At 37.4% G+C, this 140,547-nt stretch overlaps 2 protein-coding genes across 4 annotated transcripts; both read left to right on the forward strand.

Moving 5' to 3' along the window:
• The first annotated feature begins 17,627 nt into the window (after positions 1-17,627).
• On the forward strand, positions 17,628-113,950 carry LOC117411139 (serine/threonine-protein phosphatase 2A 56 kDa regulatory subunit alpha isoform-like). Of its 2 annotated transcripts, XM_059025310.1 has the most exons (14): positions 17,628-17,724; positions 18,573-18,735; positions 76,505-76,701; positions 92,510-92,611; positions 93,099-93,191; positions 103,379-103,509; positions 105,842-105,901; positions 108,233-108,341; positions 109,342-109,395; positions 110,240-110,290; positions 110,830-110,949; positions 111,341-111,468; positions 111,749-111,850; positions 112,689-113,950. In XM_059025310.1, the coding sequence occupies exons 2-14, from the start codon at positions 18,588-18,590 to the stop codon at positions 112,825-112,827; spliced, it is 1,434 nt and encodes a 477-aa protein (XP_058881293.1). In that variant the 5' UTR covers positions 17,628-17,724; positions 18,573-18,587; the 3' UTR covers positions 112,828-113,950. The 2 variants fall into 2 exon arrangements, with proteins under 2 accessions (XP_058881293.1, XP_058881294.1); XM_059025311.1 differs by lacking the exon at positions 18,573-18,735 and having other exon boundaries at positions 17,641-17,724.
• Positions 113,951-129,288: 15,338 nt separating this feature from the next.
• LOC117410751 (neudesin-like) lies at positions 129,289-133,250 on the forward strand. 2 transcript variants are annotated; one of them, XM_034017532.3, is made up of 5 exons: positions 129,289-129,697; positions 130,395-130,455; positions 131,983-132,086; positions 132,396-132,590; positions 133,167-133,250. In XM_034017532.3, the coding sequence occupies exons 1-4, from the start codon at positions 129,554-129,556 to the stop codon at positions 132,570-132,572; spliced, it is 486 nt and encodes a 161-aa protein (XP_033873423.1). In that variant the 5' UTR covers positions 129,289-129,553; the 3' UTR covers positions 132,573-132,590; positions 133,167-133,250. The 2 variants fall into 2 exon arrangements, with proteins under 2 accessions (XP_033873423.1, XP_058881295.1); XM_059025312.1 differs by having other exon boundaries at positions 129,290-129,697; positions 132,396-133,250.
• The last annotated feature ends 7,297 nt before the right edge of the window (positions 133,251-140,547 follow it).

The following is a 140,547-nucleotide window of genomic DNA, read 5'->3' on the forward strand; positions in this document are numbered from 1 at the left end:
TTCCACTTATCTAGACACCATACTCCACACTGTTAAGGGGAAAAAAGTTTTTCTTGAGAAAAAAATTATATATTAAAAATACAAAACTGAAAAATCATAATTGGATAAGTCTCCACCCCCCTGAGTTAATACTTGGTGGAAGCACCTTTGGTAGCAATTACAGCTGTGAGTCTGTTGGGATAGGTCTCTACCAACTTTGCACACCTAGATTTGGCTATATTTGACCATTCTTCTTTACAAAACTGTTCAAGCTCTGTCAGGTTCCTTGGGGAGCATTGATGGATAGCAATCTTCAAGTCATGCCACAAATTTTCGATTGGATTTAGGTTGGGGCTCTGACTGGGCCACTCAAGGACATTTACCTTTTTGTTCCTTAGCCACTCCAGTGTAGATTTGACTGTGTGCTTTGGGTTGTTGTCATGCTGAAATGTGAACTTCCGTCCCAGTTTTTGCTTTCTTGCAGAGGGCAGCAGGTTTTCCTCAAGGACCTCACTGTACTTTGCTCCATTCATTTTCCCTTCTATCCTGACAAGTGCCCCAGTCCCTGCCGATGAGAAACATCCCCATAACATGATGCTGCCACCACCATGCTTCACAGTAGGCATGGTGTTCTTTGGGTGATGCACTGTGTTGGGTTTGCGCCAAACATAACGCTTTGCATTTAGGCCAAAAAGTTCAATTTTAGTTTCGTCAGACAACAAAACTTTTTGCCACATGGCTACAGAATCACCTGAGTGTTTTTTTTGCATACTTCAAACAGGATTCAAGGTGGGCTTTCTTGAGTAATGGCTTATTCTTGCCACCCTACCATACAGACCAGATTTGTGGAGTGCTTGGGATATTGTTGTCACATGCACACTTTGACCAGTCTTGGCCATAAAAGCCTGTAGCTCTTGCAAAGTTGCCATTGGCCTCTTGGTAGCCTCTCTGAGCAGTCTCCTTCTTGCTCGGTCATCCAGTTTGGAGGGACGGCCTGATCTAGGGAGGGTCTTGGTGGTGCCATACACCTTCCACTTCTTAATAATCGTCTTGACCGTGCTCCAAGGGATATTCAAGGCATTTGATATTTTGATGCCTTTCAACAACTTTGTTTCGGAGTTCTTTTGAAAGCGCCTTGGTGCTCATGCCCTAGATATAATGTAAAAAATAAATAAAATAAAGGTTGTTTATAAGGAGTGTGGCAAAGTGGTGAATGGTTACAGATGTGTGCAGTGCAGAACGGATACAAAATACACAGACAGTGATTAACAGGTGCAAGGGTGTTTATTGTTTTACAATGTCCAGAGCCTTAGGGCAAACATCTGTAAATAATAAATGTTGGAAGTGATACAGTGGCGTGTATCGCTTTGTTTGTAATCCTCGGGTCTGACCCGAAACCAATAACAAAAAGTTCCGTTCTTTCCTCACCTATACGTAACACAGAACACAAAGACACAGTGTTATTTTAGTGCGTGAAACTAGTGCTCTTGGTGAAAAGACGTTTGTGAAACAGGGAATTGCTGGTGTCCGGGTTTGTTGGTGGCCTGTGGCTGCAGCTCCGGATAGTGTTTAGTAGTCTTTAGAAACAAAACATTTCTAAGACGAAACAAACAAACATAACACTCACGTTTTCACTTAAACAGTGTTCTCCTTCTAGGTTGTTCTAACCATTTACAAAGGAACAGATCACGTACACTATGTCCCCTATTTATACCCTCGCTCATGACCAGTTAGTTAACGAGCGCACCCGCTCCTCCAATCCTCGGATGCCACGCCGTTTACCGTCTGGGTCATTAACTTTGGATACCGTAGCTCCGTCCCTTTCCTAAATGACCAACTTCCACCTACCCTACTGAATAAATGGTCTTGCCATTTAATTAAGGGTACTCTGTTCCTCTTACACAGTGCCCTCACAGGTCGAGAGGGAGATCTAACACCAAGAATCATTCAATCTCTGTCACAGGAGCCATAAGTTTCATATACGGTATGTTTGCATCAAAGACAAAAAAAAATCCATTCTCAGTTCTTGTGCATTATATTTTGCTATTAAAGTCTTTCATGGATTGACATTGGTCTGTGAAAATGTGTTACATTTACTGAAATAAAAACGCTTTTAAAACGACTGGGCTGATGTTATTTTAGATTCTATTGATTTTTTAATGTATTACTATGCAGGACAGCCACTATAAGATTGTTACCTTTATTAAAAATGTGTAGGGATGAATCTACCAATTAATCTACCAATTAATCAACTAATGCCCAAAAATTAACGGATCAAAAAATTTTAATGGAGTGACAGCCCTAATATATATATATAGCATTATAATATAATAACGTTCAATAAAATTAAATGTAATAATTGGCTAAAATTTACGAAAAAATGTATTTTAACCTAAACCCTAGATTCAGCATTCCAAAATTAACAGTCATTCTGGCTGTTGAGATACGCGCTTAGAGTACTCTCCCATTAAACACAGTACTCACACTAGCAGATCACGTGATCTGAGCACAGGTTTTAATTGGAGGAACCACCCACATCCTTCTGCCCCTGCTGAAGCACTACTGTAATGCACTGAGTATGCATTCATTTATCAGTGTTGATTTAAATTGTATCTTTTAATTTTGCATCACATCAGCGGTAAGAAACACAATATATTTTGTTATTTTTTTATTTTGGTGCATGTCTTATGCAGGCATTAAATGTAAAATGGAGGATAACGCAGTTGATCGGCTGAAGACTTGGTTAGATTGTACTGAAAAACTTAATCTGAGGGAGACCACAACCAAAAATTGAAATTGCTAATAAGAACAGGTCATTTCATAGTGGATGGTGTGACAAAGTGGATTGGCTGTCCAGAGGTGTAGCAAATAACCGTCTTTATAGCTGGTCTCGTTTATTTTTCAGTGACTCTGCGCTCGCATGCTCAAAGTATGGCTTTATTTTTTATTTAAAAAATCTGGATCGGGCTATAAGCGTCACAGCAAGTCGAGAGACAATGTCGGTTGTGAAGTTAAACTTCAACTTCTGGGACAGGTTAGTGCACGTGTATAAAACAGTGTGTTTACTGAAAAATAATATTTATTCACCAACGAAAGGAAGAAGAGGGGAATTCTCTGTCTTCTCTCTGTCACCGCTGTCAGTCACACAGCTGACACTGGGAGCAGCGGGAAGTTTTTTTTTTTTTTTTTTTTTTTTTTATAAATCTTTAGATCAACTCAGAACATTCGCAAAATGACAATAAATGTTTTTAATTATAACTAAAATTACTGTTTCTGGTTTTTTTTGTTGTTTTTTTTTTAATTACTATTGGGAGATTTTCCCATCAGCCACCTTTGCTTCAAGATACAGCTGATTAATGTACTTTGCTCCAGAATAGTTTGTCTGAATTGCTTCTTTTAAATTTTCACCTGCTTTAACAACTCTGTTTAGAAAACAGTTTATGTAAAGTATGTTAAAGTGAGGTGGTCTTGAAATCTAAATGCTATAATAATGTTGTATTTTAAACATACGTTGGCAGTGTGGAACAGTTCAGTTTATTAGAATAAATTACGGTGGACTACTGTTTTCTTTTTTCTGCCGGCTGGTGGAGAAAATGTGTTTAGTATCTTTGAATTGGGGCAAAACATTAAGAAGATATGAAAAGTGTTGTCAGTCAGAATAGAATAATACGATTCTTCTGCTGCTGGTGGTTTAAGGGTACCCCAAGACCTCTGCTTTATTTCGGCCTCCCCATTTTTTTGATCACCAGCCGCCACTGGTGTGTAGGTCAGGCAACTCCAGTGCATAGTGCATAGGGGTAGATCAAGAGCTCTACAAGTGCAGTCTAAACAGGTTTTAACCCAATTTGGCTGTTAAAAACATTTTCCTCACTAGCCAACAGAGAAAAGACTGCAGTAGCCCTTCCTAGTTTATTATAATATACTTAAATGTTACACACTGCCAGCGTATATTTAAAAATGCACTGTATACAACATGAATATAGCATTTCGATTTCAATACCACGTTACTAACATACTTTGCATAAAACATTTTCTAAACAAAGTTGTTAAAGCAGGTGAAAGTCAGACAAAAATCAAAAATTTCCTAAACTTAAATAAACAGCCAACAAAATAATTATATACCTGTGACTGAGAGAGAAGGAATTTAAGCTGTAAGTCTCCCTCCTGACCAGAAAGGATGCTGTGTAAGGTTGGTGGTATGCTTTTCCATAGGCAGGCGGACTCACCGGTAGGAGGAAACCAAAAGTCAGCCATGTTAGAGGAAGCGCGTAGCTGCAAGTACTCCGAACAACTCCATTGTAATCAGCTGCGGGGCAGGCAGCGATTGGGTAGGCCCGGGCGCCGGGCTGATTCCAGGGAGGAGTTTACGCTGAATATCTAATAAGCCAGAGAGCTGCCTGTTTGTTTTTGTTTTGTTTGATTTGCAGAGGATTAGGAGCCAGGGAGCTGCAGCCAAGAAGCCAGCATCGGAACCCGAGCACCAACCTCACGGCACAGGACAAAACACTGCACTGAACCGTGCAGCACAGCCCAACAGAGCACCACGACCAAGTACAGTACTGCACTGCACTGGGAGAGGGAAAGCACATAGCTGTGCACCAGAATACTGTGGGGCCGATTGCTCGTTGTTATTATTATTTAAGGATTGAAAACCTGCAGTATTCCCCCTGTACCATTGTTGGTAGACGGATGAACTTATTATTTTGTGTATTACAAATACAGACCATTTTTGGAAAGGAATTCCTGTCTGGACATTACGTTTGTGTACCAACCACTCGCATCACTGTCACAATACCGTACAGACAAAAAGAGAGTGAACAAGTTTGCCTGCGCTTGGGAAATAAACAAATACTGTTGGGAAATTATATAAATGCGACTTACAACAAACACTAACAGAGAAATAAACAAAACCAACAACTAGATTTGTTTCCAGAGAAAGGAAGTGATATCATAATATTAAACTGAGAAAATATTTCTCACTATACTGACGCTACCGGTGTCACAATGCAATTTCCCATATGGGGTGCAGTGTCTTCTGGGAATAGTAGTTTATCTGGTACATGCTGAAATGTGTTTCCAATCAGCAGAAATGCAGAGGAAAACTACAACTCCTGTAATTCCATGCTGCTTTCACATTTGGCTTTGGTTTAATGGGACTAAACAGTCAAGGGATTTTCCACACATCTGGCAGTGACACAGTTTTTTTTTTTCTCTACAGTCCCAGATGTTTTAAAAATGTTCCTACCGTTATGAATTTATACATTTTCCTTCCACTTCACTCATAATCGTACATACTCAGTAAAGCAGTGCTTCAACAGACACAGTTGTAGATTTCAAGTTAGCTATAATATTTTATAAGTAACTTGAAATGCAACTGTTTAAGAGCTGAAAACAAGTAAGGGTCTAGTTAAGTAATTGAGAGCTTGGTTGGAATGAAAACCAGCAGACACAGGGGGTTCCCAGGACCGAGTTTTAGAAGCCCTGCAGTATAACCTCATTTATCCACACCCCATTCAACCATGACTTCAATTATCCTCGGCTCCATGATGAGTTTTATCGCCGTAACACAGTACATTATTGCCAATGTAGACTTAATGCCCGCGATGCACACATAAAGACGCATGCATCAGTCTTAAAACCTGTGGAGCACACATCAAGACAGAAGCGCTACAGATGCGAGAATTAATTTCTTGTATGAACAGCAGAAAGAAGCTGATTCTGTAAAATTAGTTCTCCTGAGGCAGTTACTTAGTGGAACCCAGCAAACATATTTTGCCTCACTGAAACAAGACTGATGGATTTTGTCAAGGTTCAAAAGAATGACTTGCAGCAGTGAATTGTTTAAAAAAGCTGTTACGAAAAAAAACAAAAAAAACTGTTGGTATGTATATTGTTAAAATGTAAGAAAAGTTTAAATTACACAGCAGGCTTGTTTACAGTGGCTTGCATAAGTATTCACCCCCCTTGGACTTTTCCACATTTTGTAGTGTTACAACCTGGAATTAAAATGGATTTAATTAGGATTTTTTGTCAGTGATCTACACAAAATAGTCCATAATGTTGAAGTGGGGAAAAAATCTACATATTTTTCAAAGTTATTTACAAATAAAAAACTGAAAAGTCTTGATTGCATAAGTATTCACCCCCTTTGCTGTGACACCCCTAAATAAGCTCTGGTGCAACCAATTGCCTTCAGAAGTCAAATAATTAGTTGAATGGAGTCCACCTGTGTGCAATTAAAGTGTCACATGATCTCAGATTAAATACACCTGTTTCTGGAAGGCCCCAGAGTTTGTTAAAGAGCATATCTAAACAAACAGCATCATGAAGACCAAGGAGCTATCAAAACAAATCCGGGATAAAGTTCTGGAGAAGCACCAATCAGGGTTGGCTTATAAAAAAATATCCCAAACTTTGAACATCCCCCGGATCACCATTAAATCCATTATTAAAAAATGGAAAGAATATGGCACAACCGTGACTCTGCCTAGAAAAGGCCGTCTACCAAAACTCAGTGACCAGGTAAGGAGGGCATTAGTCAGAGAAGCAACCAAGAGGCCAATGGTAACTCTGAAGGAACTGGAGAGATCCACAGTTGAGATGGGAGAAACCCGGACGCTCCACAAAGCTGGGCTTTATGGAAAAGTGGCGAGAAGAAAGCCATTGCTGAAAAAAAACCATAGCAAATCCCATTTGGATTTTGCCAAAAGGCATGTGGGAGACACAGCAAACATGTGGAAAAAGGTTCTCTGGTCTGATGAGACCAAAATGGATCTTTTTGGCCTTAGGGCAAAACGCTATGTGTGGCGCAAAGCCAACACTGCTCATCACCCTGAGAACACCATCCCCACGGTGAAGCATGGTGGTGGCAGCATCATGTTATGGGGGTGCTTTTCATCGGTACGGACTGGGAAACTGGTCAGGATTGAGGGCAAGAAGGATGGAGCCAAATACAGGGAAATTCTAGAGGAAAACCTGTTTCAGTCTGCAAGAGACCTGGGACTGGGGCGGAGGTTCACCTTCCAGTAGGACAATGACCCTAAACACACAGCCAAAGCTACACTGGAGTGGTTTAAAAACAAGAACCTGAATGTCTTAGAATGGCCCAGTCAAAGCCCAGACCTCAATCAGATTGAGAATCTGTGGCAAGACTTGAAAATTGCTGTTCACCAATTTTGCCAAGAAGAATGGGCAAAAATTGCAGGATCCAGATGTGCAAAGCTGGTAGAGACTTACCCAGAAAGACTCACAGCTGTAATTGCTGCCAAAGGTGCTTCTACCAAGTAATGACTCAGGGGGGTAAATACTTATGCAACCAACAAATGTCATTTTTTTGTTTAATTAACTTTTGTGCCACAATAAAAAATATTTTGCACCTTCAAGTATGTTGTGTAAATCAAATGGTAAAAATCCCAATTAAATCCATTTTAATTCCAGGTTGTAACACTACAAAATGTGGAAAAGTCCAAGGGGGGTGAATACTTATGCAAGGCACTGTATTTTGTTTTAAATTTTGTTTTTGTTTGAAATCACAGAAAACTAGCAACACTTAGCTACAATTATTTAATATTAATGTGTGGAATAAATGAACAATAATACCTTGTGATATTTTTAGCTGCTAGACAGGTTTATAGGAAAATTGTGAGCTGAATAGCTTATTCCCATCATAAAATGTCTTATGATCTTGTAGCTTTATAGCATTTTTATCTGTATTTATTATTATTATTATTATTATTATTATTATTATTGGTAACAGAAAAAACTAGGGAAACGGGGTTGGAGGTAAATTGCAATTTGAAAAGATTTTACTAGGAGTAACACTGTCAAAGAAAACTAATTTTAAAACATTATTTTGTCTTTGTAATACAGTAGTCTCCATGTATATGAACAACCCTTAGAGAACACTTCGCCAAAGGGAACACCCATGTGGTGAAACAGATTTTTCCCATTGTAAACGCTCCGGCTAAAGGAACAGGAACTTCGCTTAAAAGAACACCTTCTTGGCACTGATAGCGATTCGTTCACCATGGCTACAGTACTGTTTTGTATAAAAAAAAAGAAAAAAGAAACTTGTCATCGCAAGAGTGCCCTGAGGGACACTGATTGGTTTATTAAATCTTTCCAGAACCATCATATCATTGAATTGTTTTGTATTCTGATTTCCACGAGTGAACCTCATCGCTACAAAATGGCATGTAAACAAACGACAAAAAGCGCCGCTGTTTCTCTTGCTACACAAAGTTGGACATCGTTCGAGCTCTTTAGATAAATAAATAAATAAATAAAACTTGAATCGGACACAAGTCGCCGAGCAAATTTGATGTTTCCCATTCTGGTGAGTTGCTTCACCATTCTGTTAAATAATGTACATGTCTTGTCTAGTGCTGCTGCATTTTGTAACTTGTGTAAGGGTGCTGTATTAATTTAGTTTGACAGTTAGTTTATTAACGTTAAGTTAACGCTAACTCCCATTATTTTTGCCTCTGCCATTGTGATAGACTGAAACACACCTGCCAGCTAATTTCATAGTACATAGCGATTAAGCTTTTTGACCGTGTTGTTTTGCTTTAGTTTTTTAACGTTAGTTTGTCTGTTAAACATACACTTGCCTATTGCTTTGCTTTTACTTATTCAGATCATTTTATATGTTGATGCACGTGCGTCATGACAAGTAATACATATTTATTTATTGATTCACATTGTTTCTGGTGGCTAGCTCAGTCTTAGTGAACGCTTTGCTTGCTTCCCGAGGGGTGTTCTCTTAGCCGGAGACTACTGTATATTGTATTGCATATATCTTCAGTAAAGGCTAATTTGGTTTACGTTACTGGCTTCTGTATTTTATTCATGCAGCAATGACACCGCATTTAACTGCAGATTTCACACATCCGTGGACATATGTCCCCCCAAGCACACAGATAAACAGAGTTCCACTGTGTATGTGTATATATTGTGACAAAGTGGGGGTGTCTTGCCACAATTCTGGACCTTTTCACTGTCTTTGTGTGTAAAAGAAACATTTACTGGACCACAGATGTTATTTAAACATGACAGGGCCTGTATATTTATTTATATAAAAAAAAAGCCTAACTCCTCAAAGAAGTACTAACTAAACAGAGTACAGTCCCTGACTGACCATCGGGCAGCTAAGCTGCTTACCGATACGAAACTACAACACACAGTTGTTACAGAGAAACACAGTACACACAGTACACAATTTACATGACTGTTTGGATGCAGAGCACACAGCTTTCTGCTCCCTCCAACTCGTCAGCCCTGAATTAACAAACTGTGAAGCTTATATGCCCCACAGTAACAAGTGTGGGCAGCTGGCTCTAATTTACAATGGTCATGCCAATTGCCAAAACAATTAACAAATCGTACAATTACAATTAACCAATTAAACCATTTTCATGAACATGGCTGCCTTTTGCAGATACCCTCACCAAGATGGAGTAAGATGTTCCCTAAACCCCCAGGGTCCTAAAGCCACCAAATTAAGATAAGGAACACCTACTATATCAATATATATATATATACATATATATATATATATATATATATATATATATATATTATATATATATATTATTGAATAGAGCAGGGAGGGGGTTAAAATCCTCCCTGCCAAACACACATGCAAATGTATGATTTAATTTGTTAATTGTTTTATTGTTTGGCAGCTGGCCTCATTATTGTAAATTAGAGCCAGCTGCCTACATCTGTTTCTCTGGGACATATAAACCCCAGAGTTAGTTCATTCACAGCTCTGCTGTGTGATGAAGTCTGATTGATAGTGTGCTCAAGTGTATTCAAAGGTACTGTGTGAAGCCTTTTGTTTTTGGTGTTTTGAAAAACTGTGTGTTTTTGTTATTTGTCAGGTAAATGTCTTAACTGTCCTGCAAGTTAGTCAGGGAACCTGCAAATGTTTAGTTAGCTAGGTGTTTTGTTTATTTTTTATTAAAAGTGCGTGCAAGCGTTGAACCTCCAATTCTGTGTCGGGTCTTTGTTTTAAAGGGGCAAAACGAACCTTGGTGAGTGTGGCTGTGTATAATTCTCTCTCTCTCTCTCTCTCTCTCTCATCAGAATTCTAGTGGTGGTATTCTGAACAAGCTGCAAGCGGGATACCACACGTTTTGGGACACCAGAAAACAGTGCATTACAATAATCAATTCTAGATGAAATAAAGGCATGCATGTCTCTCAGCATCAGATACAGACATAATTGGTTTAAGTTTGGCTATATTTCTCAAATGGTAAAAAGATACTTTAGTAACTTTCCTAATGTGAGTCTCAAAGGAGAGATCAGGAGCAAAGATGACCCCCAAACTCTTAATTTCTAGTTTTGATTAGAAACTACAAGCTTATGTAATCCTACATTTCCTTTTAGTTGGTTCTGTGAGCCCACTAGCATAGCCTCTGTTTTCTGAATTCAACATTAGAAAATTCTGTGACATCCAATGCTTGATGTATTTTAAGGCAAGTAGCTAATAACACCCAAGCAGAAGAAATTCCTGGCTTTATGGACAAATATAGCTGGGTATCATCAGCATAGCAATGGAAGTTCATTCCGTGTCTGTGGATAGTGTCACCTAACGGTAGCATATATAATGAAAACAACAAGGGTGCTAGAATGGCCCTGTAGAACACCCCAGACAACTTCTGACAATGCTGATTTGACCTCCCCAACAGAGGCAAACTGAAACCTATCAGACAGATAAGATTTGGACCAGGATAGGACAAGGTCAGACAGTCCTACTGTGCTTGCAAGATCATTCAGTAGGATGGAATGGTCTACCGTATCAAAGGCAACACTTTGATTTAGAATAATTAAGACTGATGGAAAGCCAGAGTCGGAGCTTATCAGCAGATCATTCACAACTTTGACAAGGGCCGTCTCAGTGCTATGTGCAGCACGAAAACCAGACTGAAACTTCTTGAATATACCATTAAGAGTTAGACATTTTTGTAATTGCATTGCAACAACTCTCTCTAGAACCTTATCTAAGAATGGTAGGTTAGAGATTGGCCTATAGTTATTGAGGACTTTAGGGTCCAAATTGTTTCTTATGGTTTCTTAAGCATAGGCTTTACCACAGCTACCTTAAGTGAACTATACTGGAGGAAAGTAAACCATTTATAATTTAAAAAATTGGGGTATTAATAACACCAAGACCTTTTAATAGTTTTGTAAGAATAGGCTTGAGAGAGCATGTAGTAGCTCTCATATGTCGAACTAGCTCTGTCAGTTCCTGCAAGGTAATCAAAGAAAAAAAAAACATAGTAGCCTTAATAGGTGTAGTTGGTAAAATTGTGCTGGAGTCCTTAATAGAAGGTGTCTGTGGTAAAGAAATGTAAGAAGTCATTGCAGCTGTGAGAGAAGCCAATGTCAAGGGTAGGACTATTAGGGGAAAGGTTAATTAATTTCTCTAGGGTAGCAAAAAGAAATCTAGGATTATTTTATTTGTTGCAATTAAATTAGAATAATATGATGATATAGCCAATGCCAGAGCCTTCCTATATTTAACCAGGTAGCCCTTCCATGTGATGTAATGAACGTGCACTTTAGATTCCCGCCATCTCCGTTCTAGTTTACAACCTTCATATTTTATCTTACGAGTTGTATCATGAAACCACGGTGAGCTTTTTTTAAAAGACACTCTCCGAGTTTTGATTGCTGCTATAGTATCTAAGATACCAGTCAAGGTGGTGTTGTAGGTATTAACCAGCTCATCTACTGAATATGACTCAGAGAGTGGTAATGAGTTCAAGACATCAGAAAGCTTAACAGTGGTTAAATAATTACCCAGGATTTAAAAATACAGTCCACAGTTTTTGTAGATACTGACAGATTCACCTCAAAAAGAATGACAAGATGATCAGAAATAGTAAGATCTAGGGTTATGACGTTTTTAACAGCTAAACCATGAGAAATTACCAGATTTAAAGTATGGCCACGATTATGTGTAGGACCTTTGACATGCAGGATATAATCTAAGGAATCCAGTAGCCTCACAAATTCCAAGGGGTTTAAAATCACCCAATAAAAGAATCCTATCATATTTGACTGTCAATATACTGTAGATAGCAGATCCCCCAAATTCAGTCAGAAATAGCGGGTTTGACTTAGGTGGTTGATAAATAATTACAATAGATGAATAACCAAATTCCTGTTTGATTCTAAGTTCACAACGGAAAACAGTAGCAAGTCCACCTACCCACCCAGTACAGCGAGCTTTCTAAAAAAAAGAATAGTTAGGCGGAGAAGCCTCAATCAGGGAAACATTGTCATTAGGTCCAAGCCAAGTTTAATTTAAAGAGAAAATATCAACACTATAATCCTGAATAAAATCAATTAACAGAGCCTTATTAGACAGAGACCTGACATTAAATAAACCTAGGCATAAATTGGTCCAATCAAGAGCATGTGATTGAGCAGGGGTAATAGGAATTTGAAGGTTACTGTAGCATACACCTGTGTTTACTCAGCGGGTAGCGGGAATGGCAGGATACTTTGAACCTGAATTTTACATGCCTCTTTAGATTCCCTCTCCTCCCCAGTTCCTAGTTTATTAGGGGTGTGCAACAATATGAAAATGGTACATTGATATCAATAATATCAAAGTTTTCCAAAACATAGAAAAATATAATAAAACAATTGCATTATGAAACATATAAATGTGAAAAGATACAGTGCTTCCTCCCTATAACACGGGTCTCGGGACACACACAATATGAGCGTTATAACCGAAGAGCGTTATAAACAGGGGAGGGGGTGGAGGGCGCAGCGCGACACATAACAACACACATCTGACTAAAATACAAAATAAAATAACTCCCTCTCTATAATGCACACAAAGTGAAGCAAAAATTTAACTTTCCGTGAATTAACCATGCATAAAGCACCATGTAATCAACGCTATATATTTTACAAAAAAAAAAAAAAGGTAACATTCCCACTTGTGGATCATTTTAATTAGCAGTTTCTAAACTGTAAATAGCCTGGCTAAACGGCGGTCGGGAGTTCAGTTCAAAGCGACAGACAAGCAAACCAAGTGCGAGAAGGAAAGCGGGTCTGACGAGGGGAAGAGGGAATGGGCTCGCCCCAGGTTCGGCTGACGGAGAAAGCTGCAGCTCCTCTCGCAACAAAAAAGGAAATACATTAGGAAAGATAAACACGTAATAGGCCTAATATTTATTTAGTTATAAAACGAATGCTGAATAAGATTTAAAGGGAGAGACAGAAACGGAAGTTAGACTGAGAAGTTGTTTATAGAAATATTGCATGAATCACTAGTATAGGGAATTGGGGGACAAACTGTAGGAGCGTTATATCCGAGGCGCGTTATAATCGAGAGCCTTATAGCGAGGGAGTACTGTATTTACATAGGAAAAGCAGTAACTTACTTTAACTTTGTGGTGTTTTGTTTCACAATATCCATGGAGAAAAAAAAAAAAGGTATTTTTATATTGTTTTACTATTCCATCATCAGCCAGTCTGGAAGTAACTGAATCTTCAGCTGCTGCATGTAAATGCTGACTCATGACACCTCTAAAAGTATTAAGTATGGTGTCACACCGAATTATTTTGAGATGTGTTTTGATGTTTTAAAAGTACATCTCATTTGTAATACCGAAAGTTCACATATTAAAAATAATAGTGTAAATAATTAATCGATGACACATGCTCATATCTCAAAATAAGTCAAAACAAATAGTAGCATGCAAATAGCATTTGGTACCTAAACGCCAATCAATGGAATAAAATGGTTAAATAATATTGTAGCGTGTGGTCTTTGCCTACGAGACTGACAATGATTGGTATGCATTGGGTTTGTTGTATCTTAATATAAATAAACTTGATTTATACTGCGTTTGTATTTTTAGCAGTATTGGCAATAAAAAGTATGTCTGCGAGCATACGTGATTTTTTTTTTTTTTTTAATTCCACGCTATCGCGATATGGAAATTATTATCAATATCTATATTATATCAAAATATCGATATTGGTGCCCATCCCTTGCGCCAGGCCCACCACCATTGTTGACATCCCTTGGGTCGACCTCACTCGTCACGTGAGTCCCCGGCTTCCTCCCCACATCCATCCACATCACATCCTCACTACCTAGGCCATCTTCACCCTTCCCGGCTTCTCTTACCACCGTGGCCCGTCTTACCCCATCCGACTCGGCTCCTCGGCCTCCCATTCATTCCTCCCATGGCCACCTCCAACTCGGCTTCTCTTACCGCCAGAGCAGACATAATTGCACTTAATTCCGATCAGGCCTCTGCCCACTGACCCCGAATGGCTGCCCTTACCTCCCTCCGCTGTTCTCTGGTAAGGCCGAAGTCCTTGTAACTGTGCTCACTGCCATGGGAACTGCAGTTGCTGAGGTCGCCATAGGAACGGTGAGACTGGTCGGCCATTTTTTTTGTTCCACGAGGTCCCCATGATGTGTCAGCCATTTTGAGTACCAGGCAGTCCTCGTGGCTCGTCAGCCATCTTGTGCGTTGCCGGTCTGCACCTGGCTCCTCTCCGAACCCGCTCTCTTCTATGTCTCAAGCCAGGTCGGCTTGCGTTTCACTGTGGCTTTTTTTTGGGTATCCTCGTCTGACTCCATAAGGTCACTTCTAACACCAGTGTAAAGTTTTCGGGTTATGGCTTTATGGACTCAGATGGAGGCAGTGTTTGACGCAAAAATGGGGGTAACATCCTGTGTTTATTGAAAATAAGGATAGAGGGGTGAAAGAGCACATGGTAGGCGAAAGTATGGGAAGGAGGGGTCAAGACACGCACATACACACACACACACACACACACACACACTCACACTGCAGCTCCTCTGGCTCATCACTTGGACTCATGTCCGGATTCCCTTCTTCTTCTGTCAGTCGCTCCCTTGTCCCAACTGGTTGTCCGTCCTCTCCCTCTTTTCCTCTCACTTCCCTCAGCAAAGTTCCCGGGGGGGGGGGGGGGGGGTTAATGGCACAACTGTAGTCGGGGCCCGTCTCACGGCTGACAGTAGTAATGGTGGATGGTGGGTGGTTCTCTTATTTTGATGTTGTCTCCTCACTCCTATCAGTTCGCCTGTTGTCTCACTCTCCCCACCTTACGTCATTCCTGCAGCTTAGATGCAGGCCAGCCCCCTCTCGCTTCTCAGATCCAGTTGGAGGAGACCTCTTGTAGCCTTTCCCCTCCGCCCAATCAGCGTCCTTGCCACCTGTCCATCATGGAGGTCCTCCGAGATTCCCGCCACCTCTCGAGGTTGTTACAATATACATATATATATATATATATAGGAAAGGTGAGCCTGGTCTGCCATTTTTTTTTGTTCCACGAGGTCCCCATGATGTGTCAGCCATTGTGTGAGTACCAGACAGTCCTCGTGGCTCATCAGCTCCCGTCCTCAGTCGGCAAAGGAATAGCGTGGACTCTAACTCGCGACGTCCAGATAGGGCATATCCTGCACTCCACGTGGAGTGCCTTTACAGGATGCGCCACTCGGGAGCCCCCTAGATGCAGTATTTTAAGGTTTTTTGTCGTTGTTTCGGGTGGTACAGAGTTGTACTGCTCCAGTGCTGTTATTACATTTGGTCTCTAATTGTCCCTTACCTGCGGTTGAGCGGCTTGGAGCCTGTCTCAAGTGTTGGCCCTGAACAGCCTTCCTCACTTCATTTAAATCACTTTGATAATATGACCTTTCAACTCTTCCAGCCCACCTCTACATAAAAAAAAAAAAAAAACTGCGAGCGCTGGTGGGGCTGGCTAGGGTAGAGTTGAAACATCACATTATCACAATATTTGAACATATTAAGTAAGGCTGTTCAGTGGCAGGCAGTTAGGATTCTCAAGACAACATCAAAGCAAGATCGAAGACATGATGAAAAGGTGTTCAACTGTGCGACTTGCAATAGGGCTAATAATACAAGTCTATGTGTTAATCATGACTAAGGATACGATTTTGGCACAGTGGTTTATAATAGTATATTTTTATGGGCCCGACCAGGAGCAGGAGCTGCAAGCGGAGCAGCACGGAAGAGGCTTGAAACCCGCAGAGCAGCCGCCTGGGATTGGGGACCCAGCCCCGTTAGCAACCATTGGACAGCTGACCACGATGGAGGCAGCCGAGTGGCGTCGGCTGCAGGAGCGGGACCCCGATCTCCTTCCTGTCCTGGAGTGGGTGGAGCGGCGGCAGCATCCGTCCTCTCTCCGGTCGTGAAGGCCGTGTGGGAGGGAGTCCTGCAGCATCCATGGGAAGCCCCCGCCGAACAAAAAGGCTGCTGGCAGGTGGTGGTGCCCAGGGTCCTTCAGGACACGGTGTGTTGAAGGCACATCACGGCACCCCTGGAACAGGCCACTTCGGAGCCACCAAAACCTTGCGGCAACTCTGGCAGGGCTTTTACTGGGGCCTATATATTCTTCAATAATAAGAACACTAACCCCTTCAAAAAAAAAAAAAAAAAACAGAGTTTAAAAAGTCTAATCACACAGGCACTGTGCCAAGAAGCGGGCATCACAAAGATCAGAAAAAACACTACAAAACAGATAAACCTCTCGTTTTATCTAGTTTTGTTAGCAGTGTTTAGTTTCAGAGAAAGTGAATATTTATTTTCAACAGAATACTTGCATTGTATGAAAAAAAAGTTTCAAGAAATAAAATGTAAGTATTAATTAACATTTTTTTGAAGATGCAAGCCCACTTTTTTGTTTCAAAAAATTAATTAACAAGCGCTGTATGTGATCAACAGTAACCTATGATCTGTTTTCATTTACATGCTCCCTCTGCTACAAAATACAAATCTCATTCGCTGACCTACCTAGCTTCACGTAAATGCTGCGTGCATACACAACCAATTTATAGTTGCTAGCATATTTGTATTTTCACTGTTTGACGAACTGCATGTTAAAGAAGTGAAGTAAGTGCGTAACCAAATGTGTTTTTACATCAATTTCCAAGATTTCACAGAGTTTTGTTCAAATTCAGGATTTTCACGATTTCTGTGACCTCCATGACAAAATCGTACCATGACTGTTATGACCATCACATAAATTCTCTGTCTTACACCGTATGCTACACATATCAGTCAACTGTGTATGCTTACCTCTAAACTTATTTCTGGTTATCCTCAGAACGGATGCAAATTATAAATACGTACGTGTGCAAAATAAATGTGCATTACTTTGCTACACACATTATTTCTGTTTTGTGACGGACATTCGTTGTATGATAAGAACTTTAAAATGAATGAGTATACAGGCTGCCTCTCAATCACACTTGTGAGGAATGAAAATAAAGTTATGCAACTACATACTGCATGCATTAAATTTGTCTTGAGGCCAGGTTGTGTTCATATCTCACACATACCTGTGTTGTGCAAGTAATCTGAGTCATAAAAATAGCACTCACATTTGAACTTCCAATTGCCTTGAACCAATCAAACACTACTCCCTGCCTTCCAGAGGTCGACTCATGATTAGACTGACAGCAAATCCATCAAATAGTATACAATCCCCTCGACAGACTTGCTATTGGTTTGGGCTTTACATTGTGCACTTCTTATTGGCTCCAAAACTGTAACTTATTTTCAATTGTGTTTTTTTTCTGGTAGAATACCATTGGTGTAAAAACTGACGTAGTCTGTTTCGCTTTTCTGGTTGGTTAAGGGGTTTACCGGTGACTACGCACGGGCTGACTGCGAGGGGCTGGTCTCCCGACTGACTGGTGGAGGTATTTTGGTCGCAAAGGTGAGGTTACGTCGGTATGCTGTGGCTTTCAGTTATGCGTTTATAATTATTTAATTAAACCGAAGTTAAGCTGTTGCAGGAAGTACCGTTTAAAGTCGTCAAGCCGTTTGGAGTATAAGCATTTCTCTTATTCTATTAAATTTCTACAAGAGGCGTTTGTTCTGTAGAGAATGACTCGATTGCCCCTGACGATTGATATAGTTGAGAGAGGTTCCCAGTCTTCTTCTCGGACTTAGTCTGTAAATAAACAACGGTGAGCTACCGGAGATCGCCAGAGACGTTGAAAAAGCAAAGTCGATGTTTCCAGAGGAGGAAAGCATGTTTTTCGTGATCAGATTGTTTTAAAGTTTAAGCTTTTTTATTATTATTATTTTTATTTTTAAGTATTGTACATCCGTTTTTATTTTTGTGTTCTGATCTGTTCGTGATCGTGTTGGAATTTGGAATACTCATTTTGCAAGCATAGATTTAGCAACCTGTAGATTATTTTTTCCACGAATAATGTGCTCGTTTTTTTGCAGTTGTACTCTGATTATATTATTCCCATTCGGAAAAGAGCGTATATAAATTGCAATTGATGCCATAATTTAATAGCCGAGTTTTAACATTGATTGTTTAGTACATGACACAGTAGAATTTAGTGAATTGAAAAACAAGTCAATGGTTGTTGCTGATGAATCAGATAGCGATTGTTTTTAAATATATATGTATGTATGTATGTATGTTTTGAAACTTGGTGATCCGACCTTGGCGGACTTCGGCGTTCTCTCCTTCGGTTTTAAATTGTATGATCTGCCGAAGATTACAGTCACCTTGAGAAGTGGAAATATATCCTGAACATCTTTTAGTTACCATACAAGAAAATGTCGGCTATCTCGGCAGCAGAGAAAGTGGACGGGTTCACACGAAAATCCGTGAGAAAAGCACAGAAACAGAAGAGATCGCTGGGCTCGTCTCAGTTCCGGACCCAGAGCCATCTGGTCGAGCTTTCACCCCTACCACAGCTCAAAGGTAAGGATACAAACTGCTCAAAATAATAACATTGATAAGCAGGGTTCACTTGACACCGCATCCAAAAATGTACAGGAAGTAACCCCATTTTTCATAGAACTTTACAGAATGTATTGTAATAATAAAAAGTTAAATGTTGTGTTCTTGGGGCACGACGAACTATTTCGAGCATAAACTTAAAAATATTCCTTAAGTACGGTACCGAATTGTAAATAAAGCATGTTTTTAAACTCATTAAAAAAAAAAAAAAAAAACCAAAATGAAAATGAAATGTAATTGAACGTGATGAAACAAATATTGCATTGCCTAGTGCAATTACAAACCTGACATAAAATGATACTGTTGTGTTACTTTGTTTGTTTGGATTACAGTCCATATTTTTACGTTATTCACAACTGCATACTAATAGTCTTCATGGCCTGTCTTTCCAGACGATTTTTCCAAAGACAGTATTGATGAATAATACTCAAGAGAATGTAAGATGATATGGTAACCGTGCAATGTTGTAAAGCTGGAATTTACTCGTAGCATGTAATACTAGCTTTCCGTTTAGCTGGTAAACCGCAGCAGATAACGAGAAACAAATGTATATTCTACCTTTATTTCTAAAATTATTTATAATTAATTAATTAATTATTGTTTTACATTTTCTCGTTTTTGGTCTCGATTCCATTACTTTTTTTAAATATAAAAACTGTTTGCATTGAAGTTTACAGTAATTTAAAACGACTTTTTCTTGTCATGTAATAACTAAGTCACTAATTTGATAACCACATTAATTCCCTTTGGCTAATACCTTAATAAAATAGGCTCTGTTACAGTTACATGGCGTGACCTTAAACAGTTTCCTGATTGTATAACATTTTGTACATTTGCTACATTTGAAAATAAGCACTGTTCATTGTGCAAGATTCAACACTTAAAGAAGCGCATAGACGTACTTTTATTTACTGTACACATTGAACTGAATGAACACTCATAAAAATGCAGTGCTTATAAACGTACGACGAGATGTTGCTATCAGGACAACTGAGGAAGTCAGCCCCTCCGGTAACTTTTTTTTTTTTTTTTTATAAAGTAACAAAAACGCGTGTTCAATGCCAACATGAACTACTTTAGATGCGTAATGACCGCAGGATAGGATACTGACCTTAAGGTTAGGGTTTCGGTGTAGGGAGATGATTATTCATTGTTTTATCAACAATCATATGATAGCTAATCAGAGTGCAGTGTCCTGACAGTATAATTTCGTGTTGTCTTTGTAAGGACAGCCATAAAAATATACTACAGTATTGCAAATAAAATGAAAGCAGCATTTTGGACACAGTTGATTTTGTCACGGCTGTACAGCAGTATTGCATATTATTACTGCCGTTTGTGCAGAGGTGGGCTGATGATTTTGATGACACATGCGTTGCTCAAGTTCATCCCAAACATACTCAACTGCCTTGAGATCAGGGAATTGTGGTAGCATAGAAGATGCCTGAAGTCTCTGTCATGCTCCTCAAATCAATCAAGCAGCATTGCTGGGTGGATGATGGTAAAATAAACAGTGATATTCGAGTCACCTTTTGAGTTAAGGAATCGAGGGTATACCAGGAAAACAAGGGTAATGCCAAATCCAAATCAGATAGACAGGGAACTAATAATAAAGTGGTCAGACTGTATATACTAGGTAGGCCTACAGGTTGTCTGGTCACAGATGCTTCAGTTGTTACAGTAAATTGTAGACAAATCTTTTGATTTCGTTCAGATGGTTCTGTGGGGATGGAAATAAAACTTCCAGTTTTCATAGCTGTTTTCCCTTCCAGCAGCTTACTCAGTAGATGAGGATAACACCGTGTAACAAATATTTATTTTTTTTGGTTCCTGGGTAGTAAGTGTTATTTCCTAATTGCTTATGCCTCAAAAGTATAGAAAATGGCTATTATTCCCCACAAACTTTGCTTTTGTGACCAGGACAGTGATATTTTGAAATTTACCTATTTCCAATGAGAAAACGGGCGAATTTGTGTCTTTTCGTTCACATAAAGTCAGAAAAAAACAACATATGAATCCAAATTAACATGTATTTATACTAAAGTAATACAAAAATGACTACAAAAGATTTAGAAGTGAGTAGTTTTTCGAGATTTACGATTATACTGTAAATCACTTTCACGAATCAGCCCCCAAGTGTAGTCTCCCATCATGTTAAAAAATTGTGTTACATAGTGTAATTAACAATGTTATGGGGCTAATGAAATAATGCCATAATGTTACTGGTCATGCACTTCCCTTCTTCAGTATTTTGAAAGAAGAACATTGCTATATACCTTACTCGGTTAAAGAAAGCTGTAAAGAATTGTTTACCACGAGGTTGCTAAGGCAGTCTGCTACTGCACTGCACCTCCTTGATTTCAGGGTCAAAGCATGTCACTGGTGCATAGCACTCAGTCATTAGCAATAACCACTGGGTGTGTGTGGTGTAACTGTGTTTCAGAGATAATGCAGAGGGCAAGTTGAAGTATACAGCAAAGATTGCCATGAACTAGTAATGCTACATGTGTATTCAATACAAATGTTTGGAGCTAAACTAGGGATGCAAGTCAGTTGTGATGTCATTTCTCTTTTCATTGTTAACATCCTGACAACTTTTTACACTTAGGAGTTTAAAGTCTGTTTCAAAACTCTTTTTAACATGTCGGCTCTAGTGCACTCGGGTTTGAGATCAGTGTGTGTCCCAGAAGAGTGATTAGAAAAAGAAAAAAAAAAACTACGAGTGCTCTGCCTTTTCTGTTCTGTTTTTGTACTCTTATGGCTCAATTTCAGAAAAATAGAAATACAATTTTGGATTCATCATTGCCCAGTACTTATTATTATTATTATTGCTATTGTTATTATTTTTCACTTACTGAATCGTGTTTTGTGTTGACTAACTGCGTCCTGCTTTATCGGTCTCTCCAAGGATGAGCAGAGGGGAGCTGGTGAGGGTGAAGGATTTGGTGCTCCACCTTCAAGAGTCAAGTATAACTCTTCAGACAATGTTTCTATGTAATCTGTTAGGGTTATTAAAGTATTCATAGAAACAGAATACTATTTATACCTGTTTTAATTAGATACAAGAGGTGTGTAAATGACTTAGTTTGTAAAAGTGCACCACATAATACGCATGCAGAAATAACTTGCCAAATGTTTCCGCTTTTAGGATCTTTTGTACAGTGTACCCATCCTTTTTTTATTTAGGAAAGGCAACTGCATATTGAAACTCACCCAGTGCTGTTTGCCCGTATTTCCTCGCAGCATTTTCATTAAAATGTAATCTAGCCAGCCAGATCCTAATAATAAAAATATTACTGAGGCAGTATAAAATTATTTATAACTATATAACAATAAATATTGATATTTATTTATTTTATATTTATTTACCGTGTTTGCATTCCATTAAAGGAGAAATGGTGCAACTTGGGTGCAAAATAATTCATTAATCCATGAAATGATTCAACGTGTGATGTTGTCCATATGTGGACAGTTGTTGTACAGTAAGTGGTGTAACAATTGGGGGTGGTAAAGGACCTTTTGTAAACTGGTAGCTGCTTCAGAGGTTTAATGAAATCAAACATATATTATACTTTTATTTCAGTATTTAAAGCATACCCCAGGCAGGCAGTAAGTATGATCAAATTCCATTTTCCTTTTTTTATTTTTTTTGGGGGGTGGGGTTGACGCAGTTAACTCTGGCTGGAGTGTTTTTTAAAGAAACCAGAGAATAACATTTTTTTATTCCTTGTAGTTTTTACACTCCATTAGAACATGATAGGGGATCAAACTCTGACTATATGTAGCTTACCAAGAGAGACAAACTCCCAACACAAAACAAACGCATTGCAATATGTATTGCATACGTGTCTGTCTAAATATATATTTTATTACAGTCGGCCTCGGTGGATAACTCGACACCTTCGCTTAATTTTCTCCAGATAAAATATATGCATCCTGCCTCTCAATTTTGTAATTCGACACCATGTTTTGCTCATAACTCGAAACTTATTAATGGTAACGAAGGCATAAAAACTATTAAAAAGACCAGTGAATGAACGTGACTGATCTACGTGACAGTCTTGTTTCATGTGACTGATTGACTGGTAACAGACTGTTCATTCATTCATTCGCAACTACCAAGTGCAGCTGGTTACAGTATCCGTTCACAATGAGTGAAGTGAAAAATGAGTTCTCGTTCTCAGGTTATTTGGGATAACAAGCTTGTCAGCAGAACTGTTTTGCATGCAACTACTGGTACTACTTATTAACATTCATGACATGTCTACAAAGAGTAAATATTTAAGGTACTTGCAAAACAGTCGACAATGCTTGATTTTCTGTGAAACGGTAAGTTGTTTATTATTGTTTTTGTTCACCGAGTTAACTCTGTATAATGTACAGTTGTTAACTTTTGCTATTTTAAGCTGTCAAATTAGACAGTACAAGCCAATACCTAAAAGTATAGTCAACAGTTTGTGGTTGGATTGTTTTCATAAAAATAACACTGTAGTTATTTTATTCATTCTTATTTAAATTGAACTATACAAGTTGTACAGAGTGTGTACAGTACTGTATATTGTAATTGATTCATTCACTGCAGTTCTTTCAAGCATTTTCATAATGACATTTAACTAAAAATTAACTTGTAAATACTGTAAACTTGTGAGTTATGTTACAGTATATGCATGTAATACTATGGCTCATGTGTACCTGTGGTAAACTCAACACCTTGAATAAGTCAACACTATAATAATAATAATTCATCACAAGTCATCAAAAAGCACTAGGCCTATACATAAAAACACAAATGAAAATATCAAACATAAAAATAAAAATAAAAAAGCCAGTTTAATTGTAATTGATTCAAACAAATAAGTTTTAAGGCGAGATTTAAAAACACCCATGGATTCAGAGCCCCTAATTTCTTTGGGAAGGGCATTCCGCAACCTAGGAACATAGGAACAGAAGGCCCAATCACCCACAGTTCAGAGTCTGGTCATGGGGACACGTAAGTGTCCAACATCAGCGGACCGCAAATTGCGTCTAGGGGTATAAATAGACAAAAGGTTAGTTATGTAAGGGGGAGACAAACCCTACAAGGCCAGACAACATAGGCTTTAATAGGGAATTACGCTGGTTAAAATGGACTCTTAGTTTTCCTGTTCCACAGGCAGGTCTTTTGTGTTTAATACGTACAGTTTAATACATACAGTACCGTTTAATACGTACAGTACCGTTTAATATGTACAGTTTTCCTGTTCCACAGGTAGATATTTTGCTCAAATAAGGTACATCCAGGACAGTAAATGACTGTCACGGTGGCGTTTGTGACGTCGGGCAGGAAAACAGTTGCTGTTTACTTTTACTCTTCTATGTTTTTGTTGGCACAGTCGTTGCACAGTTTAAACATGTACAATTTTAATTACATTCAGCGAAAATATCAATTCGTAAAATGGTACTACTTATTACATTGTACGGGACACAGGGGCGTGTTTTGTAAAAAATAATAAACTCCCGTTCTTTGGCAGTTAAGCTTTCTTATTGTTAATATTTACCGATATTTATGTATTTGACAGGGACAACAAACATTTAACATTCATGACATGTCTACAGAGAGTAAATTTTTAAGGTACTTATGTTTTGCAGTAACATACAGCATTTCGAATTGTGTTTACAACATACTTTGTTTATAAAGTACTGATTTCCATTGTCCCTTGGAGTCCGTTATAAGTGGAGTGTGTGTGTGTGTGTGTGTGTGTGTGTTGGTAGCGTCACAAGACCCATTTGTTTACTTTCAGTTTTGTGTTTAATAAATCCTGCGCGCCTGTGCTGGTGTTTCAACTCCAATGCGGTCTCTATCTTGCAATGCGGTTACCCACACATGTGACACGAGTACCTTGTTACAGTACCATTTAAATGTTGATCAATGTGAAGCAATCTTCATCAAAGTACAATATATTGATGTTCAATTCAAATTTGCCATTTTGTCATTATTCTGATACAGAAAAATTCCAAACCCTATTATTGTGAACACCCTGATATAACAAACGTTTCTCCAGGTCCCATAGGGGTTCATTATATAGTGAAGTTAGTCTGTTATATATATATAGCATAGATTTAAATGCATCAATAAACATATAAAATATATCCATTAATGTGTCGACTTGCTATGCTTCATCAGTGCTGTTCATTATAGATTATGTTTATTGTAAATACAATACATATCACCCTTACATGGGCTTATCAACGTAAGGGATCCAATTAAAATGATCGCTGCAAATTGTAGTATTATGAACACGTACAAATAGCCTCCACTGTAGTTTAACTTTTTCAGATGCTGGAATTAAGAATAAATCTACTCCATCTTGATTTTTAACCTCACAACCAAGTAAGCCAGAGCATGTGTAGTTTTTTTTGGTTTTTTTTTACCTCTTCTGGGACACACCCTGATCTCAGATCGAGTGCACTGGAACTGACATGTTGAAAAGACCTTTGAAACAGACAAGTGTAAAATGTTGTCAGGATGTAGCAACACCTTGGGGACCTATAATGCTATATTTTTCAGAACTCCGCTACTTACTCTAAGAGACATTCAACTTTTTCCATTTATGTTCCTGGTAACCCCTTTGTTGCCGCGGTTGGTTGAAAGTGGCAAATAATGTGCAAATCACGTCTCAGTAGAACTACAATCATGATGGTTTTCGAAACTGAAATAATTTAATCAACGTGTTGGCTTCAAAGTGACTGAGGTGTTTGGCACCATTTTAAAATAGTTGCACTTCTAATTTAAAATGGTATATAGATTTATATCAGCAAAAAAACTAAAGCTAGAACTTAGGACCGCCACCAGCCCCTAAAAACATATTCCAAGATGTTGCATATTGTGCTGGTTTATGTCTGCTATAATGCATGTGATTCTATGGAAAAGGCCCTTCTACTTGAATTCTGTCAATATGCCGATAGAATGCAGCAACAAAACTATCATACAAAGACAAACAAAACTAAATTCAATACATGCAAGTAAATGAAGCTACCATAATAAAAAATAAACTGACATGCTCACAGAAGCATTTAACGTAGTGTCTTCCACATCTACGAAGACTCCAAGCAGTAAGCTACAGTGCCCTTTGAATCTAGTTGCTCGGTAAGCATGCTCTTCCTCTAATTACTACCAAGCATCCATTTTGCTTGTTTTGCAGCTTTGCCCAGTTTACTGTTTATCCAGTTTCACAATGACCTTTCAATACTTTTCCAATTTGCTGTCAGTCAGTTTATCATCATCTATATTATACACAGACTAATTTAATATACACAACATTTAAAAACTTTTAACAAAGGTTTAAGTTACTGTATGTAGGCTGAGTGTTTGCACATTCTTGCTAGTACTAGCACCAGCATCTTTCATCAACAAACCTAAAAAGAAAATGTCCCTAGACGGACTGTATTAGTGAAAACAAACTATTTCTTAACTTAGAACATGCCCTTGTGATCTACGTGTCCTTGTAATCTACAGCAGTGATTTTGTGCAACCCCTGCACAAAGTTAAGTCCTCCCAGACCGCTTGTTATACAACTGCTTATCATGAATCCAAATATGCAGTAGTCATAATAATAGTTACAGTATGATTAAGGCTGGGATTAAGTCACGGTGGTCACAGGTGTCACAGATTCCATGATTTTTATTGGTGACTGTGATTTTAGTAGAGAACATTAAACTTTACCAACACTACTTGAAATTCCACCTTAATCACGCTCGGTTGTTTTCACAGTGCTAATGACGTTGACCTCGCTCGGTTGTGCTAATGACGTTGACCTCGCTCGGTTGTGTTAATGACGTTGACCTCGCTCGGTTGTGCTAATGACGTTGACCTCGCTCGGTTGTGCTAATGACGTTGACCTCGCTCGGTTGTGCTAATGACGTTGACCTCGCTCGGTTGTTTTCACAGTGCAGATTATGTTGACCTCGCTCGGTTGTGCTAATGACGTTGACCTCGCTCGGTTGTGTTAATGACGTTGACCTCGCTCGGTTGTGCTAATGACATTGACCTCGCTTGGTTGTTTTCACAGTGCAGATTATGCAGACCTCGTTCGGTTGTGCTAATGACGTTGACCTCGCTCGGTTGTGCTAATGACGTTGACCTCGCTTGGTTGTTTTCACAGTGCAGATTATGCAGACCTCGTTCGGTTGTGCTAATGACGTTGACCTCGCTCGGTTGTGCTAATGACGTTGACCTCGCTCGGTTGTGCTAATGACGTTGACCTCGCTCGGTTGTGCTAATGACGTTGACCTCGCTCGGTTGTTTTCACAGTGCAGATTATGCAGACCTCGCTCGGTTGTGCTAATGACGTTGACCTCGCTCGGTTGTGCTAATGACGTTGACCTCGCTCGGTTGTGCTAATGACGTTGATCTCGCTTGGTTGTTTTCACAGTGCAGATTATGCAGACCTCGTTCGGTTGTGCTAATGACGTTGACCTCGCTCGGTTGTTTTCACAGTGCAGATTATGCAGACCTCGTTCGCTTGTGCTAATGACGTTGACCTCGCTCAGTTGTGCTAATGACGTTGACCTCGCTTGGTTGTTTTCACAGTGCAGATTATGCAGACCTCGCTCAGTTGTGCTAATGACGTTGACCTCGCTTGGTTGTTTTCACAGTGCAGATTATGCAGACCTCGTTCGCTTGTGCTAATGACGTTGACCTCGCTCGGTTGTGCTAATGACGTTGACCTCGCTTGGTTGTTTTCACAGTGCAGATTATGCAGACCTCGCTCGGTTGTGCTAATGACGTTGACCTCGCTCGGTTGTGTTAATGACGTTGACCTCGCTCGGTTGTGCTAATGACGTTGACCTCGCTCGGTTGTTTTCACAGTGCAGATTATGCAGACCTCGTTCGGTTGTGCTAATGACGTTGACCTCGCTCGGTTGTGCTAATGACGTTGACCTCGCTCGGTTGTGCTAATGACGTTGACCTCGCTCGGTTGTTTTCACAGTGCAGATTATGTTGACCTCGCTCGGTTGTGCTAATGACGTTGACCTCGCTCGGTTGTTTTCACAGTGCAGATTATGTTGACCTCGCTCGGTTGTGCTAATGACGTTGACCTCGCTTGGTTGTTTTTACAGTGCAGATTATGTTGACCTCGCTCGGTTGTGTTAATGACGTTGACCTCGCTCGGTTGTGTTAATGACGTTGACCTCGCTCGGTTGTGTTAATGACGTTGACCTCGCTTGGTTGTTTTCACAGTGCAGATTATGTAGACCTCGTTCGGTTGTGCTAATGACGTTGACCTCGCTCGGTTGTGTTAATGACGTTGACCTCGCTCGGTTGTTTTCACAGTGCAGATTATGCAGACCTCGTTCGGTTGTGCTAATGACGTTGACCTCGCTCGGTTGTGCTAATGACGTTGACCTCGCTTGGTTGTTTTCACAGTGCAGATTATGTTGACCTCGCTCGGTTGTGCTAATGACGTTGACCTCGCTCGGTTGTTTTCACAGTGCAGATTATGTTGACCTCGCTCGGTTGTGCTAATGGCGTTGACCTCGCTCGGTTGTGCTAATGACGTTGACCTCGCTCGGTTGTGCTAATGACGTTGACCTCGCTCGGTTGTGCTAATGACGTTGACCCCACTCAGTTGCCTTACATTGCAATGTAGCCGTTCACACTTTAACTCAATGCCACATTGCAAATATTTTGAAAATGAGCGAAACAGCAAAAACAAGCACACAGTTACAAGCTGCACAATGCCCCAAAAATGTATTTCATGAAAGCAGAGGTTTATTGTTTTGTTCAATGTGCAACATACCGGTAGATTAGTCATAAAGCCAGCTGTGATAAACATTTGGAGACATCGTGCCATATGCAGGACTCCAGTCTGCAACTAAAATGGTCGCAAATTTGACTACAATTGTATTTTTGGGTTTAGAACATAAGAAAGTTTACAAACGAGAGGAGGCCATTCGGCCCGTTTTGCTCGTTTGTTTGTTAGTAGCTTATTGATCCCAGAATCTCATCAAGCAGTTTTTTGAGTGATCCCAGGATGTCAGCTTCAACAACATTACTGGGGAGTTGGTTCCAGACCCTCACAAAGTGCCTCCTATATTCTTTTCTGAATGCTCTTTATCTAATCTCCATTTGTGACCCCTGGTCCTTGTTTTTTTTCAGATTAAAAAAGTCCCTTGGGTCGATATTGTCAATACCTTTTAGAATTCTGAGTGCTTGAATCAGATCGTCGTCTTTGTTCAAGACTTGAATAGATTCAATTCTTTAAGCCTGTCTGCATATGACATGCCTTTTAAGCCCGGAATAATTGTGGTCGCTCTTCTTTGCACTCTTTAGAGCAGCAATATAGTTTTTGTAGCGAGGTGACCAGAACTGAGCACAATATTCTAGATGAGGTCTTACTAATGTAATGTCAAGGTGCCACTGGTGCCTGTAGCCCCCAGAGTGCTGCCTCTCCCTTTAAAAACTGTGTGTCAATATCCGAGTGCAAGAAGGACGGTAGAGGTCTGATCAAATACAAATCTCTGGAAGGCCAAATGTGTTGTATTAACATAAGCAGTACATGAAATACAGCAACCCCAGCAGGAGGAATGGTAACCAAACATGTGTGAGTACTGTTGTATTAAAAATTACCTTAATGAGCCGTTGCTTTCAAGAAATGTAGAGTTGCAACAAAAATAAAAATGCACTAAGGGTTGTGTTGCACACTTGCCATTAACAAAATGCCCTGAAAACTAAAGAAAATAATTATAATGAAGAGCTGAAATGCAGCAAAAAGGTCAAGAATTAAAACAAATAAACAGAAAACAGAAGTGAAAAGGTTACCATAGGAAGCTGCAAAAAGTGTTCTTTGTGTGCCCAAATAAAGTAAACGCAAATTATTATTAATATTATTATTATTATTATTATTATTATTATTATTATTATTATTATATTTTTTTCATCTGTTGTATCTTCTTTAGCAGCCACATCTATCCCAGATATAATATATTTGGGTGTTATTTACGTCAGGAGCTTGGTGATGATTCAATTGCGCAGCAGCATCCCTAGTTTGATGATGAACTGATGTTTTCTTCAGCCAAAAAGCAGGCATTACAATTCAAGATGTTGCCTTTATGAAAAACAATAAATTAGTGTGAGTTTTGTACTAAAGCAGCATCAGCTGTTGCAGGGAAAATGAGTTTATTTCTCAAACTGACCATGTTGACCATGTTATGAAAATGTGTCTATGGCAACTTTGTTTATTGAGAGAACATGACAATGGCAGGGATTATTAAAAACAAAAAAATACATAGTCTGCTTTATATTTTTACCTGAAATCCACAGAAGATTTTTTTTTTGCACCGTAAGTACTGTATGACATCCTTTGTTTTGTAGTTAATTCACTGAATTACTTTCTTACTTCTGGTATAATTTTCAATTTTAATACAGTTTTAATGGCTTTGAAAACCATTTTGCAAATGAACAAGTATTTGCATACTTGTTTTGAACAGATAAGCGAACATGAAAATACCAGTTCATACCAGTGCTAAAATATCTTGCTCTCGTCTCGGGTCTAAATCAGCAAGATTGCACAGCTTTAACTAATGCATTCTTATTTTAAACACAGATTTTACATATCATTATGTTGAATACTGTAGCAGTTGGAAAGAGGGTACTGTGTACCCTGCTGTGACAGGTTTTACAACCAAGATCTTTGTATGCCTTGGCTGAGAGACCTTATTATATCACAGGCGATGAGTAGGGCATATCAGATTTTCTTGTCCCCTGTAATATGAAGAATGACCATGTTCAACTCCCAGCTGCCACTTTTGTGCATGGTGCCACCATTTGCTGAGATGTGAAATACTTTCTCTGTGATTGACCTGTGATTGATGCTGTATATAATGTCATTGTGACAGCCATGTAGTGTAGATGTCTTATCACTAAATGCTGAGACCTAATTTGCAGCTACTGTAAGTCACTGTGGCTTGAACTGAGGGGTGGCCTCAAACAACTTGATATTACTGGAGGAGGCTGTGTGGCCCAGTGGTTAAAAAAATGGGCTTGTAACCAGGAGGTCCCCGGTTCAAATCCCACATCAGCCACTGACTCATTGTGTGACCCTGAGCAAGTCACTTAACCTCCTTTTGCTCAGTCTTTCGGGTGAGACGTAGTTGTAAGTGATTCTGCAGCTGATGCATAGTTCACACACCCTAGTCTCTGTAAATCGCCTTGGATAAAGGCGTCTGCTAAATAAACAAATAATAATAAAATAATAAATAATATTAACAAACAAATACAGCTTTCTGGAAACTGAAATGCTCTTATTGAGCACAGAGAACCTTTTAAAATGCATTCAAATTAACAGGGCATGTTTTAGATGCGTTAGTTTGCAAAAAAAAAACAAAAAAACAAAAAAACCCTATAAAATAAAGGCTCAGTTATAACCCAGACCCGCGACATTCCATACAATGCCATTTCCCAAACTTCATATTACAGTTATCAATTTAAGTAGAGATGAGTCTGAGACCATTTCTTTGACATACATTCAGCATGCATTTCAGAATCGGAGAATCTTTTGTTACATATTTTGAGTTGCTAATTATATCCGTGATTTATTTTCTTAAAACTATATGACCCATTTTCTAGTTTTAGGGCTCTGGTGGCTTGATGCTCATGCCACTGTATAAAGATACAATTTTGTACAATAAGCTTCAGGTTTTTGACAACTTCATCTTTTTCTTCCATTCATCTAAACAATTTGCTATATCAGTATAGTTATTATAGTTATTAAGGAGCTAAACTGTTGCATATCCACGACCATTTCACCATTTTTCTATAGATCCTCTCAGAAATCTGGAATGGAGAAACTGTGATTAGCTTGTTTTTTTATGAGCTGATGCAACATTGATTACTATTTATTTATCATCAGGGAGAATGTACAGTATCTAGTTGGAACTGAAATCGTGAGAGCCCAAACGCTAACCGGAAGAAGTACTGTAAAACAATGAATTACATTGACTGATGATGGAACCGTTTGAGAAGAAAATTGTTTAATAATAATAATAATAATAATAATAATAATAATAATAATGAGGATTGAAATACTTTTTGAAAAAGGGGATGGTGTTTGAAAAGTTTTGTGTGTCATATACTGTAGCAGGAAATATGGCAAAAGAGAAGGGAGGAGGATCTAAAACAGCAGTGTTTTATTTTTAAAAAATACATACTTTTTTTTCGCTTTTCCTGACTTTCATCTACATCCCTGTGGACCAGATTGAGTTGAAACATTGACAACCACTGTACACATTCAAAGTCTTGTAGTTGACCTTTTGAACTTTCAGAAGCCAATGGTGCAGTAACCATGTTGATACATTTGGCAATATCAACTTAAGACAGATAAAATGGATGAGCTGCACAGTAACTATTGTGTTTTAATTACTTTATCCTCTGTAGACATATTCAGTGATCTATCTACGGTGTCAGGAGCTGCAGTGTTGACCAGTACAACCTGAGTACATTGATGCCCAGCATTGCAAATCACAGAAGGATATCGTTTGTGACAAAATGCTGCTTATACTCCAATCTGACAACACTTACTGTATAATTTTATTACTTTTCAAACTATACTTTAAGATGTTTCAAAGTACTGTATTCCTTCTAATTTAAGACACCCTTCAATATAAGACGCAGCCCAAATTTCCCACCCTCAATTTGAGGAAAAATAAAACCTAAAATAAATATGCATCTACAAAGATACAACCTCAGTTACGCGTGTGGAGGCAGTTTGCAGCCGTCTGCTATCACACAGAGCATTACAGTTATGTGCTGCTTCTCATTCGTGCTGTTTATTTCCCAATTTGTGAACTGTGGTATTGCTTGGCATGTCGAAAAATGCAGGGGTCTAATCAGCATTTCTGATCTGTCCAAGCTGGAACTGTTTATTAGAAACACTGAAATTGTAAAAGCTTCTCTCTGAATTCCTCAGGAAGCTAATGATGCTTCTTTGAAAATGGCTGCCTGTATGTCATGGATGATTCAAGATTGGGCAGTAATGTTTTGGTTTGTCTTTTCTCGGCAGTAAGTCATGTTGCTGCTTGTGTATCCTGGCAGCGTCGTCACTGTTCATCTTTTCTCAGCAGTCAGTCACGTTGCTGCTTGTGTATCCTGGCAGCGTCGTCACTGTTCATCTTTTCTCAGCAGTCGGTCACGTTGCTGCTTGTGTATCCTGGGAGTGTCGTCACTGTTCATCTTTTCTCAGCAGTCGGTCATGTTGCTGCTTGTGTATCCTAGCAGCGTCGTCACTGTTCATCTTTTCTCAGCAGTCGGTCACGTTGCTGCTTGTGTATCCTGGGAGTGTCGTCACAGTTCATCTTTTCACAGCAGTCGGTCACGTTGCTGCTTGTGTATCCTGGGAGTGTCGTCACAGTTCATCTTTTCTCAGCAGTCGGTCACGTTGCTGCTTGTGTATCCTGGCAGTGTCGTCACTGTTTATCTTTTCTCAGCAGTCGGTCACATTGCTGTTTGTGTATCCTGGGAGTGTCGTCACAGTTCATCTTTTCACAGCAGTCGGTCACGTTGCTGCTTGTGTATCCTGGGAGTGTCGTCACAGTTCATCTTTTCTGAGCAGTCGGTCACGTTGCTGCTTGTGTATCCTGGCAGTGTCGTCACTGTTCATCTTTTCTCAGCAGTCGGTCACATTGCTGTTTGTGTATCCTAGCAGCGTCATCACTGTTCATCTTTTCTCAGCAGTCGGTCACGTTGCTGCTTGTGTATCCTGGGAGTGTCGTCACAGTTCATCTTTTCTCAGCAGTCGGTCACGTTGCTGCTTGTGTATCCTGGGAGTGTCGTCACAGTTCATCTTTTCTCAGCAGTCGGTCACGTTGCTGCTTGTGTATCCTGGGAGTGTCGTCACTGTTCATCTTTTCTCAGCAGTCGGTCACGTTGCTGCTTGTGTATCCTAGCAGCGTCGTCACTGTTCATCTTTTCTCAGCAGTCGGTCACATTACTGTTTGTGTACTCAGTTAGTCATGTCTTTTGTTGAAGAGTTTGAATACACGCATCACTACTGTACTCTAATTTAAGAGAAAGAAAAAATGGTTAAAGTGTGTCTTAAATTCAAAGGAATACGGTATTTGTAAAATATCATTATGTGACTTGTAGTTCACATTTTGTACTAAAGATGATGAATGCAGTACAACAAATGAAAGTTATTTGCTGTCCAGGATACAAAGACATCAACCAAATTATATTTAGGGGGAGGGAAATGACTACCTAGAAGTTATTCTGAGCAGATAGTACTGTAATGACTACTGCAGAATGTAGGGTCTAGTTGCTGCATTTTTTCTTCAAAGTTCTCAGGGAGATATTACTAAGTGTCTTTTATTAAACGTTGTTTGTCATTAATTATTAATGAAAACATTAAATCTATGTTTAAATGTTATAGTTCAGCTTGTGTTGAAAAGAAAAACTACTTAAAGCCTACATTTTAGTTGTTTTTTAATTTGAAATGTTCCTAGTTTGTTTCTATTACATTGTGCCAATTTGTACCTTTTTTTCTGAAAACACTTTAAAACAGTTTTAAAAGGGTTTGTTGGCATATTTTTTCATGCATTTCTATCTTCATCATTGCTGTCAATGTATCAAACACTTGTGGTTATAAAAAACAAACTAACAAATTACAGATTTTTAAAACCAAAAAATCTGAAATCAGGAAAAAAATAAATCAGAAAATTCAAAATAATAAAAAGGATTTCATAGGGCCCAAGATATTGATGGAATTATATGAACGTATTACATAATTGGACAGGTTATTCTGTCAAATCGGATGTTCAAATGGGCCTGAGCAGTTCTCATATAAATGAATGTAACTGGCATTTATTTAATCAGTAGGACCTGAAGAAGAGAGCTCAAGTGTCTGTGCAGGTAAATTCCCCGGGCCGTGTTATATGTTTTACTTAGACTAGCTTATACTCCAACTTGGTGCAAGTTATTGAGAGTAAGAGAATCTGAGGAGATACTGTAAGAAGTTGCCTTGCCGAATGTACTACTGTATGTAAAGGAGTTCTGACCCTAATGTATACCCCATAGCTGACTTGTAAATACATTGTATTAAACCTAGCAAACTGATTAGTGTTAATGTTTGACAGATTAGCGTGGATTACTTGGCTGTGAGACATGTCAAAATGTGTTGCTTGTAGATCCCAGCCACGCGATAGTGGGAAAAGAAAGGAAGAGCAAAAGCAAAGGAGCCAGTTCAACGACAGGATGGGTATGGAATCCAGTGGGAACTGTCTGTTTTGTATAATGTAGTGTTAATTTAACATTGTTAGCTGAATTAATAACAAATACAAAATTGTAAAGCAGGTGGTATACAATTAGGAGGAAGACTTTAGTTCTCTGGTTCAATTTAGAACTGTTCCCTTAACTGCATGTATAATTTGTCATCCACAACCACCAATGTGTACAGTACAGTTGAAGTACTGCTGAAGCTTTAACTTCACTTACTCCTAATATGACTTGGCTGAACAGTAATAACACCATAGGAACCGGGCATTTTTAAGCAGGCTTTTTTTTTTTTTTCCTTCAAATCTTGGTTGTGGATGTTTGGTGGCTATGGAACTGTTTACATCGGTTTTTGTAATTGGAGAAGGAGTTAAAAACAGCATTGACAATGTATCACTACATTTACTTTGAATAACAACTGGATTGTTCTGTTTTTTCAGTGAAGTTCTATTTACATACATATGCTTTTTAAACTCCAAACACAATTTATTATAGAATATTTACTCCACAAAAGCTTTTAACCAGACCCTTGGTATGTGAATAATTTGTACCATTTGAATATAACAGTAGGAATTTACAATGTAATAGTAATAAATAAGTTAAGCCTTGTTCCTGTAGCAAACATAAATTACCAGGTGCTAAGCCTGATACACATGTGCCTTTATACCATGGTTCATAGAACTTGTTTTAATCTACAAACATGTGAGAAGAAAATACGTTAATGTTTGCAAAACCTATTTCTTATTCCATGAGTTTACATGGGTGAAACTTTTTTAAGCTAATTTCAGACAGACTCAGTTATGTAGCTGTTGTACAACACCTGCATGCTACACTGTGTAATCGCATCTGCCCAGCTTCTTGTCAAAGTGTTTGTCATTAGTTAAGCGTAATAGTATTTCTCAATGTCTTCAAAGACGGCTAGTCGAAATGTTTGTCATTACTTTTGTTTATTTTAGTATTGTAAACCATTATGATGTTGAGTTTAAAAATGGAATTGTTTATGGTGCTGTTAAACCCCAATTTAAATGTTCATTGTGTTTTGTAATTCATCTCCAGGTGTTGCAGACACGCTGTCAGCCATTGCTGTGTAGAGCTGCTTGCGTTGAAAGCAGCCCCAGCATGCTTTTTTGACAGATTCAATGGGTTTCGCAACATCTAGAGTGGAAATTAATTCTAAATGCTAATTAACCATTAACCCTTTTATAACGTGTTACATTTCAGTAATTCCCTAAAGGCCAAACAACTAATTTGTAGAACCGGTTCTGGAAGTGAAAAGAATAGAGAAAGGGCAGTGCTGAAAGGTCATTGTATAAGCCGCTCCAGAGTACCATAGTCCTAAAATAGTAGTGTGATTTACAGTCAATACTCAGGGACAGCAACAGTTACTGTCGGCCCTACTGACGCATGATGGACTAATTTTAATATAAATTCTTAGTATGGGGAATGCTCTTAAGTGTAATGCATGCTGCCATGTTTGATGGTGCACTGCACTGTCTCATGCAGTTTTGTGTAAACAGAATATCATACAGTGAAAGGTTTAAAGCCCTGCAGACATCTCTGTAATCAGTTGCTTTCCAGTTGATTTGGATGTAATCTGCCAAATCTCTCTTGCAAGGTCATATATAGGTAGGAAAAACATTGAAAATGGGCCTTGTTTTTGCATTCTTTTCTAAGGTACTACAGTGGACTGTGGTGTTCCTTGCAGTATTGAAAATATAAGGCCCACGCCTAGTGGTTGGACAGACAGACTTGTGGGGGTGGATAGCAACCAGTGAATTCTTAAGGCTCTTTAAAAGCTTTGTGTAACTGTATTAAAGGCTCCCTGTTTACCCATATTTCATTTTAATGATTGGAAATGAACTCTTGGCACCCTACTTGGCACATTGAACTTCACAAAGCAAACTCTATGGCTTTAAACTGAAGTATTTAATCAGTGGTGTTTTATTGCATTACATTTTTTCTAAGCTCTGTGGGTTTTTTTGTTTTTTTGTGTGTGCGTGTCAAGTGCTAATGCTGTATGCTTTTGAGCTGCTAAGGGCCCAGTTCAATTAACATGTTTTTAATTGTAAGTTATGTTCATACAATAAAGACAGCCATTGTGAAGCAATATACATTCATTTACCATCCAATAAAAATTCATTATACAGTATGTCTAGTCTGTGCCTCTCAGCAGTGAAAGATGCCGTAGCCGTATCCCCAGAGCCTCGTAATCCAGCTCATTCATTTAACTGCTTTTTCAAGCCATGATTGTCATGACACTTGAAGAGCAAGCAAGTTGATCATGCCTCAGGTTAATCCTCATCTACATATATAAGACCATTTATGATTCTGTTTTATATTATTATTACTATTTTTTTGTAAAGCTGGTTCACATTTGATCCCACTTGAATGTATCTCACATTGGCATGCAATGCTCCATTGTAACAAGCCAGTTATCTAGTTCTTACATTTGTATTTTCTTGCTACCAGTTTGAAAGTTACCAAGGGAACAATCTAAAGAATAGCAATATATTTTTGTAATGTATTGAACGCCTTCATGCATAGCGACCTCCTCTTCTAGTCTTCATATGGAAGACGCAAATGCAGCAGGACCTCATATGAGGGTGCCATTTTTTTCTCCATATAAGCAATCGTAAAAAAAAAAAAGAGAAAATGTTTGTGTCCAAAACAACTTTTACTCTGTTATTTTCAGTACTTCATGCATGAAAGGGTTAAACCTGTAGTCAAGGCCTAGTCACAAACATTAAAAAAGAGTGATATTTATTATCATTTTTCAAAGCCCTGTTTAATCTAAAAGAATGTTCATAAAACAGTTATTAAAAAAGCAGTTCTTAATGTTTTGTAAATGGAGACAATACTTTCGTCCTAAGCTCTTTTCCAATTGTTGTTTGGTATGAATGTGCATCTCAGATCGCTCTGTGGTTACTAGGGATGTAAATATCGTTGAATAAAAAATCTTTTTAAACTGTTTGATTTCTGTCGGTTAACGGTTTAACCGTAGTTACACCGTCACACTAAATACCCTTTAAATAAATATCCTTTCCACATATATTTAGTCTTTGTCATGTATTGACATTTGTTTACCAAACATAAAAAGAGGCAGCTTAGAGCACAAACCCTCTCTAATTGCATCACGATTGTATCACATTGACGATATGTGTACCGGTACACCTTTCTAAGTTTCTAGTATCGCCTTCATAGTTAATCTCGATCCACTACAGGGGACACTGGTTTCACATAAAATAAAACACTGTTTAAAAAAATAAAAATACACGTTACCATCCCATAAACTTAGCGTAGCGATCAACAATTTATTTTTCAAGATTCTTGAAATCAATGCTATGAATTCATTTTAAAAGCCAGTACGTAAAAGACAAGTTTCTTTTTGCTTGAAATGAACACAGATAAACTGCAACTTTAACAAACTGTACCCACAACTACTGAACTAAAACATCTTGGTTTAAAAAAATAAATAAATAAAAAAATAAATCACTGTTCTCAAAGATGAACAAATGTTGTCACAGAGCAGTGGTTCACAAACTTTGATGTACTGTGACCCCCTAGTTGTAGCAATAAAAATGACTGCGCAATGTTTTACAGCCAACAGTGAAACATTACAAATGCTTCTAGGCTGCCACGGATTATGCGATCGTACCACAAGGACAGCTTCTTGATCCAGCTTTTGATTTTGTCAGTGAGAAAAGATAAATATATCTCGTCCTTGGAGTGATGTGTTAATAATATAGAAGCGATAAAAAATATCTGCCAGGTAAGCATGAAAAGCAAGCCATTTAGCACAAGCTTATCGGGGTATTTTTGATTTTTTCTTCTGATCGGGTCATTGTTGTCGGCACTTCTTTTGCTGCAGTGCGACTCAATTCCCAATTCATTACTCCCGCTTCCAACACTTTTCAGGCAGTGCGTTGAGAGCACATGTTTTGTTGGATATTTACTTTTTAAAGTACAAAATGCCGGACACATTTTATCAGTTTGTATTATACGTTAACTGTTATGTAAAAACGGTATGCATTTATTTATCGGTTAACCTGTTAACCGTCTAACCTATTACATCCCTAGTGGTTAAACCCACATACCAACTGCTGTCAACACAACTCCTCTACTTGTCTTTCTACACACCCTGTGCAGTCTTCTAGAGCTAATGTATGCTGGAAGTAAACTGCAGTGAAGATGAGCACCTTATAAACTGTTGTAAAAAAAAAAAAAAAATTACAAATGCAAAATGTAGGCACTCGTTATTGAAGATTTAACTTTTCCAATATTACTCCCACAATCCTGTCATTCTCTATGTATACTCTTTGGGTTGAAACATTCTGCAAATGTAACTTTGAAGTGAATTTGTGCAGAAACTTTTCGGTTTAGTATCTTTAAAATTTGACACATTTTTTGGAAGTTGTTCCATATGTTCAAGCTTTCTCCAACAGTGCTTTTCCTTGGAGCTTTGATAAGTATTTAGTTGCAATGGGGTTACAGAATAAAATGCAACACAAAAAACACAATTTTACATGGATACGTGTCGCTCAACTTAACAGTTATACATTGCAAAAAAGTTTGGTTGATTTGACACAAGATGGTCGTAGAGTGGTTCCATCCCATGATGAGCTTGTCGTGTCAGATTCTTATTTTCCACGTCTGTCCAGTGGTGTTTCCTAGTAGTTTGGGTATCACTTTCTCTTGTGTAGGCTGGTCATGTTTCAGCCTAAACACGGATACAGTTGTTAAGCCCAGAAATAGCAACTGAGCCAGTTTAAACATGAAACACACTGGAAATCTGTATCCGGGAATGAAGACTAGAATACTTGACTCAATCAGAGAAAATGCTGTCTCAGACCAGCAACATTCAGGATAGCATGACTGCTTTAGGAAATAATTCAACCTTTTTACGAACCACTGTAAAACTACTGTGTAGTAAAATGGTTAAAATGGTTAGGTGCTTCATAGAGTACGTAAATATCAGAAACCCTAAAGATAATCTTTGCTTTTGTTGGTCTTAGATTTACGGAACATGTTTGTCTTGTTCTAAATGTTACAACCAACTGTTGATGATGCTGCCCCAGCTTTTGAGGCTGGCTTTGTGCAGGCAGTAAGGGGAAATGTGAAAACTAATATAGCAACACAGGGCTTTATGGAGGAGAGGGGTCATGTTTTAACAGAGTTGCCTCTGGCAGGAAAGGAGACACACTCACATACTGCTGAAACCGGAGTTGTACTTGAAACCTGTTCATTAATCCCTTTAGCCTTACAAACCACTGCAACTGACAGAAGATACCCTTTAGACATGACAGTGGTCCACAACGGCACTCAAACCTGCATTATTTTGCCCATTTCATCAATTTTTTGTTTATCCTGCTGTACAGACATTGATGAGGACTGTAGTTTATGAATGTTATTGTACTTTACATACTGTACAGGTCCATAAGATTTTTTTTTTATAGTTTGTCTTTAATTGTTAGGTTGATTCCAATATAATCCGTTGTGTACTGTAGCCTTTTTACAACAGACCAGTGACTTCAGAAGAGATTAATAAGAATGGAAATAGTGAAAATGATTTTGTTTTATTTTTCACAAATTTAATTTATTACAGATACACATTAATAAAAGTGAAATAGATGTATATCAATAATAGTATACATCATGTTTTAACTACATACATATTTATTAAACATCCCACTTTTTTTCTTTCATAAACATTTTGAGAAACAGACCTCTTCACAGAATAATAATCATAATTTCTTATTAGCGTCAGTAACGGAAATGTATGTACACTTAACTACCTATTTGTATTTACAGTAAATGTTGCGCGTGAATAAACAGCTAATGCTTAACAATGGTATCTTTTGACTCCCGTTCCAGCTGACAGTTGCAAAATCTGCACATCATTTTGTCACCGTCAGCTGCATACGGCATACTCTTTGCAGCAGTAATTGTTATGCGTGGTTTAGGCATTTTATAAACAAATGTCTCTTCTCTTCCATCACAATTTGAATTCCTAAACGATTCGCTGCAAATTATACATCTGCGCAAGTGCTAGTTAGAGCTTCCGTTTAGACCGTCTCTGGTAACGGCTGAGCTTTGACAATTTACGATTGCAAATATTTATTTATTTATTTAAAGTATTTTTTTTGTATAAACCTCCCAATTAAAAAATGTATGTATTCTATGTTTGCTTTATAATTATTGCATTTCGTTTTATTTTGTTTTAGTGTTGTATTTAATTTTTATTTCGTATTTGTGAAAACATGGGTCTCTACTCCTTTACTGTTGTAGAATATTTTTAGAGACATAGAAGTACCGTACCAAAAATAAACTAAAAAAACATTTCAATAAGAAGTCTGTATCAATGACTTAGTGTCTCCAATTTATGTAACGATTTGAGTTTTTGAAGTTGGTGCCTTTTAAAATACAGTACAGTAAAGACTACAATAGTACAATACGCCAGCCAGTCTCGTCTGGACTGGTCGATTTAAAATTAACATGTGGATCACTGAGTTTTCCCAGGCTCTCTTAGAAGCAGTTTTTCTCATTGAAAATATTGATTTTATTCAGTGGCATGTAATTTTTTAAACTAATGTTTTTTTTTAACTCTTTCTACACTGTAGACCTGTATACAGGTCTAAACTACTCAAAACTGCAACATGTTCTATAGGCAAGGTAACACCACTCAAAACAGTAATCTAATACTATATCTATGGCCATTTGTCTTTTTATTTTTATGTAAAAGACTCAAAACTATTTAATTAGCCTGGTACAATTTTAGACAAGTGTGCAATACACACAGTGAAAAATAATGCTTAAATGATCATTTTTAAATGTAATAACTAAGCTTTCAATAATGCCAACCAGAACAATTAACTGAATACACAGAGTGCTCATTTTTTTATTTTAACATCGTGGCTGTGCCAGATCTTTTCCTGCCATGATAATTAAATATTCTATTGATTTACAGAAGTGACAAATGGAATGTGCAGTTTCTCCAGCACTGTGAGAATGAAAAATGCATGGCGCCATCCCAAAAACAAATTATTTTGTTTCTAACAAATTGCTTTCATTTACAATATTTAAGGCATAATACAAATAGGTTGGTTTGCTGTTACTGTTAACCCATACTCAATGTGTTTTCATGCGAATATACAGATTTTTTTAAATTCTAATATTTAATACAGCAGAAAACAAGAATGGGCTTATGATTTACATTTTTCTCTCTGTGACTATTGTAATTACTGGCCCTGCCATTTTTTAATTGTATTGCTACTGTATGCTGATATTGCATATCATTTTCATCTCAGACACATACGGATACTAGTTTGTATGTGTTGGGTTGCTATTTAGGAGACTGGGGGTTCACAACACAGGTATTGATACAAACTGACCACCAAACCATTTAAAATCATCTCTAGATTCATATAACTAAGCTGAGCACTAGTGACTCCAACCCCCCCAAACCACCCCCCCCCAACCCTCCCCGCCCACCTCTCCCGGCATACTATTGTATAGTGTTTCAATAAGAATGGATTCAAACAACACAATTTTGGCTCTATTTGCTATTCAACCCATGAGTTATTTAAAGAATGTTTTTTCAAAGTGTGTTTTTTATTAATAAAGTCAAATAGTTTTGATATTCCTGAAACATTCTTTACTGTTCATAAAAAACATCAATAGACCAGAACAATCTAATAATATTTGTGTTAGTTTGATATTCATGAAACTGTTGAAATACATACAAATGATAAATAATGTGTTATCTTCCTTTGATATGCAGAGAGTGTACTGAAACTGAAAGGCTGTCTGCTTTTTGTCCTGCAGAAAATAATATAATAATTTTTATTCTTAATGTAGCGCCTTTCACAATAAAAATTGAAAAAAAGCGCTTCACATGAATAAAACATTGACACATATCAATAGAGAATGCAAGAAAAGCAAAAATACAAAAGAAACACATTGAACAGTAAAGGCAGAAAATAAAAGGAACATCATTTTAGCATAAAAACGCTCCATTATAAAAGTGTGTGTTTAAAAGCAGTGACACTTGGTGCTTCCCTTGCAGGTCATTCCAGAGTTTTGGGGCCGTGTAACTGAATGCTCTACCACCTGTCTTTTTTTTTTTTTTTTTTGTACTTTGTGGGACAGTAATCAAACTGGTATTCTGTGATCTGAGTGGGTGTCAAGGAATATATGGTATTAAAACGTCATTTAAATATGATGGTGCAAGGCCATTTAATACCTTTATAAGTTAAACGCAACACCTTAAAATCTATCCTGAATCGGACCGGAAGCCAGTGCAGAGATGCTAGCACAGGAGTAATGTGATCTTGTCTCTTGGTCCAGGTTAAAATTCTAGCTTCAGCATTTTGTATAAGTTGCAGTCGAGTTATAACATGGCTATGAGTTCCAGAGAATAGGACATTACAATAATCAATTCTGGAATATACAAAAGGATACATCAATCTCTCAGTATCTGAGTGGGAAAGAATACTTCATAATCTGGTGCTATTTCTTTGATATAAATAAATGTTTGTAATATTCCTGATGTGTGTCTCAAAAGAAAAATTTCTCATTTCTTCTGCAAGTTTCATAAGAGAAGCCACCAAGAAGTAAATCAGACCTATGACTTTGTTGCTTCTGAGGTCCCAGAATCATCACTTCTGTTTTATCTGAGTTTAGCATTAGAAAGTTTTCAGGGATCCATTTTTTTATGTCAGGTGCTCAAAATGTTTACAGCCGAGGTGTCACCCTTTTTCAGGGATAAATATAGCTGTGTATCATGAGCGTAACAATAAAAATTAACCCCATAGCTACGCATGATATTGGCCATAGGCAGCATATAAAAAGAAAACAGAGTTGGCCCAAGAATTGAGCCCTGTGGGACCCTGCATGTAACCTTCGACAAAAAAGAGGTCACCTCCTCTATTTTAACAAATTGCAACCTGTTTTTGAGATAGGATCGAAACCAAGACAGAGTTTAAAAAAGGCAAGATACACAAATGATCTCATGAATGTGGCTATTTAGCAGAGTGAGAAAAACTATAAATATCCAAGCAAAACAGAACATTTTGCGCTCCACATCGAATGCTAAACAAGGTGCTGTCACTCTGCTAAGCAAAGCTGCAACTCCTGCCTAAACACGGAATCAAGATTATTATTATTATTATTATTATTATTATTATTATTATTATTATTATTATTATTATTATTATTATTATTATTTATTTCTTAGCAGACGCCCTTATCCAGGGCGACTTACAATCGCAAGCAAATACAAATACATTCAAGTGTTACAATAAAAGTCATACAATAAGAGCAAGAAAAACAATAATTTTTTTTTCAAGTGTGACAAACCACAATTCAATAATACAGCAGATAATAGTGAAAGTTACATCAGGATATGATTAAATAGTGATAGTTACATCAGGATAGGATTAAGTACAAAATACTACAGGTTAAACACTTGGCAGATTACAATATTCTGAAGTACAGGATTAAATGTAGTAAAATAGGGGGCAGATAAGAGCAAAATAAAGCATATTTAAATGAAGGGTGATAGTGTCCCAATCAAGACCGGACTCTGCCTAAAAACAGACCCAAGATGAGGAAGCAAGCTGCAAGCGAGTCAACGACCACAAGCAACGAGACTGAGGCCCGACTGAAGGACTGCCGTAAAACTTACAGCGACTGTTATCGGACAAAACAGTCTGGCTCTGCTGTGCACCTAAAACCACAGTATCCAAAAGAAACTGCCCTGCTACCTGCGTAGCTAAAAGATTCAGTGAAGAGGACAGAGTGGACGGGCACTGTTGTGGATCCTATACCGAGGACTGAAGACTTTGTTGCAGCTGTTTGTTGATTCTATTGAGAATTGAAAGCTTTGTTGCTGGGTGTGATCCAATGTAGGATTGAAGACTTTGTTGCGGAGAGGAGAGTTTTTGTACTGGACACTTCAACAGATTGAGTTTCCAAGCCAGCAGACCAAAAGTCTAAGCTTCAAGGAACCATTGAGTATAATTCATTTCATGGAACAAAGTTAATTAATTGTAACACATTCACATAGAATTGAACTGTTAATTATTTAGTTTGCACACTTTGTGAAATAACTTTTAGTGAAACGTGATGAAGTAACTATAAGTAATCTACCTCATATTGTTGTATGAAGAATTTATTTAAAAGTAAACTTGCCATGTGCTTAATCTACATATGATTAATAAGCTTAATGTGATATATTCTAAGATGGTCTGCATCATCTCAGTTGAGTCTGTGTGCTTGGATGTGTGTGTGAGCAAGCAAGCTATGTCACAGCCTGCTTGCTTGCTGAGTGCTGCTGGTGTGTGAGGAGACAGGCGGTGTCATATTTCAATTGCCTGCTAGTCAAGTTAAGGCAGTGAGTTTTGAATTGTGTTTTGTGCTTAGAGACCAAGACATTTACTTTTTTACGTTTCTGATTTCTGTTTATTATTTGTGTACTTAATAAAATACCATTGATTAACCATTCCTTTTGTCTGCGCATGAATGTGTGTTCATAGTAAATCCTCGATCTTTGTAACACATCAATTAAATATTGTTAGTAAGAGAACTATAAACAGTGAATTATCAATTATTGAATTGTTCCTACAGATCTAAGGCAGATGTCATGAGCAGTGGTTTTACTATTGCAGTCTTGAAAGAGTTAGGAACAATACCTGATAAAAGGGAGTTATTAACAATATTTAATGCTGTGGTATTTATTTTGGAGAATACTTCTTTAAGGTGGAGTAGGAATAGGATCTAATGCATGTGTAGTGAATTTCATCTTCTTAACTATATTAGCCAGATCTATTTGAAGAAAACTTCGAAGAAAAATGCTCAAACATGTGGGTTTGTGTAGTGCAAGTACAGTAGTTTGACGCATCTAAATTTGATACGTTGTTGAATATCTGATTCCTAATGTCAGTAACTTTTTTGTTAAAGTGATTCATGAAGTCATTGCAACTTACCGATGAGAGTGTTTGATTGGACAGACTCTGGAGGAGGATTAGTTAATTTAGCTATAGACAAATAGAAATTTAGGATTATTCTTGTTTATGTCAATGATATTTGAATAATACACTGAACTTGCTGAGGATAGTGCAGCCCTATATTTAAAAATATTATCTTTCCAAATTTAAATAATGGACCTGAAGTCTAGTAGCTTTTCTAATACGTTGTAGTTTGCAACACATGTGTTTGTTCATACAAGCTGTGTCATTAAACCATGGGAAGAATCTTTTTATACCCACTTTCTTAACTTTATAAGGTGCAGTAGTATCTAAGGTGTTTGTTAGAACATCATTATAATTTTCCACCAGCTCTTCAACCGATCCTGACTGAGTAAAAGGTGAAGCGGACAGTGCTTCCAAGAACTTGTTAGTAGTTGATGAATTGAGAGATAGAGTTTTAATGCATCGAGCCAGGAGTTTTATAGAACTGGGTATTAATACTTAAAAAATAATAGCAGCGTGATCTGAAACCATAAGCTTAATGATGGCCTGAATAGTTCTGAATGTTTAGGCCACGAGAGACAACTAAATCTGGCCATGAAAATGAGTAGCCATGAATAAAAGCAATATAATGAAATCTCTTACAAGGGGATCACCTAACACCACAATCTTATCATGGTTAACAGCAAGTTCACCAAATTCAGATTTAAAAAAAGACAATTAAGTCTTGTAGGATGATAAATAACTACAGCATGAATAGGAATTTGGCTACAAACCACAAACACTAAAATTGCAAATGATGAATAACCATCTATATTCTCATTCTTAAGAGCAAACTCCTGACCAAAAATGGCAGCAATACCACCAGCTAGTCCTCTAGGAGGTGCCTTATTATAAAAAGAGAACCCATTTGGAAAAGCCTCTACTAGCGAGTCATTTTCATCCTGTTTCAACCACGTCTCAACCAAAGTTAAAATATTTAAATTAGATTCCAAGATGAAGTCATTTATTAAGACAGATTTATTACCCAGAGATCTTGTATTTAATCAAGCTAAACGAGTAGTTGTCGATACAGTGCTACTTAAATTGTCACAGAGTGTCACTGTCTTGATTTTTAATTAAATTCTCAGAGTATGAGCCCCGGGTAGCAGCTGGAAATAGACAGCGGGGGACAGATACTACCTGAATAGAACAATTCAATTGTGAGGTTTGATCATATGGCTCAAATTTGTGATTAACTTCTTTTGATAATTCATTCAGTTAAAATATTTTTTCTTACACATCTGATCGAACCCCTCCAATTTGGGTGCAAAACCTTCTTTCCTAAATAACCCAGGCCTCTCCCAAAAACTATCCCAGTTATCAATGAAACCCAGTTTCTCGGAGGCACACCAATCTGCTAGCCAGTTATTGATAGAAAGCAGTCTACTAAAAGCTTAACATCCTCCCTGAACAACAGGTAGAGGGCCTGAAACAATAATATTCATGCCTAATTGTTTTACTTTATGACAAAGTAATTTTAAAATGGATCTTGAGAGTCTCAGATTCTCTGAGTCTAATGTCATTAGTGCCTACATGGACAATTATACTGGATGCTTGTTTATGGTTTTCAGCAACATTTTACATGTGGGCAGAAATATCAAGAACACTAGCACCTGGGAAACAGTCAACATAAATGTTGTGATTTGTATTTAGATACAATGCTAACATTTCTAACAATAGAGTCGTTGTTGTTTTTGTGTTTTTAAACAAAATTCTCATTGCCCAAGGTGTTGCATGCTGTATCCCTGTGGAAAAGCTGCAGTTGAATAAAAGTGTAAAAATGCTGCATTCTCCTGTGTTTTTGTTTTCTCTGCAATGCAAGTCTACCTTTTAGACACATAGTTGTCATATTCAACAGCTGATACAGTACAATAACACTCAGGCCTAATGTGTTACTGTAGCTACAATGCACCACATGACCCGTGGTGGTTCTGTAGTAGCTGTCTTTTCCAAAGCATCAGCCCAAAGTGGCTCAGGATTTTTCTAACCATTCTCTGAACGAATATGTGGAAGAGCACAGGAGTATTGTGTCTACTAACAAAACCAGGTGAATGTGTAAAATGTGTGAGTTTCAAATGACTGAATGAAATTGCCCAAAACAGACTTCCATGTATAATGGATTTATTTTAATAAAAGGGATTTTATATGTTTTATAAGTATGGGTTCTCTATTTTTTTAGGGCCTGGATCCCCTTTTTTTTTAATTAAATGACATCAAAAAGCAGAAAGCAATTGGTTTGCCTGTATTTGTTTTGTAACTCGCATTTCAAAGTGATTTGTAGGACCAACCAATGCAACCCCTTTGTGAACCCGCCCATGGGGTTCCGACCCACTTAACAGAAACAGCATTCAGAGTCTGGGAGTGATTGGACTGCCCTGTTGTGTTTACTAATAAGCATTTCACCCTGAAGCATTACAGGATACTCCATTACTTCTCATCAGTTGTCACTCCCTTACTTCTCAAAATCTCCCCTTTTGGTTTTGATTTTAATGCTGGAGTGTATTATGTTGTGTTGCTGCTGTCCAAAACTGACCATCACAACTTCATGACCGCTCTGGCAGTAGAACCCACTCCTGTCTATCCTGTTATAAAAGCAATTGTAGCCAAGTACTGTAAACAGTTGTATTTCTTTAATGCGAGTACTTGAACTTTTTGCAGCTGCATAATTTACCTTGTTTGGTTGTCTAATATTTCATAAATGTACATTTTGAAATTACTGTTTTGGATGCATAACAATCTTGAAAGCCATGGGCTGTCAGAAGAATGGATGACCACCTTTTTTAGCAATATTTTGAATCACAAATTTTTGGTGGTTTTCAAGTTATATAACTGTTTTCTTTCAGTTTATTTAATCTTGGATTTCACATCTAGGAGGATTATGTCTGGAAGAGCTATAATGTCTGGGCCTGGTGACAATCTACCGCAGGCATCCTTGTTTTTTAAAATCTGCTAAGATATTAAGCGGGTTTGCAAATGCACACAGTTTGTTCTCCATGAATGGCTGAAACTTGGCCAATGCTGGTTGGTTGGCCTTTTGACCTTATTATAAGCTCCTGTCTACAGGATCAGTGTCAAGTCACATGACTGATCCTCAACAGTGCTGATGTAAGTCAGAGTTGCAGCCTAATGTGTACAGTTCTAAGCATTCCTGTTTGTGCAAGTGTGTGCAAGCCACTGCCATTGTGTCCTAATTGTTTTCTGTGGAAAGTTGGATACTTTATTCCAATTACTGTACTAAGAGTGCAAAGTGTGCAGGAGGACATTGAAGAGTAGTGGTGGGTTATTTTGATGGCTGTGCAGCACTACCAAATTTAAAAATCTTAAAATAAGTGCAAAAGTTACAAGGAGAAAGTAGTCTTTTTTTTTTTTTTTTAATACATGGATGAAGTCAGAGTTTTAACCCTATTTTTAAACTGAGAGCCTGCTGTAATTCTAGTGCCTACATGTAGGCCATAATGTGTTTGGTGCATATAAGCTGTGTTTTTCTTATTTTAAATGGGCAGCTTGTCACATGCAGGACTGCCTTTACCTGTCTGTGTAAAATAACAGCACTCCACAAGCACAGGTAGTTTTTAAACAGGGCAAGCCTGTATATTTCAAACATAAAACAAAACCCTAACTCCTTCCAGGGGTGCTAACTAAACGTTTCTGTTCTAAACTATGCTGGACAGCTAAGTTGTTTACCGGTCACCAAACACACCAAAGAAACAAAACGCTGCATCTCCTCTTTCTTCCAGCTCCCTGCTAGTCTCTCCCTAAATGGAGCTTTGGTCCTGTTTTTATAGGACCAATTATTCTATTACGGAACAGCCACATTCTCAGTATGGTCCCCTCTGACATAAACTAATGTGTAGCATCATGCTCAAACTGTTGCTGCCTGTTAAAGTGATGTAACCAAAGAGTTATTATAAAGTGGATGACTTGTCTTGTGGCTTCCCAGTTTAATCTATGTAAGATTTTAATCTCCAGTATAGATTGCTCTGTACAGTACAGTCACACATTTTGCAGAATCAGAAATATTGTTCATCATTGTTACAGTAGCTGGGGGTGCCTTAACAGGGTTAAGGATTGTACAGGGTGTCTGATTTTTCAGTGATACTGAATTGTTCTGTATATACACCTTGATCCATGCAGATTTCTCAGTTCAAAGTTAAAGGAATATATATAAATAGATAGATAGATAGATAGATAGATAGAATGAATGATGGTTCCTCTGATCTCACAACATAAAAATGGGCCTCCTCTGTATTTCAAGTATTTTAACAAAGATACCAGGATGCAGCACGTTATCTAGAGTGTTTGTTTTTTATTTTTATATTTGCATATCCTGAATTGAGATAAAGCAACAAGTGAAGAACAAAAGCACAATTCATTTTTATAAAGCTATGGGTAACTTACTTGTTTTCTTTGAAGGCCAGTAAATATACTGCAAAAGTAAACCTGGTAAATGCATGCATATTTATTAAAATATATATGTATTCACTGGAAAAGCCATGTGAGCTGCAAACAGCTCATTTACAAAGACGTCCCAGGAGGAAGGCAGGAGCAAGTTATAATTGCATACAAGCACACAGCTCCACAGTCCATGTATAACTGTATTAATTTGACATCATGTGCAATCACAAGGCTGGTTTAAATGATCAAACAGCAATCTCTTAAAATGAGAAAATGATTTTTCTAGTCTCGGGGCTGCAAATGCAAAATATTTCATTCCAGTAGAATTCTCGCTATTGGTATTTTAAAATATTTAGTATCACTAACATTTCTTCAGGAATAAATACAATTAAACTCCTAGAACAGGCCATTTAGACAGACAGGCAGTTTATTACTGGTCCCTTTTTTAAAAAGGATTTGGTTCCAGTGGAAACGCCTTCTAGACACAGGTGACATGTTTAACCTGTTGTACAGAGTACAGTCGTCTATGTCATGTCTCCATAATTCAGAGTTGGAAACAGAATTGTTTAGATAGTTGAAGTCTTGTATTCAAACTTCAATAATGATGCTGACTGCCTGTTTTGCTACATACAGCCTTAATGTGTTTTGTATGAAGTGTATCAGTATGAACACCTAAGTATTTAAAACTGCCAACTCTCTGCACGAGTATTATTATTATTATTATTATTATTATTACAGGTGACAATATTAAAATGTGCACCTTTTTCTCTGAACCAAACGATAGGGTACCATATTATTCTTTGTTTTAATTTAAAATCAAACCATTCCTGAAGTTCAGTAAAAACATTTGATCTTAACTAAATCATCAGTGTTGCAGTATCAGAGCTATAATAAAGTGCAGTGTCATCTGCATACATAGGTACAAAACTTACCCTTGGCAAAAAAATTGTGACATTACCCAGAACGATTTCTAAACTTTTTTAGATACTGTAACTGTTTTAACACTCCATGTATTATTATTTTTTATCATTTATATTTGTATGGGAAAATAAGATTGTCTTTCTAGGACACAGACTACAATTCACATATGTGTACTAGGCCAACACCTGCTGTGTTAAGTATTGCTTAGTGGTACTGTAATCTTGTGCAATAAGCAGTGTCATGAATTGTTTAAAATGCACTGTAATATTCTAAATTGTGATTTATAACCAACACATCTGGGGCCGGTTTTTCAGAAATCAATATTGAAATCTCTCTATCGTAAGTAAACTTAGTATAAAAGGTACCCGGTTTCACCCTTCTTTAAATTGCATTTTACAGGGTAGCCGAGGCATTCCAAGTTTACAGAGCTACAGTAATAGACTTATTGTGGATGTTAGAAAGTAGCTAATTTTCTGCAGAAACTAGTTCTGTGGATACACCGAACAGTGTGACAACTCCATAGGACCTCAAACTGACTGAAAGTTCTCCCTATTTTTTCTTTTAATATATAAAGTATAGTAGTAGTTTTGATCATTCTAGTTAGAAAAGCAAGGCATTGACATCATAGGATAAAGCTGGATTCACATCTTTAGACAGATTCAGGTAAGGACAGAGGCCAGCCACAAGAAGATTTTGTCAGTTGTGGTTGATTGGAAATACAGATTTATTTTTTTCTTCTTTTAAGGTTCTTCACTGTTCGGAAATAACATTATTACTACAATATACAAATTATCAAAATGTAAGAACGTCTCAAAGCGACTGTTCAAGCATTAGTGTTTACCTCTCATTTTAGAGTGTGAGTGTGTGTGTGTAGTGATTTTTACAGGGTAAGAAAGCCATAATCGCAGGTAATGTTGGTGATGACTTGTAAAGAAACTCAATTATCCCAGTCTACTAATAACATTTGATCAACCTGTACATTAATACGTGAAAATCTGGGCAGTGAAATTGCCAGTATTGTTCACCCAACCTGAGGAAGAAATAAACCTGGCAGGGGTCTACGCTAACTTTTTTTCTTTCAGCTGTTGTTTACCAGAAGATTAAATAGTTTTTAGTTTTTTCAATGAACAGAAGCTATTTATTTTGGTCATTCTTTGTAGTGTGGTCTCCTAGAACGTTTTGATTGCACAGTTGGTAGGGTCAAAGTTTTTTTTTCTAAAGTAAAAGGATTTAGTTTCATTAGAACATGCCTGTTTTAAATATTTAAACCCCCTCAAAAAAAAAACGCATTCCCCAGAAACAATTGCGTGAGCTCAAACTTATTTGGAAAACCTTGTTTTTGTATTTCAGGTGTCACTGACAATATTTTTTATTTATAATCGCTTTTTGAGGTTGTCAAAGCATTGGTTGCATGTGAACTTAAAACTAAATTTGATGGCCACACAAACAATGGTCACACAAACAACTTATTTGGTTGCATCTGCAACCAAATTAGGCACACTGTAGATCCGTGCCTAGAGTGTGAAGAGTTTCAAAGCAGACCCAAAGGCAGTTTCAGAAATATAATTTGTTTTCCCCCTCAAAATCAAGTGACCCTGAAGGGCCAATTGTCTTTTGTACATTAATTAAATTGAGTGCATTCGTCTGCAGCTCTTTAGATTATTGAAATCCCTGTTTGCAGAAAACAACAGGTTAGTCTAGTGAACCTGGACTAAATGGGGTCTTAATGTGATTCAAGGCTCAGGTGTCTGCTAAATGCTAGTTTGAGTTGGCAGTGTTAGAGACATATTCGCCATCTGTGCTTTCTAGGAGATGAGCATGTCCAATTCACAAGAGAAGGACATGGTTTTCAATAGCTGCATGGTAAATTACTGTAACAAATGGAAAGATTCAAACTTGTTTGCACCACAGACAAACACAGCATTTAAGTATTTTGAGTAAGGATTTACCTAAATTAGGCATACAGTACATACCAGGGTTGATTTGTACAATAAAGTTAAAAGGACATCATTTAGAAAATAAAATTGAGAGGATTAGAATGGGACATAAAGAGGTATCTTTTGGTCTTTAAGTACTTAATAATGGAGACATTCTTTGCCTCCGAATCTGGGGATTAAAAGAGGGAACGTTTTGTACGTATGACCCATGTACATTTTTACACTTTACATTTTTATTTGTTTATTTAGCACATGGATGTTAAGTGACTTGCTCAAGGTCAGACAACGAGTATTGAGTGAGCTGGGATTTGAACTGATTTTACACAGTGGTGCTCCAACTTCCCTTGCAGAACAGAAAACATTGTATTGTGTGTATGTATAGCTAGATTTCACATATGTGTTACAAAATTAACTAAAATGTATCATCTCTATGTTCACAATGAAATTGATTTAAAAAAAAATTGGCTTTCATGGCCCCTTTAGAAAGACACTTTGGTTAAAGCACAAATATGATTATGGTTGCCAGTGTTAAGATACTTGCACAACTAAAATGATATTAAATTCCAAACAGTTGATGACCAAATACAATTTCTTTGCAGTAGCTTGGGCCTCCAGTCAGTCCAAGAAGTACTGAGTCACAGGCACTGTAAGCCCTGTTAGTTGCTATGGCAGCAAAATCATTTGAAATAACAACAAACCATGATTGGTTGACTACGTTTACCTAAACACTGGGTTACCTAGTGAGAGAGCACTATTTGAGCAATGCTTCAACAATAAAAGTTACAATACATATCCATGCATTCTCAACCAGTTGTACTGTTCCTCCCTGAAATTTTGAAATTTGTGGGGAAAAATACTTTCAGAAATTCGTAATTGATAGCGGTCTACCTAAGTAGTGATTTAGCGGAAATAATGAAATTGAGGGGACACCGCGAAATTCACCTTTTAGGGGCCAATGCGTACCGGACAAGTACGGAGAGAAAACAAAATCAACCTTGTTTTAAATAAACTACTGCACAACGCAAGCGACACAAACTATGTATCTTCCTTCTGTAGATAGGCTTTTTTTTATTCCTTTGACATCCTGTGTAAAAAAACATTCTTAAACAAATAACATTTGAAAAAAAAAAATACTCCAAAGAGGTTAACATTCTTGTTTACTGTTCAAATGACAACAATGTTTTAATCAGCCTATCAATGCGTCAAGGCTTTACTGTGACCTGTACTGTACAGTAGGGGGTGGGACAAATTCAGTGCTGCATTGTTTTGATTTAGGTAGCTAAAATCTAGTTTTCAGCATTGGAGGTAAAATACCAGAAATGGATGACAAAGCAAAAAAATCTAAGTATATTTCGGCTGATGATCGTGTCAAGATATTTCCCAAAGAAACTGTACATGCAGATGGAGGTAATTGTTTTGCACATCTTGTAATGTATCTTTGGAGAAAATACAATCGATTGCTATTTCGCTTCAGAATCGCAAATTAAACGAAAGGCTACTACAGAGGCTGCTGAACAGAACGTAAAATAAACAGCTTTCAGAAAACAAATTGGAATGTCAGCACAGACAAAAAGTATTCCTGTCGGTTGTTGCCAAGTTAAATCAGTACTACAGGTATGATCTAGCACAGCCACCTCGCTTCAAACTACCTGCTGCTTACTTTTTAAACGCATTTAGAACTTTAGACCAGAACAGGCACGTTTTCTTTGTCTTGACTTGGCACTAATAAAATAAATTATTGGATGGGACAAATAACACGACAAAGAACGTGCTGCATATGTTGCCTTTATTAAAGTATGCCAGATGCCCTTTGGTAACCGCGTTTTGGGACTGTTTCTAATCGATTTCCACATCTGTATAACATCTTGAGAAAAGGTCAAATACATTTTTGCCATCTTCATGCGCTTTTGGGGCAGGAGTTGCACAGCTTTTCCTTTGCATGTACACGACACATACCCTAGCTCAATTTTCACAATTACATCTGGTTTCCATGCTGTATCAAATAGAGGAAACACCTCCCAGAACTCTGTCCACTTGAGCTGGAATGACCCCATGGGGGTCACTCTCTGATTAAGTCCTATTTGTGACAGGGTGGTGTCTATGTTGCATTCAAAACCCTATCTACTTAAATGGGATTTCAGATACAGTAACATGGACAGCACTGTCAGAAATCTGTCTGAATAATCAAAGACTGATCCTACAGTAGAGGCCTACCCAATGTGACGGTAATGGAGTGATTTTAAATACAGTACATCTTCTCAGCAGCTTTGGTTTAAATCCCATGACCTTTTGGCCAAGGCCATTCTTTCGTCAGTGTTGCAGCTGCAGGTTTCTGAAGCTTCCCCTGGGGAACATGTTCTCTAAAACCAATTGCTTGAGCATAGCTAGTTTCTAAACCCATCACTCCCAGAAACATGTGGTGCCAGGACCCAGCAGAAGTCTTCTCCACACCGTACGTACCTCTATACAGTCTGGGCTATAAGGACAAACGCAGAGTACGGAGCTTCCCAAGATACAGTAACTGTTTGGAAATGCAAGGAGTCATTTTGTTATGGGAAAACAAATTAAATGTGTAAGCTGTGAAAGGAATGAAAAATGTAAGTGATTTGGTAGTGTACGCTTCTTTCCCACATTTGTACTGTAAATATGACCCCATTTTGCCATTTATTTTTATAGTATGTTCTCTTGCGGCATTTTGAGCTCCTTCTGTGTTCCAATATAGAGCAGGGATGAGAACTGGAATGGCCAAGTGCAGTGTTTTAATACTGGCACCTGCTTAGAATGCTCTTGCTTTAGAAGGGGATGTGAACAGCCTTATCCCATGCAACAGCTGCCTTCATTTACCAAGGATCAAGCCCAGGAACCCATTCTCTTTTTTGGTTTAGTATGTTAATTATTTTAAACAAGTCTACAGCGGTTTGTGTGACGACATTATTATTATTGCTAGTTTATTTTATTTTACATTTATGTGCTTGCATAGTGTTGTTTAATTATTGAACCAGCACAAAATGTGTGCTGCACTGTTTGAACCTTCATTTTCTTCTATAAAACTGTTTACTTGAACTGAATATTGTTATACTGAATGACTGCATGCTTAGCACCCCTGTACATCACATCTGGGAACTACTCAAGCGTAAAGCAAACTGAGTAGCTGAAAATTAATCACTGGGGCATATAATGCCCTCTATAGAGCCACATTTGAACTAGAAATAGATTGTTGCCCTTAGGTGCTTCTGTGACAACAGAAAGGCCAGGCACCCACTGGGCTTGAATCAATTAGGTACTAATGAATTAAAGCTAGAAGCATGTGTTTGTCTTTTGTAGTGCTCCTTTTCTTTACCTTTCAAAGCATCCATGTGGTATAAAATAACCCATCTGTAAAAATAGCACCAGGGGACTGTAGTATTATGACAGATTACATTAAGGAGCAGTGCCAAAAAAAGCACTGTGCCCTATATTCTGTGGAGGTTCTTTGAAATAGAACCCCTAAGTTGCATCCTCAGCATGTCACTGTGATGCGATACCATCAGGTTGCTATGATACAGCATTTACAAGCGGTAGAAGAATTTCCTGTAAGCGTAGATCAGGGTTCACATGAAAACAGCATCATTGCGACAAACAGAATTTGCTTCCAGTTGAATGAGCGAGTAGCAGAAAAGTGATTTATTTATTTCTTTTTTGTCTGGCATGCAGATCCACAGTACACAATCAAAAATAAATTTGTCCTACAGTATTTACATATTTATTGGTACTGTAAATATGATACATATAACTCTGTCTTCCTATACAAGCCCACACAGTATCGTTTCGAACTCATTGTGAAATTTCCATAGTGACTCATAGAAGTACCCTGTGGGATTCATTTTTAGCATGTGTCATAATGATACAGGAGCTGTTGTGGATGTTTCCTTGTCAGAGATGTTTGCCGTTTTAACCCTTTCATGAGAGTTACATTTTGTTCACTTGCATTGTAATACAATACAGAACTTTTGAACCACAGTTGAACATGAAAACATGGAATGGAGTTCTGCTGAAATAAGAAACCAAAATATAAATAGCTGTTTTCTGTGATTTAAAAATAAATAAATAAATAAATAAAAATCTCCAGAAAGTTGTTTTGTTGTGTTCAATCTGTTACTGTGATTTTATTTATTTTTTTAAACTGCTTGACAATTCAAATGTTATTTCAAAAGATTACTTTTTTTCCAGTCTAACTTGTCCATGCTTCCGCTCCATTTACAAACCCCTTAAGAAAAAAAGCAGATACTCTATAGTTCCACTCCAGGTTTAACAGGTAAAAGTATATAATGAACTACTTCAGGATCTAGATGGAGGTTTAATTGGTTCAATTAAACAATTTAGAACAATGTTGGAACAAGGGCCAGGAGTGGAAGGGTCAGCTTTCGACACCACTGCTCTATAGGTTAGGTCACTTTCAGTTTGTGTGAGGATTGTGGTAAAGCAAGCAACAAAGTATAAAGCAGCTGCTAGTACAGAACTCCATTGCTCCACTTGCTGTTTCACAACTTGAATATACAGTAAACTGTTCACTTTTCAAAAGAACATTCTAAAAATGTGTTGAAACTGTCATTTGCATATATTAGCTAATATAGTAATATCAGTCAGGCATCCCACTTGGTCTTGAGGGAGCTCCGACCAGAAACAAGTGAAATTAAAATGAAGAAGCTGCTTGCTGTATTAATTACAGCAGTCCTGTGGTTTGTTGTTCAAATGCCCTTGAGGTTTAAAAAAAAAAAAAAAAAAGGAAGCCTGAAAAGGACGTAAACAAAAGTCCTCTTGTTTCCTCCAAGCCCATTGGAAGGCACTGTAATATTAAAATGATGGTTCACATACTACAGTAGCTTTCTTTATCTGTTTAATTGTTTTTATCTTGCTTGGATCTACTGTAGCAATTTCTCTGGTTACATTATAAGATTACAGCTAACAATGCCTAATCATTTTGTTGAAAATGCAAGTAACAGATTATGTTACTGAGAAAATGTAGTCTCCTGTGACTCTAGAAATAGGCTCGCATTTTTAGTTTATTTTTATTTTTTTAAGCAGAAGAATGTATCTTGCAACATCTGGTACAAGATTTACATGGAGGGTGGGAAGAAGGAAACCTCTTGCACGTTGCCGCATTTGTTTTATAATAATCATGCTATTACGAGTACCAAGAAACTATATGATGAAGATGTTTACCAAGAGGCAATTTCTAAGTCCTTTTCATCCTTATTCTTTATCATCACTGTATTCTACAAGGTCAGGGAAGAGGTTTCTGAAAGATGGCAAAATGACAAAGTGCAGGACTAATAAGTAACACATTTATTTTTTTTGTGTGTGTGTGTATATATATACCCAGTGCACACTATTGATTTCATCCTAGATTAGCTTTCAGGCACTCCAGTAGTACACTTTGATTAAATGGAAATGTTGGTCAGAGGGTTACATAATTTAGTAATTTTGCTGTACTGTATGCATACCTAAAACCAAGCTTTGAGTTCATGGTTTAAGATCAAAGCAAATCAATTGTGCTCTTTCTATAAATGCACAAAAACCCACATTAAATCATGGAAATGCTATTCAGCCAATCTGTATTTTTCAGTACAAGTAATTTTATTTATTCTGTTTGTATATTGACACTTTAGGGTTCATAAAGATAGGCGATGAATTCCACGTAACAGTTAGCTAGTTCATCAGCAAGAGAGTTTCACACTTAAGGCAGACGAAAACTCTTCTGTGTCAAAGCATGTTACTGGCTGCAAGTATGTCAGGGGAAGCAGCTAGTTGGTTTATGACAGAAAAGCAGCCACTAAAGGGGTGGGGACAGTTTCAGCCTCCAGGTCAATTGACCAAGCAAGTGCAACACAAGCTAAAAGCATGGCTTGGTTAAAGAAATCTCTATTTCTAAGTGTAGTGCCATATGTCATGTTTGAAAATTAAGACACATGATTACTATAATGTGTTTCTTTCAGAAGTGCACATTTTGAGAACAGAAGTGCACACCAGGTATTATTTTGTTAGCTGCAAGCACTTTCATTACTACATATCTCCTGTACACTTGATGCTCCATGTAGTTATTGTTTAAGTAAACCTAGTGTAACAGCACAGGGAGGGGGTTAAAAGCCTCCCTGCCAGAACATGTGCAAATGCACGTTTATTTAATTGTTTTGTTTTGGCAGTTGGCTCGTTATTGTAAATTGGAGCCAACTTCCAATATTTAAGGAGAGCAGTCAGTCTGTTTGAAGACTCTGCTGAGTGAAGAGCCCCGACTCTGTGTCGTAACAAGAAAATGTACTGTGGGATCCTTTCTGGTTGTGTTTAATTTAACAGGTAAACAGCTGTCCTGTTTTATAGTATAGGGTGTTCTTGACAAGGTTTCATTAGTGCTCCGAACTGAGTTAGGTGTTTGTTTTTGTTTATTTATTTTTGTGTGTAAAAATAAAACAGCAAAACAGTGCTTTAAAAATCAATTTCTGGTGTGTGTCAGGTTCTGAGTGCTGAGAAAGAACCCGATGTGAGCCTTTCTGGCAAGCGGAAGTTTACACTATTTATCTAGCATACTGTATTTGTACAGTGAACATATAGTAAAAAGGCATGGAAAATGACACTTGTCTAACCAGGGTCTTGCATTGAAAATTTTACTTTTTATTGTGCTGAGCAATGTGTATGCATGTATGCATGTATGCATGTATGCATGCAGTGTGGAGTAGTGGTTAAGGCTCTGGACTCTTGACCGGAGGGTTGTGGGTTCAATCCCTGGTAGGGGACACTGCTGCTGTACCCTTGAGCAAGGTACTTTACCTAGATTGCTCCAGTAAAAACCCAACTGTATAAATGGGTAATTGTATGTAAAAATAATGTGATATCTTGTAACAATTGTAAGTCGCCCTGGATATATTTTATTTATATATATATAAATATATACATATACATATATATAATGTGTGTGTGTGTGTGTATATATATATATATATATATATATATATATATATATAGAGAGAGAGAGAGAATATATTGCACCAGTTTAGTACTGTTAATTATCTATGGTTTTGCAATAATGAATTACATTAATCAATTTTGTGTTAGTGTCCCTACAGTCGAGAGTAGTCCAGTTAACGTTCTTGAAGTTTTTAAAGTAATTTCACCTACAAATCTTTCATCAATATTTCTCTGCTGGCTGGTTGACTGGATAAATAGTCATTATATTTCAGTAGCTTACTACAGTTAAAGATGAACTCACATACTGTATACATTACTTATATTTAAGTCTTTTTGTCTGAAGTCAAACTTCTCATCGCCTCCACATATTTTGTTTAAATGTGTAATACTGCATGCAGAAATAATTTGGTGGTGGATACTTAATGTTTACTCTACATTGTCAATATTCTTTTATAATTCAGAAACAGACTAAAGTGTGTTTGAGGGGTGTTAACAAAAAAAAAACAGAGTACAGACATTACAACAATGAATCGATTTATCACAAGTTCATTCATTGATAAATCACCCAGATGCCCTGTTTTGAAGCCTCACATCTTCTTTCTTTGTGCGTTGCTATTGTAGACTGCTCATCCGGTTTATTTTGTGATGGGAAATTGTAGTATCTAACGAAAAAAAAAAAATATATATATATATATATTTAATACGTTTTCTCTATGCGTATTATATAACAGTGCCCCCCAGTTAGAAGACAGCATGGTCGTGGCTCTCACTGGCCCTATAAGGCCATTCCACTAGCTTATTAATTCTTGTTGTTATAAGGCGAAATTCAAGTACAGTAGCACAGCCTTGTAACTATGGCTCCCGACTAGCGTTAACGGGTACGCTACTGTATATGTAATACAACAAACATGCATGTTTTCAGATGTATGAAGAGTCTACACATTTTATTTTGCTTCTTGCGTTTGAATACAAGTGCTTTCAGTGCATCAGTTATTTTTTTTTTCTTTTTGTTCACCTGTACAGTATTCTATTATTCTATAAATGTCAAGGATAAACACTGTGTTTGAGCTGCTATGATTCCGGTCCATTAGCTGGACTGTGAAAGTCACCATAAAACATAATCTAGTTACATTTCATTAACACAGAACAATTTAAACATTGTAATGATGTGGGGAAGCAAGATATCAGAAATGAAAATCTGCCCTTATCTTATTTGAGAAAAAAATGGTTAATGCTTCGGTTTCTGTTCCTGCTTTCTGTTATGCTTTGTAAAATAATAAGTTCATCTTATCTTAAGTGCAATGTGTATGTGTGGGGGACAACGACCACAGATTGGGTGGAACTGGAAGATTAAACAGTTTAACAAGTGTGGTGTTATAGTAGCACATCATCATTTACTAGTTACTGTTTTCTGATTGTTCATACTGAACAGACATGCAGATGTCTTCACTAAAAACTAAAGACAAGTAACTAACATGTAGGCTACATAGTGTCAATGCCTGTTTTTATTAACTTTCAGTATAAGGCCTTGAAACTATTTAATTGCTGAGAGTACGGATGATTTTTTGGAGTTTAGTATGATTTGCGTATATATATATATAGATATAGATATATAATTGTGTGTGTGTGTGTGTGTGTGTGTGTGTGTGTGTGAGTGTATGAGCCTACTTTATTCCTGAATTCATCTTGAACTACTCAATGCTGTTACACTGGCAAAAAAAAATAAAAGAAATGATGTAAAGCTGTCTGGAAATTAAACTCTAGAGACTCGAGGCTTCACAGTTTCTTCCTGTCTCTGTGTGTTTGTTTACCTCAGGCTGGTTACCTGTGACTCATGTAGTGCTTCATTCAAGTCCCATATTTATTTGTGCTCTCAAGGGAGCAATGTGAAAAGTCACCCAGGTTACGAGGATACCATTATAATAGTTCAATACACATTTGTTTTGTCTTTCTTTTTCTTTAAGGCTTTTATGGGCCTAAATATTGTATTGTCAGATTTGAATGGGGAGACAATGTTCTAGGATCAAATGAATAGCAGGATTACAGTGGGAACTTTTACATTGAAATTTACCTCAATTATAGTTAATGAGATTCCTTTTTTTAGTTGTCTAAGTTTTACAGGAAGTGTCTACAAATCTTTTATTTTTCGCAGTAAGTTCATAACACATCTAAAATATTTGTAAAAGCAATTTTAAGAACCTAACACTTGAATGAGGTATGATATAGGTACACATGCACTTTTTTCTTTTTATAAACAACAATGTAGTTAGTATGTTTGTTTTTTGTTTGTGAAGTTCTGACCGTCCAACTAGTCTTTAACATTATATAAAAAAACAGAGTTGTGCTGCAGGTAATTGCAGTGAGGACAGAAGAGTTGACCACCTGTTTCAACACATACTGTATTCTACACAAGGCCTGAATTTCACCAATGGGGGAGGGGCATTCCAAAATTTTAGGGGGGAATAGCAATAGAAAAGGCACTTTTGCACATAAAAAACTGTATATATTTTACGGCATCATCATTCACTCTGGTGTTGCTTTAAAATAAGCTGCTTTCAGGAGACCTAACAGACCTAAGTTTTTCCAAAATAATCATGTTTGGTCACTGCTATATATATTGTAGTCATAGATAGCTAAAAAACAAACAAAAAAAAAACACTGCACCATTGAACCTCAGTATGACATATTAACATGGGGGGGAGGCTTAACTTCAGGCGATTTGTAGTTCCGGCTAGGAGTACCGCATACACATACTGAATATGTCTTTGGAAAGCCTGGAGTCTGTACTTTGAAACAAGCCATGAACCAGGTGTGGCTTTTACGGTGCCTGAGTAATATGTGCATAACCTTCGGTGCCCTGGCGCCCCAAAATGAATGGGGCGGAGTTTTAAGAGTTAGTGAAAGTCACCGCTTTCAAAACAACACCTAGATACTTAATATCATCTTTTTTTTTTTTTTTTTTTCAAAACTGTTTACTTACTGCAGTGTACTGACTTTCTATAATCCTTAAAGATAGCGGAGAATCACATACGAGAGAATAAAGTCTCGCAGCACTTAAAATATCCAGCACTACTTTTATTTATTTATTTATTTATTTATTTATTTTAACCAGAATGACTCAGAATGCGGCTCATAGTGCTTTCGACACCCACTTCCTTATAGATTGTTGTAGCATTTCAGTCCCTTTAACACTTCTGCCTCTGTTATGCTGAAGTTATTTAAAACTGGATAGGAACAGGTCGACATGTGGGGCATGTTGCCCATATCCTCCTTTGTAAAAACTTGTGAAAAGTAATAATTTGATATATTTGCTATTTTTTTCTCTTCATCTATGATTTTGCCATTTGTATCTCTTAGACATTTTACCTCCTCTTTGAATGTTCTCTTGCTGTTATAATATTGGAAACCACTTTTTTGGAATTGGTTTTAGCCCCCTTAGCAATGCTCATTTCTATCTCTCTCTTGGCCTTTCTAACTTCCTTTTTGCCTTGCGTTTGCAGTTCCAAGTACTGCCTTTTTTCTCTGAATATTTTTTTTAATTGATCTATTAAACCATTTTGGCAATTTTGTTTTAGATTTGTCTACTTTTGGGATGTAATTGTTTTGCGCCTCTAGTACTACATTTTTAAAAATCAGCTATCCTTTTTCCGTGGATGTTTTCTCTGTTTTACTCCAATCTACTTCTGTTAGTCTCTGTTTCATAGCTTCATAGTTTGCTTTTCTAAAATTGTAAACCTTAGCTTTAGTCTTTACTCTTTTTTTAAAAAAAGCTCTTCAGATGAGACCATGTTGTGGTCCGAGTTTGCCAATGGTTCTCTGACCTCTGTTTTAGTTATTCTGTCTTTGTTATTTGAAAAGACTAAATCAAGGCATTCAGGTTTTTCTCATCAGCTGGGAACAAGTTCACAGGTTTTCTGGTGTAAAGGTAATGTTTTCTGTTTCAGATTACGTATTAAAATATATATAGGGCTTTTGTTTTTATTAATTTCATTTTATGGTGCTTATTTTTAGCTATTAAAGTTTTATGTAAATCGTTTTTTTTCGGGGCTTTCGCTTCATATATGTTAGGACCCCAAGCCGGGTTGGAGTCCTAATTTTTGGAACACCGAAATTGTTTCATGTTCTGGGTGGGATTGTCTTGCGAGTTACCCCAACACGATGCAGACTGCAATTATATAAACAGGTCATATTTGGATCACTTAGGCTACTTGAAATAAATATTACAGTTTTAAAGCAAATTTCAAAACTTTCAAGTCTGGTTTGCTTTTACCGTAGAGGGCATCTAAAGCAGTTATATTTACAAGCAATAATTAACTTGTCTTCACAGAGCTTGCAATGCGCCATTTCATTAAGAATTGTTCCAAATCATGTGTCATTTTATAAAAGCGTGATCAATGTCAGTTTTACTGATAACCAACAAATAGAAATAACTAATGGTGCGTTTACACTGGACATTTTTAGGACTTTGGGCCGTCAGGTGTCCTAAAAAATTGCCAACTAACGACGTGACTCAGTGCCTGCTATAAAAATTATTTTATACAAAATCTGGGTTGTGTTTTTTCCAGTTAATTTATTGTAAACCACTTAGTTATTGATTTAGTTTCAAACATGCTTTAACACACCATCTTTTTGTTGTTTGTTTTTATTGTTATTTAAATACATATTTTGATTGTACCAATGATTAGCTTAAAAACATGGAATTTCTTTTTTTGTTTGTTTGTTTGTTTGTTTGACAACCGCGGCGTGAACTGGAGAGAGCAAGAAAGCAGAGCTGTCATAGCGTTGTTGGGCAGAACTCAAATCCAGAGTGCACTAAGCAGAAACACAAAATAAATACATATACCGAGAAATATCGGCAGGTCTGGTGAAAGATCTGTGCAACCCCCTCTCTGCACTTTTTGATTATAGTTGATCTGTTACACAATTGCGTTTTACATGTTATGTTCTAAGTTTTAAATAAAGATTGTTTTAATAATTTGCGGTCCCTGCCATTTTGTTTTTTAAAAAAGGAACTAAATGTTTTGAATAATTACAAACAATTTAGATAGTGTACTTATATAACATTTTATTCATTTGCAGTAGTAGTATTTGTAACAATGATAATTTGAAAAAAATAAAATTTGTTAACTGCAATTGTATACAGTAAATCATTAAGAAGTGGAAGATGCATCATACCACCCAGACACTACCCAGGTTAGGTCGCCCTCCCAAACTGAGCAGCCGGGCAAGCAGGAAACTGGTTTGGGACATCACTCTGAAGCCAACAATGACCTTGAGAGATCTGCAAAGTTTTGTGTCTGAGATGGGAGTCAGTGTTCACACATCAACAATAAGCCGGTCCCTTCACAAAGCTGGCCTGTATGGACGGGTGGCAAGAAAGAAGCCATTACTCAAAAAGCCTCATCTTAAAGCACATATGGAGTTTGTGAAACGCATGTAGATGATGCTGCAGACATTTTGTGGTCAGCCTAGACCAAAAATTCAGAGCGTTACGTCTGGCACAAGCCCAACACTGCACATCACCCAGTCAACACCATCCCAACTGTCAAGCATGGCGGTGGCAGCATCATGTTATGGGGATGCTTCTCTTCAGCAGGGACTGGGAAGTTTGTCAGGATGGAGGGGAGAATGGATGGTGCAAAGTAGAGGTGAATCTTTGAGGAAAACCTGTTTGAGTCAGCCAAGACTCAAACTGGGGAGGAAATTCACATTTCAGCAGGACAATGACCCGAAGCACAAAGCCAAAGCCACACTGGAGCGGTTGAACAAGAAGAGAATTAATGTTCTTGAGTGGCCCAATCAAAGTCCTGACTTGAATCCAATCGAAAATTTATGGCGAGACTTGAAGATTGCAGTCCATCGACGATCCCCAACAAACTTATCAGAACTGGAGCAATTTTCCTGTGAAGAATGGGCCAAAACCATCCTACTGTGCAAAGCTAGTAGAGACATATCCAAAAAGACTCATAGCAGTAATTGCTGCAAAAGGTGCTTCTACCAAGTGCTGACTTAAGGGGCTGAATACTTATGCAACCAGTAAATTTAATTTTGTACATTTTCTTTGCACGTTTTGCTGACATTTAACCTCCTCCTCATATAACAGTGTTCAGTTTAACCACTACAGCTTTGAATAAAAAAAGTGTGTATGAAAAACTATGCATACATTATTTGTAATTCAACAAAATGTGAAAACTTTGCAGGGGGGTGAATACTTCTGCAAACTACTGTATATATATTGGTGAAGAAACAGAATAGAGTTATTTTGTAAACAAAGGCGTATTTTATTATTTCAGTAGTAAACAGCAAATTTATTACTTATTGCTCAAGGTGAAATCCTTCACATAACAAATGGGTCAGGAACCACTATGTTGTGTCAAACACTGTCTAAATGAATAACCATTTTTATTTGTAGACTGCAAGATAAGTATATATTTAAGATGAGTCCCCGCAATATGACACTGTATTGTTATGCCGTCACCGAGCACGTATTGTAATTTAGATTCGGACCTAATCCGGCTGAGGGCACAACTGCAGTGTAAACGCTTCATGAAAAATGATAAGGATATCCGTGATCAGTTGGACCTGAGTCGGCTTAGGTCCGAGGAGAGAGAGAGATTGAGAGAGAGATTTCATTTATTTACATTTTAATCAATTTGTTGTTTTATGCAAATGTGTCAACTGCATGCAAGATTGGTGGCTGCTGTGGCTTTACAGTATTTGGCCAACTTGTTTTAAGGGAAGTTTCCATGCATTTAAATATGTATGAACACAGTGTACTATATAAGGTGTAGAAAACCGATTTGAAACTACTGTACCAGGGCTATGTCATGGCTGCGTTTTTTAATAATCCCACCCCAACACTAATCTGGCATTTTTAGGAGTGCATGTGTACTACTGTATATGCTGCAATACACCTTTAAAAATCAAGTCTGGGTTCATGGAATCATGTTGTCATGGCAACTGAGCCCTGTCTGTATGGGAACTGTATAGATGCTTTTATGGATTTACATAGCTGTGATTGTTGAAATAAATCCTGCCCCTCAGTTACAGAGGTCATTACTGTACAGTCTGTGAAACCTGGATTAGTAACATTTATATTTTAAAGTATTGTACTTTTATAAAAAGTGTATAGAAAGTTGAAGTACACACATATTTAAGGAAGCGATTAATTTTACTTAAGTAAATAACTACAGCAGGCAGTGAGTGTTTGAGGAGATAGCACTTGCAGTCTTCCGAGGATAACTCAAGGTTTTTATATTCGCAAGGGAGACTGTGTTGTGTCTAAATATTAGATGCGCCCTGTACTTAACTACAGTACTTTTACATGACAAGTATTTTGTCTTTCCCTTTTATGGATGTGCATTTCAATAAGAGTCGGTTGTGTGCTTGCTTCTGCTCTGAGTTGAACGTCATTTGGCTCAGCAAAAGGCTTTAGTCGCTATGGACTCCTTGACATTTGTTTATCCAGACTGTATCGTGCCACATTATCTCACGAGAACAGGATTTGGAATCCCAGAGAAAGTGAATGTCTCTCCCAAAAGTTACAGCTATGTAGTGGAAAATTAATAAATTAGTGTAGTGCATTAAACTGTTCGATTTTAGAAATATATGCAGGTGGCTATACCACTTGACTGAAGTGAGCAAAACAAAAAATATATAATTCAGCAACAGCAATAATCAAAAGACTAAAACCTGCTGCTGTACAGTAGTTATCAGTGTAAAAAATAACATTATACAATGGCAAGGATCTCCCTGCTATTCATTTCAGTGGGTTTGTGACATCAGAGCTATGGCGATATCTCCAGACATCCCCACGGTTCGGAACTACAGCCTTATCACAGGTAAACAAACACATCACTACACTTTCCTCACATCTGTTCTTTTTGTCTTTCAAAACCAATTTCTTTCACCATGTCTGATGAAATGGTAACGATTCTTTGACTGATTTCTTAGAGAATATCACAGAGAAAGAAAACAGTAAAAAGCCAATAAGTAAACTGGAAACTGCAGTCATGATTTAATTCCAAAAAATGAAATTTTATGACTCGCAGCACACCCGAGGCATGGTGATATCCCACAACAACACACACTGTCATGACGTTTTGCTTGAGTATCCAACGGTTTACAATGTTAAGCTATTTCTCTTATCATGATCTTCTGGTCACACCTCAGCTTGATAGATGCATTTTAGAGGCTTGAGGCTGTCAGGGCTCTACGTTAACTTTTTTCTTAGACACACATGCGCCCAAATATTTGACAGGTTTGGAACTGACATTCAAACTGGCATGATAAAAAAAGCGCAGCCATCAATTGATAACCAGGTGTGTGTTTGTTTAGTGCTGGTCCTAAGAGATAAAGATCAAGCATTAGCTGGGTGGAGAAGATAATACAGCTCTTGGCTGTAGTAGTTTGTGCCAAACCTGTCTCATAAACATTTTAGTCTGACACAGTTGAAAGGTCAATGCATCATGTAATTTCTTTGGAATTAGGAGCTCCCAGGTGGCAACTATGATTCTGCAGTCTTCAGTCTCAGATAATTCCAGATGGATTCTGATACAGAAAAAATATATGACTTGTCCTTTTAATACCACCATTCTACCATCTTCCTATTTTATACTGTAGTGTTTTCCATTTGGTGGCTGTAATTATAAATTAATTATAAAGGGGGAAAAACAGGAATCTACTATTTTATTACAACGGTAACATTTTGTAATAGTCACCCATTTTCTAATTTAAGTATCAGATAAGGCCAAGTTTGTCCTATCTTGTTTAGTTCGTTGGGAGGGAAAGCTGCCTTGTCAGACACTTTGTTGCCAGAGGGGTTTAACAGACAACAAAATTGTCTCTGGGTGGCAAGACTTTGAGTGTAAGCCTGTCAGATGAACATTCTGTACAAATCAATTCTGATTTCACGATCTTTTGTAAATAGGGCTGTGCCCCAGTGTAGAATTCTTTGTTACGCTTCAGTTTGAAAATGTATAGATTATTTGACTTATTGGTACATATACTGTGGGGCTGCCTTCTAATCTGTTGCTACTAGTCTAGTGTAATTAATGCATTGTCTGAAACATTGGGGGTTGAGATCCTACTTTCTCCTGGGATATGTCTATTGGGGTTGGGCCCCTCGGGCAGACAGGTACTGTATCTGTCAAATACTACTGTAATTCTTTTGAATTGGAAAAAACACATGGTGCTGTGCTATCACTCACCAATATTTTGAGAGGCGACCTGGAGTGTTCATAAATGTATTGATTCTCACAGATTCTTCCCTGGAGAGAACAAATGGGTGCGTGAATGTTTAAGAGTTTTACTGTGTAGTGGGTGATATGTATACTGATTTGTTCCACCAAAAATACAAACTCAAGCTGTTTGCAGTACTTTCTTTTCTTTTTAACCAATTTATTTTTGTTTCTGTTAATTTGTTACCTAACTGATTTTACTGTTCAATGTCCACTGTGTGTCTGTGATTTTATTATTGTTGTTTTACTTTATGTTCCTTGTAAGAAAAGAAAAAAAAATGCTAATATAAATGTCAAGAAAAAAAGAAAGCATTGACTGCACAATACACGTTTCCTGTAAAACTGTTTTAGTATTCAAAAACACTATTTGGGGGACTAAAAGTTGATTTCACTTTTCTAAACCTCTGTGTTGCTTCCTGAGCTACAGTTTAAAAAAAATAAAAGTAAATAAATAAATAAATCTGGGAGAAATGAGAAGTGATTTAAACGGAAATGTAATGTTGATTGCTGCTTTATGCTGGTATTTAATGAACAAAGTCCATAATCCTTTAATTATAACCCACATTGCTCTTAAAACCCTTCCATTGTACAAGACACGCCCAATTCATTTGGAGATGGTATGCTGTAGAGCAAAGAGTTTTTAATCATTTTCTTCTGATCTGGACAGCATCCAAGCTATGAGCTGTTTATAAATTTAAATTGTTGAGTTTGCTACAGGCTGCCTAATTACCTTAGATTAGCACCTGGCACAATTCTGAGCATAGCAAGTCATATTCAAATATTCATATTACTTATTACATTTACAGTGAAGGTTAGTAATATGAACTGTTTTGGATGTTGTAAACATGAGCACTGAAAAACAATGCCATGGGACTCCAGTTATTTAAAATTGCTTTCTTGAAATAATTTGAAATCACAATGTTCTGGATATCCTTTTTAGTTATTTGTTGCACAAAGAAATTTAATACACGCAAAATGTCAAGCCACATAATGTTCACAATGTCTTGTAATAAGCTTTCGTTTTCCAAGAAAAATTGTTCATGGTGTCTTATGTCAGCACTAACCTTGGGTACTGTACAAGGAAAAATAATGTCTGTTGTGTACTATAGGTGAACTTTAAAAGGTAGATTTGTATGTCAGATGAAATTCTTGTTTGATCCAGCCTAGCTTGCTAGTCAGTCCTCTTTGTTACGCATTTCTGAGTAATACTGTTCACCACATTTCCCTTTGTAGTACAACTATATATCTTTCAGCTGTGATTTTTAATAAAGCAATAAGGACCATCTCTCATTTAAAGGTACAATTCTTCTGCATTAGCGCCACATTCATTAATGAAGTATCAAGGATCCTTTTACTTTGGCTCTTAACAGAAACCTTTGGTCATAAAATATTCTGTTCAAACCAACTTTAAAACCAGAATTGCATTTGTGAATACTGATCCCAGTATTTTTTTGTGTAATACTGTACTGCATTCGGCCATGGACATACCGTACTGTAAGTGAGAAACACAGGAGGTTGAAATTACTGTGGAACCGCTCATGTTATGTAACAAATTATATATAGATATAGATGGATGTGTAGTTTACTCTGCCTTTCAGTGTATTGTTGCATTTTGAAGGGTGTTGTATGGTAAATAAGATTGATCTGTGCCACCGTAATAAAGCATGAAATAAGTACTGTAAAGCATGCTACAGTATTGATGCACTACTCTAAAGTGACTTACAGTATGTACAACCGTGCTTGTGATTTTGTGTTGGTTTGTTATCTCTTTTCAGCTGCCTTATATTTACATAGTAAAGGGAAGAGTGGAATTTGTATCAGTGATATTATCTAGAATGCAAAACAGTATGGAAATTGGGATGTAGATTAGAGCCAAGAGCAGGGAAAAATCATGTTTTATTATTTTTTATTCCCAGCTACCATATTTTCATAAGCTACTGGAATAATGGAAACTCTTGCTGTCTGCTATCCCCAGACCCCAGTGTGTTATGCTCCCTGCTATTTACAGCACGGGGATGTTGCCATATGCATACTGCAAACATAACTGGTATTTCATTGTTTTCCTTATATGGCAGGTACTATGCTACAGTCAAACACCATGACTAAACCAGAACTACTGTTTCCACGCTGGTTTTACAGTTTTACAGTTCTGCTCATATCTGAAACCTCATGTTGCTTGTTGGCACTGTTACAAAAGAAAGCAGACTAAAACACACTCCTTTACTGTACTGATGGTAAAATAGGAGCAGAGCTAAAGGCTTTGAAAAAACAATCATGCATTACTATACAGTGTAATACAGTACCTGCTTTACATTATTATTATTATTATTATTATTATTATTATTATTATTTATTTCTTAGCAGACGCCCTTATCCAGGGCGACTTACAATCGTAAGCAAAAACATTTCAAGCGTTACAATACAAGTAATACATACACTTTTCAATGTGGTGCCTGTCTTTTGAATAGCATGGAATATCGGCAAGGGGCCCTACACAGCTGTACAAGGAGAGACATCTTCAACGTGCTGGAGATGCTACAATGTAGTCTGTGCTGTGCAGGCAACAGGGTGCATTGTTGGGACTGTGGTTTTTGTTCAATAAAATGAAATAGGGAAACGGCTAAGATGAGTTGTGAGTTGAGTTGATCCAATGTTTGCAGAACTTCCGTATTGTATTCCGTATTATTTCAGACACTAAGGCTATCATTTATATTCTCAGATGTGTAATTAAGCATAAAACAAACTGTACAACTATGAAGACTTTTATTAGCACAGCATGGGATAGTACACTAAATACATCGGCATGAGTACTGAGTGCACAGAAGCAGAGATTTTACAGCAATTAAATTTATATATATAAACAACCACAAGTCTTTTTTCAGACTGTAATGCTTTACCTGCTTTACCTGTAATTTAGTCCTACAGCCACACAATGTCAGTTTAGACTCAACATAAGCAAAGTAATCACTAATAATTTTATATATATATAAATTTAGTAGTCACCAATTATTTATTTTTTGTTGTTGTTTTCTCCTCAATTTAGTAGTGTCCAATTATTTTGTTTAGCTCAGCTCACCACTACCACCCCCGTGCTGACTCGGGAGTTGTGAAGACGAGCACATGCTGTCCTCCGAAGCGTGTGCCGTCAGCCGACCGCTTTTTAACACACTGCAGACTCACCATGCAGCCAACCAGAGCTACAGCGTCAGAGGACCACGCAGCTCTGGGCAGTTTACAGGCAAGCCAGCAGTCGCCCGACCAGACCACAGGGGTCGCTGGTGCGCGATGAGCCGAGGACACCCTAGCCGACCTATCCCTCCCTCCCCCTGGGTGGCGCTCGGCCAATTGTGCGCCGCCCCCTGGGAGCTCCCACCCTCGGTCGGCAAAGGAATAGCCTGGACTCACGACCTCCAGGCTATAGGGCGCATCCTGCACTCTACGCGAGTGCTTTTACTGGATGCGCCACTCAGGAGCCCGCGTAATCACTAATAATTAAACAATCACCCCATTACTTATTGTCTACCATTTTAACGAATTGGTCATCGCTTTACTACAAACTACAGATTTATCAGTTTATTAAACAGAACGCTTTAGATGGCTACTGACATTTAACTGGGATTGTAAACATTTAGCAAAATCTACTGTCCCTAGACCACAATCCAATATAGTTACCATTTTTGGTGTCCCACTTATATTTCACCATTGTACACCTCTGTAATTTTTATAATCTTAAACATAATTAATTGAAACGTTGAATGTTTACTACAATAATCCTTACTTTATTATTTAAGATACTGCCATCCAAAAGAAAATTTGGAAATACTGATACTACAGTCAGAGGCTTGCCTATACATCCAGATAATAAAAGGCCTGTAATTAGTAAATTATTTCTACATTTAAACAATACAGTCCTCTACTTTGTTTTTAATTTTGAATGAATTCCATTTCCAACATGTTTTTTGTTAGGAACCCAGTACACTGTGAAATGTAAGTATATTAGGTGGCTACAGTGCTTTGATATACCGTTTTTGTTTTTTCCGGTATCTGTGCTTTGCGTTTCTTGTATGACAGTATATGTTTGATAAATTAAAGTTACAGCCTCCTTCACTGTTTAAAACATGTTCTACATTTTTTTTATGGCTGCTATCAGCTTGTCAGCCTCAGGGAATGTATTCGCCAAGATGGAGTAGATATGAAAAACAGACGGGCCAAGCTTTGTCATATTCTATTTTTTTTAAACACTACAATGCACGATAAAATATAGCTAATCGCTTTCCTTATTACAGTAAATATACTGTAGGCCTCTTTGGCATTCTTATTGAAATGTTTTTAAAATAGAATTAATAAATCCTTTTAGCTACTGTTATAAAAATACGAGTAAAGTATTTGTGGTACCGGAATTGAAGCTACATCTTTAAAAAAATGTATCATTGTCTTGTTCGAAAGAAATATTGAACTTCAATTGACTGTTTTGCTCTGGTTTCAGTGTTATGTTACTGAAGCCACTCTTCTCTGCCTGCCATCTGGCTAAACTTGGGGGCTGCTGCTAGTTTCCTATTGCGATTTAGATCTGCTGCAAAAACCATCCGTTTTGGTCTGAAACAGGAAGGAAAGGGAGCCGCTAGTATGCGCCATGAGCAGTTTGAACTAACCTGCTTTAATGATGAAAGTTGCATCACTGTTGCTAGTACAGTGTAAAGGGGAAATGAAGAGCAGGTTGCGAATATTAGATAACACATTTCAATGTAATACTGTTGGACAGCTGACTTGCTGATGCTCTTAACAATTCATCTTCGATAGTGTTGCAGTAATATCCTATAAATTCCAGATATACATATAGTGTCCGTGCCCCCCATTAACTGCACTGTTCTGCCCTTTTTTTTAAATTAAATACTTTGTTGGTCCTGATCCTTTCATTAGCTCAAAGTCTTCATGTCCTAAAACTTGGTAGAGTTCTCCCAAAGATACAGTATAAGGACTGGCAGACCATACAGTAACAGCCATGCATGGTACCCTCCATTTTGGAGTAGTATTGAGTTACTGTATATACTGCACAGTACCCCTTGGTAGGCAGGTCCTGTGCAGCAAGAGTTAACCAGCAACCAGAGTTTTTTGTGAACTAATATTGTGTGATATAAATCGACCTGGTTATGTTCTAGAATGTTTGTTAGTTTCTTCCTTTAGTTATTGGTGTCTTGTTTTCTGACCGCTTCTGAAACTTTGTTGGTCTTCTAAAACGACAGCAAACATAAGTTACTGGTTTCTTGTGGAAGAAGAAACAATGTTATGGACAAGACTACATATCCTGAAAACACTTTACACTCTGTACTATAAACATCTCAAGCTAATTTTCAGATCAAAAACGTTAGCATGTAAACCACAGTGGCAAAGTGGTTGATTGTGTACAGGTGAAGGAGTGATGCAGTGCGTAATTAACAGACAGAGAGTTCTAATCCAGTTGGAAAGGGTTTTTAATTATAATCTTGGCCTGGTGACCAAACAGTAACTCCAGGCACTACACAACAATGTGTAATGCACTGGAAGTAAATAAACAGGTTACAGTCCCAAATAATAAACACACGTATCTTTCCCACAATGTACAAAACACGGTCCCCAGTCCTGGGTGCGTGCTGTAGTGCTCGTGGTGACAAAAGTGAAGTGCTGTTCCGGGTGTTGTGCTGCCCTTGGCGACAGCTCCGGAACGTGTTCGCCATCTAATAACAACAAACAAGACAATTATAGACAAACAAACAAAACACTCACGATAGGTTTTATCAATGGGTCTCTCACGGGTCCTTTCAGGTTCAAAACACAAACCAAAGTGAAGGAACAGATTGCGTCTCTCCGTCCCCTTTTATGCCGACGTACATGACCCCTTGGTAAATGAGTGCAGCCGCCCCTCCAATCCACGACTGCCACATCGTTTCCCTTCCAGGTCCATGAGTTAATGCACCGGAGTTCCGCCGCCTTTCTAGCTGGCCGACTTCCCTTGAACCCTGGGAAAGAACTGTCAGGCCAGCCCGTCCAAGGTACTCTGTTCTCGCTGCTGCGTGCCCTCACAGGTCGGGAGGGAGATTTACTACCAAGAAGCATTGTATTTCTGTCACAACCTCACATAAATCAGTTGAATGGAGTTGGTCCAGCAGCTTTGTTTACCCTAGATGGATGTTGCATTCTTGACTGTGAATAAACTACTCTGTTGGAAATTAAATTTTTGTTTCTTTACATAAACAAGTCCTTTTTAAAGTGGATTATCCGCTGACGGACTGGAGAGAGACAGAGGTGACGTTGACACGCCACTCAGGTGCACACGATTTATTCACAAACACAACAACCACATGACAATGCCAGCGATGATAGAGCACGGGCATGGTAAAGAACAAAGGAACTGGCTTTCCAGTTCCTTTTTATAGCATGTGGCCAGGGTTTAATTGATAATTAATAAATCAATTAACACCTGGCCACATTCCACAACTATCTTATCAGAGAGGGAATTCCAAACTCAGCCCTGCCATATTTAACACAAACTTCAATTTCAACAAACTTTTATTTACAACACTAAAAGAAACAAACATATGTTTTACATGTGCAAGGCCTTAGCTAGGCCACAGGGTGGCTTTGTGAGATATGAAAATGGGAGTTTTATGAGTTTTTTATTCACATACTGTACCTGACTTTCCACTTTGTAAAAATCTATCTGAGCAGCAGAGAGAAAAGGTCCACCATAATTTTACTCTGATATGAGCACATGGAGCTGTTTTAATGGTGCTATGTTGTCTTCTGAAGCTCTGAAATTTGAGGAAAAAAGACAAAACAATGGTTGCTTTCTTTGACATAAAAAAAGAACTGTGTGTGAATTAGGTATTTTGGCATATGAGATAAAATGCACCAGATAGCCATTTAAATATGCAGCATCCTGCAAATGTATCATTTTTGCTTTTACTTCAGTTTTTGCCTGCTTAGACTGCTAATATGGGATTGTTGAAAATGTGCTGTGTTTTGTAAAAACTCTTTGTTAAATTTGCTATTTTTCTTCTCTGTTTGCAGATGCCCCTAGAACGGAGCAGCAAGAGCTCTTCTGTCAGAAGCTACAGCAGTGTTGCATGCTTTTCGATTTCATGGAACCTGTTGCAGACCTGAAGAGCAAAGAAATTAAACGGGCAACGCTAAACGAACTGGTGGATTTTGTCTCCACAAACAGAGGTGTGCTGGTTGAGGCAGCTTACCCTGAAATTGCTGCAATGGTAAGTGACTTGACTTATTCTCACTTTCCACTCATGAGAGCAGCTGTTTAATTTTAGGGTTTATTTGTCTTCTTAATTCAGTTGTAGTCATATAATACTGAAAACGCTTAACTTGTCAGTTAAACAGTTACATGCTGTTCGTCTGTGCATATTAATCACACACACACAAAATCTGGATATTGAGTTGCATCTTGGCAGGAAAAACCTCTAATCAAAACTGCATTAAGCACAGTCATTTTCTAACAGTATTTTTCAAAGGGTGAAAGGATATTGCAATTTGGAGTCTCTTGCTATTTTTAACTGTTTATCTGTCTCTCTTAAACTAAGCTTAAAGCTACTTATTGAAAAACATATTGTTTGTTTAAAAAAAAAAAAAAAAAAAAAAAAAGTCTAAGCCTCTGGAAAGGGCCGGATTAAAGGACGTGGGGGCCCTACACTAACCCATATTTTGGGGGCCCTATGCATATTATGGCGAATGGTTTTATTGGCATATTGTTTAATCCGGCCCTGCGCTGGGGACAGAGAGTGTCAGCGGAGCGAGCCAATTGTATATGAAGCGGGAGAGCGGAGCGAGGTAGTTGCTGGAGCGGAGAGCGGAGCGGACATTTCCAGCCCGCTCTTTCGCAGCACTGAGAAGAACTGAGCACTGTTTTATTTTTATAAATACATGTTCGGCCATGGAGTTTGCACAGTTGCAGTTACTCTACAGTATGTTCCATCATGCCTGTGCATGGTAACCATTACTTTTTCAGTTTCAAACCAAAATTAGGCACTTTTATATTTTGCAGACTTGAGAATTGCATTTACAAAAAAAAAAAAAAAAAAGCTTTTGTATTCAATGTGGTTGGTGCTGCACTTTATAATTTATTATGAAGGGAAAAATATATTTCTCCCGATTTGTGGAGCTGCCGTATAAAAATGTGAGAAACGTCATCAGTGTGTCCATCTGTCTGCAGTTATTACATAGCCTATATTGTTTTTATACAGTTCTACGGTTATGCACCAATACAGCGCTGTGAACACGGTTTATATTTTCTGCACTCACTCACATGTGTTCCTGGGTTGCTTTGAGCTCCCTATGAGATATTCGGATACAAACAAACCCAGCATAAGGCTAATTTGTTTTGTTAGTTTACCAGAAAGTCCAGCAGCTAATATATACAATAGCAGCAGAATTTATAGAATATATATATATATATTGTAAGATAGCGGGTTGTGAGAGACAGCAGGGAGGGGGTTAAAACCTCCCTGCGAGAAATGCACCTTTTTGTTTAATCTGTGTTTCATTTAGTTTGCTAATTGTTTTATTATTTAATTATCATCCGCACCTGGGCGTTATTGGAAAATAGGCCCAGGTGCGGGGTTTAAAAGGAGAGCAGGCAGTCTGTTCGGGGCTGCAGAGTGGAAGGAGGCAGAGAGGTGCGCTGTCTCCAGGTAGCCAAAGAAAGAGAGCGAAAAAGTAAGTGCGGTTTCAAACCGGTGTGTTTTGAGAAGGGCGGGTAAACAGCATAGCTGTCCCGCGTTAGTCAGGGTGTTACAGAAAGTTGAGTTAGTGCTCCAAGAGGAGCTAGGTGTTTGTTTTGCTTTTGTATTTTGTTTGTGTCGTATTGTACGGCTGTTGCATGTAACAGCGCACGAAGTAGTGCGTCGGTGTTCTCCATCTTGTTACGTTTCTCGTGGGTCCGACTGAAGTGTGTTTTCGGTCGTTAGGATCCCACCGCTGCCACCATATGTAAAACGATTACCCTCGCTCGGGTTCGTTGCCCCTTTAAGAACTTGACCCAGCACACAGAAGTGGATTCTTTCAAGCGCGTTTGCGCTATTTTTTTTTTAATAAACACAAAAATAACACAAACAAAATACAAAAGCAAAACAAACACCTAGCTCCTCTTGGAGCACTAACTCAACTTTCTGTAACACCCTGACTAACGCGGGACAGCTATGCTGTTTACCCGCCCTTCTCAAAACACACCGGTTTGAAACCGCACTTACTTTTTCGCTCTCTTTCTTTGGCTACCTGGAGACAGCGCACCTCTCTGCCTCCTTCCACTCTGCAGCCCCGAACAGACTGCCTGCTCTCCTTTTAAACCCCGCACCTGGGCCTATTTTCCAATAACGCCCAGGTGCGGATGATAATTAAATAATAAAACAATTAGCAAACTAAATGAAACACAGATTAAACAAAAAGGTGCATTTCTCGCAGGGAGGTTTTAACCCCCTCCCTGCTGTCTCTCACAACCCGCTATCTTACATTATATATATATATATATATATATATATATATATATATATATATATATATATATATATATATATAGCAAAACAAAAACAATGTGTTATTTTTTTCAAAACCTGTTCATAGATTTCATCTACTGACCAGTAGTAGCATTGCACAATAGAACAAAACCATGTAGTTTAACAGCATTGAGGGGGTTGTTTAAGACTGGATCGTGGGTGTGATAATACTCTATACACAATGAGTAATCGTTTTATACCGCGATTGAGCAATTTACTGCACATTTCAAATGTTTACTTTTATTCACAGTTAAAATGTTTTCTTTTCTTTATTTTTTATAAGACTAACTACAGTCTGTCTCTTTGCAGAATGGGTGGGTAAATACAAAACATCTAGGATTCCGTAGCAACAGTCACGCACTGCGTTATTGTGCAGTAGGGGGTGAGCTGAAAGCAAAGCCAGTACAGAAAAGGCACATGCAGACAGTGGAGAGAAACTAGCTTAGGAATTGGATGGATACATATCCTCAGTCTTTCTTGTGGAGATAGACACAGTGTCAATGTCAGTTTCACCACAGGAGTGTAACAGATATCACCAGGTTTAAATATTTTGGCTGCAGTGCCAAGTAATGGTATGTTGGTGTTTTGGAAGCACCAATGCAGTCTACAATGGTAAAGGCTAGCTAGCATACATTATGGTGTTTTACTTGACTTAAACAGTCCTGTGTGTAACTGTACCTCAGTGCTAATGCTATTGGTTCATCTGTTTTAATTCTGGGAGTTTTAAAACCAGACCATGCCTCACACAGACGAGTTTGTTGTTAATGAACTCACAGAGGACAGATACTGTAATTTAAGCATTCCTGTGAGAGAGCACTTATGAGTTTCCACATCTGCTGCCACCCCAAGACTGCATTATCTCCTAAATATTTCATAAACTTACTGTACAGAACAAATCTGTTAATTACAGCACTGTCTTATCATTCATGCTACTGGGCATGCATGTATTATTTTTTTTATAATTTGGGAAACAGGAAATGGTGTTTTTTAAGATTTAAAATTAGATTTGAACTACGTACTGTATATGAAATATAAATACATTTAACTAATTTGTATACACAATCCTGTATATTTTTCATGGTACTTGTCTCTGTGTTTTATCTTCTTGGCTGGTCTGTTTACCCCAGCAAGGAAAACTCAGTTCTTGTCTGACTTCCATTGTCAGAAAAAAAATTCCCATGTCATCCCACTAAGTTTCACAATCAAACTGTGCCTTATACTGTATTTATCTCTTGTGTTGCCTAGCGCAGATCAATGATGCGTAGCATCGTTTTGCCTCGAGTGTAAGTGGAACATGTTAAACCGGTATAGTATATCTTAAAATATATGCCTTGTTTAATTATGTCTAACTAAAGCTCGCACTGAAACCCCGCCACTCTTCTCACTATACAAATAGTGTATATGCACTCTAGTGACACATACAGTGATAGTAGGGAGCAAATGTTTGAGTTTTCGTTTCTTTGCAAAAAATTGAAAATTTTGCGAGAGAGCGCAAATTCCGTGATCGCAGAATCCTGGAGGGACTAATTACAGTGTTCTCAGACTGGCAATGTGGGGTAAAATATGCTTTAATTATTTGGTTTGGGGTGTATGTGGCTCTAAAAACAGCTGTGATTCATCTAATGGTCCAACCAATTCACAAAAGAAAACCTTTTTGCTGTGGTGGTTAATTTGAAAAAGTGAAAGGCATTCCCTGATGGGAGTCCAATATACAACACCACTGCATTAAGGAACTTCAATTATCTGTCATAAATTCCTGTGTGTAAGAGAATCTCCCAAAGCAGGTGCTGTTCTCAAATGTGTACCATAATTAAAATGAATTACCTTAATGGAGGGTTTGTTTGGAATGCTGAAGATAAACTATTGGAAGACCAATTAAATGATATGAACATGTTAAAGTGGATTATGGTCCATTTAATTGCATGTCTGAAAATTGCATATTCTTCCTTACAGCAAGTACACATAGTGTAAAGACTGTGTGTTTTGCTGATTTAATTATGTATTTTGGAAAACTGCATAAAACTGGCGCTGCAGTAACCGGAATAGGTTTAATAAAGTTGAATAATGCTGTGCTTTTTTTTTTTTTTTAATGAACCAATTTCTCAGTTTGTCTGAGTCTATATGATGTTGTTTTAAATCTAGTTTAGACCAGTCTAACCTCAAACAATTATGCAACATGATGATTATATTTATGTACACCAGACTGGGAGCCAAGTCTAAGCAAATTTAGACTTGGACAAGCTTAAAATCAGCCAAATTGTCTGAATTGCATTATTTACAATTCTTATTACATTGAATGTGATTTTATAAGATAACCTGTTTCAAAAACTAAATGTAACATTATTATTATTATTTGTTTATTTAGCAGACGCCTTTATCCAAGGCGACTTACAGAGACTAGGGTGTGTGAACTATGCATCAGCTGCAGAGTCACTTACAATTACGTCTCACCCGAAAGACGGAGCACAAGGAGGTTAAGTGACTTGCTCAGGGTCACACAATGAGTCAGTAGCTGAGGTGGGATTTGAACCGGGGACCTCCAGGTTACAAGCCCTTTTCTTTAACCACTGGACCACACAGCCTCCTACATACTTTATGGTCACCTTTTAACGGTTCTAACCCTCTCTGCTGTTTTCAGTTTAACAACAATATTATTATAACCCCTGAGTTACTGTAGTAGGGTGCATTCTACATAAAACAGATAATAATGCTTCCATGACACAGTACAGTACTTGCTTCAAAGGTATTTGAAATAGGTGCTTGTTACAGACCTAAAGCATATTGCAGTTTGTACAGTTGCTTTGTTTTTATTTTTTTATTGGTTTCTTTAGAGGGATGTTTTTACTTAATTAAAAAAAAATGTCTTGTTATAACCAATAAACTTCAAAAACGAACAAACGATTTTGAACTACAGTTACCAGTTATAAACAATATCAACAAACAAACCCTCAGTCATTTAGGAAACAAACAGATTACTTTAACATGTAGTTACAGTATGGCAACAGACATATTTTCTTTGTGTTTTTCAGGGGAGAAGAAAAGCAACATTTTCATTTATTTTCTGGTCTAGTAAGGTACCACATTTACAGAACAAATCTTTAGATGCCTTGTGAAATTGACCTAATATTAAGGCTTTGGTACAGTATCACTGGAAACATTGAAGCAGTAATTACTTAATCGCATTGTTTCACCTTTAAGACAGCCAAGACTTTCCTTGTGCAAGTAGCCAATAGGCTACATATGTCCTTCTAATAAATTACATGCTAGGATTGTTCCATGTATTTGGTGCTAAAGTCTAGTTTGATCAGTTTAGCTGGAGACAGTCCTTTTAGAATAAAGATGTGTGTGTGTCTCTCCTTCCTTTCTCTCTCTCTTTTTCTCTCTCTCTCTCACCTTTTATGATGCTTCACACACAGCTGCAGATGAAAGGCTTTGCTGTACACAGTCAGCTAAATTACTGTTATTCCTTTCATCCCATATCTGTCTCAAGTTGATGGGTCCTAATGAGACTAGACAAGATTAAGCCAACCTAGAAGAGGAGTATACCTTTCCCAAAGCTGCTATAGCTGCACTTCCATTACGTCAAGAATACATTGGTTCACTGATCCCAGAAACTGCTGCTTTTCGAGGTCTACCAGCTTTCAGTTTTGTTTCCAGTGTACTATTTGGTGGAATAAATGAGGAAGCAGCTCCTGTATTTATAATGCTTGATTTATGTTATGCAGGTATTCCTAAAGACCTTTGAACACACTGACAGTTTAATTAACCTATATTCTCTTTTATTCGGGCAAAGTCCCTGATTTAGAAAATTACATTTTTCGATAAACTCTTTTGCCTAAGTACATTACATCACACGATGATCAGCCATTTCAATGGACTGTGTGAAATTACCTAAAATAAAGGAACTGGGTCTAGTACAAAAAATACACAAAGCCCCAGGCTTACTCTGTTGAGATTAAATGCAAGTAGATTCCTGTCTCTCTCTCGTTCTACAGTACATCTGGATGGAACTAAGACACGAGCAGCTTGACTCATCCAAGGGCACATAGTGAGTCAGTGGCTGAGCTGGGATTTTGGTTCATTCTTGGGAGTCTTTAGTGCTAACCACTCTGTGTTCTGGGTCAAAATTGTGTGGAAAGACTCCGTAGATTAGTCATCTAAGAGGCTGCATATAAGAACCTTTACCACTAGCCAGTTTCCAAGATAAAATTGAGATTTATTTGAACCATTTCCTTTTTGTTAATGATATACAAGCATTGATCATGAAGAATCCAGAAAGAAAGATTGTGACAATATATTAATTGTTGAGATAAATAATTAAAAAAATATTTGAGTTCTAAGTACTGTATACAATTGCTTAAATTTCAGTTTAAGGCAGGCTCTATGGGGGTTGGGCTTATATAATAATTCCATGGTATGATAACTATCAAAAAAGTCTTAAGAAAAATGTAGAAATACTGTCAATTATTGTAATTCGCAAACACAAATCACACATCCTTTCATGGAATGCTTTAAACTTTGGTTATTTTATGTTTAACCAACCAAAAAGGCATAGCAATCTTAACTTTTTTAAGACAATCCTAAAGTTCTTCAATATGCTATACTGCCATAGTATGTGTTATTCTGTTGAGATATATTCTTAAAACAATGTGATGCTGCAGTTTACTTGTGATTAGATAAATAATAAAATACAAAATTAGCTGTTTAGTTGAATATTTTCTTATGCAGGCTATTATTTAAGAGCAATTTATTTTTGTCATTGGGCCTAGATACATATAGCAAAACCATTTAAAAAAAAAAGTATTTTAACACCAAGAAGGTTTTCACCAATTGGTTTTATGTCTACAGTTCATGTGATATTATTAAGTAGTAGTTCGATGTTGTTACACATGATTACACATCTAGAGTTTGTACAAAATGTTTTGAAAACTATAAATAACTTGTTTAAGCAGAACTTCAGAGAATAAGTAGGCCAGGGGTCGGCAATTAAATTTCATGGTGGGTCAAACGATCTGCGGGCATTGCGCACTCCTTAGTCCAGGGTGCACGGCACATTTAAATAACCTACGTATGGCTGCTGCTGTATTTTACGTACATTAAGATGCGCCATGCACCCTGGACCATATCGGCTTTAACTGCATTCCCAGCAGCAATGCTGCATCAATAATCTTTACCTGCATATACGACCCAATGTATCGATATTTGTTACATGATGGGAAAAAAACGTCACGTTAAATTGTTTCACCGGCAAACCGGCTCATCAATAAAAAATTTTAAAAAAGCTGCGGCCGGTTGAAAACAAATCAAAAAAGGAATAAAGTAGCAATTGTGATCGTGTGTCCTTGTAAACTCCAAATACATATCAGTAAAAATAATATAGCATCTGTGATGCATCTATTAAGAGACAAATTAGTTTATTTTAACATTCCGATATGTTGAAAGTGAAATGTGACTCAAAATGTCAGCTGTTCAGCTGGTGCCCCCACATTTGTCAAGTGCTTTTGAGTGATTTATTGTGCGATTTGGTATTTCAACAAAATAACGAGGGGTGCGTACATTTTTGTTCTTGCTGTCAAGTCCGTCACACTCACGCCTGATGTTTTAAAGCTGATCGCAAAAGGAAAGTGCAGTTGTTCTCAATGAATTTGTTATAACACAGTGAAGCATTTAAAACACAAATGTATGCTAAAAAAAAAAAAAAGTTATTCTTCGTTCCTGTGTATGAGGGTTTCAGTACCATAAATGTAATACAATATGTCGTCGTATGCAAGACCTGATATACAAATATATTGTTTATCCCACAATCAGCAAGCACTTTGGAGTCAATATTGCAAAACACTTAATTTTCTGCTTAGTTGCAAGAAATATATTGTAGCGACTGGCTATGTGTTGGGGTTCTGGCAGTCTCTCTCACTCATATTCCCTGCTCTACTAGGTTCCCTCAATTGGCACGCAGCATGACTCCGCCCTCTCATCACCCATTGGCCCATCGATATCCACTCGCATTCATACACACACACACACACACACACACATGCAAAACTGACATTCAGGTAGGCTGCTAGGGAGAGAGATTAGCTGGTGAAACAGACTTCCATCACACACACCCACTCACATCAGCGGACAACACAGGAAACATTATGTGTACAGTATACAGTTCATTGTCTTTGCCCCACCTGCTACTATATAAGAAGATAACATGGGGACTCCGCCATGACAGCCTCCTTGCAGCAATATTACAATGAAGTTCTGCCCTTGATAAAGCCCTGCCAAGGAGGCTGTGGATTTGGCCCACGGGCTGCCATTTGCCGACTGTAGGCTATCCCGCTGCAGTTCCTCGTTTCTGCTAATTGATACATTGAACTTGTGTTTTGTGTCGCTAACAATTTCCTTCAATTTCCTTCAAAACCGTTATCAAAATAGTGTAATCAGTGAACACTAAATTCAAATAAACTGACTTACTAATTACATTTAGTAGAGCTACTGTATGAATATGATACTCATTGTAGCTTTTATTAGGCAACATTAGAATACAATTATTATTAAGTCTGTTTTAAATATAAATAAAAATGGTGCTTCACTGACAGGGAAGATACTAGCCTTAATACACGTTATGCTGCTAAACCTGTGTATCTTTACCTATGTGCAGCTCTTTGCAGTGGAAAAATGAATGAGAGAGAATGGAGTACCACATGTTGACTCTTATGTAGATTTGATCTTTTTTTGATGGGTGGGAAAAGATCTTCTTCAGACACTTTGCTAAGGCTGGGCTTGGTTTTGGAGCATGTTAGCAATAGAAAAATGCAAAGGCAAAACGGCATTGATGATGGTGATTGACAATAAGATAGAAGTGGTTGGAGTGTTCAAGTGTGAGGCTCAGTGAGAAACTGGAGCAGTACTTGTGACTTGTTTTGTACAGGATGTTAAATAAAAAGGTTTTCAAGTGAAAATGGCCTTTTCTTTCACTTCTTTTCACAGGAACACGAACATAGCAGTAACCGTCGTGGATACTATAATTACGATATTTGTGGTGTAACAAAAGGAACCGTGTCAGTACCATAATGTGTTTTGGATTCTGATTGATGGGCAGTATTATAAATCAGGGACCTCCGGGGAATGGTTATGAAGCAGTGTCCTGCATAGTACTGTATTAGGTAGGGGACACAGAGCGGTTTGAGGTCTTTGCTGGTCTTGAAAAATACAGCATACTAAAGAAATGGGGCTTTAAGACAATTTCTCTCATTTGTTTTAATCTGAGCAATTGTGTATAGGCAATGTATATACATATTATTTGTAACCTGTTGAACATGGAGCATTTAGTATGTGGTAGAACAGAACAACTGGTCCTTGTGTGCTGTAACAAATGTAGTCAACCAGGGAAGATTTGAAGATGAATGTTTTTGGCCTGGTTGGAACAAAAGCCTGAGCCTTGGACAGTGGTAAACCAAAGAAGAGCATGAAACACAAAAGGATTTACATTTGGATCCCCTCCCCTTTGAGATACATTTTGTGTTCTTCAGTCCTTTGCCTTGAGTGTTTTAGGTGACCCTTAAGTGCTTCTGAGGTTACAGAAATTCTTGGCCAACAAATTGTACAGTGAATTGCACCTGGAGAAACCTATTGCTACGACAACATGAAGCCCCATCATGCAGCTGGGACTGAACTTTGCTCAGGAATAAGAGAAGATGATTTCCATAGCTCTGAGTGTGTTACACAGTAGATTTTTTAATACAGTATATTCATTTATGTTACAGAAAGACATCAAATGCGAATAGTGATGAACATTAATAAACTATGCAGGTGGAGCTCTGGTATCCAGAGTATCTATGGCAGGATGGTGAAATTTGGTATGTTGGGCACAATGGAAATAGAACAAGAGTTGCAATGCACCAGGTGGTTTAGGGGTGCCACCAAGGACTCATACAGATAGCTTGTTATGGTCATGTGATGTCTTTTGTGTACCCTCCCAATACATACCAGAGGTTTAAGTTGGACCTAGACAGCCCAAACTTGGATTCATATTTCTTGTATTGATTTGACAAACAAGTTCTGTTTTCAGATATTGTTGTTTTAACATGAATCTCTATGCAATAAAATGATTTTGGTCAAAATGGCATTATGATCACAAATGACAGCACTTCGTTATCTTTTTGCAGTGATTGTGCAATACAATGATAGATTTTAGCATCTATGATGTTAGGAGACACAGAGCTTGTGTTTTATGGGTGGCTTTCGTTGTTTCTTTCTTGTGGGTGTAGGTAGATAAACCACTGTACTTTTCCAAAGCCTTGTTTTATGTATTTTACACGTTTCTGGGCTTCAGTACTGATCGTTATAGCGTAGGATGTTCGTCCTAGGGACAAGAAACATGAGGGCTCTTGTGATCTGCCGCACGACAGGATGAATAACAAAGTCTCCCACCTGTGTTTCTCTGTCCTTTCCCTCCTGCAGCCTCTACTGTAGGAGGCAACATTGCCTTTCCCAGCTTTGCTGATATTAAATATCCGATCCAATTTATTTACTGTAAATAAAAAAATACTTTGAGAAATGTGTCATTGTATTTCCTCGCCCATTCATAGTCATTAATTCAGTGTATATGAACCAACAGTCTTTATTACCTTTCAGTATTGTTTTTAAATACATGATATTTAAAGCAGGTTTCTCATAATAACCTATTATTTTCAATTGATAAATACCTGAGTTGGATCCCTTTTCTTTGTTATCCTCCATAGAGAGACGTTGTGCAAAAGGAAACATTTCCTCCCAGCTTAGGCACGTAATTTTTTCTAAAAATAAATTGTTAATATTGTGGTAGCGATGACCTGCCTCAAAGCGGTGTCTTTTATATTGAATTTCAATAGTGAAATGTGGGTGGACAGCACATTTTATAACAATACCTAGCTTAAGCAATGATTTAACTGGAGGAAAATTATCATTAACGAGCTGCTTTGAACTGTAGTCTATTGTTGTTGTTGTTGTTATTATTATTATTATTATTATTATTATTATTATTATTATTATTATTTATTTCTTAGCAGACGCCCTTATCCAGGGCGACTTACAGTCCATAGAACCAGATATTTATTAATAAGCATTTTAATGTATGCTGTACAATATAAAGCATTTATACCTTCATACTTAATTCTGGAGATCATAAATTGTCCTCTCTGCTCAGCCCCTACTGTAACCTGCATTGTGACTTGGTCATCACCCAAGACCTGTTTTAAAACATTGTTGAATCTGGACCTCTATGGGAGATATTGATTCATCACATTATTACAGCAGTTGTTTCCAAATGTATTTATTTATTTTAATTTGACTGTGCAAAAATGCCAAAGTCAGGCTTTTGGCCTACTGGGGAAAAAAAGAAAAGATGTGATTTCATTTAAATTATTATAGTGTGCTGCTCATAGGGGATACAATGCCTTAAATTACTAAAAAGATAAATAAAGAAAATTACTAAAATACAAAATAAAAAAGGGAAAAAAACAACCTAACTTTCTCTTTTTTTATTTATTTATTTTACAAATTGGTATTTCTTTAAAACTGCTATAAGGATAGCAGAGCCATACTGTAATTCAGATGTATCCCGGCCACCGCTATTAATGCTAATGCATGAGTCAGACCATTCTGGTAATTCCATTTCTAGAAATTATACAGTGAATCAGAATCTACTCTGGTAAATTTGTACTCTGTAGTGATAATAATATAGCATGTATGTCTATTTAAATATGCACATCCCATAATCTATTTATATAGTTTAAAAGGTTGCAGAAAAATTGTAGTTAGAAATCTGTGCTTTATGATTCTCACTTTCTTCAAACTGAGAAAAACAAGTGTTGAAGTTCCTGACATTATGCTACAATAACCTGACTTATAAGGGTTAAGCATTCCGGATAATTGGCCTACATTTGAAAGTCACAAGGTCATAGTACAAGACCAAAACCACTGCATGTACCTAGCTGTACCTGCTTTAAAATCAAAACGATACTGACATATGCTAACCACTCAGAGGGATTTGATACTAATGCATGAAACTTGAATTCTATGACTAGTTGCTTACAGAACAAGCTAAATTGAGGTACAGTAACATGTACTGTGCATGCACTGATAGATATACATGCAAACAAAATAATCATTTTAAGGATACAGCACTTATTGATCCATATATTTACACAAGTTTGTGTTAATCTATTTTACTTTTTATATTATAAAATGTATTCAAATACTCCAATACTGATTCTTACTGTACAGCTGTGGCCAAAAGTTGCATCACCTAGAAGTTTAGAATTGCGACATTAATTAAAATAAAATAAATAAACTATATGAACATAATTTTGAACTTTTATTTAACATTTATTCAGCAGGTTTCGTTTGACTTTAGGAAGCAAAATTTGTTAATTCTATAGGATGATGCAAAACTTTTGGCCATAACTAGTTTTCCATGGCTTTCTCACACTATTGCCTTAGCACAGCCACTATGTTCAGTACAGTACTCAGTTTCATGTATGTCTCAAAACCAATAAAAAAGCAATTCACAGGATGGAAAGTGATACTATTAAGTCAGCCCAGAGCATCGTTCTAAATATAGATATGATGAAAATGAGATTGTGTCAACACTGTGTGTGTGTGAACAATTATTTGTGTACAGTAGGCACACTATGGACCCTTGAGTTTGTTTAAAATGTTTACAGCTTTACAGAGTATATTTTAGCTTTGTCTACCGTCAGTTGAAAGGGTAAATATATTTTGCATTTTTTTGCAATTCACCCCCTCTCCTGAATAGCAAATAAAGTTGTTTAACTTTCAAGTGAAGTTTACATTAGCTGGTATGAGTAGGTACCGTAAGCTAATGTAAGCATGCATATACAGATGGTTGCAAAGTTCATTAATAAATAGACATTACAAATAAAACCGCAATATAAGCCTAGACATTGATCTGGTAACACTGGTGGTGAGACGGTTATCTTGCATTCCCTGGTATTCTGAGACTCAAATCCATTAAATGTTTTTTTTTTCTTTTGTATTTAAAAAAAAATGGTCATGTATTGGCTCGCCATCAGTTATTCTGCCTCTCTTTATTTGGTTACTAAGAAAACCTTGTCTTGTTCTGACCAATAGCAGCAATGTTTTGGGAGAACAAAGTGATTTGACAGTATTTTCAATGTCAAGCGGTCAAGCTGTGCGGATATTCACCATTTTCAATAACTATTACTTTTGAACTGAGTTGTGATGACTGACAGGACCACTAGAATAAAGGCGTATCACGGCATCACCGCGTATCCAAGACCGTGCAGACATCACCGCGAGAGACGTTACCGCGCCGACCATTAGTGACTGCCCATAACAGCACTACGACATCACCGCGCCGAACTACAATTCAATTCTCAGAAGACTCTGCGACGTTCACAAACACGTCACTTACCAGGAACTCCCCCCGCCACCCTCAGTATGCAGGTTTTAATATGACTTGGCAGTGTCAGTGAGACTCGTATTGCACAATTGCAAAGCAGTTGCATACCAGGTTTGATGAAGATCTTTTGCAGATCGAAACGTTGATCTTGGGTATAATAAAAAATATAAACACTTTGGAGCATAATATATAAGTGTGCGGCTACTATGTTTGTTTAACTTTAAAATCTTTCTACCCTGCACCTTGAAAGACTTTGGATGTGTGTGTTTTCTCTTTATTTGCTAGCAGACCCCCATCCCATTTCTAAGAGCATCCATTTCTCAAGGAAGAAATAAACAGTGGTGGTTGTTGCTGCTATTTTAACTGCCTTTGGTGTGTTTCTTTTGTCCGCCGCCTCCACAATATGTATAAACATTTGTTTGCTCGTTTGGCAGGGCACCTAAAAATGTAATCCTGTAAGCTGCTACAGAATAGATTTATACTGTGTGTGTGTGCGTATACAGTGGTGGTCCAAAGTTTACAAACCCTAATTTATGGATGTGTAACACCCTCAAATTAATGTTGAATACATGTATATAGTACATTCCAAATATATGTAGATGGTACATTCCTAAAATCTCCCTATTCTGTTTTCTAATATAAAAAAAAAGTTCCAAAAGAAAAAGCTGTCAGTTCAGCTTGTTACAGTTACGTACGGCTTTGTTTGTGTTGTGCTCTTATAGCCCTGAAAAAATACATTTTCAAAGAAACAAGAAATCACCATTTAATGCCAACTGCAATATACACTAAGACCTTGAGGGTGGAAGACTCAAATAAACATATGAATGAACAATTTAATAATAATAATAATAATAATAATAATAATAATAATAATAATAATAATAATAATATTAATAATAATATTAATAATAATAATCATAATAAAAGCTTCTGTTCGGAACAGATACAGGGGAATGGGGAAGAGCTGCAAGTCTCACACTGTCACTGGAAGAATTGGATCAAGCTTGCGCCTTTGACAATTCAAAAATATTAGTGGATGTAAATACCTCTCGTATTTGTAAGGGTCTTTTAATACACCCTTTTATTGGAAATAGTTTACAGACCCTGATTAGCAGTAGTACTAGAATACTACTACAACTACTACGACTACTACTACTACTACTAATAATAATAATAATAATAATAATAATAAATTACGTGCCAAGCAAGTATATAAAGGCGAATTATCTGACTACAACATTTTAATTTCAAACAACAAAAGTGAACTCGCTCTGGATAAAAGCATCATGCTAGAAAGAAAGCAGTAGGTTCAGTGCGGATACGACAGGGCAGAGAAGCAAGGACAGCAATATAAAGTTAATCTCTTTATTTAAAAAACAAATCTGTACAAAATATATATTTAAAAAAAAAAATATCCAAACACTGCATGTCCTTGTATCGGTCCCCAATCCTGGATAGCCTGTGGAGGAGTAATAAGAAAGAAAGAAAGAAAGAAAGGAAAGAAAGGAAAGAAAGAGAAAGAAACAAAGAGAAATCAATCAATCAATCAATCAATCAATCAATCTGTGGTGAACCCCGCTCTGACTGTGTCATGTGTCCGAGTTCCTGGTAAGTGCCGCTTTTGTGAACTTCGCAGCGTCTTCTGGGAATTGTAGTTCGGTGCGGTTATGTCAGCGCGGTTTTGGACTCGTTGTTATGTCATGTAACCAAATAGAGGAATACACAGTACTGTGCATTTTTTTCTTTTTCCACAGTAGCTGCAGAACATTTTGTGCTGTACTGTACAACAACCCCACTTCACAAGCAGTCATAATTGTGTTCCATTATTCGAAAGAAAATTGCTTATTGACAGCTAAGCTATTTTACTTGAGATGCTCCACAATAGCTGAAAGCCATGGATTTCAGCTGTGTTGTGAAATTGCAACACTGGAAAATAATTAAGGGCTAACTTGCGGTAGAGAGTAGAACCATTATAAAAGTCCATACATTAATAATTGAAAGAGGTACCTAATGGTGACAGCAATTGACACCAAACCCAAATAGTCTACCAGCTTTACAATTATATAACCACATCCTGAAAGACCTTTCCTTTTCTTGCAGATTAGCACCAATATTTTCCGAACACTTCCTCCCAGTGACAACCCAGATTTTGACCCTGAAGAGGATGAACCCACTCTTGAGGCCTCGTGGCCTCATATACAGGTGAGGTTTCTGGGGTTCATTTAATTAATTTGTTTGGCTTTTAGAAAGTACAAAGTAGGATATCCCAGGTTTCTTCGTATGTGTGATATGCAAGCCCAGTTCAGAACAGTGCGACAATAAAAGCTTTTGCATGTTTTGGAAGAGAGTATAATATCTATTCAGGGATACAGAGATATTTATTTAAGCAAGGGGCCCAGTTGGGGTTAAATGAGTAACAAAAGACCCATCCCGGTCATTATGCATTTAGTATTTTATCTCATACATCTGTACTTGATATAGAGTTGTGGATGTATTATTAGCTCTAATTTAAGGATGCAAAGTTGACCTTTTATTTTCTAGTAGAAGATTCTAGTTTACACTTCAAGCCACAGAATTGTCTTCATTGTACAAAAGTTTGGTCCTCAAAGAAATTAAATAAATATAAAATAAAAACTCTCTTTCTGTTCTCTGAATAGCCATACAAGTTCAGTATATGCTTGTTTTTCAGCTGGTGTACGAGTTTTTTCTAAGGTTCTTGGAAAATCCTGATTTCCAGCCTAGCATTGCAAAGCGATACATTGACCAAAAGTTTGTGCTGCAGGTAAGTGTTTTTCCATCATTCATTAACATCAGAAACTTAATACCTGAGACACTATTTGTCTTCCAAGATATTTGTGCTTTGCGCATAATGTTTGTTTTCAAGATATCTAAAATATCTTTCTGACAATATAAAGAAGGGTTTTGTTGTGGTAAGGTGGATAATTGTGATACTGAAGAAAAAATGATTTGCTTTTCATGCTGTCTTATTATTTGTCATAGTTGATTCCATGTAACTGTCCCCTTGGTTTTTTTTTATTATCTGCACTGGAAAACCATTTCTGGATTTTGGGTTCCACATATTTGTCAGTTTGGTGACGAAGATCTGTCCAACTAAATGATGAGAATAATACCGACTTCAACTGATTTGATACTGCAGTAAAAGATTTTTCTTTAATCTCTGTACATTCAGTCTATCTATTTAAATTTAGTTTTGCAAATAAACAAATTAAAGTTAAAAAAAGAAAAAAGAATAGTGTTTGCTGTTACTCAGCAGCAATACAGTAACCATAACAGCAATAGCAACTAGTCTCCGGTTTAAAGTTGTAGAAATCAAACAACTGGATGCAGTCTGATTTACCTTAGCAACTTAATTTCAGCATCTATCATAATTATTTTTATTATTGTTTATTTCTTAGCAGACGCTCTTATCCAGGGCGACTTACAATTGTTACAAGATATCACATTATACATCATACAGATATCACATTATTTTTTTACATACAATTACCCATTTATACAGTTGGGTTTTTACTGGAGCAATCTAGGTAAAGTACCTTGCTCAAGGGTACTGCAGCAGTGTCCCCCACCTGGGATTGAACCCACGACCCTCCGGGTCCAGAGCCCTAACCACTGCTCCACACTGCTGCTAATGATAACAAAGGCACAGGAGATTTTGAATAAACTTTATGAATACACTGTGGACAAGTTACTGAACAAACAACACAATAAGTATTAACATATGTAGGCTACTGGATATTTTTAATTATGAAAACTTTATAATTTTCTTTTCGTGAATACATTTTAGGACCTAACAGTAACTTAAATACGGAAATACCTACAACGCAAAATCATCCACCGCTGGGCTAGAGAACAGCTTATGCAATTAGGATGAGCTTTTATTGAACATTATTGACAGTAATGTTATCTGTCTCTGTCTCTTACAATTTAGCATACAGGGTGTCCCTTAAAGAGTAAGCATTGGGGTTCTGAAAAATATAACCTTGCAGTCCCCACGTGTTGCTACGACTGTTTAAGTAGCGTACTTGTAATGTTTCTTTTCATTGTTAACATGCTGACAACTTTTTATAACTTTTAAAGTCTGTTTCAAAGCTCTTTTTAAAATGGCCGCTCTAGTGCACTGATAGTGTAAGGATTATTGCCCACATTGTCAAACGGGTAACACGGCAGTAATGATCTGTGATGTGGTATGGAACAGAAAAACCAGAACACTTGTTATGTTTTGGGGGTTTTTTAATCGCTCTTCCTGCAGTGATTTAGAGGACAGATCTCAAACCCCAGTGCACTAGGGCAGACATTTTGAAAAAAGTTTAGAAATAGACTTTAAAGTCATAAGTGTAAAAAGTTGTCAGGATGTTAACAATGAAAAGAAATATATAACGCTATAGTTTTAGGAACCCTGCTACTTGCTCTTTAAGTCAAGCATCATTGACAATATAATATTTTATATGATTAGGAGGTTCTCTGTTAAATCTGGCAGCCACACCCCATTGACTGTCTGTACCACACATCCAAATGAATTGGTTCCTCTTTGCTTAACATTAGAACCGTCAGATTTTCGAACTACCTAGAACCGCCACGTGGGTCACTGTGACCCATACATTTTTTAACTGCTTCGTTATGAAAATGAAAGACATACTATCGGATACAACTGAAAAGTTTTATTCATGAACATCATAGCTAATATTTGCATCGCAGAAACACCGTATTTAAATGGAAAATTAAACATAAAAGGCTTTACTTTTAAAATGAGTGCATATACAGCGCGACTACAAACAGTGAAAAAATAATAAAAATAATAAAATACAAATTTCAAAAGAAACAGGTATGCAAATATACCTGTGTACAGGTGTAAACGGGTATATGTACACACAAAACTATAAAACCGAAATCATTGTTTCTAATACTACATAAAAAGAAAATAACACTACTTCCGGTATGATGGCTGCCTTGTACTCTATAGAGGAGCATACACGTCTGCCAGCTTACTGTGCCTGCATCCAGGAGCTGTGTTGTAAACACAGACACAGTTCAATTGAACACTATTGTGTAAACTGGTACATACAAACCTGTAAAACTGAAATGTTTTTTTCTAAAAATAATATATAAAATACATTTCATATTAGACACATAAGTTGTTATCCTACCTGTCATTTCAGTTTGCAGCTTGCCGTATTCCAATCAAAATTACTACTTTCAAGTTTAAATATTTCCTTCTGATATATTCCCAGTTGCATTTGTGAAACAAAACAAACTATTGTTGTCTCCCAGGTACATTGAAAAAAGAAGAAACTAGGCTTTCACTGAGTTGGCAGCTTGATAAATCCACAATGATTCATAGCAATCTCGTAGTCAGTCTACAAACAAAGGCTTGAAAAACAAACAAAAAAAACGTGTGCTAGGAGTAGGGGTGTGTCTTGTTTGCTGCATTTACAAAAACTATAGAATATCTTACGTTATATTAAAAAAAGACGTGTATTGTAATGCATGGGTCACATCGACCCACGTGGCGGTTCTAGGTAGAACTGTTTATCATTTTTTGATTCTGGCTATCAAACGTCGTCAGGATATTTAATTCATATATTTAGGAAAAGTAAAGAACGGACATACACATACGATTTACAACGGAAGAGTAATTAACATTTTAAATGCAAAATGGGTCAAACTGACCTGCATGGCGGTTCTAGTGTTAAAGACATTTCACAGCTAAAAGATGGAGAGCAACCAATATTAAAAAAAATAATAATAGTATGAGAATGTGGGGACTTTTGGATGCGTCTCTCCATCTGTCTGTACGTCATGGTACGGATAGCAATGTTGTTTTTTTTATTTACAGCATGCCGGGGGATGTATGTATCTCACAGACTCGTTGTCACTTAAACAGTCCATCTGGAAATTTGTACAATCCCACACTTACATGTGATGCAAATACATGCCTTATGCTGGGCATTTTTTTCTTCTGAAAATAGTGATTTTGTTACATTTTGTATTCTTTCTGCAACATAGGAAATTCATTTTTCTTGCATGGTATGTTATCTGCAAGAAACATTAAAAGCATCATTTGACTGCTTACTGTGTAGCTGCCATTAACAGCGGGGTTAGTGACATTCTGACAAAGAAGACTCAGCATGCCCTTTGGAAACAGCATCTTAAAATCTGAATTGCAGCCCTGCCATCTCTTTTCAGTATTTCTAGCCTTCACTATTTATACCCGAGAGAGTTTTTTTTAAATGAAGCGGCTTACACTTAAAAATGAAATGCTGTATAATATCTCATGTCTTTCTATGTAAAATAGATACTTCAAAATACTCTAATGCTTAATGAAGAAAATACAACAGAGAAATACATGTACAAAAAAATTAGTAACTCTGTATACATGAGAACCAATGTCATTAACTTTAAGATTCAGAGGATGTCACGGCCTTGTTAACATTTGCAGGAAAGATATTATTTTCACACCTGCAGGAAATTGTACTAAGTTGTTAAAAGTAGAAGTGATTCAGTTAGATGAATCCTGTATCAGAGTTTAGCTTGAAAGCTAACTATCACCTAGAAGAATAACCAATCAATTGGGGCTTGGTGATCAAAAAGAAAAGTTTTTACACTATAGTTACAGCCAACAGTGTTTTGTTTAGGACTGTGCAGCACCATGAGGGATGCTCTGTTGCTGTGCCCAATTGGATTAAAGTAAGCCAAATACAGGTAATGATATTTTAAGATATTAATTGTCTACATAACAAAAAGCCTTTTATTTCCAGACACAACCGTGTGCAGAGTTATAGTAAAGGCCATAACACGCGGCCAATGTAATGGCAGGTGATAGCGGACAGTAACAGTGGCATAAATATAAAAACAGTCTGTTACAATGTGTACCTGTACATGACCGACTACAAAGAATAGAAACAGTTACTATTCTTCAGACACAGCAGATAGTGACACCAGAATACTGACAAATCAGAGTAGAGGCGTCTATCATCTTCAAATGACTCCACAGTAGATCACAACAAGACAAGACCAGCTCTTATCACTTTTACAGTAAACCTGTATACAGAAGATACCTAAATGAAATTGTTCATTTACTTGGTATATGGGTAGAAGCACTGTATCTATCCTGTAGTTTTATTGTCATTCTTATAAACTTGAATTCCCAAAGGCTATACTAATCGAGGTCTGTAGAACATGGGATCGTTCTACCTGTCAACCCTTCTTTGTATGGCTAGTTTCTGAACCATAATTCCATGCTGTTTTTTTTTTTAATAGTTGTATAATAATACCTAGAGATGTCAAGTCATGGTAACTAAGAAAATGTTTTTTAAACCCAGTTACCATCACTGTTCTAACAGTGCCGCTTATACAAGATACAATACCTTGGGATACTATAGGGCCACTTTTTACTAAGTGAAGTTTACTAACTTCCTGTGCACTATTCTGCTAGGTGCAGTTTGCTGACAACCTGCATTCAGTGTTATGAGAAGTAGAAAGCTCAATTCAGAGATGTTGCTTCATACACAGTACCAGTTACCTCAACCCAAACAGACTTCAGCAGTATTATTATTATTTATTTCTTAGCAGACGCCCTTATCCAGGACGACTTACAATCGTAAGCAAATACATTTCAAATACATTTCAACCTTAAAGGTTGACAGAGTTGTCCTTGAGTTCCCAGTTGCAGGTACTTCCTTCGGCTGGACAGACATCAATTTTGAAAGGCTGGTCAATCTTTGTTTCTACTTCATTTAATAGCTAACTGCTCTAGGCCTCATATATGATGATTGATTATTTTCACGTGCTTAAGCTTCTTTGCACTACATTGACAATGTTAGGTTTTTTATTTATATATATTTTTTATATCTAAAGTTGTCTTATCCTGTATCAAAGTATTTATTGATAACACAAGTAACAATAAAAGCATTCATAAAAGCTAAAATGTAATTTTCAGAATCACCCTACTCTCTGGCAGGCTTGAAGCTAAACTTCTGTTTATTGAGCTGTTGCTTAGAACAGACGGCGCAGTCTGGAATGTTGGCAGGGTTTCATGGGAGGTACAATAACAGTTTTCCAATATGTGCAGATTTGCCATGTGCTTTAAATAGAGCTCTAATGTTTGCTCCAGATGACGGCAATGCAGCTAAAAGGTTAGAGAACATCTAATGCTTTTTTTGAAAACAATATGGCAAAGGAAACTTTCAAAGTATGAATGTAAGCTTATATATATAGCTTTTTTTTTTCTTGTCATTGAATAGAACTCAAAGCTATAAATGTTACTGGGACTTAACAGTAATAATTGAAAGAAAAAAATTACAGGATTGGCAAGTGCTGTGCATAGTTGTATTCAAAAGTACAGACTGTGGATGCAGTCTTACAAGGATAAAATCAATTTTATAAACATGTATAAAATTACTTATGCTGTGTCAGACATGCAGAATTACTCGAGAAATACATTTATAAAATGACCTGGTCATATTGATGGTGACATGACAGAAGCAAGTTATAACAAACGTGCATTGTTTATTTATTTATTTATTTATTTATTTATTTATTTTTGAAACTTTGCTTAAAACCAAAAATGTCCTTTACTTAGTAGCCTTACTCTTTCTGTGTAAAGCCTGTTTAGCAATGTGTACACAGAGTACACATTTTCATTTAAAAGAATGTTCCTGTATCCTAGTGAAGCTCTAGTGCAGTTGGACATTTATCTGAAGAAAGTAATCCCTGTATGTCTACAACAACAGTTAAGGCCGCTACACACCAGACGCAATGTGATTTTTCATTGGGTGACAAGATACTTTCGCAGCGGCCATACACACATGAAGTGACACATATGCGATGTGACAAATTTGAAAACTAAATTTGAAAACTATTAAATTGCTCTTGACAAAACAATGATCAAGACTGGTACATGTTCGTCAACATGATGTGGAAATTGTGGGAGTGATGCAAGTATAGGCGCAGTGCAAATAACTGCGGATGCAAAATTCAAATTGCGTTGCGGCCAGGCAATTATTTTGCATGTAAACTTAAGAGCAATGCAAATTACTCAACATGCACAAACAATGATCCGTAACTATGATAGTAAGGGTCTCAATGCGTGCCTCTCTCTATTTAGCGGCCGCACTTGCAGAGTTAAGAGTACAGAGAGCAGTAGTCGTTGTATGACATTTGTGGAGCATGAAAATATAAACCAAAAAAAAAAAGATGTCAGGAAGGGCAGCAAAGTCCTCTTGGCGCATGGAAAAGAAAAGTTTTCTGAGAAGCTGAGAGTCCTTACAGCTGTCACTCCGCATGAAACAGAGCTGTTTGGAAAAGCCTCAGCCAACATCACTTATGCTAGTATCCTTAGGAAATTATATGTATTGGCTTGCCCTTTTTAGCATGACATCTAGAAATGTGCCTAGCATGCTGGAAAGGGTGGATTGGGCTATCCCTGCAGACATTAGTGGTCTGAAAGGAACTAGAGGCTAAGTAGTGCAGAGAACACAGCACTGTCACATGTGTGGGGATACCGGTCCCTAGATTGACGCTGGGGTCTAGCTCATCCCTCAATTCACCTATGAGGTCACTGCGGAGTGAGATGATAAGGCTTTAGCACCGCATCCTCCGGGATCCCAAGCAAAATGACCCTGGGATTGAATCTGCAGGGTATTCTTCGTCTTGCCCTTCTCCTCCAAACGTGTTCCTTTCTCTCCTCAACAAGAGCCAAATGTCGCCTCATCAGGATGTGTACCACAGCAGCCATCCTGAAGCCAATGACAGGTGTGTTTTATACATCTTAGTTACTCGCTTCTACTATGGTTTGCACCTTGTAAGAAGAGGTGTAAAGTTTTTGGAGAGTCAGCAATTGCCTAAGTGCAAGGCAAAATCTTTACATCACATTGTAATGTTTGCGCCCGCTTAGTAGCCAGATCCTTCCCAATTCCATTGTCTTTTCTTCATTTGAATGCATTTCAGTATCATTTAATGGATTAATGATGGTGAAGTGCAAATTTGATAGCGGGTGCAGAATGCCAGGTGAACACCATTCTTTACATACACCGCATTTTTTAGCAGCCAGTAAAATCAGACTTTGCGGCTAATAAACATGATTTACGGCAGCATTATGGGAGTTTTGCACCAAATCGCTTTGTGCGTATCCTTATGTCACCCCCTATGAGTGTCTTCTCTGACGGTATTTCAACATATATGGCAATAAATCGTACATACCAGGATTATCCAGTTCCTTCGAAATGGACTTCCATATATTACTTTTAGGGCTTCTGTTTTTCAGTTTTTATTTATGAAATTTTTTGGTGCTTATTTTTTTGCTGTTTTCGAGTTTATGTGAATTGTTTTTTTTTGGGGACTTTTGCTTTTTATATACTGTATGAAATTATTGTTTTCGGTTACTTTACAAAATGCGTTGCCTTTTTTTTTTGTCAATATGTATAGTAGTAACTCAGTAGTACTTGCACACTTAAGTTGTACCTTCTTTCCTTTGCTGTCTTCCACAATGAAATCCTCATGGTCACGGGCACATTCTTCTGGGGTTTTTGCGTGTAGGCATTTTGTTACATTTCGCCACAATTTGCAATTCTGTTTGAAAACCTTAAATGTAATATAGCTTTAATCGTACAAACAAGTCCCCGTTCCTAATTGTAATCTCGTTTTAAATCTTGCAAGCGGAGTCTCCAACAGAAATGTAGGAATTTGCTCCCATTCAGTAGTTAGGGTGGGTTTAAAGTATTCAGAACGAATCAGTGATAGATACAAGTCAGGAAGGAGGAACATTTCCCAGGCTTTGGGAAAGGTAGTTTTTTTGTAGTAGTAGTAGTTTTTTTTTTTTTTTTCTTATGGGAAATGGGTATTTATTGGCTTTATACACATAGTAAATAATAACCCAAAAGATTGATTGAAAAACATTACTTTTTTTTTTTTTTTTATCGGTTAAAATCGAAAATCAGAAGCCCTAATTATCTTTCATCACTGTATCTTTATAATTGTGATGATCTCTGTCATATATATCGTGGGTATTTTTCCACGGAAAGTATTATTTTTTACTCTGTCATTTTGGATACTGCTTCAGCCTGGTGGACGTGCATTGAAGCTGTTCTCTGATTCCTAGTTGTCACGCAGGAAAATCACAAAAAATAGGATTCAATCCTATTTATTTTGTATCGCTCCAGTGTCTTGAAGCTTGCATTAGATTGGTCATGTTGGATTATAGTAGCTCTAATCGGAAGCTGATTTCAGAATTATTGATAACATTAACAACATTATCACTGTCGTGCTGAAGATCTCCTGGAACATAATCTATGCTGTAGGTCACATGGTCGGAATACAGTTACACCGTTGGATTCAGTTTGATCTACTCTACAGTACAAAAAGTGACTGCCCTGTTGTAAGTGAAAAAGAAATCTATCTGAATTGGCATAAACTTAAACAAATATAGTCATGGGATAGTCCGCGCAAGAAAAGGTTGCTAGTGCAAATACTGTAAGCCTTGGTTATCACTCTCTGTAACAGCTTTGATGACAGCTCTGTGAAACTATTCATGTATTTAATTTGTTAGGCTAGTTTGACTGGATAGGCTGCATTAGCTTGCTGGTGATCTAGTACAGTAGCAGGTTCAAGCAGTTTACACAGAGAAAGACTCTTTTGCCGAGCAGGGGAATGAGATGAGCGTGCCAGATTGAAACTGACAAGATGACGTCAGCAATTCTTCCAGCGTGCTCATTGGTCTGACTTGTTTTGACGCCTCAGGCCTGAGCAGTTTTATGCTAATCCTGTGCATGCATTCATTCCCAAATCTGGATGTGTTGTAGCACATGGAGTGGGAAGCAGCATCCTTTATCAAACTATATCGGGGGAGGAAACTGCAGATTTAGATGATAATGAGAACTCTTTCTAGGCTCCCAGGATCCTGGCAGAAAAGCAGATGCACACAAAGTATCTTACAGTCTCTCATTATAAGGTATTTATGGCAACACAGTAAAAAGTAAATGAACATGGGCTTACATTAACATGCAAGGCTATATTTAATACATACTTTTAAAAATGAATGATAGAATAGCTAATGAATATACATATAGGAGCCTGTTTTGAAGTAAAGGACATAGGTCTACAAGACAGGAATTTTGCCTACAGGTGACAGACAAATATGAAATATTTGCAGTGGAGGTTATTTCACCTTTAATGGAATGACCAAAGGGTATTTGCAGAAATGAAGTTCTCCAATGCCAAATTCTTATTTTTTCCATGTGTATTGGATCCTATGTATGCCTGGATTTTGATAATTTAAAGGTTATTATTTTCCTACTTTACATTTCATTTTTAATGTGAGAATCATCTTTAATAACATTTAATATGTATCGCATCTCGCAGGGCTAAACAATAACCCATAAACATTTTCTTTTTGTTTTCTCTATTTAGTAGTTTGATTGGTAGATATAGATATGAGTGTGTGTAGCAAAAAAACACAACAACAATTATTCTTGGTTGTTAATACATAAACCGTGTGATGGAGAAGAGGGCTTTGTGGTACAGCATGTTGCATGCCTGTAAAAGCAGAGCTCTGGAACTCATGCCTCAGATGGTGAGAAGGGTTTCGAAGTCTGCCAAAATGCCTGTTTTGGTGACCTGATTTTTCTCTATGCGTGGGGTGACGTAGAAATATGACACTAGTATCATTTTAAAGATTATTTCAATTTAAAAAATAACTTGTTTGCAGTTCCTGTACAGTACATACTACAGTATCACTGATGGCCTTACTTCTGTTTTGGGATGTAGATAAAAAACAACCTTTAATCCACATTGATTTGATGAGAGTTTGATTTGTTTTGTTTATAGTTAGATTAGCTTTAACTAAGAAAATGTACATTAAATGGATATTATAAAATGTAAACCTACACTCTAAATTAGGCATCTCTGTAAATGGAGCTTATATGAATTTGCAGTCTGCCTTTTTTTTTTTTAAAGCTTTTGGAACTGTTTGACAGTGAAGATCCACGAGAGCGAGACTTCTTAAAAACTGTGCTGCACCGGATTTATGGGAAATTCCTGGGGTTAAGAGCATTCATCAGGAAACAGATAAACAACATCTTTTTACGGTAAGAAGGTTCTTTACTCTGATGTAGTACTCTGGATTTCTGCATGTGTTTTGAAGTTACCGATGTATAATACATTCACTGCAATAGTAAAACAATGTACATCATTGACATATAGTCTCAGAAAAAAATAAAACATAACATTTGAAATGTTGGAATATATGTAAAAAATATTTTATATGCTTAGTCCTTAAGTACTTACTTCATTAGGTGTAGCGTATGTTTTATCTCCTCTCTACCAGAAAACAATCCATAAAATAATTAAGCATTTGAAAATGGAATTACAGTATTATCAGAATTGATATAGGTGGTCTGTTATTACAAGTTGATTGTATTAATTCTGGTAATATGTCTACAGAGTTTCTGTAAAATTTCACAAACTAGGTGGAATTGTGAAGTCAGTTGGTAGTGGTCCTGGCACATTTCTGTACGATACAGTGCAGAGAAATATTTAACTTAGGGAAATTATATTCAGGATCATTTTCTGGAGAGAGGAGAAACACGCCATAACCCCATGCAGCAGCGGAGCTTGGCTTCGTGAAACAGGAACTTCAGTAAAACGTAAGCACAGAAAATGTGATGAAAAGTATTTAAATCAGGTTTACTTGGCTTGGAAACCTTGCTTGATCCACAGCCTCCCCTTACAAAAGTTTACCACAGTATTTTTCTGCGATACTTTTGCAGTTTATCATGCTTTTCCTATGGTTATATGATGCATTTACCATAGTGTACCCTGGTTTTCCATGTTTATTAATGTGCTTTATCATACCTCACTATTCTTTTACAGTGCTTACCTATGCTTTACATGCTTTCAGAGGACATCCAATAAATTTAAATAATGTGGGAAACAGTGTAAGGGTTAAAAAAAATAAACACACTGGCATTTTTTTGTTGGCAAAGTTGTTGGTTCAGCCCTAGTAACAATTTTTCGCTGGGAAGTTATGGATTTAATATAAGAGTCACCCAAAACAAACTGAAACCATACTGTGAGGTTGAGGGTGCCACACCCCTGAAATCAAATTCACATTTATTTGCCAAAAAAAAAAAAAAAAAACACACGTCACTCCAATGCAAGTCTGAGGAAAATATAATTTCAGAAAGGGGAAAAAAAAAAAAAAAAAAAACTGCGCAAAACACTCGCTTCACAACAGTAGTTAACATAGGTATAACCCATGAAAATGGCACATTGCAGTTCGAACACATGAAAGAGAAAAAACGAATAATATTTAAAACATTTTCCCGTCCTAATCAACATGTAGAACTAGAACAGTTTTGAGTGGCGAGTAATGAAATTCCTTTCAGTGGCTGACATGTTGATAAAAATACCATAACAATTGTGACTTATCATAGGAATGGCACATCTGAAATTTGAGCTGGTCTGTTGCCTATGTTGTGCTAGTTGACCACCTGGAAAGGCAAAACAATTGTGCATTTTATGTTAAATCTTTAGAATAACAACAGTAAAGGAGTACTGTTAAATGAACCCTTTGAATGTTCTCTCATTAATATTTGGCCAGTGAAAACAAAATGACCACTAGGGTTGTGTAGCAATATTTTCTTCCCCCATGAAAGTTTGGTAAAGATTTGTAATGGAGGGCTCCCGAGTGGCGCATCCGGTAAAGGCGCTATGTGTGGAGTGCAGGATGCACTCTATAGTCTGGACGTCGCCGGTTCGAGTCCAGGCTATTCCACAACCGACCGTGGACGGGAGCTCCCAGGGGGCGGCGCACAATTGGCCGAGCGTCGCCCGGGGGGAGAGAGGGTTAGGTCGGCCAGGGTGTCCTCGGCTCACCACGCACCAGCGACCCCTGTAGTCTGGCCGGGCCCCTGCGGGCTTGCCTGTAAGCTGCTCGAGAGCTGCGTTGTCCTCCAACACTGTAGCTCGGGTGGCTGCATGGTGAGTCCGCAGTGTGAAAAAAAGCAGTCGGCTGACGGCACACGCTTCGGAGGACAGCGTGTGTTTGTCTTCGCCCTCCCGAGTCAGCGCAGGGGTGGTAGTGGTGAGCTGAGCTTAAAAAAATAAATGGCAATTCCAAATTGGGAGAAAATAATAAAAATAATTGGCAACAACTAAATTTATTTAAAAAAAAAAAAAAAAGATTTGTAATGGAAAATATCTAACAAACTCAGTGATTCAGAGGACATATTACAGAAATTGTACCTTGCTCAGGCTAAACATGTCATCATACACAAAGCATGCAAATTAAAACAATACAATCTAACCTATATTAGTATTTCACAGGGAATGAAAAAAATCTATAGATTTTCATGCTGAGGTTGCCGGTGTCACTGTTGTCCAGAAAATAACATTGTATGTTCTCTCTCCCTTTGACAGGTTCATTTACGAAACCGAGCATTTTAATGGAGTTGCCGAGCTGCTGGAGATCTTAGGAAGGTAAGATAACAGATATGCGTCACAGTACAAAACATTGAATACTTTTGTTTACTTGATATCACAGATGTCACAGTTATTATTTCATCTTTTTTGTTTACTGTACTGCAATGTGTCAAGCATGCTGGCTATTTTTTGACCAGTATACGTATTTATAATGATAGAATTACAGTAGAATCCCTGACAGTCACAGCCGCAGCACTTTTCAAAACCTAGATCTTATCTTCAAATTGAGCTTATTTGTTTAACCTCAGAAATGAGTTTAATGACAGATTAAACTTTGTATGTATTACACTATGGGGGGCTTTTTCTTTCCACCATTGACTTGCTATTTCAGTCTGGCACTGCAACCGAATAAATAATATTGATCGTGTGCATGCAAGTGTTGATTGTGTACATTTGAGTCTTTCTTGTATTCATTCAAATCCAATTAGAGAATGAAGGGGCAAATAGCACAATTTCAAATGACCACGTGTTTCTGAACAGATACCCAGCTTGATATAAGGAAAGTAATGCCCAGTATTCAGCTATTTAATCTTTTCACATTATTATATAAACAACATACAGCCTTAAACAACCAACTTGTCCCCTTGAAGTCTGATCACTTATTGTGGATTACTTATTCATGGAATAACCACGTAACCCCCTGAACATTCCAGTTTCTGTGTTTGACTGGTGGCACCTCACATAGGACTGCATGAGTATCTGATTCCAACGGAAATGGCCATTCCACTTTAGTCACAGTATTTAAGTAAGATTTTAAGCTGGTCCCCACTAGCAAGCATGCTATCATATCTCACTCAATCAAGAGGGCAATATGCCATTCTTCATGGATGTGTTACCTTAGAAAGCTCTGTGCACTGCAGACATGCAGAGACACAAAGACAGCTGTCTTTTCTTTCTCTCTCTTAAATAAAAGTTTTAATAATAAACTGCTTCATGGTAAATGCATTTTAATGTTTGTGTGACTATTGCAGTAGATAAACAGAATATGAAAATACCAGCCTTGGCAAAACATCAGACAAAGCTCCACAAGGTAGTGATTGCCTTAACAGAATAGATCAAAGTCTTCATTTTAAAATGTAATTGTTATCAGTGAAGTGCTCTTGTTATGGTAATCACTTCTCTCCTAAAGACATCACCTTTAAGTTCCCTTTTTAAAATTAGCATTATGATTTTTTCACTTAGCATTGAGAGGGTAAAAAATGGACATGTTTTACTTTGATGTGAAGGGATATTAATTTGTTTCATTTTAGCACCACAGCAAATGCTGCAGCTCTGGTAATAATAATAAATAGATTCCAATTATTTTTTTGAACACACCTACAGCTTTTTGAATACTTCACATCCTTTTGTGATGGCTTATGTTTCTGGCATAGTAGGACAATTTCTTCTCTGTGCTGTTAAACACATGTAAGCAATCTTCACAGATCATGTCCTTGCCACTAAGATGGGGGTCCTTTTACATTAAAAACTTTCCCAGCAGGCCCTGGGATGAGATCCTGAATCTAAATTGTACTTGTGTGTTGGGGATGGAGATGTTTGGAATTAGGCCAATGTGCCTTGATAGAGTAAGAAAACAAAGGTGCTTTTTTAAGTAATCTGTTAAGGTTACCAAGTTTGAGATCATAACAAGCGTGCTCAGAATGGACGTCCAGAGTCGTGAACATTTTACTTGGTTATGGATCGTGAGTTTGTCACATGAACAGTGTGTAGTAGTGGTCCTCCTATATTGAAAATGCTTCTAACAACACAGGCACACTTGTGATCAGAGGTGGCTATTTCTGTCGTTTTAAAATGATCAACTTTAAAAAATGTAGTGGGATGTTTGGAATGGCTTTAGTGACTTTAGTAAATTTGTCAATGTAGCTTTCAGTTTTTTTTAGAATGATTCTTATTTGTAATTTCGTAATCTTGGGAGCTAAAAACAAATCTATCAGATTTGATATCGGAATCATTCTTTCAAAGCATTTTGACATTTTTCAGCCAAAATAAATATTTGATTCTTCTCCTATTCCTTTATCTACAAGGATTTACAAGTTTGAAACACACAGTGGGTTATTTTCTTGTCCAGATCATAGGGATGTTCTATTATATTACCAAAACTGTGCCTTTTGATGTGACGGCAATGATGGGTTACTTATGTGCGATCCGAGGTTCTGACTTAAAAGTACCTTGTTGTTCCTGAAAGAACAGCAATAATAGCAGGGCAGAATAGACCGTGTGCTGGCAGGCCTTCAAACCCTGGGGTGGTTTTAATAAGAAAAAAAAATGTAACCTTTTACAATTAAAGAATAATACCAATACACATTTTTGCTTCCCTTTTTTCTCCAGTATCATCAACGGTTTTGCACTACCTTTAAAAGCAGAACACAAACAGTTTCTAATGAAGGTTTTGATTCCTATGCACACAGTTAAGGGTCTGACTCTGTTTCACGCACAGGTAGGTTTTTGCACAATCTTTCTAAATATCTACCTTTAGTTCTGTTAGTTGCATGGCGAGAAATGCAAAGGTTAAGCAAGACTATTTATTTATTTGTTTGTTTGTTTGTTTGTTTGTTTGTTTGTTTGTTTATTTATTTATTTATTTATTTATTTATATATATATATATATACACATATACACACACATACACACACACACACACACACACAAAATATATATTTTTTTATTTTCCACACTTTAGATGATGTGCATTTACCCTGCCACAACACTGTTTTAAAGGAAATATTTGATTTCTTCTACCACTCACTTTCTGTGTTATAGGAAGGACTCTTCCTGAGTTTAAGGCTCAGGTGGGGTCTATAATAGTTCTCCCTTGTTATTTCACAGTTGGATTTACAGTAGGCCATAAAATGTACATGTACTTTACATTACTGTATTTAGCCTTGACTAATTCTCTTTTTAAATGTCCAAGTAATATAGCAAAATAATGAACAAACCCTGTATATATCGCACAGGAAAGCAGTGAAAAAAGTGGTGAAATATTTTCTATTAAATATTCCTCTGTCACTTTTAAGTAAATCAAGCCAGTAGCAGTCTAGTTTGTTTGTTTTAACTATAGCAGTTGACTTAATGGTATGTTTTTTTTTTTTTTGTTTTTTTTTTTGTTTTTTTTTTAATTGGTCGTTTGAATTGGTCATGGTGACCTACTCCTGAAACTTGCATGTTCTCGACCATCTGCTTTTTAAATTAAATGCTCTTACTCTATTAAGCAGACACTGGAAGTGTCAAATTGGAAAACAGAAGGTTTGCCCTGTAGAAACAAAGGTTGTTACACCTTATTAGTTCACCTCGTAATTCATTGAAGTTGTTCCTTAAACACTCTTGAATGTATGCATGTATACCTGTAGAGGAAAATACATCCTTTAGGATATAAATTTAATGTACAACCTTCATCTTTTAGAGAGTTGTGTTCTGTTTTTTCTTGTTTTTCTTGCAGCTGGCCTACTGTGTTGTACAGTTCTTGGAAAAAGACTCCACCCTTACTGAACCGGTAAACTTTATTTACAGTATTTTGATAGTACCATGCTTGAACACAGTCAGTGGGTGCGTTAAGTAAGTGAGCGGCTCAGTAAAAGAATCAATTTAACGACTCGCTCAGTTCCGCTCCCGCTGAGCCGCTCAGAGCGCTTCTGAGCATTTTTCATCAGTGATCAGAGTGAGCGGACGCAATGGACACCTGCAGAAAACAAGTGGAGATGACGGGCAGGATTGACAAATATGTTTGTCAAGAACGATGAACTGGTTTCGATTTATGAAGTTGTGTATTAAATTGGCTAAATAAGATGGTAAAAAATTGTTGTTTTCGAATTTGTATCATTTAATTTCATTTTTTTTTAACGTAGAGCTGTTTTATAGTTATTAAAATTATTCATAATTCTCATTATTAACGTTGGTATTGCCGGTATTAAACACAGCCAGATATGAGGTTCAGTCCAAACAGAGCGCCAAACTCAGCGTGGTACAGCAGGGGACAGTAACTTCACACAGGGCCATTTTATCTACCATCACCTCAGAAACACAAACAAGCAAATCATTATTATTCGCCATTTTTAAAAGTCGCTCAGCGCTCTCGTGTAGCAGAGCGTTAAGTCATTTAAATCTGCTCAGTGTGCTTTCTGAGCGGCTCACTTACTTAATGCACCCAGTGTGACTTTTACAAACAGTCAGTTATTTATAGCAGTTAGTCCTTTACTTTGCATGTGTGCTCTTGGTGTTTAGATTGCTGTCTGTCTGTGTTGTTTATGCAAAACTGAGTATAGTGCATTATTAAAAATATAGGATAGTTTGTATCATTGTAATAGATGTTCACATGATTTTAATGTGTATTTATACAGGTCATTAGAGGATTGCTGAAGTTTTGGCCAAAAACTTGCAGTCAGAAGGAGGTGGGTTTGTGTTTGTCTTCACCCGGAGTGATTTTGTTCTTCAGATCTCATTTAAATTGCAATCATTCTGAGGGATTCTGGGTTTCTTTGCTCAACTATTCAGTTACCATTTTCTCAAAATCTGCCTTGGAGCTTGTCTAGAGAATCCGAAGTGCTCTGACTGACTGATTTCCGTATTCCGTTCAAATCATGTCACAGTGTATATATGCACAGCAGGTGAGGCTAGCAGAGTTGTCACATGATTTGAATGGAATGTGGAAAGCTGTTCTGTCTCAGCACTTACTCCAGACAAGCTCAAGACAAGTAAAGACAGATTTTGAGAAAAATGGTAACAGAATGTGAGAGAAACAGAACCCAGAAACACTCCTAGAATGATAGCAAACTCCATAAATGAGTAAGGGAATAGTACATATTAAATCTTGTTTAAATGCACATATCATAGGCTTGATTTTTTAAGATCCGTTTTTTTTCAGTCACTTTTGATTCTGTGTCATGTTTATTGTTCATCAAACCACACGTTTTGTGTTGTGTTCTTTCAGGTCATGTTCTTGGGTGAAATTGAGGAAATCCTTGACGTCATTGAGCCAACACAGTTTAAAAAGATTCATGAACCTCTGTTCAAGCAGATAGCAAAGTGTGTCTCCAATCCTCACTTTCAGGTGAACCGCCTTTTTTTTCCCTCCAACCAAAGTCTGGCAACTTATGCTAGATAAATCTCTATTCACAAAATTATGGATAAACAATAGAATTTTATGCAGAATTACTTAAACTTTACAGGGCAACGCAGATCACTACTTTACACTGAAACACAAAAGGAAAGATTTATACTTTTAGAGCTCTTGGGTGTTGAGGCTGTTGTGGGTATTGGGTAGAAGAACAAGGGTAGAATAATTGGGCACACTGAATAAAATCAGTTCATATTGTCATACCAGGATTGAATCATTATGAACGGCACCCTTCCTTGTGTGAAAAAGATGATTTTATCTTCACCCCAATATATTTTTTAGATGTTTTGAATATTAAGGTAATTGTTACAATTTACTTTCACAGGTAGCTGAACGAGCTTTATATTTCTGGAATAATGAATATATTCTGAGTCTAATTGAGGAAAACATTGACAAAATCCTACCAATTATGTTTGGTAGCTTGTACAGAATCTCCAAAGAGCACTGGAACCCGTAGGTATTTTTTTGGTTTACAAAAAGAAAACAAAAATGTGTTTAATATGTATGTCATCTCTTTACAGTTCATTAATTTTATAAGACATATTGATATAAACCATATTTATAACAATGGAAGAAAATAATTTTGCTACTTTACACTTTCAATTTTTAAAAAGGACCAAAACACAATATTGTTACTGCTTGTCAAACCTTACTTGCAATATTACTTGGCATTGAAGTCAAAGTTGATGTTTGCAAAAAACTAAAACTATTTTTTCTCGCTCCTTCTTTTCAGGACGATTGTAGCTCTGGTTTACAATGTTCTGAAGACATTAATGGAGATGAACAGCACTTTGTTTGATGATTTAACAGCCTCATATAAAGCAGAAAGACAACGGTATGCACTAATCAAAATGTGTTTAATTATGCATAACAGTTCATTAAATGTCAGATTTAAGATCAGTTTGGTAAATGTACCACATACATTTAACTCATACTGTGAAGTCAATCCCTGGAATGAATGATAACATGTGTTTTGTGTTTATTTTTCCCTCTTCTGTCTAAAAGTCTATTTTTCAAATGTATATCGTCTGAAAAGTAAATTGACCGGTTAAGAAATGGAGCTTCGATGTATTGAGGCGTCATGTAGACTTGAACTGCTCAAACCAAATGACTGCACAGATGGGAATCTCAGTGTGCATTATCCTGTATCTCTAGTGTACCAAAGTACATTAAACTTGTCAGGGGTGTTTTAGTTGCTGAGGCTTTGCTACATTAAATGATAACTTTCAATTTACTCTTTATCTGATCAGCTGCAATAAATTTGGCTGACTGAGTAGGCGGAAGCTGAGAGCATGCAAGTTGGATGTCACTTTAATTGAAAGTTACAGCATCCATTTAACGCCCTTATAATAATATGATGCAGACTACAGCAATGTAAATGGACACATTCCAGGTGTGGAAGCTTTAGACAGTTTTAGAATTGAACGTCACAAATGCTACAACACGATAGACCCTGATGCTGCTTGTGCTGGACAGAGTGTGCCTTTCAGGGGAGAAATATTTCACTCTGCTTGTAGAGGGAGGGGAGGACAGGGCAATCGATGTGTGCTTTGAGTGTTCAGAATGGGTTTGTGACAGTGGAAACGTAATTGCAGGGACCAATAAAGGTGATTTGGAAAGGAGGTATTCCACATTTGAATGAATGTGGTAATTGTCCTATGGTGCTTTTGCAGTGAGAAGAAGAAAGAGCAGGAGCGCGAGGAGCTGTGGCGGAAGCTGGATGAGCTGAGGGTGAAGGAAGCTTCAGGCATGCTGAACAACACTCACAGCCTGCAGAACGCTCAAAACAATAACAACACAAGTGCCAAATGACACGGGATCCACAACACAGCTACAACGTCTGCTGGATGGGCAACAATTTTTTCTACTCGATCATTTTTGAAACATGTGAGAACTATCAAGAGGAAACCTCATCAGTATGTTAAAAATTAAAAAAAATATATATATAAATATATTAAAGCCAATTATTTTTGGCAAGCTATAAATAAGAATCTGTGGACTTTTAAGAATATTTTTGGGATGTTAGTGTGACCACAGTTGATTTTGTAACCTTGTCTAATCCATTGACTTAGCTATTTCACTGAGAAATTAGTTTTATTATCATTTTGTGATATGAGTGAGGAATAAAATATTACGGGAGTGGTGAAAATTATGACCTGAAAATGTTTTGATTGTGCTGCACATAGACAAATTTAGTCAGCTATTTAAAGTAATGATTTTCCTATTTTATATGTGCTTTCCACACTGCTGTAGGAGTGGGGGGGTGAAAAAAAAAGAATGGTAAAGTTGTGCTGTTTCCTTGTATAAAACCAGAGGATCTATGTCCCTCACCTCCCATGGGTGCCCTTTCCACTTGGGTGTTTATTTCCTTTCTAAAGATAAATTGTTTCATTTATTTCAACCATTATATATATATATATATATATATATACACACACAGATATATATATATATATATATATATATATATATATATATATATATATATATATATATATATATATATATATATATATATATCTGTGTGTGTATATATAGATAGGACACATGGGACTTAAATGCAGCCATAAATTACCTATTTAAGTATTAATAAATATGAACTGCAGAAAATATTGGCCACAGAGTATTTTTAATGTCCTTATTAAAGTATTTTCAAAAAATAAATTAAGTAAAAGAGAGCTAACAAGATATGAGCCATATTTTTAAGCACCTGGGATTCATTTTTAGAGGGTCGGAGCATTATCTTAACATGGAAGACTGAGAAGTTCAGGGGGAAAAAATGTATGTTTGTATTCTCTATCTAGTTTTTCTGATGCCTTTTGTCAGAGTACCATTCCAATCTCTGTTAACATACAATTGTGGTGAAAACTGTTGTGATGAAAGACCACCTTTGGGGTTTTGAACATCATTGAATAAAGTCTGCTTTATGTTTCTATTTTTGAGCTGAAGAAATGACTTGCCTTTTATACAATAATGCAGGTTTACCTTAATGAATTCAGCTGGGAGTAAGTCGCTTCACATTTTAATTCATGTGTTTTGTTAACAGTCCCCTTGCCTTTTCTTTGACGTTTCCAGTCATTCGGAGAGGTACTTATTGCAGGTATTTCAACACGTATTATTCATGGTTAAAGTCTGTGTGGGGGCTATCGTCTGAGTTCAGGAGCTGTTCTTCGGTTCTAGTTCCTCGCCATAGCTCTACGGAACCCGGGATGGAACATGAGAGAAAAAAATATAGATCTTGTGCGTACCACTTACTGTCTCGTGGCCAAGATTTATTTATTTTTTCTTCTCTCGTGTCTCTTCCCAGGCTCCGTATAGATCTGTGTAACGTCATCTAGATTAAGTTTCCTTTAGTCTTGATGGCTATACTCTGCTGTGCACTAGATACTGCTGGCACTTTATTAATATAAAGACAGCTAGCCAACCTTAACACAGACCTGTCAAACAATAAAAACACACAATATTTGAGTAATTGTAATAAAAACACCCCGAATGATTGCAAACAACATAAAAAGTTAGGGTTAGGGTTAGGGAACAGTAAATTTAAACAAAAAAACCTGACCTTTTGATGAGGAAGGAAACCAAGAAAGAAATCCTAAAGTTGTCTTGTCAGTACTGAGTTAACATAAGCAACCAGTTGGCATGTGAGTTGAGGTGCAGGTCAGAGGTTGCACATGTCATGAGTGTCCATGAAGGAAACATTCCAGTTCAGGGCTGTTCTGTTCTTGTTACATGTCAATCTGCCAACACCATTTGAGGATATTAAGTTGGGTATTTAGTTTGGCATTTAGCATGTATTTTCCTTACGTTTTTAGCACATTTATCAATTGACCTTCCTACTTAGGATGCGTAACTCATCTTGTGTGGGAGATTGTCAGAACACTACTGGCTGATTTCACTTAGGTAGTCAAAGATTTGTTGATTTTAATATTTCCAGAACAGTTACATAGTAACTGAAGCTGACCCAAATAAATCATTAATTAAAAACTAGCAGCTATCTTACATCTCTTCAGGACATTCTCCTCAAAAAAATCTATTTTGTAAAAACACAGAAGAGGTTGATGTTAAAACACCCATGTTTAAAAATATAAATACATTTATGAAAGTAGTGATAAGATGCTTTGACTGTTGACTTCTAAATGGCTTTATTACAATATCCACCTAGTACCCAAGATGTCTTCTAAGTTGTGAGGACTTTCCAGAAGAGTGACATATATAGTATAACATGATCTTTTGGCTTAATGTCCCCTTCATACATACAGGATTTTCATAGCCTGTTTGTATTGCCCTGCTCAAAGATGGTGCATGTATATCACAGTATACAGAAGTAAAAAGGGGCAAAACTTAATTCTGCAAGAAAAATGTGACCCCAGATGGTGCTTATCAAGGTAAATTTAAATGTTGTTTCAAATAAAAAAGCTATATTTATAATGAAAATACAATAATATACAGTTTGTGGATATGAAAAAAAACAGGATACCAATACTAATTCTAATCAATGCAATAACATTTTTTACCTTGGGTGAGCTATTGTGGTCTACATTTATCAACTGCACAATTAAATGTCCCTTTGCAGAAACTGTTTTTAAAGCTGTTTGTTCCCTCTGCTGGTGGAAACTGATGCAGCAATGTCTAGCTTTCCTTAAAACACTGCTGGAGCACAGACTTGCTCAAGTTCTGTTTATTATGATGACACAAACAAAATGCCATCACACTTTTTTTGTAGTAATAGGAACAAACTGGATTTTTTTCCATGGTTTTGCTTTTATGTTCAAGCCCCGAGTGCATATTTCAATTTAACAGCAACAAAAAAAAAATCAAGACAATCCGTCAGCCTAAAGGCCCCTACACACCAGATACAATGCGATTAGTCAATATGTAGTACGACAAAGAAATTATATAAAACATGTCATTTTGATAGGAACCATTCACACAGCTGACTGGGTGATACTGAAGCGATTTTGTCGTCTGACAACTAGGAAATTGAGCAATCAGAGAAGAGCTTCAGTGCACGTGGTCCAGCTGGGTAAAGCAACATCCAAAATGATGGGAGGAAAAATTAATACTTGCCGTGGAAATATACCCAAAGCTTTATGACAAAGGTCATCACAATTATAAAGATACAGAGATGAAAGATATTACAGCATATGGGAGTTCATTTCAAAGGCACTGGGTATACCTGCTATTTATGACTTATTTATGTTGAAACACCGTCAGAGAAGACACTCAGAATTTCCGTATCATGTTGACGAACCATGTACCAGTCTTGATAGTTTTGTCAATAGCAATTGTTAATAGTTTTATAGATCTGGCAATTTTCCAATCTGTCTCATCACGTCTGTCAGTTTTGCTGCGAAAGTATCTCGTCTGGTGTGTAGCAGCCTTTATTCACACAAGTTTGTGGTTTTACTGCTGACCACATTAATTACAGGTTTCTTAAAAAGGTGGCACTTCAAGAATACAGTACAGGAGCAAGTGTGGTCAGTACTAGAAGCAATCTAAAGAGTTGAAATGAGACACAAATCCCTAATAGTATTTGTCACAATTCAGTAATAATTTAGCATTTCTGCAAGGCCGTCCACATTAAGCAGTATATGAGAGCTGCCCAATGTTTTTGGCTAAGTAACCCATACCTTGGCCTTGGACTTCCTCGAGAGGTATAAAAAACAAAGCTGTTTACCCGACTGTACACTGATACTTTTAATGAAAAGGTGTTTACAACTTCTATTTATGACTGCAGCTTCTTAAACTAGTACCAAATGACTGCTTTCATTCACCCTTTTTAATCCCCATTTGGCTCCTGGTGAGTGGGAAAAAAAACTATCCTTTAATCCACAGAAACTGTTGTGCATTATTTTTGTGAATAAGTTTAAACAGCTACTCTGCAGTTTGTGCTAAAGTGTCTTCCACTATACAACGGTGTGTTAAAATAGAATAGAAAACAATTAGGTCAAACAAGATGCTTACTTTAGGAGTCAAGTATGAAAACATTCAGGATGTATATTTTGAAAAATAAAAATGAGTAATAAAAAGGAATACAAAATGTTTTAATAAAAACAGTTGTGTTTAAGTCCCTGTAATTGTAGAAACTACTCCAGTGTCTTTTCCTGTTCAAGTTCTGAATTTCAATTACAGTTTTAGTCTTGTGTGCTTAGAGGGGAGGGGGGTATCAACAGTGTTTCTTTACCCGACTTCTTCAATTAAAGAGCTTGTTCGAGTGTCAGAAAGAGGGGGTCCCCTCTGTGTCAGAAGCTGCACACCTTATTTCTCAGGTGACCTGGGTCATTTCATGAGTATTGCGTTTCAGGTGTCTCTCGAATTTTGATCATCCTCTTCTCACTGAGTTTGGCGAAGTCTGCTGCTCTGCATAAAGCCAGGAAAACACCACAGAGGATTGCAATAGTGTTCCAGGGGTTTGCTGTGATGATCTGTATGAAGAAAACATTAGTTATTAAGTGAGGTAGCATAACACTGTATACAGTAAATATACATATTGCAGGTCTGAACATTATTTTATTACTTAGACTTGAAGAGCTCTTCAAACTGCCTAGTTACACAGACATATAGCACAACTCACAGGATACTATTGGGCAATTTTGTAATAGTTTATTATCTGGGCTGCCAGATAAATATTTAATATCTACCACAATTATAAATTCTCACAAAAACCGTCACTAGAACCTAATAGTAAAACCAAGTTCTACATACTACACCCTATTTTGCCCTAATTTAAATATCAGGATATCACAGCTACATAATTATAGAGCAAGCTTATTTACCCCCAGAGAACATGGAAGAAGGAAGTGGATATTGCACTGTAACATTTAATTCACACAAGTCAGGCACCAAACAGCTGTAGAAAGAAATCATAGTAAACAACCCACAGGTGTGTGTGTGTATATATATATATAAACAACAGCTCTACAACAAATAACCAATTACATTTGCATTCAGAAACAGTATAGCATAAGCCCGGTCAGATGCAATGCATTACATATCAAAGATTCAGTAATACACAGTTTCCTTTTCACCAGCATTGGCAAATATGTATTTAAACCATCATCTGCTAGTTCATGGAAAACATGAGTTAATAAAGTTCCCTAAGGCGTAATTGTTTCCCCAATCACACAATGACAGACAAAGACGAAAACTGATGGAGATAAACACGGACAAATGAACAAGCAATTAACACGTAGTCTATATAGCAGCAGTTTTTTTAAAGATAAGAAAGTGCACGGTTGTCTTGGCCAAAAGCCCCGCAGCAATAAGACCTATTATTCACAACCAACACCACAGTCTCTACCAGTTAAGTGGAATAATAAATAAATACAGTCCCCACTAATTAGCATTCAGCAAGGTTTCACAAAACAGTCATTTATACTGCAATGTTTTAATACATAAATGTTAACAAGCATTCTTAAAAGTTTTGAAATGTGTAATTTTTTTGGCATTGTAGTATGCAAAAGAGGTGGGGAAGCGGAGACATTGGCTCTCTGTAAGGGCAGCTCTGCAGCATACAATGCCAAATCAAACACTTCAATGGGAGGCGGTTCATTTAGCTTCAGATTTAGCTGGCAAAATAAATTTTTATTTTGTGAAAACCCAGATTTATTTTTTTCAGATTTAATTGCTGAATGATAATGTTTTTCAGATTTATCTGTTAGGTAAATGTTGAATCGCCAAGTGTAAAACAATATTTAAATTCACTGATTTATTTGTTAGAAACCCAGATTTAATGTGTCAGCTAAATATTGACTCGCCAAGTTTAAAAAAAGATTTATAGACTGATTTTAAATGTTGAATTTACGTATTCAATATTTATAAATTATATCTGAAAGCTCCTTCACAGTTCATGTCCATTCGCCAAGAGAGCACAAACATGGCCGTCTTCGTTAGTCCCGCCCCCTTTCTCCCCGAGTCTGGCCAACCACCAGCAGCAGTCCTGTGTCTCGAGCCCTATGGGAACTGTCAATCAGCGCCCAGGCTGGTGATTTCCCCTCAGGGCAGGGCTAACGAGGGTGTGCACTACCATAATCCGGCCGGGGGGAAACAAAGACTCATTTTGGTGTATTATAATGGTACAGCTGTATTTTGTTTTACTATATTTTTGTAAATAAGTATTGTAAATAAGCATTTTTCCCCCCTTAAATTAATTTAATAAAAGTCAAGGATGAGACATTTGGTAGAATTGTGTGTTTTTAAGTGTACCGTACCCCAGCTCCCAATCACCAGCACAAGAGTTATGGTAGTATAATCCGAAAATCAAAAATAAGTTCAGCACAAAAGAGATCAAACCCATTCAAAGTATTCTGTTCTACAGCTCCAGAGTCCAGTCATCAGCCCACAACACAGTGTTGTCTCAGCAAATGCCAGCAAAGGAAAAAGACTCCAAAATACTCCAAAAGGATTAATCCCATAAATAGCTATCAAAACTTCTTGTCCTTATTAGTCTGTAACACCATTTTATTTAAACTTTCAGTTAGTTTGGTTTTAAAGAAGAAAGCAGCAACAAAACTCTTGCTATCACTGAGACGTGCACCCACCGTTCTTGTTTGAACCTCTGATTATCCACCCCTGCTTGAACATCACCCCCTTACACTCTGACCCTCGATATACAAATTTAAAGGGACATAGCATACTGGCAAAATGCTTAGGGTGGCTAAATGAAAGTTTTTTTTTGTTAACGGAAACTGCAGCGAATTTGTGTTGGCATGCCACGTGTCACGCATCAGTATTTAATGTGATTAAATATTCTGTAGCGAACTGTACTAAGTGTTATGTGTTGTATCGTTTTGTGTCGCCGTTTCGTGTTTTGTCTATGTCCTGAGTGCACCTGTGAGGTGGGGGGGTGCGTGATTGAGTCGTGACCCGGGTGTGCTTGTGAATGTTGTCCAATCTCTCGTTCGTTTTGTGGGGTCCAATAAAGTGTCTTGTTATGTCTAAATGTTACATGTTTTTGCTGTTTTTTTTTAACACATCAAACATCTTCAGTGAAACGAGACGTGAAAGTAGAGTTGAAACAGTGAAGGTGATCTGGTATCAGCTTGGGGAAGTCTACAATCACCCTGTTCTCAACTGCAGAGGATAGTAGGCCTACCACGCTCACTGGAAGCAGTGGTGTCAAATCACGGGCAGAAGCAAAATGTGTTGCAGGTAAAATGCTGAACTTTACATTTTTGTGCAGCCTAGTGGTTTGGTACGAAACACTGTACGTAATTAACAAGCAAAAAGCTCCAGGCAGCTAACTTCAATCTCTCTCAAGCAATTGAGCAGCTGAAGACAACGAAAATGTATCTCCAGAATTATCGAACAGACAAGGGCTATGGAGGAGCACTGACAAATGCAAGGGAGTTGGCAGAGGAACATTAGGTTACTTACCGTAACCCTGGTTGCCTGAAAGCGAAGACAACACCAATGACATTATGTATTGGATATGCCTGCCCATTGGGTAGGTATTGCTGAGCTCTCTATACCAGAGCTGCCGGTAGGCCCCTTCCTGGGACGATGCACTTGGTTCCGCCCACCGAGGGGATAAAACTATCATCCAAAGGAAGCCGTTTCTCTTTTTCCATCGAACCCGTGAGGGCGACCGATGCGACCTTGCAGTTGGTGGTCGTGTTCTCTTTCAGGGAGCCAGGGTTACTGTAAGTAACCTAACGTTCCCTTTCAATTCAAAGACGTCCACCAATGACATTACGTATGGGATAATGTATACCAGAGCCGTTGCGAGGGAGAAGGAACGGCAGCATATGAGGGATGCACAAGCACTGTCTAACCCAGAGGTTAGCGGTGTGAACTTACACCCTCAAGGACCCTTGTGCCTACAAAAGGCAAGGCAGGGTCTACCACATTAATACGGTAGAACCTGGAGAAGGTATGCGGCGTAGCCCAGCTAGCCGCAGTACAAATATCAGACATCGAGGCACCTCTGAAGAGGGCCCAAGATGTAGCCAACCCTCTAGTGGAGTGTGCGGCTACTCTACCAGGTGGGGGCAAGCCAGCACTATTATATGTAGTCGAGACTGTATCCACAATCCAATGTGACAGACGCTGCTTAGAGAGCGGCTGTCCTAGGGTCCCGTGACAGACGAAGATCTGGTCAGATTGACGCAGAGCTCTTGTCCTATGCATGTAGCATCTCAATGCCCGCACTGGGCAGAGGAAATTTAATCTCTCCTTATCCGCATCAGGAACTCTGGCTTGTGACAGCCACAGCTGTCTACGAGCCACTATCAAACTAGCCAGACTCCAGACAACAGCTTGCCCTTGGAGACCCGAGATCTGCAGAAGTTTGCTGGACAGGACACGTAACTTTGTGGCCACCGGCTCGGGGAGCGGGGCCTCGCACAGTACACTGTCCATGTAAGCAGTATGCACACTCGGGGAGGGGGGGCATGTTTATATTTTGCCTAGGGCGGCAAAATGTGTAAAGCCGGCCCTGTATACTGGGCACATTTGCAGGTCGCTGCAACTTGCCATTTAGTATAATTAATTCCTTTTTTCTTTATTTCAATTATTTAAGGATGGCACCCACATTAAAAATGTCTATTAAAGGTGCAAAAACTGCCATATTATATATTTTATTTTTGGCTATCAGTTGTAGGCAAAATTCCCATCTATAGACCCTTGTCCTTAATTTGAGTCTGCCAAACATTTCAGCTGCAAAAAAGTAATACCAAGTAATACTGGAAAACAGAGACTGCCAAACAATTGTTCCTGCTGGCCACTGAGTACTCATGGGCTTTGTACAGGTAATGTTTTACAGGAAATACCTCAATATCTCTTAAAAGGTATTTTTGAAACTGTACCCAGTGCACACCTTTCCATGAATAAAATATTTGATTTCCCTACAGTATCTTAGATTAATTAAACATTTAACTTCAGCACATTTACAGTATTAAACAAAACATCTATTAACTTCAAATCACAAAAATGATTCCAGTTTCATTGTATCCATTCTATTAATATACACCTGTGTGACAGAGCATAGGCTCTGCACATGGTTGCACAGCCACCTAGTTAATGATTGTGATTGAGGGTGAATGGAAAAGTGCGGAATGTGGCCAGGTGATGGGATGATTGATTGAATCAATCAAGCCCTGGCCACATTGCATAACACAAAGAGAGGAGAGGAAAGGAGAGCCATAGATTGGGTGTTTTGGGGTTTGTTTATTTTGCAGAGTTTTGTAGTGTTGTGTTTAAACCTTTATTTTCCAGAGTTTATTTGTTTATTTGTGAATTATTAAAAGTGTTGGGTTTCATATTTCAAAGGGTGCAGACGGTATGTTACAACTTGTATCTTAGAACTACATTTGTACTCTATTCCTCTCTTTCATTTTGTTTCAATATTTTAGTACACTTCGTACCGGCCCTCATAAAGCAAGACTTTCAAGGCCAGTGATAATTTTTCCAGCTAAATAGCCAGCAGCTTCCACAGTAAGCTTACAGTAGTTGACCACAGTTTAGGAAGCTCTATAAACAAGTAAAATACTGTGCTTTCCCTCTATAACACTAGTTGTGAGACATAGGTAAGGGAACGTGCAAATTGTGTTCCGCCCTATAACAAAAATAAGTGCCAGTGTAACAGCATAATGGGGCAAATGGGAGCCACTGTATAACATGGGAGCATTGTAATCATCAAGTAAAACAATACTGGGTAGTAAAGTTCATGCTTTGATGAATAAATGGATCATTCTACAGAAACGGGACAAATTGAGTCCCCACCTCAGAGTAAAGTGTATTTAAATATGTTTTTTTTTTAAATGTTTTGTCAGATGCAATATACATTTATTTCTTTAGCTGTTTTCATTAACATTTAGCAAATATGCATAATTATTTTTATGCAATATTAACATTTAAGTATAAAAGTTCAGTGTCCCCACTTCCAGCTCTTATACTTTCTCTCAGTGTCCCCACTTCCAGCTCTTATACTTTCTCATCAAAACAAATATATTTTATGGAATCATTTTAAAACATGACTATTTTTAAAAAAAAGTAATGTTGTATCATAGTATAAATTTTTTTTCTATTTTTGAATAAAAAGCCATTAAAAACCTGTCCCCAGTTTTCAATGTCATTATTATTTATTTCTTAGCAGATGCCCTTATCCAGGGCGACTTACAATCGTAAGCAAATACATTTCAAGTATCATAGTACAAGTAATAATACAATTAAGAGCAAGATAAATACAATGACTTTGGTTCAAGCAAGTACAAGTGTGACAAGATACAATTCAATAATACAGCAGATAACAGTGTCAGTGATAATTACATCAGGATATGATTAAATACAAAATACTACAGATTAAACACTTGGCAGATTACAGTACTCTGAAGTACAGGATTAAATACTGTAAAATAGGGGGCAGATAAGAGCAAGTAAAGCGCATTTAAGGAAGGGTGATAAGTGTCCCAGGAGAAAAACAGAGGAGTTCTACAGATGCTGTCTGAAGAGGTGAGTCTTGAGGAGGCACCGGAAGGTGGTCAGGGACTGGGCAGTCCTGACATTCCACCACTGCGGAGCGAGGGTGGAGAAGGAGCGGGCTCTGTACAGACAGTGTATTATCCCCTAGTGAAAATATGCCTTAGGCCACCCCTTTGAGCATGTGATCATGAAAAGAGATTGTATCATTTCCAACATGGCCACATGGTGAGTAGATCAGTTTCAAACATTTCTTTTAAAAGAATCACTTCAAGTGTCTGAAAATCATTGATTAGGTTTATTATGCGTCATTATCGTACATGCTATTCTGCTAGGATTAAATGTTTTACGAAACAAATGATTATAGGTTAGAATTATTTCATGATTTATATGCTTATATGTGTAGGCCTCAGATTTTTATAAATTCATAAAAATGCTTCTAACAGGGGAGGTCTGTGCTGACTGTCTGACGTATGCATGGTGCTGCAGGAAAAGGGCGGCAGCCTCGTAAGATCAGTCATGGCAATGACACTGAGAGGTGGGGAAGAGGGTGTGTTGGCATTCCCTCTCTCTGAGTGGCTGACAGGTGGGCCTTGGGGAATTGCTGAACCTTTAAATAACGCTCTGTTGTTCCCTCAGATCTGCCCCTCTAGACTGACAATGAGCTAGCGGAAGCCCTGCTTTAAGAGACCGTGAATGGATGGAGAAAGAAAACAACCATAACAAAAGGAACAGATCACCTAGCCACGTCCCCTTTTGGACCTTCAGTCACGCCCCCTTGGTTAGCAAGTGCAACCGTTTCTCCTCCAATCCATGGCTGCCACATCGTTTCCCTTCTGGGGCGATGACTTGGTGTACCGTAGCTCTGCCCCCTTTCACCTAACCCTTGGAATTAATTGTCCGACCATCCAGTCCGGGGCACTCTGTTCCCTTTACACAGCGCCCTCACAGGTCGGGAGGGAGATTTATAACCAAGATTCATTCTTTCTCTGTCACAGGTACATATTCTCTTGTAAGATGGCCTTGTGATTGACATATTTGCCTGTTAATAATAATGAATATATAATATACATATTTTGCTCTATTTAACAATGCCAAGATATTTAGTCAGTAAGGGGGTTATGTAAGGTGAAATGATCAATAAAGGCCTCAACCCCACCACATCCAACAGGGTAGAAATGCAAACAGTAAAGTGGCCAGGCAGTGCATAGCCTAATGCTTCACTGTATTTACACTTTTTTTTAGAGTAAAGGCCTCTACACACCGGACACAATGCGACAAGCGAATGTGTTGTACGACCCGTGACAACAATAACAAAAAAAACTTTTCTTTTCCGTGTTCCAAGAGGACTCTGCTGCCCTTCCTTTGACATATTTTTTTGTTTGCTTAGATTTTCATGCTCCACAAATCTCATACAGTGCCTACTGCTCTCTGCACTCCTAACTCACCTCATCTCTGGGCTGTAAGTGGGGCCGCTAAATACCCAGATGCACAGGCAGCGCTCATTGTGACCCTCATTATCATGATTGCAGCTCATTATTTATACATGCTGAGTAGTTTGCATTGCTTAAGCTTACATAGGCCACTGTGCAAAATAATTGCCTGGCCGTAGGCAATTTGGATTTTGCATCCACAAATGTTTGCATTACACCTATCCTTACACCAGCCCCAATGTGTTTTAAAGTTTTACGATTTCCAATAAAACCTATTTTGGAATCTGTGTAGTGTCTTTATAAATGATTTATTTCTTTACATATTTATTTTAAGTTTAAGTCTTTAAGTGTCATTACCGTAACAAGCTGTCATTACATTAGTTTTATTAGTCAATAAATATGTTTATCTTTTGAAAAATGATAAATATTTTCATTAATGTGTAATGTCATAATGACTAATCGATTTTATGTATATTTCTCTCTTTATACAACAGTTTTTAGTTGTGTTACAGTAATGACAGATTTATGTGCTAAAACATTTATGAACAAAAATATTTTAAAATACATTAAAATTTCAGATCGGCTGAGTTATGTTATATGCAGATAAGACTTTTAATAAATATCACATCAATCTCTCAGTTTTTTGGAACCCCAGTTTGTCCCGTCTGTAGAATGACCCAAATACAGAATTGAGGTTTGGATATTCATTGTTCAATTTCTCACTACTTATCATAACATGGATTGAGCCATCACTACAGAAATCCCAGGCTTGCCATTTGTCTGATATCGATGACATATCAGAGTACCAAGACATTTTTATGGAATGGCCTATTATAGAATCTAGGTCATACTGTACAGATCGAAATGTCTCGTTCAGCACTCCTAGAGAATCTATAAAAATGTGGGGTACAACTTTTGACAGCTTGCTGATCTATTCGGTGAGATATCTAGTGAGGCAGCCCTCAGCAGTTTGGCATATCTGTCCCAATACATGCTGGGGAGGGCATTGTGTGTTTGAATCAGGATATTAGTGCATAGTTGGTGCACTGGAGCTTGACCCAGCAGATGCCCCTACTAGTATCAAGCTGGAAAGTAAACACTAAGTAAATGAGCCAGTTTCATGGAGTAATTTTACACATACTTGACAGGATAATGTTATACTTTTCTCTGTTAGTCGGAGAGTTGCAAAAAAGGTGAAAAAACAAACAAACAAAAAAACACCACAACAATAAGTTTTTTTTGTTTGTTTTTTTTTTTTAATTTAGTAATCGCCAATTATTTGTATTGTTTTCTCCCCAATTTAGTAGTCTCCAATTATTTTTAGGCTCAGCCCACCGCTACCACCCCTGCGCTGACTCGGTTGGGGCGAAGACAAACACATGCTGTCCTCCGAAGCATGTGCCATTAGCCACCCGCTTTTTTACACACTGCAGACTCACCATGCAGCCACCCAGAGCTACAGCGTCAGAGGACAACTTAGCCCTAGGCAGCTTACAGGCAAGCCCGCAGGCGCTGGACCAGACCAGACCACAGGGGTTGCTGGTACGCGGTGAGCCGAGGACACCCTGGCCGACCTAGTCCTCACTCCCCCCAGGCGGTGCTCGGCCAGTTGTGCACCGCCCCCTGGGAGCTCCCATCCTTAGTCAGCAAGGGAATAACCTGGACTTAAACCAGTGACGTCCAGGCTATAGGGCGCATCCTGCACTCCACACCAAGCGCCTTTACATGGATGCGCCACTCGGGAGCCCCCACAACAATAACACTGTTAACAGTTGCACCTAACTGGAGCCTCAAATCTGTCAACTTCCTAGTACCTCACAGACATCACAGGGTGTTTTAGCTTCTCTCTGAAGCTACTGCCATCAGGAGCAGGTAGATGAAGATCAGAAACACTGAAAACACTTCGGCAAGCTTGGATGAACTACACTGAAGGGTTTTTGCTCCCAGCCAGGCCTCATAATCCTCTACTGCCAAAGAAACAAGTGGAGAGGTTATAGTACTCACTAAGGGATATTGGTGTTGGGTGTGTATTGAAGGTGTCGCTGTCTTCCTCAATAGTAATTGCTTCTTTTTTTAACACCTTTATGCTGTCTTGCTTTAACTACAGCATCACTATAACAACTGTAAGTTACATAACTAATGTGTGAGATCACCACTTCATCTGTAGCTAGCTAGAAATCACATGGCCAGACTGAATTCCCTACCGTTTTGCTCAAAGCTGAAGATCGCATTGCCAAATACAGTACAAACCACTAAAGTGAGTACCTTAAACCTGACATTTAAGTGAAGCAGTAAAACGCTGGTAATGCATAGGACTGAAAAGCACTGCAGTTATGCATATCATTTAAACCTGCTTTTACAAAAAAATGGCAAAATATGGAGATACAGATCTTCACTGATTGTTTATCAAGGCATAGAGGACTGGCAGAGGGAAAATCTAATACTAAGCCATGTCTGTCCATGTATATGTGTGGTCCTTTTCTCACAATCTAAGCTGAGGTATTGAAATTACTCTGGCAGGGATTTGTAAATACTGACACCTTCATGTCATTGGGTCTGAATGTTAGGTTAAACCAAGTCAAGTTTATAAATGTTACTGCTAGTGCCCTCTTCGACGTAATAATTTAAGTTTGTAATTAATACAATTAGAGGAAATGAAACCAAAATAAAATAAAAAATACACTCTGTATTTCTGACCTACGTAATGAATGTTTGTTTAAAAAACTTTAACAGTCTAGAAGAGTTTCATGAATAATACATGTAATTAATCAAACTAGACAATAATAAATATATAATAATACATGTAATTAATCAAACTTCAAACATCAAAGTTTGCTGAAATGTAAGTGTGTGCTAGATGTGGCAGGTCTGGGGGTTAGAATACTCTTTCTAATAAGACAGATGTGGAAGGTGGCGAGGTGTTAACTGATTTTTTGATTGTCAAAAAAACTCTGGCCACCTGCTTTAAAAAGCTGGAAAAGCAGTTATTTTGTTCTATTGCAAGCCTGAGAGGGATCAGCTGGAGGCTCACAACTGCATGTCTTAACCAGTGTGAGTGAAGCAAGTATGCGACCACCGTGTGTGGAACTTTAGAATAGGGATTCCCCTTTGTTCAAACAAAAGAAACAGTACACTGAAGATGGCACTTTCTGAAATATTTGTCAACTTCACTTAGAATTCTGATCATTATGACTTTTGAACACATGTATGAATGTTAGCCTGTAGAGCAGCAACTGGAGGTCCTGACAGGACTTTCTGAACCAAGGAAATCAAACATTGGCAATTACTTAAACAGCTATAGGGGAAAATGATTCAATCTCTATGTAAAATCTCAGTGTAGCAGAACTCGAGACTCAGGGTAAATTAATTTATTCTTTAATTGTTTCTTTATAAAGGACTCCCCATAAATTGGATCATATCAATACTAAAAATATATGCATGTTTTGTTTGAGAATTATGACTACACTATTTTCTGTTTTGTATAATGACTTATTTTTGTAGCCATGCTATATCTCAACCAGAGGGAAAATATGCCCAACTGTGTTTGTGTATGAAATTGGAGAGAACCACAATCAGGTGTCATATCGAATAGATGGGTGTGGACAATCCGAATCTTTTTCTTCGCAAGTTACAGAAGCATATCATATGTTAAGGCTTAAACAATCTAGTTGTTTATTATTCCATAATACTGGCCACGTGCAGCCCCTGGGGACCCCTAATTTCTCCAGGTAAACTGTACAGTTATTGTAAACTTTGTTACCTACATGTAGCCTGTAGTGTTGTAGGAGGCAATATGGTGTGACTGGTGTAATTTAACATGATAACAATATCATGAAAAAATAAACACTGGCTGTCTAATTGTCAGCACTAACTTGAGATGCTGATCTGCAGGTGACTTAATAAATGCAAAGAATATAGTCTGCCAGTCACAGACTGGACATTAATTCACAGAACTCTGGACAACTACATAGATAACGACACATAATTAATAAATGATTTAGTACATTGTGGCGTAGTATTAAGAAGTTGGCACTACACAGGCAGCACAGCTAAAGCCAGGAAGATACAGGAAATACCTACTTTGCAGAAAGTGAAAAATGGGAATCAAAGGGATATGAATTCAGTAATTTAACAATATTTTTAAAAAGCCATCCGTGTACGAAATATAAATCTCTGTCTAAAATATATAAACGAAATGTGTTTTTTTTTTTTTTTTTGCACAAACAGAAATAACATGGCACAATAATGTGTATGTGTAAATAAGTCTGAAATGTATTCCACATGTATATAGATAGTTATGTGGGTTTTTTAATTTTTTTTTTTTTATGTATCTTTTCAAATGCACATTATGCCATCGAGGGAGTCGAATTACCTGTAGCACAACATTTCCCAAGATTCAACACGTTTCATTAGACCAAAACAATCCAACTCCGAAACATAATTAAATATTGACCAGTTTTTCTGATTATTACAGTGCGTTGCATTTATTATTGAACTATATATTTAAATATGTGTTAAAAGACAGCGTCCGTCAGTTTATAAAAGTTGCTTAAAAATGTTTTTTTGCTTTCTTTTCTCTCTGACATTGATTAGTTTGGTAGGACTCCCTCCACCCTTTTCAAATTACTTGACAAAGGAAGTACGGTTTACTGTTTGAATTTCTTCTTATATATTTATAAACTAAAATGTTATCCGTCCAAATGTATTTGACATTGTGTAGTTTTATTATTTTAAGCTCGTCTGCACAGGAATTAAGACACAAACCTGTTGGAACCAAGCCAGTCCGACTTTTTACAGACGAGGATTTAGCAAAATACAATGGGCAAGAGGTAACTCTACACTGATTTTTTCAAAACAATGGTTAGACATGTCATCCTGGTTTACTATTATATGTGTATTTCATTTTGACAATTATTAACATTGTTTTTGGATCTGTATGTTTTTGCAACTTGTGTCACTACTTATGCGCCTATAATACTTCATTATGTGACTGTGTTAGCTATGTTTAGTTCATCGCACATTTTTCACCAACACATATTTTTGCCTGCGAAGTCAAATTCATTAGATACATTATTTGTCTTTTGTCAATAATTGTCTTAAACAGTACTGGTGGACACAACTCTGACATCGTTGGTCCCAGTTCTAAATAGTAAAATGCACAGATCAATGTTGTTTATTATTATTATTATTATTATTATTATTATTATTATTATTATTATTTATTTATTTCTTAGCAGACGCCCTTATCCAGGGCGACTTACAATTGCTACAAGATATCAATTATTTTTACATACAATTCCCCATTTATACAGTTGGGTTTTTACTGGAGCAATCTAGGTAAAGTACCTTGCTCCCCTCCGGTCAAGAGTCCAGAGCCCTAACCACTACTCCACACTGCTGCCCGTGTGCACGGTTTAAGAAGTTTGAATGAAAATGTATTATTATTATTATTATTATTATTATTATTATTATTATTATTATTATGATGATGATGATGATGATGATGATGTGTTTCATTTTATTTAGGATGGTCAGCCAATTTACATGGCTGTGAAAGGAGTTGTCTTTGATGTCTCTTCAGGAAAAGGTAGGGAAGAAAATTCAATGATGTCCTTTAACGTCCAGAATGACTAAGCAGTTTACATTAAAAGCCTGAACAACATAAAAAAAGTTACATTGATTCCTATTACAAAGACCAGTCAAACGACTTTAAAAAACATCTTTACTATAAATATAACTTTTAACTGTTAACTTGTAGAAAATAATATCCCTAACATGTCATTAATGCAATCGGAAGGTGATGTGTCAGCCCCTGGTAATGCCTATTGTATTAACTGTTGTTTGTTCACATGCTTCTTTCCACTATGTCCCTCATTTGTATTGTAATTTCTGCATTTATAAAAATAAATAAATAATAATACATTTAAAAAACAAAAATGGGTTTCTGTACCATCACAGAGCAGGGATGGAAATAAGACTCCTATTGCATAGCAGTTTCACCCAATCCAGGTTTTAATATGTGCTTGATTAGCCCCAGTGTATAGGTACAGTAACAAGCTCAGGCATGCCTTATTAAACTGGTAGTAAAACCTGAAATGGATCAAACTGCTATGCAATGGGAGTCATATTTCCATCCTTGCAGAGATATAGTGCTCTCCACAACAGGCTGGTTCTGAACCCTGGATTCTTCTACCACTTCAACACTTCTTCTGTTACACAGAGTGAAACTCCACTTAACTGTTTATCTTATAAACATATGCTACTGAGCAGTGCATCTTATATAATATGTATATTGTATGCATATTTTTATTGAATCCACCTGTTAGTACAGATAAATGTATCAAGTTTTGAAGTTCAGTTTAGTTGACGTTTAAGTAGACCCAAAAAATCTAAGAAATGACTGCTGTATGGCATCGTACTCAAAGTGTTTCTGGTGCTTGATAACCGTAAAGGAAAATAAAGACTTATTAGAAAAAGAGGAGGAGAGATCAGCCCATTGTTTAAATTATACCCACACCAACTGAAGGAATTAAGGTATTATTGTTATTTGTTTATTTAGCATACGCCTTTATCCAAGGCGACTTACATAGACTAGGGTGTGTGAACTATGCATCAGCTGCAGAGTCACTTACAACAGCATCTCACGCTGTTGTTTTTATGGCACAAGGAGGTCAAGTGACTTGCTCAGGGTCACACAGTGAGTCAGTGAGTGAGCTGGGACTTGAACCAGGGACCTCTTGGTTACAAGCCCTTTTCTTTAACCACTGGACCATACAGCCTCCTAAAGTAGTTCTAACCAATGCTTTAACATTTTCCTAACTCTTAGCTACTTATTACTGGCCCTGCTTTTATCCTGCTGAAAATTTCTGTTCTTTTACTGCTGTCTTGCACCTGAAAACTGTGAGAACACACATCCAGTTTGAAACCATGCTGTACAGTAGTCAGGTTTTGGTATTGTGCGCTTGGACTGGGGAAACCGGTTTAAAAGGGTGTAGGCCTAAGTGTAATAAATGTGATTGCCCAACTCTGTGAAAAGCAGAAGAACCAGTACCAGACCTTTGCCTCCAGAGGAAATTCTTGTTTGACTGTGGTCCCATTTTTCTTGTCCCTGTAGACTTTTATGGGAAAGATGCCGCGTACAATGCCCTGGTTGGGAAGGACTCCACGAGAGCTGTGGCGAAGATGTCTCTTAAACCTGACGACCTCACATCTGACACTGTAAGCAGATCCCTGCAAGCTTCTAATGGTTTTAGATTTCTCATTCAGAAGGCTTTTTAAATACCTTTAGTAATTTTGTGCAGAAATATTGTTTTGATCAGCTGAAATGTCTATATACAGCTTATAAAAATACTGTCAATCTGTTAAATTCTTAACCACGTATTGTAGCTGGTCTTTCAAAAATGTCTGCTTGTGGAACAGAAGATCTATGAAAAACAGTTGACACTCAACAGAGTTTCATTTATTTGAACTAAACCAGTTGGACATCTTTTACATTTTTTTTGTATTCAATTTTTGTTTTTATGGCAGAGTGGACTTACTGAAGAGCAGATGAAGGCTCTTGAAGACATTTTCATAAACGTGTATAAAGCTAAATATCCAATTGTCGGCTACACTTCCAGACGCATTCTGAATGAAGACGGCACCCCAAACAAAAACTTCAAACCTGAAGATCAGCCGAACTTTACCATCAAGGAGGAATTCTAAACACTTCTGTATGCAAATGTACTGTGGTTTTTAATTATTATTATTTTTTTTTTTAAACACCACTTTTTTACTCTAACCTACTGTGGTTCATTGAGGACATGGAGGGGGGGTAAATGTTGAGATCACATGAAAAAGTATCTTGTGATCTCAGCACCAAGGTTAGAAATGTCGAGATCCTGCCATTTATTTATCTTGGAATCTCAACATAACACTTTTCTGTACTTAATGAGCCATTGAACTAAAGAGGACTGAATGTTGTATAAAAAAAGAAGAAATTGGTATTGTCACTAAATTAAACATTTTGACCTGGGTAAAGATGTTTAGTTAAGAACATAAGAACATAAGAAAGTTTACAAACGAGAGGAGGCCATTCAGCCCATCTTGCTCGTTTGGTTGTTAGTAGCTTATTGATCCCAGAATCTCATCAAGCAGCTTCTTGAAGGATCCCAGGGTGTCAGCTTCAACAACATTACTGGGGAGTTGGTTCTAGACCCTCACAATTCTCTGTGTAAAAAAGTGCCTCCTATTTTCTGTTCTGAATGCCCCTTTATCTAATCTCCATTTGTGACCCCTGGTCCTTGTTTCTATTTTCAGGTCAAAGAAGTCCCCTGGGTTGACATTGTCATTGTTTTGCAAAACCTGAGAATAATCGCAATAAATAGTGTAGTTTATACAGAATTTTTGTTTTTGTTTTAAAACTGCAAATGTTTGCCTTTTTATGACACTGAAGTAACTTTATTCAAGGTTTGAAACATGTTAGAAGCTGCCTTGCTACCATAAAATATAATATATAATGTTTAAAGGGCTATTTCTTATATTGAATCACCTTGAGTAACCTAGTGTTTAGTTCAATTTACCATTTGTAATTACTTTTAATTTTGAAATCTTTTCTGTAAATCTCTGACAGTACAACCCAGCCCTCTCTGTGATGTGAGTTCAGAAAAATTAGTCGCCCAGAGTTTCTATAGAGCAGGATGGGACAGTCTGTCTTCAGTGGAATTATAAACAGGAAGAGGTCTCTGTCCTGCAAAGAAAGATGTATTAGAAATGAAAGCATCTGTAACGACTGCCTCAAAATAAATGCAAAAGCAGTTTCAAATATGAGTCACAAAGAACATTAGTCTGGAAAACAGTTTGGCACAACAGGGAGTCTGCTTGAGGGCCAGCACTGCCTGGCAAGAGTGTTCAGATTTGGGCTGAAGAGCACTCGCAATGCTGTGAGCGAAGTCTCTCACAACGCCTGAGTACCTGTACCTAACTATCATAGGCACTGAATTGACACGCTCAAAAAAACAAAGAGGTTTATCTTTCTGATAGGTTTGTCTGACACACCATCTCTAGGAGAATATACATTCTGAACTGTCAGGAGTTGCTTCCAATTTCAACCTGCAAACTAATGCAAGGAGGAATTCTAATCAAATCCCCCCCCCCCCCCCCCCCCCCCCGAGAGCTGTGGGTACCGTCTGGTGAGATGAAAGGGTTGGGGTTTACCTCATGCTAACAGGACTGATGTACAGTATAATGTATGCATACAAGACTAGTGCAGTCGGTGTGAGCGGTTCATAGAGGTCAGATCTGTACGCCTTCCATAATGTAACTACAGTAATTAACCAAATTAAAACCCATTGCCGCAGGTCCACAAGCCCCAGATGTGCAAGAGGTGATTGATTTGACGATGGGCTCGGAGGACAGCCACTGAGCTTCAGTTTTTCTGAGCTGTTTCAGGGGGATGCTGTGGTGAGAGAACAGCATTGAAAATTTTAAATTAGGGAGGACAACCAAGCTAGGTAAATCAATAAAATTAGCATTTAGTGAGTTTATTGAACTGTACTTTGAAGCTGGAAAAAATGAATTAAAGCTACACCATTGTGTTCCTCTACAAGTGATTAAATTGGTTTTGGTTTTTCCATCGTAGAAAAGACAAAGCTAATGACTTAAATGTACTGGGGGTTAATTGAATGTGAACCCTTTGACATATGCTTTAAAAAACTGTTGCAACTGTTCATTTATTATCCACTGCTCGGGAGGAAATCCCCTGCGAAGGGGATATATTAAAGCAGGTTGTACCTACATGTGTATGTATATATGTCACATTCACATTTTACTATGAGAATATTAGATACTGGAGAAATGGGGATGTTTGTCTTTGTACATCAATCTATGTGTATGTCACACTTTTTGTAAATCTAGAGTACCGCTTATCAAATTGCCATGAATCTTAGTACTCACATTATTTATTTTAAGTTATTGCGAATATCAGATTTGGGGAATGAAGTAGGGTATCACACTTACATTTGTTCATATATCGGGAGAATTGTTCAACTGTGATTAAAGATTTCATTGCTCATTCTTATTCCATACTATTCTGTACATGCAGTTGATATATGTCATGGTTGTCAACTTTTTCATAATACTGATAGCTCAAATTATTCAGTATATCATAATCTGGGTAGATAGAGGCTACCTGTCAGTCCATCTATCAATTATCAGCTGTGGCTGGGGATGAATGTCACCGATACGCTTGTTTGACTGATGCTAAATGTCAATCCCGGATAGCCCTGATTTAACTTGATGAGTCTGATGAGGTGTTTACAATGTTCTTCAATGGTTACCACCCTTTTAAGGAAGTTGTGCGTGAAAAACTGCAGCAAAGTCTGTTCTCCAAAATGCCCCTACTTTGGAGACTAAGACAGTAATTTGCGATGCCTGACTATCAACCCTCTATCAGTCTGTTATATTATCGTGATTGAAACTAAGTGGTAAAAGGGAGATGCAGCTATTATATATTATAAAATAAACATAAGAACATAAGATAATTTACGAATGAGAGGAGGCCACTCGCCCAGTTTCTAGTAGCTCATTGATCTCAAAACTTTTGTCAAGTTGGGTCTTAAAGGATCCAAGTGATTCAGCATCTACAGCATGACTAGGTAACTCCTTCCATACCCTCATCAGTCTGTGTGAAGAAGTGTCTCCTTCTCTCTATCATGTAATAATCTTGCCATTTATACAAAAACGTGTGCTACATATTGAATGTGTTTCTATTTTTGACATGTAATGTACAGCGTAAGGGCATTAATTAAAGGTAAGAATATTATACCAATCACCACTGATAACACAATGATTCTTGTTTAGGCCCCTAATTGTTAATGGATGAGGAGATGTCGAGTGGAGATGTATTTCCACTGAAATACTATTGCAAAGAATTTTGTTTAGCATCCCTCAACTTTCTTACAGTAGGGGCAAAGGCTGGCATGCTACTACACCATCCTTAACTGCCATTTTCTATGGAAACTATTAGATCCAAAATGGAAAATTACCTATATGGTAACAGTATCCTGGGAGACAGCATGGTTTTAGGAAAGGGAGATTGTGTCTAACTAACTGCTTGATTTTTTGGAGGATGCAGCATCCTCAAATGTCAAAGAATATAGAAAAGTGTAAGGTACTGCACGCAGGCAATAAAAATGTGCATTATAAATACCATATGGGAGATACTGAAATTGAAGAAGGAATCTATGAAAAAGATCTACGCGTTTATGGTGACTCAGAAATGTCTTCATCTAGACAATGTGGGGAAGCTATAAAAAAGGCCAACAAAATAGCTTGGATATATTGTGAAAAGTGTTGAATTTAAATCAAGGGAAGTAAAAAACTTTAAAACTCTTACAATGCATTAGTAAGACCTCATCTAGAATATTACATTCAGTTCTGGTCACCTCGCTACAAAAAAGGATATTGCTGCTCTAGAAAGAGTGCAAAGAAGAGCGACCAGAATTATTCTGGGTTTAAAAGGCATGTCATATGCAGACAGGCTAAAATAATTGAATCTATTCAGTCTTGAACAAAGAAGACTATGCGGTGATTTGGTGCAAGCATTAAAAATTTGAAATGGTATTGACAATGTTGACCCAAGGGACTTTTTCAACCTGAAAAAAGAAACAAGGACCAGGGGTCACAAATGGAGATTAGATAAAGGGGCATTCAGAACAGAAAATAGGAGGCACTTTTTTACACAGAGAATTGTGGTTGTCTGGAACCAACTCCCCAGTAATGTTGCTGAAGCCGACACCCTGGGATCCTTCAAGAAGCTGCTTGATGAGATTCTGGGATCAATAAACTACTAAAAGCCAAACAAGCAAGATGGGCCGAATGGCTTCCTCTCATTTGTAAACGTTCTTATGTTCTTAGGTTCTTCTAAATCTTTTACAATAGGGTTGAATAAATGAAAACAAATGGTCATAAATACCTCAGAACACCCACTTTGCAAAATCACTAAAATGTTAATCACTGGTGCCTGCGATTATTATCCCAAGGCAAATTGTTGCTGTCCTTGTACAGTATAAAAAAACCCAGAAAAGCATGACCTGGAAAAAATGACCCCAAGCCAGGTTATTGACAAATTATTGATGAAACAAAGCCTAAACAAATGGTGCTACCCTCAGGACAACAAAGCAGTGACAGAGGTTGCCCAGCAACAGACATTGAATGATACATCATTGGACAATTGCTGTATAATTTGTTTCCTGATCAAATTGGTTCTCAATGCTTTGGTGATAATGGGTTTGAAATAGTCATCACCAACTCTGTAATGAATTTTATTGCATAGCAATACATCAGCTGCACTTCTCTTTTTTTTCAAACATATGTAGCAGGATTTGCCATCATAATTTCTTTTGTTCATTAACATTCTCCATTTGATAAGCGTACACTGCTGGAACAACTTCCACTGTGAACATTTTTAAAGCCCATTTCCTCCTGTTTTTGGAAAGTTAATTGAAGCGCTCTATGAATGTTTAGGTCTTGTATATGGCATGTACACTATACTAGGATTCTCATTGATAATGAATTAATTTCAAATAATTTCAGATTATTTGAAGATCATCTGTCTTGTAAATTAAATTAAAACAATTACATGCGTTTTGGGATATTAATTTGTTAAGTGTGTTCATAGAATAATGTTTTCGCTTATGAGTTGTAACGAATGCATTTGTACTGTGGCCTAAGTTTTGAGATGCAGATGTGTTTTTTTACAGAAACATTTTCATACTAACTTTTGTACTTGATAACATTCATTTAAAAATCTAATTGATGCCTATGATTAATCAAACTGATTAATCTTGTGACGTGATTGATTTATTAAAATGTTTGGATATGCTTTATTTAAATAATTTATTTAAAATCCATATATATATATATATATATAGATATATATATATATATATATATATATATAGATATATATATATATATATATATATAGATATATATATATATATATATATATAGATATATATATATATATAGATAGATAGATAGATAGATAGATAGATAGATAGATAGATAGATTAATAATAAAGTTAGTTACAGTAAATTTCTATTTTGACATCTGGAAGCAGCATATACCACTGTTCAGCTCTTGCCATAGAAAGGACTTCCCAGTTCTCAAATATAATTAGAAGTGGGAAAATCCATCCAACCACTTTATTTAAGACAATTGATGGGGTCCTTGATAAGAATTTGCACCACCATACCCCCTGCTGACCTGATCACATAAGTCCAACTGTCTGTGCCTCTACTGGATCTCCACTAACTGCTTTTTGTCTCCCTACAGACGATACACCCTACTACTTGCTGTTTGGACCCATGGTCCACCTAGCTTTTAAAAAACTGCCTTGATTCTATGGGCCCAATAATACATAAAATAGTATGTGTCTCAGAGTGGCAGAGTGCAACGGACTACAGTAAAGATCCAGGCTTGTACAATTAAAACTCGAGTAGTTAACTCATTAACAGCTACAGGGTTCCCACGCGTCCTGGAAAACCTGGAAAACCAGGACAATTACAGACTAGTCTTCCGGGCCTGGAAAACAGAAAAAAAAGAGAAAAAAAATAAAATGTCCTGGAAAACTTTTGAGTGTCCTGGAAAAATCATATAAGATTACAGATGCCATAGTAACTCGAACGAATAAGCAGTTGCATCAATTCAAAACATATTTGGGCATACTGTAGCTTGTATTAACGCATGGCGGCAACATCAGAGTCCAGGGAAGGTCCATTCAGTGCAGGTTGAAAGCATCAATAACTGCACCGCTTGACCGCGCTCTCTGTTCAACTCGTTGAGAACAGAAACTGCGATGTGGTGAGAAGTAAGACAATTTGTGTCGCTAACATTATGCATTGAGACTGGTTGTTATGTTTAATTGCAGTTACTTTGTTGTATGTTATAATCTAGCTGGAATCAAATTTAATAACGATAGCAAGCTACCGAGCTAGTCAACTTGTTGTTGGGGTGAGAGATGCGTGAGTGTGATCCTGATGCTGTGGTAATCTTTTCTCAGAAACGTAGGCTGCTGGTAGCTAGCTAATCTTGTTGTTGGGAAACAATATGCAACATGAAAGTAGCTGTTGTGCAGTGCTTCCTCATTGACGGATTCATGCTCACTTCGGGTAATGCATTGAGAATGAGTCACGTGTGTGTGTGTGTGTGTGTGTGTGTGTGTGTGTGTGTGTGTGTGTGCGTGCGCACAACGTGTATCATCATGTGTGAAGTCATTATCAAAAACTCAAAACTCTGTCTGAATGCACCTATGAGTGCTTGTACTGTCTTTGTGTGCGTGCGTGCGTGTGCGCACCCAACGTGTATCTCCATGTAGTCTCTTATCAAAAACTCCAAACTCTGTGTGAATGCACCTTTTTGAGTGTTTGTGCACTGTGCTTGTGTATATTGTATGTGTGTGTGCATGCACGCACGCACGCACACATAACATGTGTCTTCATGTGTAGTCTCTTATCAAAAAATCCAAAATCTGTGTGAATGCACCTATGAGTGCTTACTGTCTTTGTGTGTGTGTGTGTGTGTGTGTGCGCGCACACTTTTGGTTGTGTGTGTGGATCTCCATAGATAGGCTGGTCTCTTCTCAGTATGTGACTGAAGGGTGTGTGCACGTGCAGCTGACTCATCCTGACAATGACTGTGTAGTTCAATGAAGCTAGAACCTAAACCCTCATTTGATATGATAGCTTGAGTAATAAAAATCCCTCAGTAGGCAACTTTGTGTGTGTGTTATAATTTTCATTGGTTTGATATCATACACAGCAAAATCATACAGAGCTCTCACTCCCAAATTGGAATGAATTTAGAGCTCTATATCTATGGTGGCTCTTTGCTAATCGTTACATTCATTAGACACTTTTCAGTCTCATTTGCAAAAGTGATTTAATGCTTTGCTGTGTTTTATTATTAAAGGAGTGAGTGAGGAGGTCAGGAAGTCAGGATGTCAGGAAGGCAGTGAAAGTTTAAAGTGGAGTGGAAAGAAGAGCCTCTTCAGGGACTGGATAGGGGAAGTATCAGGAGATGTGCACAGGGCATATTGCAAGTTTTGTAGGAAGTCCTTTGATGCCGGTAATATGGCATCTCAGCACTCAAGAGCCGTGCACGAGGCCAAGGACATCTGAAAGTAGCAGGACAGTTACAAAATGAGCCTTGCATGACACATTTTATGAGAAGGCCATCTGAGACAGCAGTTGAGGCAAGTGGCAGTCAGGGAGGAAGCACAGGACTACATATGGCCAATGCAGAGGAGGAAAGTGTCAGTCAGGGAGGAAGCAGAGCAGGACTACAAACATCAAATGCAGGTGCCGGTGAGGGAACAAGCTCGGGACCACAACAGTCTTCCTCAGTTTCAACTTTTTTTTCGAACGAAGCTGTACTTGAAGCAGAGATCCGCTGGACTATCAAAATTGTGATGTCACACTACTCCTTCAATTCATGCACAGATGTGGCTGACATTTTTGGAAAAATGTTTCCAGACAGTGAAATTGCAAGGAAATGTTCGTGTGGTGCAACGAAAGCAGCCTACCTGGTATATTTTGGTTTGTCACCGTATTTCAAAGAGAAGCTAATCAAGGACTGTGGCAAAGTGGTAAAGACGTGCAGGTGAGTACAGTGCAGAGTAATCACACGGACAACGTT

This window comes from Acipenser ruthenus, chromosome 6 (assembly GCF_902713425.1).
Source record: "Acipenser ruthenus chromosome 6, fAciRut3.2 maternal haplotype, whole genome shotgun sequence".
Classification (NCBI taxonomy): domain Eukaryota; kingdom Metazoa; phylum Chordata; class Actinopteri; order Acipenseriformes; family Acipenseridae; genus Acipenser; species Acipenser ruthenus.

Coding starts and splice junctions, on each gene's coding strand:
- LOC117411139 (XM_059025310.1), top strand. CDS start 18,588: ATGTCGGCTATCTCGGCAGCAGAGAAAGTGGACGGGTTCACACGAAAA. Junction 105,902..108,232: donor CTGCTGGAGATCTTAGGAAG/GTAAGATAACAG, acceptor TTTTTTCTCCAG/TATCATCAACGGTTTTGCAC. Junction 109,396..110,239: donor ACTCCACCCTTACTGAACCG/GTAAACTTTATT, acceptor GTATTTATACAG/GTCATTAGAGGATTGCTGAA.
- LOC117410751 (XM_034017532.3), top strand. CDS start 129,554: ATGTTATCCGTCCAAATGTATTTGACATTGTGTAGTTTTATTATTTTA. Junction 129,698..130,394: donor CAAAATACAATGGGCAAGAG/GTAACTCTACAC, acceptor CATTTTATTTAG/GATGGTCAGCCAATTTACAT. Junction 130,456..131,982: donor TGATGTCTCTTCAGGAAAAG/GTAGGGAAGAAA, acceptor TTGTCCCTGTAG/ACTTTTATGGGAAAGATGCC.